At 35.1% G+C, this 114,716-nt stretch overlaps 2 protein-coding genes and 1 long non-coding RNA gene across 3 annotated transcripts; 2 read left to right on the forward strand and 1 right to left on the reverse strand.

Moving 5' to 3' along the window:
• The first annotated feature begins 1,379 nt into the window (after positions 1-1,379).
• LOC111509937 (uncharacterized) lies at positions 1,380-80,301 on the forward strand. Its single transcript, XM_074171196.1, has 22 exons — positions 1,380-1,533; positions 2,516-2,582; positions 13,660-13,826; positions 17,405-17,687; positions 21,505-21,720; positions 23,845-24,071; positions 27,318-27,420; positions 27,510-27,643; positions 27,700-27,987; positions 28,051-28,219; positions 35,197-35,315; positions 41,912-42,227; positions 46,841-47,024; positions 51,139-51,518; positions 54,733-54,926; positions 55,251-55,409; positions 59,601-59,729; positions 66,210-66,340; positions 70,922-71,103; positions 76,959-77,126; positions 77,179-77,292; positions 80,101-80,301. The coding sequence occupies exons 2-22, from the start codon at positions 2,531-2,533 to the stop codon at positions 80,166-80,168; spliced, it is 3,783 nt and encodes a 1,260-aa protein (XP_074027297.1). The 5' UTR covers positions 1,380-1,533; positions 2,516-2,530; the 3' UTR covers positions 80,169-80,301.
• Positions 76,959-92,571, reverse strand: LOC141480784 (uncharacterized). Its single transcript, XR_012464554.1, has 2 exons — positions 92,488-92,571; positions 76,959-78,332 (listed from the first exon to the last, which is right to left on the reverse strand). It is a non-coding gene; the product is annotated as an uncharacterized lncRNA (long non-coding RNA).
• On the forward strand, positions 86,349-106,443 carry LOC111507970 (uncharacterized). The gene is made up of 3 exons (XM_074171207.1): positions 86,349-86,750; positions 98,641-98,870; positions 105,911-106,443. The coding sequence occupies exons 2-3, from the start codon at positions 98,681-98,683 to the stop codon at positions 106,285-106,287; spliced, it is 567 nt and encodes a 188-aa protein (XP_074027308.1). The 5' UTR covers positions 86,349-86,750; positions 98,641-98,680; the 3' UTR covers positions 106,288-106,443.
• The last annotated feature ends 8,273 nt before the right edge of the window (positions 106,444-114,716 follow it).

Genomic DNA, 114,716 nt, shown 5'->3' on the forward strand with positions numbered 1-114,716 from the left:
AACTCTATCTATCGCTCTTACGCTTTTATTGTCAGTAAGTTATTATATGGGAAATTGCAATGATATCGAACTATTTCGAACATTTGAGCTTGTGTTTCTTGAAAAAAGAAGGAAACAACTGTTCTTTTTTTACATAAGTTGTTGAATGGTATACACAATTGAGCGCAATAAAGTGCTTTTTGAATACATTGAAAAATAAAATTAGAATGAACTATAAATGTATTGATGATTATCCATAACTCACAAAAGTGTACGACATTTTTTTTCAGCTCGCATATACTACAATAAAAATTATCACGTAGACAGTTGTTTTGCAGTGCCGCACATCAAATTCACTGGTGATTTTAACAATAAATTGGTTTGAGTTCTCTTGCACAAAAAAGTGATATTATTTCTAGATGTTGAACTTGGTATAAAAAAATATATTGCAGAAAGTAATTCCAGAGAATCAATTCTACCAATTAACAACTTAATTTAAAAAAATAACAGATACTTGATTTCTTTTTTTTTCAAGAGATACAAGATCAAATGTTCGCGATAGTTCGATATCTTTGCAATTTCCTATTTTCTAATTTTGTGACTATAAAACCATAAGAGAGATAGGCAGAGTAATTAAAAGTAAGTTGATAATCAAAATGGACACCTAGATCACTGCTAGTGTTAGTTCTATTCGAGATAGTTTCATTGACATTGTATGCAAATTTATTGTATTGAATTTTCTGGTGAATGATACAATTTTACATTTGAAAATATTTAAATTGAGACGGTTTTTGTGGCACCAGCATTTAAAGTGTTCAACTGCCGTTGCAATTTAGTACAGTCATCTATATCAATAACAAAGGTGTATAACTTCAAATTATATATTGCAGTATAATGTGTTGCATAAATCATGTATGAAAGGTTAAGAAAGTAATGGTTCAAGATGACATCATTGAGGGACTCCACTAGTGGCAGAATAAATATTTGAAGAGAAACCATTATAGTAGACATACTGCTTACTTTGATCAAAATACGATTTCGAAAGGTGAATATAGATTTCATTGAAACAAATACCAGAAAGTTTATGAATGAGAATCGCATAACTAATTTTATCGAAAGCTTTAGAGTCTATGTACACATCAACCTGCCCACTACGGTCCAGTTTTTCACATAAATACTGAACAAAAACAGCCAATTTACTGATTGTGGATCTATAATTCATGAAACCATGTTGATGATCGAAAGTAAAATGTTTGGTTGACATAAATGCGGTTGTACATAATCACCTCCAAAAGCTTTGCAAAGTTGCTGAGAACTGAAATTGGCCCATAGTTATCAATAGTGAACTCCACACAAATCATTCGTTTGTACTATTTATGTTCATTTCAAGATAATGTGTAAGTTCACTGAGGTTCAAATAGAATATCAGTGATATAATACTTTTATCGCTAATTTGATTTAAGCCACTTTGATTCCGTTTCTAATAATTCAGTCTAATTTCAAAAGTTAATGAAGTGTCTTCAAAAAGAGTATAACGTTATAACCCAACAAAAGGTGAGATAGATTTCAACTGAGCATATACCTATATAAGTTTTTTTTTCAATGTAATCGAAAAGACAGCGAAGAATTGGAATCTTGTTTCGTGCACCAAGTAAAATTTATCGGAAGATACTACTGACTGTGCTGAGGGTTTCATGTGGCTGTTAATACTTTTTTTCAACCCCTAAAATCTGTATTTTGAAATGTAGTACGATTCCAAAACCTCCAAGCCCCATTCAAGCAAAGCCACTATTTCAACAATACTGGGTGTCAACGAATCTAATAGACAAGTTATAACTTCTAGACTATTGGGTGTATCAAAATGAGATTTGGAACCAGAGCCATTTCCGGTGAAACTGCTAATGGCTCCGGTTCTAAAATTTTAAATTGAACAGACAATTCTGAATCAGAATATGATATTTTCGAAAGTTTTTGCGCCTATTTAATTTCTTCAGAGCCACTTTTGAAATTGCATCTAAGTGGCCATGATCGGCCGTAAAATCTAAGGACCTTGGGTGACATCGGAAAATTACAATCGCGGAGTTTTAGTGATGTCTAACTATTATTTTTCAAATGGCGACCATTTTTTGACAAGCACTTTCCAAAAAAAGGATTTTTTGACGAATCTATTGATACCAATTTATTTGCGATCGGATTACAAATAAGAACATAAATCAAATATTACTCAGAAAAATACTTGATATTATTTTATTTACTTTTGTCAAGTGTGCAATGGATAATAATTTATTTACTTTTTTAGGCATTTTCCGGAAAAAGGATTTTTTGACGAATCTAACGTTACTAATTTATTTGAGATTGGATCAACAAATTTAACAAACTTAACAGCAATGCATTTATATTTTTTGCAATATTCTAATTTGTTAAAAAATTCACTTTAGTAAATGAGAAATTTCATTTTTTTAACTAACCGCATTTTTCAATGAACTATTTTTATAGTGAATAAACCAGCTTACTAATTCACTTATTTACATTTCAGTAACATTTTGAAGCCATGAAGAAATTACAGACTATTGAATTCTCTCTGGGCGATACCCTACATTCAGGTAAGTTTTGATTGAAAAATAGTAATTACATGTTTGTCCATTATTGGTTGTATTACTCCTTGGTGCTCCTAGTCAACAATAGAAACAGTATTATTATTATTTTTCAATTTTTTTCAATCTCATCTCAATAGCTGAAAACAATAGGCATAAATCAGAAGAGTCTATGTATGTATCTCCGACACAGTCATCAAACCGTCTGTGTATCTGTATCTGTAGAGTAAGAAGGGTGAGTGTAAGCCCACAACACTTAGGCCACATGTGACCCATTGTACATCCTCTCGAGGAGTTATCCTCCTAGGTCCTAGGTCATCGTCTATCCTGTCCTTTCCATCCTTTATATCGGCAGCTGTAGGCTAAGACTCGAACACACACTCTCTTATTGACGATAAGTCCGAGCACTCGCATAGGACATGCCTGGCAGTCTCATCTTCCTGTTCACACATCCTGCATAGAGGTGTGTCCACTAGCCCTATATTATGGAGGTGTTTCCATAGTTGACAGAGACCCATCTGAAATCCTACTTTTAAGTGTAGATTTTTTCTAGTCATCGCCAGATATTTCTTCGGCGCCAGCTTCCCAGAGTCGCCTAGGTTGATTCTAGCAAGATTGCATCCTTTGATTCCATGCCATCTCTTTAGGGATTGAGCATGAGTGTAACATTTGGCTAGTTCCGCAGTTGTCGAAGTCATCAGGACGTAGGTGCCACTGGGTCCTAAAATTCCAGCCGCTTCCTTGGCTAAAGATTCGCAATGCGATTATCTTCACTACTGTCGTGCCCTTTAACCCAACTCAGGATAATGTTATTGTCTACCGAGACTTTGGCTAAATCTTGGTGGCACTCTAGTACTAGCCCTCAGGTAACACATTGTGTGTTCAAGGCTAATAGGGCTTGTCTGCTGTCAGTGCAGATTGTTATGTTTTTGCCAGAAATTATTTTCCTGGTTATTTCTTTTGTGGCGATTGAGATACCAGCCAGTTCTGTTTGGACCACGCTGGTATTTTTTCCCATTCCCCACTCAATCCTAGGCTTAGTGATCTGGAGTACACTCCACAACCTGAGCCTTCTTTGATTTTTGAGCCGTCTGTATATATGCGTATTGCATTTATAGCATCTGACTCTGTGTTGTGTTCTATTTGTATTTTGTAAGGTTTATTAAACACAAACCTGGGTTCAATTGCAGCACTGGTTGCCTGCAGCAGAGGTTGCGCAGTAAGCGCTTCTTGCCATAAGCTCGCCCCAATTAACCCATTCCTACTTCGAGGTTTACACCAGCCGTGCGCAATCGTAACATGGCCATTAACGCAACCTCCTCAACGTACAGGTCCAGAGGGGAAGCAGCCTTTGTTTCGTCAACTTTCGCAACTTCATTGTATTTGAATAGTTCTTTCTGAAGATGTATTGGCTGTAGTACCAAGAAAATCCAACAATTTAGGTTTTATCAAAATTTTTTGATCTTATTTGATGAAGTGGGTAGATAGGTGGGTCTCAACTTGCAAGTATTTGTTGTAGCTCACACCTATTCAAACTATACTAAATATATCCGGCTTTCTAAAGAAGTCAATTACTTCATTTAATGAGTGAACTTTTAGGTGAAGAGTGGGACTCTGTCAAACGCACAAACCTGATCCGGCAAGAAAACGATAAGTCGCCAGTTGGCTGCACCATCTAGCCCACTAGGTTTATTAACAGTTTCAAGAGCTTCTATTCGATGTTACATGGAGGAAAGTTGAGGTCGTGCAGTCGACGTTTATCTCCTGAGTAGACTCAGGGTTGGACTCTGATTAATTCATAGTATATTTTTAATGTTTGTTTGATATGGATGTTCTTGAACATCCATAAATTCAACTATAACACTCTCAAAACAACAAGATCCGTCGAAAATTTACATATCAAAATTCCACTCTTCAAAAAAAGTCAAACACAAAGATTCGTTTTTTTCTTCGGACCCAAACTGTACAATCTTCTTCCAACGCACCTGAAAAAAATTAAGAAAATGAGTAAATTCAAAACCACCCTTAAGAACCTAGAGAACCCGACGACATTTGAAATATTTTGAAAAAAAAAAAGTAATCCAAAGACTCACCTCATAATCCTGCAAAGCCGATCGCTGTCCCTTCCTTGCCATTTTGTTTTGTTTGGTTTTTTAGTATAAGAATTTTTTTTTTTTTTTTTAACTTCCATCTTCATCTACATTCTCATACTCATACTCAACTACTGCTGTTATTTGATATATGTTATTACACTATTTGAATACCTCATCAACGAGTGGGAAAAAAGCACAAAACAGGCGTTACACGCCTAGGTGTATTTTGTTCCACTCCGGATGAATTTCAAAACAGAGCAATATTATTTATATTAAGATATACCTATTGTATTCACCAAGGATTACTTTGTGTATTATTAGAAATTCTACTTATTTTTCCGACATTCTCTTCGTATATTGTTAACTAAATGAATAATTAGATAACCTTGAAATTGCTTTATCAGCCAACTGAACTGTAATAACTGGTTTTGTTCTTGTTCTTGTTGAAATGTTAAATCATTCCAGATATTCAAGGGTACGGTGGTTTGCGACTTTTTCCATGATTTTTAATATCACTGATAGCAAAGCGACTGGTCTATAGTTATTTGGACGATTTTTCTTGCCTTTTTTTGGGAATAGGCTGAACGCGAGCAATCTTTCAACTAGAAGGAAAAACCCCTTTCTTGTAAGACAGGTTGAAAAATCTCCAAAGCACTGGTGCGAGTTCATTTGCTCACTTTTCAAGTACGATGACGGGCACTTCACAGGACCAGACGCCATGCTGATATTTAGCTGTTTCAAAATTCGCCTGACTAGACGTTGTCGAAAAGTAATTTTCGACATTGTGGATTCTAGTGTGGAAATAGTGGGTGGTGCCCTTCTCAAAAAATCGACTGTGGAGTGGGACGCAAATTGTTCAGCTAGTAGGTTTGCTTTTCCTATGGCTGTTGTTGCTATTGAACCATCCACTTGTGTTAGGGGTGGAATTGTGGATTTTGTAAAGCTTTAGCTACCGACCAGAAGGATCTAGACTCATTGGGATTGGCAAGCAGTTAATCCCTAATTCTCTGATTGTGAAGTTCTTTGCTTTCATTCATCCTAAGTTTGCAGCTGCTGCGAGCATTAACAAATCTGGTTCGGTTTTCAGCACAGGGATTTTTGGGTCACTACGGAAAGGCGAGATTTTTGGAGTTGACAGCTTGTTCGCAATTTTTATTGAACAATGTTTGCCGTTAGAAGTTCGTTTCATTGAAAATGGAATATATATAACCACCAACAATAGAATCATTTCCGTGACTTCAGAAGCACAAATAGATGGATCTTTAGAGCTGAAACAAACATCCAGCCAGGGGTAATTTCGGAAATGGTCTTGAAGATCCTCCCACAAAGCAGATCCTTAATGCCAAACTTTGCGCGGCTTAGATTATTCCCCAACATTTATCGGTAATTCACTCAATACTGAAATGAGTTTGTGTTCAGAAGATCCCAATAGCAGCTAATTTTGTCGGGATAGAACTTACATATGTTTCATGAAAATCGCTCCAGGCTGCCGTTTAAAAGCAACCAGCTCAATTACAAAATTATAAAGAGCAATTCGGCATTTTATTATTGCTAACAATACATCCACTTAACTGCAACCGGAATAGTTTGCAAAGGACCAACTCCTTCGTAACTTACAGCAGACGTGACGTGTTTAGGCTAATTTTGAAGGAAGCAGTGTCAGTGGCTTCGACTGGGGTTTGGATACGGCCACCTAGACATAATGTATTTTATTACTTTTCGATTTGTTTAATTTCAAATGGTTTTTTTATTCAATAAACCCTTCTTCTTGCATCATCAGAGGGTTCGTGAAATGTACCTTGCCCACATCAAATGTAGGTCTTGCGCCGCCACTGTCTATAACTATAAATCTCATGTTGTTTCACCTTCAAGTTTTCTTTCAGCCCAGATTAATTTACATACTTTATACAGGGTGTAACTGAATGAGTGTAAAACATTTAAGGAGGTGATTCCTCATCGAAAAAAGATAGAATCTTCCATATAAAAAAACTTTATTGGAGCATCCCCTTAAAGGGGGTACATAAAATATGTATAACAATTTTTTTCGCAAGCACTGAAAAAGTTACAATATTGAAATTAACGTGGCGTTTTGTACTACCAAAACGACACTTAGACAGAAAATTCATTTGGTTTACCCCATGGTTGTAAGGGGTGGAAAACGCAACCCCTAAAATGTATTTCCAATGTAACTTTTTTCTTATTATTTGTTTACCATTTAAAAATTTATTTCCGATAGCTTGTTTCATTCTAAACAAAAAATGTCTCTTGGCTTTTTTGCCCAAAATAAACCAGTTCGCAGGAAAAAATTATTTTACGAACAACTACAGAGATACATCGTCATAAATGCGAACTATTGTTATTTTGTAGTTAGTACCTGCATTCAACGATTAAAGGGTAATCAACAAAACTAATTTATCAATAACAAAACACACAACATGTAGAAATCATATTAAATGTTCAATATGTCTACCTTCAGACATTACGCATGCGTCTAGACGTCGGCGCATTGAGCCACGTATTCGCTTAAATATTCCTGGAGTCTCTCTGATCACCCTGCACGCATCGATGATGCGGTTTCTTAAGTCATCTACATCGCGAACAGGAGTACGATAAACCAAATGCTGTAAATTGCCCCTAATAGAGAAATCTAGAGGATTGAGATCCGAGGATCGATCAGGGCAGTTCTGTGGTCCTCCTCGACCTATCGATTTGCATATGTTTCAGGTACATGATGACGTGCTACTTGACTAAAATGGGCGGGAGCCCCATCATGCATAAAAAACATATCCCTTCTGACGCCTAAAGAAACTTCCTCCTGCAATACTGGATGCACTTTAACTCCAAGCCACACGTTAAGAGAAAACTGTTCTTGATGGTCAGTTTCGACAATAGCGTGAGGGTTTTTATCAGCCCGTATGTGGTAATTATGAAAATTAATAATCTTGTCCCGAGAAAAACTACATTCGTCTGTGAATTCTATCGTCTTCAGAAAGTCACAATTTCTTTTAATCATTTCGAGCATCCAATTGCAAAATTCAAGATGGATCGGAAAGTCTCGCGGTAACAGTGCCTGTACTCGTTGCAGATGGTAAGGGTATAAGAGTTGTTCTTTTAAAATTCGAAATACCGTCATATGATCAACATTTAGCTGGAAAGCAATCTTTTTAGTACTGGTAGTAGGTTGTTCTTCAATCAAATTTAGTACTGCTTGCTTAAGCTGTGGTGTTCGTACTTCTCGATGGCGACCACAATCCGGCGTTATTTTGTCGAATAAACCATATTCTCGTAATCGTTGAGGACGTCGAGCAAATATTCTACGTGAAGGATGCTGCCGTTGAGGATACATTTCAGCATATTGTCGCGGCTCAAACGGCTCGCGAGTAGGAGGATAACTCAGATGGTAGGATTTATATAAAAATAATAATCATAGATAAAAAATGTTGGAGTTTATTAAAATAAAGTTACAACATAACCCTCAACAATGTTACGCTTTATAAAAAATATGGTTCAACAGCCACTAATACAAATAAAAAAATTATACACTTACCGAAGGTACATTTTCAGGGGTGATGGATGTTTTCTCTCTATAAGGTGGCAGCCCAATGATCAATACCCACATATTCTTGTTCCCGATTTTAGGTCGAAGTCTAATATTGCCAATCAGCATTATTGCATTATCGCTAATTGCCGAATATCATAACTTTTATTTAGGTAAATGAACTTTTACTAGATCGACCCATACAGTGCGGTGCACTGAGGCTATAAATTTGGAAAATTCAATATTTTCGGGAATTAATATTTTTGACAATTTGGCTTTTGACAATATCTTCTAGAAGCTTCTAACCCATTCCCCTGCGACAGACCGTAAACGTAATGCATATCAGCCATTTCCTCATTTGTGTATGCCATTTTAATAACAAGTGAATTATTAAAGTAACAAATTAAGAACAGAACAACAACACACAATTAGTATTAATTCAATTTCAAAAATTCACAATCTGACAGCGTCATACCAATTTAATTGTCAGTATCGCTAATAGCGACCTACTAGATATTGTATTTTCGCATTTATGACGATGTATCTCTGTAGTTGTTCCTTAAATAATTTTTTGCTGCGAACTGGTTTATTTTGGGCAAAAAACCCAAGAGACATTTTTTGTTTAGAATAAAACAGGCTATCGGAAATAAATTTTTAAATGGTAAACAAATAATAAGACAAAAAGTTACATTGGAAATAAATTTTAGGGGTTGCGTTTTCCACCCCTTACAACCATGGGGTAAACCAAATAAATTACTGGCTACGTGTCTTTTTGTTAGTACAAAACGTCAGGTTGATTTCAATATTGTAACTTTTTTAGTGCTTGTGAAAAAAATTGTTATACAAATTTTATGTACCCCCTTCAAGGGGCTATATCTTAACACGGGATGATCCAATGAAATTTCTTTATATGAAATATCCTATCTTTTTTTCAATGAGGAATCGCCTTCTTAAATGTTTCACACTCATTTAGTTACTATTATAAATCGATATTGCATATGTTCCGTACGTTATTACGTTGTTACTTTTTCCTCCTATGTTTATATATTACAAAATGTATCAAGAACGTCAGTCTTCAAGTGGGGTTATCAGTTTTATTGCTAAAATATAGCTAGTCTCGCTTCAAAGGTCCGTTTCATTTCAAGTTTAATAACAAAAATATTGGCGACGGGTTATCCATAGCTGAACTCAGCCATAGTAGAATCACTGTAACTGGAGAAAAAAACTTTTGAAAATATAATCTGGAGGCATTCTGGGTCAATAAATTCAATTCCAAACAACTAACCCAATTTTTTATCGCAAAATAACAAATACTGCAAGTGAAAACGTAATTGTTTGATGGATATTTTATAATTATAAATTAGCCAAACCATGAATATCAGTGATAACCAAAGCGATCATTAACAAAGCATCGCCGGACCAGATTCGTCTTGTGACTGCATTAGTCTGGTTCACATGTACTATTTTTTGCTTATTTTTGTGAAATTTTACAGACGGGTCCAAAAATTACGACCAAGGTGTCATTCGATTCGTATTTTTAACTAGAAAGTTTAAGAGATGATCCGAAAAGGCCCTGAAAAAAATCACGAAAGTTAAAAACAATTGAGTGAAAAAAAATTTGGCTTTGTTTTTTTTAATATCTCGAAAAATGTTCAAAATTTTGGAAATTTTTAAAAAGATCTGAATAGATCCCGACTCCCGAAACTGTATCTCAATTATTTATAATTTTTACAAAGCCCTGAAAATAGAGCCAAAAACGGGTAGTCGGGCTTCCGCGCGCATTCCGTCACTCTGACATAAAAAACAATTATTTAAACATATTGAATGCTAATATTAAGGAATGAAAAAATTCATGTGATGTTGGAATACATCAATAAACAATAATCCGCAGTTAAAAAATTTTTTTCTCAATTTAAACATTAATTATGCATTTGTTAATTAATAACTTTTTTTGAATTGAAAGTTTATATAAAAACCCCTATTAAACTAAAACACTGGCATTTTTTCCTCTGGTGAAGTTATTTGTTGATAGGCTAAAAAAAAGATTACCGTTGCCAAAATGAAAAAAATTGTTTTCTACTTTTTTTGAAAATTATATAATGAAAAAATATATTCCTTTTTATTTTTATTGTTTCAATGTCTCATGGTTAAAAACTACTTGATGATACATTTTTACTGCTATTGTTGATAAATTTATTATAAACAATCACATTGTTTATAAGCAATTCGAAAAGCTTTTTTTGCATTGTGTTAATTGGAAAAAATCATGATTTTTAGGGAAAAAAATGGTTCCTTAAAAAAAATTCTTCCTTGCTAAAAAATGCGTTTGTTAATCAACAATCTTTTTTTGTGACTAAACATTAAAATCAAGGAACCATTTTTATTTCTAAATCATGAATTTTATTGACATCAATAATTGACATCATTAATTAAATAAATAATAGGGCTACAACTTCAGTAAAAGGCTTGAATTGTTAATAAATTTATAATTAACAAAAAAGACTTGAAGCATATTCATCATATCTGCAATAGTTTGAAAGTTATTATAATTATAAAAGCGGAGCACCGGATGAAAAAGACAAGTATCAAGCTATCACAATATTAAAAGTTTTCTAAAAAATTGAACAAATTCAAAAAAACACAGCTACTTTTATTACAGAATGGAGTATTAAAAAAAATAAAAAATATTTGTTTACAACAAAATTTTTTTAATAAACAATTTAAAAAAGAATATTTTTTTTTAACTTCGAAGAACAATAGAATTTGTAATTGAAAAAAAGGTTCCTTAATTTTAATATTTAGTCACAAAAAATAAACAAACGCATTTTTTAGTGACAAAGAATTTTTTAAGGAATCATTATTTTTCTAAAAATCCGATTTTTTTCAATTAACATAATGCAAAAAAAATTCGAATTGCCTATAAACAATGTATTTGTTTATAATAAATGTATTAACAATAGCAGTGAAAAATACAAAAAATATTATTAAGTAGTTTTTAACCATGAGACATTGAAACAATGAAAATAAAAATAAATTATGTATTTTTTTAAATTATAATTTTCAATTGTTATTGAAAAAGTAGAAAATAACATTTTTTTTTATTTTGGCAACGGTAATCTATGTTTAAGCCTATTAAGAATAACTTCACCAAAGGAAAAAATGCCAAGGTTTTAGTTTAATAATTATAGGGGTTTTTATATTAACTTTCAATTTAAAAAAGTTATTAATTAACAAATGCATAAATAATGTTATAATTGAGATAAAAATTTTCTGACTGCGGATTATTGTTTATTGATGTATCCCAACATTACATGAATTTTTTCATTCCTTAATATTCAGCTTCATCTATAAAAAACAAAATAAATATTTGAACATATTAAATGCGAATATTAAGGAATGAAAAAATTCATGTAATGTTGGAATACATCAATGAACAATAATCCGCAGTCAAAAAATTTTATCTCAATTTTAAAACAGACAGAGTGTTTCGATCTAGCGTAGATCTAGCGTAGATAGTGGTACCGGTGAGGTCATGATTGTAATTTCAATGTTTTTGGTCGAGTTTCTCAAAAGCGGTAAATTACAAACAGCCGCCGGACAAGATTTGCCATTCGACTGGCACTTCGTAGTAGGAACAACACTGACGGTGTTGTTCGGACACCTACGAAAAATTGTGTGACATATTTCTGTGAGGAAAGGTAATATTTGATAGAGAAAGGTAATAAACTTTACGATGTATGATGAGTGATATTCCAAGGTAAAAACGAGCCGAACTATCAAAGTGCTTAACAATAATTCATAGATCTAGTTGTTATACTGCTCTACAATTTACTTTTAACTCATATAAAACTGAATAATCACGTGAGGCAAGTTCAATTATTTGAAAATCAAACTCGAAACGCGTTTTTTTTTCGGAAGATTTGTTTCGAGAAATAAATAAATACAGATATTGAAAAACAAATTGCACGGTTGTTAAGAGAGATATGGAGGATGAGTTGAGGCCTATGAAAGAACAAGTAGATGATCTAGAAAAAAATGATTTTCTTAAATACGAAATTTGGAGAGTAGAAAGACTTTTGAAACATTTCATTTTCATTATTGTAGTATATGGCTTGTAGAAAGGTCAAGTACCAGTTCCTGATTACGACATCAGAGACGTATTCAAAATTGTCAAATTCTATGATGAGATTAACCCGTATCTTATAATAGAGCAGCTTTTAAAGTAGAAAATGAAAAATAAAATCAGGAAAAATGTGTTTCCTCTCAAGTGCACTAGTATCTTTATTTGTCATGATTCATTCCCTTCTGACATGGAGATAAATAAAGTACTAGTGACTTACAGTGATTCAAGTGAAAAATTAAAACATTTATTCAACATTTAGTAGAACTATAATAGTCCAGTCGAAGTTGACACTGGTTTTATGATTGGTTTAGAAGAAATTATGATTATATAAGTTGATGAATTATCAATAGATGAATGAGAAAACTACAAGTAGCTACTCATATAAAAAGTTAAAATAACATAATTTCATAATTACGGTGTTAAACATTAAAATTATTTAATTGTTAGCAAATTAACTCGTCCAACTATGTTTTTGTCGAACAGTTCTGATTCACACTCACTAGTATCTTCTTCAACATTCATTATACGATTTCTTGCACCTCATCCATAATGTGCTCTCATTCAATATATTCTTCTGCAATCTTCTCCACGTATTTGCGAATGTTTTGCCGTTTTTGAGTTGTCACTCCTTGAAATTTTTCTTCTGTTAGCCTCCGCACATCGGATAATTTGAATAAGATCTTACGGACTGCTACTCCATTCGTTACTAGTTTTCTATGGTATTCAGCTCCAGATGGTGCAGTGGTAGGCGCAGTGTTAAAAAGCCATGTTTCTCCAGGAGCATGTAAAACGATATTTCTTTTCAATTAATTCAGCATACAATTCAGCTTTTGAAGCATTCTATTCATTTGAGATGCCTCGTCCCGTTAGCCAAAACTTTATCACAGCATGGACGGTCGGTAGCCGGTCGGTTCGACGTGGGTGCTTTGTTCACTCACTCGAATTGACCGCCTTGTTGATCGGTGGTTCAAGCCCCAGGCTGAACGATCGATTTTCACTTGCTATCGTCCAACCCGTGTTAGGAATCACAGTTAAAATGTGAGACCTCGTTAGTCCATAGCTCGCACAAGGTTCCACTTCTGAGGGTTGTCGTTCGTAGGGGTGCGATAGCTGATTAACGAAAAAAACATATTTCAAACATTTTTTTATTGGTTGATCAAATTGATAACTGGCTCTGTGGAATACATTTCTTTTCAACAATGAAAAACGTGAAATAAACGAGCGAATGAGTGAAATGTATTTTCTATGTTGACAAAGTTTATTGACTTGAATGCATCTAAACCCAATCAAAATTTTTTCTGGTTAACTAGTTATAATCAAAAACATTTCCAGTTAATTCCACCGATGTTGGCCCCGAAATGACCCTCAACCAGTATCTTCGTGAGAAAGTTTTTCTCACTGGAACAAAAAAAATGTGTTATGAAGGAGGATGTGGATCATGTCTAGTTGCAGTGGAGGAGAATGTGAATAACAAGAAAAATATATTTGTTGTTAATTCAGTGAGTATGGTTTTGTATTTCCAAATATTATGTCTAAATACTTGACTAATAATGACTCGTTGAGGATTATTCAAATGTGCAGTTAACGTTTATCCAGCCAGACACTTATATACAGTATGTTTGAAACTGTGTAATTTATTAATTAGCGTTCAATAATGAGGTTTGCTTCATAATTTTGAAAGTTATTATCAAAATACGTGTGGCAGATACCCGACAGAAAAACAACAACTAATTCTGTTAATGCCGCGCAGAAAGCTGAAGTAAAACTATTAAGCACCTGTGCAACGTCCTCCTTTTGAAAGATTCGTCGCAAGTCATTTCCTATACATGAAAAGCAAAAATTAATTTCATTTGGTCGAGACAACCACCGATAGACTGGTTTTCGGGTACTTGCCCCAACTAAGAGTCGTTTCCGGACTTTATCTGCAGGTGGCGCAGTGAATATCCTAATAAATCAACTGCAGATAGAGCTTATGACAAGTTGGAATTAATTTTGTTTGTTCGTGACACTCAGACAGTTCACTCCGTCTGAAATGGCCTACCCGGTACTGACGAGGGGCAAGTACCCCGAAGCCGGTTTATCAGTGGTCGTTCCAACCAAATGAAATCAGTTTGTGCTTTTCATATATAGGAAGTTAATTGCACCTGTGCAACATCTTCCAAATAGAAGATGTTGCACAGGTGCCTGCGCGGCATTGGCTGGGTTGATTGTTGTTTTTCCGTCGGGTATCTGCCACACGTACCTCGTAGGTTCACGTAGGTTCAGCGAGAAAAACTACCTACAATAGTATATTATGCAACGATCATGTAATGATGGTTATTAAGACACGAGCATTAACCGGGATACGAAACGAGCCGAAGGCGAGTTTTGTATGGTATATGCGAGTGTATTAATAACCATTACATGAGAGTTGCATACGCTATTTTTTCTAAACCCGACAAATAATGAAAAACTATAAATATTATATTTGTATTGAACACATTCACAGTAATTAACTCATATTTTTAAAAAAAAAACACAAACTTAATGGTATTATCATGGATATATGAAAACTATAAAGATTCTAATTATATTTATATTGAATATAACAACTGTAATTAATCTGATCTTTTAAAAATATTGCGAGTCGATGGTATTCCTTCTATATCGCTATTTTGAGACATTTTGATAATATAGGTAGGTAATATGAAAACTGATTTTGACAAATAAAGCAATTAGTTACTTAGGTTAGAATCTAGGACAAACAAAGGAACAGGATTCTTGATTGAAAAATTATGGGTTTCTATTGGTTGATAATCTGTATCGTTATGAAAAATCGGTATCATAATGGATATCATTATGAAACGGATTATGGTCATATAAGTGTATTGTTAGAGTACGGGTGTAGAAAAACTTAAATTATGCGTTGAATTCAGTATTCTTGACATATTTTATGACATATCTTATATACTTGTCTTCAGTTGTTCCTGAAGTGTTCTCAGACGTATAGCTTGAGTTAATATTAAAAATAAAGTTATAGAAATGTGCTATAATACACCCAATACTTATTTTCAATTTGGTTCTTGACAATGATCAAGCAAAAACTACTTAGCGTTCCATTTTGCTTTCTACAGCTAATCATTGAATATAACACACGAACACAAATGAAAGTTTTTCGCTAATTTCATGAATAATTTAGCGCCTTTATCCAGTTAGTAAAACACAGAAGTTTTGTGGACTCGTACATGTGAGGCATATAAAAAAGCAGCTAGTAATACAATAAGCAATGATATGCTTAAGTTTGAGGAAAACCCGCATACATGAAAAACAGTGCCAATGGTCGATTTCAGTTATATTCGAATATTAAAAAATAAATGGTATTCACAAAAAAGATACCAACTCTGAAGCTCACAGAAAACGATTTTGATAGGAGAACGTACTGTTATGAATGACCGATGTTAGATAACATTGTTATCCAATTGGAAAATGTTTTGGAAAAGATGTTTTTGACTTTATACTTCTCCATTTTTTTTACAAAAAATGGTAGAATCTTCCAAAGAAAGAAAGTAATCACCTTCAGAATAAACTCTTCAAAAAATATCATGCACAGAAGTTCCTTTCAGATTCAAACTGAAAGAAAAAGCCCATTCGAAACAACTGCGTTCAAACATATGAACAGCGAATTACACTAAAATCACTTTTCCCTATTCAGTTTGTACTCCAAACATTCGTTATATGATTCAAACAGAATCGTTCACAGGAACAAAACGTAATTTATGAACGAGTATCGAAATAAAATTTCACTTACATGGAAATTATCATTCCTAGGTATATACTTTCGGACCTGAAACACTGTTTTTCGACTTCTTATCAGCACCTTTTTGTATAACTTTACTGACCAAACATTTCTCGCATAAGATTACGACTGAAATATGTCATCCAACAGTATCGGGCATTCTAGTGAAGCTTATAAATAAATCAATATTTGAGGGAGTTTTTCCTGAAGTCTGGAAAACTGCAAAGGTTATACCAATACATAAAAAAGGTTCCCAAGTAGATATTGACAACTATCGCCAAATTTCAGTATTAGGTGTGCCATCAAAACTACTAAAAAAAAATAGTTGCCAATAGAATTGTTTTATTTCTTGAAGAATACAAAATATTATCTGATCAGCAACATGGCTTTAGAAAAGCTAGATCGGTTGAAACAGATATTGCTACTAAAAAAAATAGTTGCAAATAGAATTGTTTTATTTCTTGAAGAATACAAAATCTTATCTGATCAGCAACATGGCTTTAGAAAAGCTAAATCGGTTGAAAGAGATATTGCTAGTAAATTTGAGTTCATTTACAATGACATTGATAAGGGGAAGTATGTAGTCTCAATATTATTTGATCTAGCAAAAGCTTTTCATTCAGTAAGAAATTAATTTATGATCAGTGAATTGTACAACATTGGTATCAGAGGATTTGTACTTGAATGTATTAAGTCATTTTCATCTGACAGAAAAATGGTTGTGACTCTGAATAACACTGCATCACATATTCAAGATATCATGCTTGGTGTACCACAAAGTTCAATATTAGGACCGCTGCTGTTTTCAATCTATATAAATGATCTCCCGAAATAAATCAAACATGGTTACATCGTAATGTTCGCAGATGACACTACCATATCAGTGTCTGGTAACACAATAGTCATGGACGCTATGGTTTCATTGTTATTTTCATTATTGACATGTCTGATATCATAATGATCTGAAGGATGAATAAATACAACAACAACCACGACTTTATGTCAAGAAAAGAGACAAGTCTGTTTTCGTCACAGTTCATAACGTTCATTGTTTTAATCTCCGCCATGAATAATGTAGGAATAAGAATAAAAAAACCTAATATTCGTTATTAAATAATCCAAATTTAGATTATTAGTTACTGAAAAGCAAATTCAACGGGAAAGAAATTAACAGTAATATTGAAAGTCACTTTCAAATATTGTCTCTTTGAATTGGCCGGCCCTCAATTCTCATACATTTCTAAATTATTTTTTTATTATTATTGGCCACTTACCATGTAATACATTTTCTACTTTTTCCAGTGTCTCGTGTCTATTCTCTCCTGCCATGGTTGGAAAATTCATACAAATGAAGGAATAGGTAATCCACTCATAGGTTTCCACCCCATACAAAAACTTTTGGCAGATAACGATGGAACCCAGTGTGGATTTTGTTCAACTGGTATGGTTATGAATATGTTCGCGTTGCATGAATCAGGTCCGAAAACCATGTGGGAAATTGAAAACTCGTTTGGAGGAAATTTATGCCGTTGCACCGGTTACAGACCTATAATGACTGCTTTCAAGAAACTTGCATCCGATGCTGGTGAGTAATATCGTATTTTACAAAATATCATATTTTGTTCTATTTCATAACGCTACAAAAATTTCATTTAAATTTCTATGAAATCATTTCAGCAAAATGTGTAGAACATTATAATACCGTTTTGTATTTTCTAATATTTCTGGAGAAATTCTATTTTGATTTCATTATAAAATCAGCAGATAATTTCTAGATTTTTCTTCAAGCAAGTTGATCTTCAAATTCGCAGTAGGAAGCGAATGCAGAATCCATGTTTCCTAGTGTCACTATTATTCAGGTTTGAAGGCCGTTGATTTTTGGAATTTCTTCCTGACGTTTCGCTGGCGCGAGTGTCTAGTTTCTTCAGAGATTTATGCTTCCTGAGTAATATACAGTAACTGGATTTACGGCTGCGTGAAGCGAACTCATTTTGACTCAGGTAGTTTGATGTACCTGTACCTTGATTGAAATTGCGTGATGTTAATTTATGTTGCCTATAGTTATCTGTTGTAACAATACCTGTTAGGTTAGGTCCAAAGTGAGTGGGTCTATTCGACCCTCCACCGCAACCCGCAAGGATTCATTGTGGCTCACACCTATTCACACTCGCCCAAATGAACCCAGCTTCTTAACGAAGACGATTAGTTTGTATGGTGAGTGGTCTTTCAGGTCAGATGGTAAGAGTACGGCTCTACCGAACTCTAAGAACCTGATTCGTTCCCCAGCGGGGCAGGCACAAAGTATGTGCTCTGCTGTTTCATAATTTTCCAAACAGAGACGACACACACTGTCTTCCGAAGTCTGAGTCTCTGCTTATGATGATTCAAATGACAGTGCCATGTAAGAAGGCCTTGTTAGACATCGTAGTGCATCCCTACTGTACTCCAACAACTATTTGGTATCAAGTTTCGAAGAATGAAAAAACGCCTTGGAGTGAGCCAATCCTGGAAGATTCTGCCAGGAGTCCATGAATCTTCTTGTCATCCAGGTTTTCAATCTTTGTTTGGCAAAGCCTGAAGCGATGCCAATGACAGGTTCTGGTCCGATGAAGATGCTTGCAGCACCCTCCTTTGCAAGAAAGTCAGCAGCCTCATTGCCTTCCAGGCCAGTATGGCCAGTATGGCCAGGAATCCCGACCAGAGACAATCTGTTAAGTCTTCCTATCGAGGAGAGTCGTTTTTGGCAATTTGATGTCGTTTTTTGGCAATTTGCTACCAATTTAGACGTTGTTCGGTAGGAGCCAAGACCTTCCAACGCCGCTTGACTGTCCGAGAATATTTTTATTGACTTGTGAGTGAGGTTGGATTCATCCAATCTCTCCGCACACAATTCAATAGCGTAGATTTATTCCTGAAATACAGTCGCATAGGTTCCTAGGCAGGTTGATATCTCTGTCTTGGGTCTGCGATTAAAAACACCTGCACCAGAAACGGAAGGTGTTTTGATCCATCTGTGAACCAACAACTATCTGCTCTTAATATTTCCTTCTCCCGGAGGATCTAGTCCTCTCTACTCGGGAACAGTACTTTATGAGACAGTTCGTAGTTGATAGTTGGAGGCATAAAGTCAGAGGTCATTTCCAGAATGCTGTGACTTCCAGTGTCAACTAACAGTTTGTAGCACTCTGCATTAAATTGATTTGTGCAATTGGCAATGTGAAAAAGTTAATATGCAGTCCATCTAGCCTCACTCCTAAAGAAAATGTGGAGAGAAAGTAGATCTAGAAGGATCTTCATGGCTGCTAACGGTGTGGTACTGATGGCACCAATGATGGCCAGACAAGCCTGTCTCTGTAAGCCAGAGAGCTTCACCTGGGCCGTTTTCTGTAAAGCCTTCAGCCACCAGGCAATTGCACACTAAGTGATCATTGGTCTGACAATCATCATATAAATCCAATGGATTTGTTTGGGACCTAAACCACAATATTTACTACCAATCCTTCGACATGTCCATAGGGACAGTCTGGCTTTGTGTAAAACTTTTTCCAAGTGAGCGTTCCAAGTGAGTTTTTTATCAAGAACAATGCTAAGCTATTTCACCTCCGTTCCAAATGGAACGACCTCACCATTGAGGAAAAGTGGCGTCCAATTATTTGCTTCTGGTGAAGGAAATTATCACAGTTTTGCTGGGGTTGACAGACATCTGCTCCTTCAGGCACCAACTGTGAACAACGTCCATCGTGCTTTGGAGGATATTACAGGCTACCCTTCCCGACGTGGACCTTGGGGAGATCACAAGGTCATCTGCATAAGTTTGCAGATCTACTTTTCTTCTGTCGAGGGCATCAAGCAGACCAACCATCAGGAGTGACCTGTACCTGAATTAGGTACAGGTCAATAACATTCGTCGACCCTTTTGTACTTGCCGTCATGCTGTTTTTCATTCTAACTTCTTAGAACAGGATTCAATATTCGATTGAGGTTCAGAACTTTTTTTTTCTCTAGACATTAACCGTGTGTTTGTGGATCTCTATTGCCTCATGTACCAGTCGGCTGGTACATCAGGCAATAGTATCCCTGGTATCCCTGGTTAGAGGCAATGGGTTTCGTGTTTTCCTTCAGTGGATGCGTATTTCGCCACAGCCGCCTTGTCCGTTTGGCCTAGTTTGCAGTTTTTTTTATTCTGCTGCAGCCTTGTTCCCATGGATATTTTGATGGGTCCGATGTATATCTTCCCACTTATGGGAAGGTATACAAAGAACTGGTAAACTTGTTAATTCGTTTTCTTCTCTTATAACTCACCGTGACTATTCCACATATAATTCATGGTAACTATCAGCTTATTATCGCACCTATACACCAAATTGTTGCAGTACTGCATTGCATTATTCCAGTCGAAGACAAAGTTATAGGGCGATGCACGGTATTCGATGAAGCCGACGAAGGCCGTTTCTGCCGGTTCTACCGAGAAAGTTATCGAAGTGCTTGAAAAGATAGTAGTCGATTGGCGAGAGGTCTTAGAAATATGGTGGGTGAGACAGAACTTCGACGCTCAATTCGTTCAATTTTCAGACGGTGATTTGTAAAACGTGCAGACGAGGGTTGTCATGAAGCAGGATCGCACCGCTTCTGTTGACCAGTTCCATAGATTTCCTCACAATAGAACTCCGCTGCGATGGTTTAGCCCATATGCAGAAAGTTTTAGTGAATCAAACCAGCCGCTGACCACCATGGTCTTATTATGGTGAGTTTTCGCTTTTAGGTAGTGCCTGGGTGGCTCATTGGTGTCCAACCACTGTCCGAAACTTCTCCTGTTGGCATAGAGGATCCACTTTTCATCACACGTGACGATCGTTTCGATTGCGCAAGAGCTAAGAAGAGCAGACTCCGAAACGTGACAAGTTCTGTCGATCGTTCCAATCGTGGAGAACCCACTTTTCATTACATTTACAACCATCAAAAACCGCGTGAGAGCTGTAGCCCAATTCTTACGCCATTCCATGCACCGTTTGTGATGGATCAGTCTCCACCAGGGTCCTCAAATCCTCGACGTGGATTACTGTAGGTCGACCACTTCTAGAACTGAATTTGGCAAAGCAACATCGAACAGTACATTCATTAACACTGTCATTGCCAAATGCATGGTTGATTTTTCGAGAAGTTTCAGCGGTATTTCAGTAATAAGCTGAAAAGATACAAAAAATTAAAATTTGGAAGAAAAATCAATGGCATTAATGTATAGAGCACACAATTCTCTATCGATCAGTACATTTCACGACGCAGTAGAATAAATATTCATTAAGATATGTAGCTACAGAAACACATATCAAAACATTTTTCGCGCCAGAGATTCCAGTCCTACCTATCAAGTGAAAATTTATATATTTTTTTTCAATTTTCAGATAATATCAGCGATATTGAGGAGCTGAAACCTTGTCAAAAGAGTGAATGCTCCAAAAAATGTGATAAAGTTTGCCAGAAAGCGAAATTGGAAAATCTCTCTATTGAACTTGGAGATAGAAAATGGCTGAAAGTTCATAACCTGAAAGATCTTTTGCAAATCATGAGGATGCCTGAAAACTCAAATTATAGGCTTGTGGCCGGTAATACAGCAAGAGGTAAGTATTGTTTGCCAACTGAAAGCACATAAACTTCTGCCTATAGGTAGTTCTGAAACAAACTAATTCAAAAACGTGTTTATATCACAAACCACATTTATAATTCTATCTTCAAATATAATTGGAACGCTATTGAATGTAAAGTCGCAAAATCATAAAACAAAAATGAAGAGGTATGTTCCAAGCGAATTTCTGGAGCTAACTCATAAAAGATGAAAAATATTTCACTGAAAAAGTCACCTATCATCGAGTTTAATTTTTTTTTATATTATTTTTTAATGAATTATCGTATCTTAATTTCCTTAAGGGAGACTTCTCCCATCTGTTGTAGAATTCTCGTGACATTATAGATGAGCCAATCTAGAATTTCAAATTCAAATGTTCTTTTATTAGTAGGAGAGCCCACGATGCAAAACGGGGATTTACTCGAGCATCATAGAGACATATTAGGTTGCAAAGATTAGATGATAAGAAGAAAAAATGTTACATAATATATACCTTTTCATCGGTGGGGAAAGCGGCTATAGATTCTTAAATATGTAAAAAATACTGTTGCATGGACATACTCGAGCGCGTCAGATATTCATAGCATCAATGTCCTACGTATTTTCAATAATATATCGTTTGCATGGTTGTACGTAAGGGTTTGAAGTGAAAAGAAAAAAAATTAATCGCGTCAGATTTTCTACATGATGAAATACAAATAAGTGTATGTTTTTTAAATAGAATACTTGTATTTATAAGAAAATAATAAAAAAAATGCTGAAAAAAAATTATTTTTTTTAATCAATTGATTAATTAATCATCATCTTCTTCACGAACGAGTCTCTGTGATCAGCTGTGATGGCGAGTGAGAGAATAATAGAAAGAGAAAAAGTGAAAGAGGAATAGGAACGCGGGAAGGGAAATTAGGTATCACACAGCTGCACGCATTAAACTGTATCGACGAATTTTTATTATTTCGGGTTGCGGAAATCGTCTGATTATTTATTTTTCGTTATCCTTGAATTATTTCCTTCAAAATAAAAAAAAATTCTACGCTCGATAATGTCGAAATGACGTTATTTTTACAACTTTGCTGCTCTCCCCTTTCCTAACGTCACTCTCAAATTGTCAGATTACTGGAATATACACTTTTTAGCATGTAATTAACTCAGCCTACCTTAATCTGACGCACTCGAGAATTTCTGATGATCAATTTTTTTTTATTAATCTGATCCTTTATTCTTCACGGGCGGCCTTATATATGAGGCTCATATTTGGTGGAAGTACTTAACCGAGTACAAGGTATCCCCCTGTATATTAATCTGCCGCGCTTCAGTAAATCCTGAAATCCCTGCTTGGGCTCCCCTATGATATCTCATTTTCAATAAAGTGAATGAATATGGAAATTTTATATTTAAATGAAGAATCTGTCTAAAAATCCTCCGGGCTTCTAGAGATTTTCAGTGAGTTCGCGATGATCTAGTTTCAATATAAATATTAAGTACTGAAGCGTTTTCGATGATTTCAAAATATATATTTTTGTTGTGTGCATTATGGAAACAAGATATTGTATGGCGTTACTGCATTTTCTGTTTTCAGGAATTCTTGAGTTTGCCAGTAGATACATCATTGCTGATGTTTTTAAAGACAAGTGTGTTTAAATCTACCTTTCCGAGAAGCAGTGCATTTGTAGATAAGGCAAACTGTTTCTGCGATAAAATCATTAATTTCCATAACTGTTATGAGCCTATGAAAACTTGAAAGAATTAAAAAAAATTATCAGCAAGCTTTTTCATTTTTGGGAGGTGGTATGTGACTAACTCATTCAAATTATAAAGCGAGAATATTATTTGTTTTTATGTATGTTTGCCTGTAATAAATAGATTCGAAAACTACCTAAGCGATTTCAAAAACTCTTTCTCTTTCATTCTTCACTATTATGAAGAGCTATGCAGGTTTTTAAATTATTTTTTGTTTGTCCTATATATATATCTTTCGACAATTTTAGCCAATATTTCATTAACTTGCTCTAACATTTAATCAGCTCATTGACGTGCTATTTACAATATTCAGGATATGGGCTATTTAAAATTATTTTTAATCAACTCAAAAAAAATGTAAAACCAATGTTAATTTCAGGTGTGTACAAAAACGATCCCCTTCCCAACACCTACATTGATGTAACCGGTGTTGTCGAGCTTATCAATTATTCTATGGATAACAACACTTTAACACTTGGAGGAAATATTTCTTTAACGAAAGCAATGGATATTTTTCAAGAAATTTCAAGTCAGAAAACACAGTTCTCATATTTATCGGTACTGAGAGACCACATCGATCTGATAGCAAGTGTTCCAGTGAGAAATGTGAGTAATTTTCATTTATTATTTCCTATTCTCCACCCACAATGTAATTATCTCGATTTGACAGGACTATATTGGGCTCCGTTGATATCCCAACGAAGTTTGGGTATATATTTTTTCGAAAACTACTGTTACTATAACTTTTGATTATCCAGAAGAAAAGAATATATAAACGCGGATTTACATTAAACGGACTCGCTTGCGATTAGTTTCGTTTTCATAAACTGACACAAGAAACTTGAATTAGTTTCGAAAACAAACTCGAATTCCACTAGACAGACAAAAATTGTCTGAGTTGCATGTTTCGTTGTGAAATGTTTTCTATCGTTTCCACTATATGAACAGTTTTCATTATGCCTTGTCTGTTTAAAAAATAATCTGTTTTTTCGTTAATCAGCTGTCGTCCCCATACGAACGACATCTATCAGAAGTTGAGAAACTTGTGCAAGAAAAGGACTAACGAGGTCTTACCTTTTAACGTGTGATTCCTAGCACGAAACTTAGACTATGTTTGTAATAGACTTTGATTTTTTTAATCGAATCTTTTGAGCGAAAGGAGCAAAAGTGAAAAAACTAGGCACTAGCTGAGAGCATTGTTGAGAAGACGAATAGATTATGGAACGGATGGCAGATTTGATAAATAATGACAGGAATTAGGAACACAGACAAAACACCGAAACCTTTTGATCTTTCCACCTGCCGATGGGACATTTCTTTGTTGACAGTCGCCTGCGACACAAAGTTTTTCATTTTGACAAGTTTTTGTTTTGTCGTGGTTTGTCCCTTTGATGGAAATCCATTTTAAATTAACTATCAACAAAATATATTGAAATATGGTAAAACTCATTAAAAAAGTACATCTTTGTGCTTCATTCAAATATAAAATTGTATACCTATTGGCGATGAATCCTAGAAAGTAGATGCAGTGAATGTGTACAGAACTAAATTCTAAATACAGAATATATTGAAATTCCATTTTGGATAAAAAAGGGTTCTTTTGAATTATTATCAACTGATTTCTGAAAGTTTCAACAACTGACTTCGTTCTTGCAGTCAATGCACATCTATCGATGATGTCTGCCACAGTATCAGACGAAACGTTCGGTACTTCAGATCACACGCACACGCCCGGAATAAGCTACGCAGGAGCGGCCAAGAGCGGTAACACCTCCGCCAGGCCGACCGCGGCTCACTCGAGTCCTCGTCCGTCGAAGGTTATTGACATCTACTCCGCTCTGGACCAGATAAAGAAATTCTTCATTCAGTTTCCCGTACTTGAAAAAATGTTTACGGTGAACACCGACGTGCTAACTGGAGTTTAAACAACCTACATTGCTTAGCTCTCTTAAGGTTGTATTTTAGAATGCCAATAGTATTTCAAACAAAAAACATGACTTTGAGAACTTCATGACAGAACATAACATCGATGTTGCACTTGTGTAGGAAACCTACCTGCACAACAAACCTTTTGGTATTTCAAACTACCGTTTTTACCATAGAAAACGCGTGGGACGTGTTGGAAGAGGAGTTGACATTTTTGTCAAACGTAGTCTACCTCACGTACAATTCGGCATTGACTCGGATCAGTTACATGGCACGGAAGCCGTGGGCGTTGAACTCCAACTGAGAAGAGGTCGTCATAGACTAATCTCAATTTACAACCCTCCGCGGAATCGTCTACTCACAGAATCACTGGATGAACTGCTGATGTCGACAAATATCCCCACAATTGCTGCTGGTGACTTCAACGCCAAGCACAATCTGTGAAGCAGACTAACCAATGCGAACGGCCAAGCGCTCTATGCGCATGCTGACAGGCATGAGTTTCGAGTGATGAGTCCATATGAGCCCACGTACTATGGAGGGGATTTAAGGCCTGGCCTAGTTGACATCGCACTGCTCAGGAACGTTTCCATATCCTGCGAAGTGTACACTTTGTCGGAACTTGACTCAGATCGTAATCCAGTCATCCTAATGCTGGGCGATGATCCCCCTCTCCAGGATTATCGTATGAGAACATCCACGGATTGGGAAGCCTTCAAGGCTCACCTAGTGGAGACACGCACAGACCATGAGGCGCTCAACTTGCAACGGTCTCAACGCGGCGGTGGCGGATGTCGAATTGTCTGTGAACAACGCTTTCCGCGCAGCCACAACAATGAGTTTCCTCCCAGGATAAAGAACCTTATACGGGAGAGAAATCGACTCAGACGAGTTTATCAGCAGATTCTCTACCCTGGAGACAAGGCTGCAGCTAGCAGGATGGCCAATCAGGTCAAACAGGCCATCACTGACTACAGAAACGAGAGGTGGAGCGAGTATTTGGAATCACTCGAACCTGGGGTTGATGAGATCTGGTGAGTCATTCGCAAGCTCGAAAAGAGGAAAACCGCTCCCTCCCCTCTTCACGGACAGCGCGGCATCTGCTACTCCCCCGCCGAGAAGGCGTTGGCCTTTGCAGACACAATGGAGAGTCAGTTTCGACTTAACGTTGATCCGGATGATGATATTGACCGTGATATCCGGCTGGAACACCGGTTTCGGCGCATTCTTAGGGAGAATTATGACGACGTGATCCGTCCAGCTTCAGAGGAAAAACTGAGGGGGAACATTAGAGCCTCCAGACCATGATAACCCATTAGTTAGGGAAGCTGTAGATTATTCTACAGATAACCCCTGCCGATACAGAAGGCTCCGTCGCTCGGTTAAGTGAAGGCCCCACGACGTCTGGTAAAATGAACAGTTTGTTCATCGAATACCCCAGTCAGGAAGGGGTACACAAGGCCAGAGCGGCATAGAGGTCATTGATCTTTATGTCGGCACTAAAAAAACACCTTCAGTTATGAAGCACTCGTCCTCGTAACGAAAGACAGTTGAAAGGGTAGGGGAAAACATTTCCAACTTGAAGAAAATAAAGATGACAGTATCGTCACATTTTGTCTTCAATCGAGGACCGCCTGCCCGGTACTTAACGTGTCCAATAGGCGAAAACAGCTGTCTACTGATGGGAATGATCAGAATAGTACTTATCTATTTATCTAATCTATCTATCTAATCTATTTATCTAATGGTAATGGAAAATTTTATGCTATTTAGGATCAAATCACCAATATCAGTGGGGAAAAACTTTAATTTCATTTATACCTTTGAAAAAAAGTACTTTAAATAACCCACCTAAAACAAACACTAAATCAAAATTCAAACCATAAAATTGAAATATACAATAAATATTTCGGTTATTGCTTCTAGATTGGAAGTTTGGCTGGGAATTTGATGATCAAGAACAGACACAACGACTTTCCATCTGATGTGTTTTTGATATTGGAGACGTTTAATGCTATCTTAGTAATAGGTGAGATGTCACGTATATAGTCTGTTAGCATATAATTAAAATGGAATATGTATCACAAAATATTTGATATGGATAATATTTTATTTCAGTTGATGTTGATGATAATGAAACACTGGCTACTCCAAAGGACTTTGTCAAAATGGACATGAATAAAAAAGTTATTAAAAGTATTGTTTTGAATGCCCTACCCACGGACAGAAATTTTAAATATCTGAGCTATAAGGTATGAGTGTATTCTGTAATAGTATCGAACTAATATTTGGTAATTAAACATTTTAGATCATGCCAAGGGCTCAAAACGCTCATGCTATGGTGAACGCTGGATTTCTGTTAGAGCTGACTAACAACAACACGGTAAAATCAGCGCGTATAGTATATGGAGGGATAAACGCCCAATTCATTCATGCGGTCAATACAGAAAATCTTATCAAAGGACAGATACTATTTGACAACAATTTATTACGCAGAGCATATAAGTCACTGAATCAGGAACTCCAACCAGATCATGTTGTAGGTGATGCATCTCCAGAATACAGAAAGAATCTGGCAATTTCTCTATTCTATAAGGTGAGATAATTTTTTGAAGCAACTTATTTTCGCCTCACAACTGATTTATAATCACTTTTTCAGTTCGTATTGAATATCGCCCCAGAAACTGCAGTCTCAAGTAGAAATAAAAGCGGAGGTACACTTCTTCAACGACCTGTCTCGACAGGAGTTCAAGAATATGGTACAAATAAAAGTAAATGGCCTCTCACGGAACCTGTTCACAAAGTTGAAGGTTTAGCTCAGACTTCAGGTATCGTGTCTCCAATTTTTTCTACTTATGAAAGAACACAACCAAAATCAAAAATATCCCTACATACTAGATTTAGGCAGTCTAGTCATATATATATATGAATATATTAAATAGATAAGTTCATACATACATACATACAGGTGAAGCTAATAAAAGCGTGTTAATAAAATGATTTGAAATCCCTGAAAGAACTAATAAAAAAGAAGAAGAAAATGAATAGCTGAAAATAACAATTATATTAAGCAAAAAAACCTGAAATGAAATGATAGTGAAATGAAATACTAGTAAAAATAGAACGATTGAACAAAAAATAAAAATAAAAAGTCAAGAGAATCCAAGCCAATTTACTTCACGTCATTTTCTGGAATTCATTTTTAATTCTTCTTTTTTATTAGTTCTTTCAGGGATTTAAAATCATTTTATATAATATCAGACTAATGAAATTCATCATGAAACAAACACTATACAAAATGTTCAAAAATCATTATCACTTTTTTATAATTCCGGACAAAGATACCTTTGATATTTCAAATAAAACACCCTGTATTTTCTGTTCTGAACAATATACAGTTCAATTATCTTTAATTTTATCCTGTGATTCCCTATACCTAACCTCAATGGTTTTTCAGATATTAGCTTTTTCGAATAGTAGTTCTTATTTCAGTGCATTATTTCAATCAAGATAGCTTTGAAACGACATTTATTCAACTTGTTGAAAGAATTCTAATTGACAGTTATTGTGTTTAACGTTATTCTAAACATTCGCTGAATTATTACTCTTCAAAATGAAAACGTATCCCATTCAAAAGCGAGTAGATATGATTTTAGCGATCGGTGAGTGTTCAGAAAATTGTCTTCTGGCGTGGAGAGTATGCCCAAAAATGTCCAGACCGGAATCATCCAAACAAGTTGGTTTCCAAACGATTGCTACATGAATTTCGTAGGACTGGAAGTGTAGCTTATGAAAAGGCTAATAGACCAAAACCTTTCATTGTCAATGAAGAAAATGAATTTTTATGATGGGATCAATCATAGAAAACCCTCATACGAGTCAACGTAAGATCGGGAAAGATACAGGAATAGGCAGACGCAACATTTCTAGGGTAATGAAAAAATACAAACTTCACCCGTACCTTATTCAGATGCACCAGGAATTTATGAAATAGACTTCCATTGACGAGTTTTGTCTATGGGTTCTGGACAAGTTCCCTGAGGATGAACATTTTCTGGATACCATTTCATTTTCTGATGAATCTACTTTATATATATATATATATATATATATATATATATATATATATATATATATATATATATATATATATATATATATATATATATATATATATATATATATATATATATATATATATATATATATATATATATATATATATATATATATATATATATATATATATATATATATATATATATATATATATATATATATATACGAATATGAAAGTTATTGAGTGTCTTGATATAGAAACAGAAGTTAATATCGGACATAGCACTCAAGAAAGTGGCAAACCATAGACACGTGTTTCGGGCTTTTGGCCCATCATCAGTATGGTGCAGCCAAGTGTAAGGATGGGCAACACTTGGTTACCAAAAGATGGAAATACAAATGCACGGAGCCACCAGCAGGAGCCAACCGCACATTTGTGGTTTCAGTTGGTTTGCCACTTTCTTGAGTGCTATGTCCGATATTAACTTCTGTTTCTATATATATATATATATATATATATATATATATATATATATATATATATATATATATATATATATATATATAATAAATATTTCGTTTATATACATGAGTGGGAAAGTAGAGATTCAAATGATTGAAAATACTACATATACACACCATCGATCGCTTCAAAAACACTTCACTAACTTTCTTCGAAAGCTTCTGATAATTCCTCTTCCATATTCTCTGTTTCACTCTCACTGTCATCATTTAAATTAATAATGATTTCATTTCCACCATTAATATGGAAGTGTCCAATCTCCATATAGTCTTTTTCAACTAAAATAACTTTTTTGATCCTTTTCTGTCAGTCTTGGAAGCGATGTCAAGAACTATTACACCATTCGCATCCAAATTATGGATCAATGTGTTTTCAAACCATTCCTCGAAAATATTAGCCTCCACGTTCTTGTGATAGTCAACATGGCAGTCCTTAAGTTTTTTCCACATATTTTCAAAGAATTCGGAACCCATCCTTTACTTTCTCCGCAATGCACAATGATTAGTCGCGATCCTTTGTTTGCAGGCATGTTAAGCCTACACATTCTCGAACCATCAGTCCACCCTTTTGTGACTGTGTCGTGAATGTCACACCAAGTTTCGTCCAAATAGAAAATTTGCCGTAGTTCTTGTCTATATTTAGTTATTTGTTCTAAATATTTGTCATACAATTCCACTATTCTTCTGCTTTCCATAACTGCTTGACGTTTGTTCATTATTTTAAATATAAATCCTATTTTCTTTATCCAAATCTATCACAGCAGCTCACGTTATGGCCGGAAGTATACAATTTCTTCCTAATGATTTCGATTGTAGGAATCTCATTGCTTTTGTAACAGTCGTATATTGTTTTTTTAATGATGTTATTAGATGAACACTCAAAGGTTTTCGTAATCCCGTATCACATCGCGTCTTGCGTTCATAAGGTTGGTTTTTGACTATTTTGTGTACAGATGAGAAAGTAATTTCGGTCAAATCTGATGTTGCTTGTAATAGTTTGTTTCCTTCGAAACCAAACTTGAGATGTAGATTTTTACATACATTGAAACATACACTCTGTGTTTCAATATTCAAATGCACCAATATCGAATTTCAATACTCAAATCGCGATCAGTACCGGAACTGATCATTAACGACACAACGGCAATACCCATCCCCATATTCTATTCGTCGCCGTAACATGACTTCAAATTTAATTTTATTATTCTTCATCCAATCATAAAACTCGGTTAGTAAAAATTATCCAATACGAACCGCCAATTCTTCAGTCTATGTGGACTAGTTCGTAGCGGCATTATTTCTCTGTATTGGTTTTTTTGGCCTTTGAGATGCCGATAGCTTCAACTATTCACAATAAAGATTACTTCGTGTATACAAGTTATAGGACCATACTTTTTTATGAAAACTTGAATGGTATTTTTTTACAACTTTCACGAGAAAATCTGCCCGAGCTTTTGGAGAATGTGCCGCTAAATATCAGACAACGGATGTGGTTACAATTGGATGAAGCTCCCATTGGCCAGCGAGATCACCAGATTCGACTTGCCTCGATTTTTCCCTGTGGGAAAACTTGAAATGAGGTTTACGACACAACCACACTGAAAAATGTGAAAGAGAGAACAAGGGTTGCTTTTCGAAGAGTGACGCCTCAAATTATTGAATGTTAAGCAGTCTTTCTTAGAGAGAACAAAAATTAACTCTATACAAAGATATGTAGATCATGCAAAAAAGGAACTTAGGAACTTTCAGACACGAACTGGTAGAAAGAGCTCTTTCGAAACAGCTATTTTCATATAAACATTGAATCACACGACAGAAAAATACTTTCGAAACAAATACATTTATATGAACGCTGAATTATACGAGAAACACTTTATTCTATTCCGTTTGTATTCCAAATATTCGTGACGGGATCCAATCAGATATCATTCTCAGGATTTCTACACAATATAATTAATGGAAGAAGTAAAATTTCACTTACTTGGAACACTGCCATACTCACTGCCAGACATAAGAACCACTATTTGAAAAAGCCCATATCTGAAAAACTATTTAGGTAAGGTATAGGGAACCCCAAATTGAAATTAAAGATAATTGAATTTTACATTGTTCATACCAAAAAAATACAGGGTTTTCTATTTGAAATAACAAAGTAATCTCTGTCCGAAATTATAAAAAAGTGACAATGATTGTTGAATATTCTGTATAATATTGAGAAACGGGTTTTATCGAAATCAATGTCCCAAAACCTCTTTTAGACTTGGTCAGAATTCGAAGGGATGATTTCGCAATTACTGGTTTTCCATACTTGGCTCAATGCGTTGGTTACGGTTCATAAATGCAAGTTTCAAAAAGCCCACTTGCTCTTCTGAATACCCTGACAACATACTAACTTGGGGTTGATACTTACTTTTTTCACCCTGTTACAACTATACTAGCACCTCCATAGTGGGGAATGTCCCTAAACCGTTAAGGCACTACTACTACACCTCGATCAAGTTTAATTGTACGCAACTCCTGCTTCCTGATACAGCGTCAGCGACGCTACTGGTTCATTATACATGAAGGTCTCTCATGAAGCTCCCAGCACCAATTTCTGTATGGCTTACGTCCAATGGTGACCATTCCCGAATCTTTTGGCACAGTGTCTACGTTCAGTTGTTGATGTTATTTAGTCGCCAATTATACCTCGAGAACAGTTATAGTTAGGTTCGCAGTGCCTTATTCATATTATTATCCATATTATTTTTTCTTGACCTATTCAAGAGTGTAACGAACTTAAAAAAAAACAAAACTTTGATATATCACCCTTTTTGAGTCACCTTGTAGACTACAAATTAATTTCCTGCTGCATTCTTAATCAATATGCATATAAGGAAATTGAAAAAAAAATCTGAAAAAGTCAATGGTTTGGTTTACAGAGACCGTGTAGTATGGGGTGCTCCATCTGTATAGCTACCAAGCAGAGAACATGAACATGGCAAGTGCAATTTTGCCGAAACGTCTTGATTATACCATCCATGAAGAACTTCGCCAAAACACCAATATATTACCAATATACAGGGTGTAACTAAATAAGTGTAAAACATTTAAGGAGGTGATTCCTCATCGAAAAAAAGATAGTAATTTTATTGGAGCATCCCTTGTTAAGATACAGCCCCTTAAAGGGGGTCTGTACATAAAATTTTTTTCACAATTTTTTTCACAAGCACTGAAAAAGTTACCACATTGAAATTAACCTGACGTTTTGTACTACCAAAAAGACACTTAGCCAGAAATTTATTTGGTTTACCCCATGGTTGTAAGGGGTGGAAAACGCAACCCCTTACAACCACTTGAAAATTCATTTCCGATAGCCTGTTTCATTTTTTGCCCAAAATAAACCAGTTCACAGCAAAAAATTATTTTACGAACAACTACAGAGATACATCGTCATAAATGCGAAAATACGAAACTAATCTAGCTAGTAGGTCGCTATTAAAATGACATACACAAATGAGGAAATGGCTGATATGCATTATGTTTACGGTCTGTCGCAGAGGAATGGATTAGAAGCTTCTAGAAGATAGGCTGAAATGTATCCTCAACGGCAGCAACCTTCACATAGAATATTTGCTCGACTTCATCAACGATTACAAAAATATGGTTCAGTCCACAAAAGAACGCTGGATTGTGGTCGCCATCGAGAAGTACAAACACCACAGCTTGAGGAAGCAGTACTTAATTTGATTGAAGAATAACCTACTACCATTACTAGATAGATTGCTTTCCAGCAATTTTAAAGGAACAACTCTCATACCCTTACCATCTGCAACGAGTACAGGCACTGTTACCGCGAGACTTTCCGAACCGTCTTGAATTTTGCAATTGGATGCTGGAAATGATTAGAAGAAATTGAGATTTTCTGAAGACGATAGAATTCACAGACGAATGTAGTTTTTCTCGGGACAAGATTACTAATTTTCATAATTACCACATATGGGCTGATGAAAACCCTCACGCTATTGTCGAAACTAACAGTTTTCTCTTAACGTGTGGCCCGGAGTTATTGGGGATGATTTAATTGGGCCTCATTTTCTACCTCCTCGATTAAATGGTGAGGCATACGTTCAATTTTTAAGAGAAGTGCATCAGGAAGTACCTTTGGGCGTCAGGAGGAATATGTTTTTTATGCATGATGGGGCTCCAGCCCATTTTAGTGTAGTAGCACGTCACCATTTAACTAAAACATATGCAAATCCGTAGATAGGTTGGGGAGGACCACAGAACTGGCCCGCTCGATCTCCGGATCTCAATCCTCTCGATTTCTCTATTTGGGGCCATTTACAGCATTTGGTTTATCGTACTCCTGTTCGTGATATAGAGGACTTAAGAAACCGCATCATCGATGCGTGCAGGGTAATCAAAGAGACTCCAGGAATATTTGAGCAAATACGTGGCTCAATGCGCCGACGTCTAGACGCATGCGTAATGTCTGAAGGTAGATATATTGAACATTTACTATGATTTCTACATGTTGTCTGCTTCGTTATTAATAAATTAGTTTTGTTTATTACCCTTTAATCATTTAAAGCAGGTACTAACTACAAAATAACAATAAATCCAGTTCGCATTTAAGACGATGTATCTCTGTAGTTATTCGTAAAATAATGTTTTGCTGCGAACTGGTTTATTTTGGGCAAAAAACTCAGAGACATTTTTGTTTAGAATTAAACAGGCTATCGGAAATAAATTTTTAAAAGGTAAACAAATAATAAGACAAAAAGTAACATTGGAAATAAATTTTTGGGGATGCGTTTTCCACCCCTTACAACCATGAGGTAAACCAAATAAATTACTGGCTAAGTGTCTTTTTGGTAGTACAAAACATCAGGTTAATTTCAATATTGTAACTTTTTCAGTGCTTGTAAAAAAAATTGTTATACCAATTCTATGTACCCCCTTTAAGGGGCTGTATCTTAACAAGGGATGCTCCAATGAAGTTTCTTTATATGAAAAATATCCTATCTTTTTTTCGATGAGGAATCACCTTCTTAAATGTTTTACACTTATTCAGTTACACCCTGTATACTAATAAATTTCATGTATATACTTCATCAATTATCACAGTCTGTTAGAATGTTCTCAAAATTTTGATTGATATAAAAGTCAAGTGATATTAAGATCTTTAGTGTTATTATCGATTTTTTCTTCTATACTATATTTCAAAAACAAATACTTTCAGGTCAAGCACAGTATGTTGATGATTTGCCAGATCAACCGAATCAACTTTTTGCGGCGTTTGTAACAGCAGAAGCTATTGCCAATTCTAAAATTATCTCGATTGACGCTAGTGAAGCATTGGTGAGTCATTATTAGAAAATAATAATAATTATATTTTGCGAAGGAATCGTGAACCGATCCAGCTCAAAAAAAGTCCCCCACTCCACAACTCTAACCCTCACCAACCAAACTGACGTCCTAAACGCTACTCATTACTTAACTTTATTCATTTCATTTGTATCTAACAGGATGAACTTCCACTTCCACTGTTGACCACAAATCAATAATTCCTAAAGTAACCCCTGAAATTTCTTGTGAATGGTTTATAAAAAAGGATAGGTTCTTTGTCATTGTTAATTGGAAGGACGGTATCCGGTTAGTTAACGTGAGTGAGTTTTCGCTATACAATAGTTTCCTCAAGCATAAACTAGTTTATGCTTGCATAAACTCAAGCATAAATTAGTTTATGCTTGAGGAAGCTATTGTATAGCGAAACACGTGTCGCGGTTTTTGTAAAACCCTTTTATAGTGAAAATCATACAATAAACTGTGTTGATTAGTTTAAATTCATTATTTCGGTTACGGTACATATTTTAACGAAATCCCGAAATACGTCGAATTAAAATTATAATTTGACATACTTCAACGGAAAAATGCTACCCATATCTTCAACACCCGTCGAATGACAGGTACTACCCCTAATTTTTTAAATGGGAAGCATATGTTTGTGGTATATCATTTGAAAGGTCTCTTCATTCTCTATTCATAAATGTTATAGCTTTCAACTTCATTGCAACAATTAAGATATAATAAAATAAAATCGTATGGCTACCGAAATTCGATAAAATACACTCAAAACTTATTGCAATATACTCAAAACTTGATTCATGTTGAGGTATTAATAATAAGAAAGTAAGCAAAAACCATAGCAATGTTCTTTCTAGATGGTATCCTTTAAAAAACTGTAAATAATGACGTTGGCAACGTTAATTTGAAACGCCTTGTCAGCTTGTTTTGTATTTTATTATCGTACATTATTTTAAATTTGAAGTTCGTTAACTTCAAGTCTGACAAATGGTTAGCTTAATGGAAATGCATAAAATAATAGTTTTACAAATGATTGATTACGGAGACAAAACTCGAACACATCAGAAAGTAGCTCGCCTATTTTATAAGAAATTTCCTAATTTACCGCGCATATCTCAAGGCAACTTGATTTACGTAGATCTTCTCTTGAATTCATGAGTTTAACAACCCCTAGAATTTTCATGGTGGTATTGTAAATTGGCATCCTGTCTCTCAAGTACCTACCTGTCCTTACAGCATACCTGGAAATTCTAATAAAATCGATATTTCAAAATTTACATTTCAGTTTTATACTTGATAATGGGATCAAACCCGAAACCGGTCGTATAAATAAAATTTTTCTAGTGTATTTAGACAAAAGTGCCTTTATTCATTTCATTTAATTGAAGAATGTCAATTTATAATTTACATTTGACGTGTTTCGGGATTTTTAAAATGTGTACAGTAACCGAAATGATGAATTTATTCCATTTGGCTTTTACATACTGTATACTAGTACTACATATCGTCTAACCCATCTAGCATTGTGCACTCTGAGAAGGCAAAGTTCATCGTGAGCATAGGTATACTCACAGAGGGTATTCCACTGAACATGTAGATAGTTCTAACTAATGAATTGAACATTAACCTCTTAGTGAGAAATCTGTAAAAACGAATGCATGAACTAGATAACAATACTGTGTAATTCAAATATATACAAGATTCCTGGCCTGATCACTGATCGTGAATAACCGTAGATGAACAGTTTTATTTGAAAAAAACGGATAATACATATTCATCATATACATAATGATGAGAGAAATACATATAATTCATCATTATGATTGGAGTGGATTTCAAAACTGAATTTTTGGAGTTTACAAGATCATTTCCTTTCAATTTTGATAAATAATAAAAGAGAAATGCCTGAGAGAAATGCTTGTGATGTGATTACCTTGTTGGCGACATTCAAACGACAGGCACAATAAAACTCGAGAGATCGATTAGTTATGTTTTTGTTTCATCTGATTATAGTATTGAACATAGTGAACTAGTGATCTATCATTACTTCCACCGTAAATTTTAACCAGATAACAATCTACAAAGCAACTAGTATTAATGTTCAAAAATTTAATTGAATGAAAAAAACTACCACTGCTATTAAAAATATCAAGTTTCATTATAATCTACCAAAAATAACTATTTGAGAAAGAGAAAGATCCGAGTACTAGATCGAATTTAAAAGAAGGTTTTTGAATGAACCTTTTTCCTGAAGTACGAAAAATCACTCACTAGCAACGCTAGTAGTAGTTCGGTAGGGACAAACACTGTCTAATTATCATATAAGCATATGGTAAAGTACAATTAAAAAAGAATGTTTTTAATAGAAGGAAATGTGCCTGGAGCAAAACTAAAATTTGCAACTGTAAAGGATAACAATGTTGTAACATTAAAACGTTGGCTTGCATGCCGTAATTTAAAAGTAACTGGAAAAAAAGTGAATTAATAGACAGGTTAGTAAACAGACTCCAGTGAAAGAGTAGCGGTAGATTCAAACTGCAATAAAAGAAATTTAAAATAGTTATGAATTTCAGATTTATTACCGAGTGAAATATGAATCAAATATACATGGTAATGAAATAAATTTAATATAATATAATAAATGAATATAATTTAATAAACGATTGAAGTTATATCTCACTCTAATTAATGGTAATTAACTATGAAAAATTTACTATTCATTTCATATTTAGAAGCATACATATGAATATTTACTTATTTTTGGCACTGTTAAATCCACTCTCCTGTAAGCATGTACCCATTTCTTACATCTAACCTCAATTATATGAGGTTTTATAAATGGTATAAAAAACACGTTGTCTTCCGGATATCGATTATTCGACGTACGATTCGCAAAACAGCAATACTTTGTTGGCATTATACTAGCACAAAATAATTTTTTATATCACATGTATATTTTTAAATGATAAATTAATATTACGTAAATAACACTGTTTAACATGTGGATAGTTTGTTTGTCTCTACTACTAGTGCTGCCTCTCGTGACACGTTCGCTGTATTATTCTCAGGAAAAAGGCTCATTCTATTCGACCAATCTGGCCGTTTTGATAATCGCCATAAAGGACGAGTACTAAAATTTCAAAAGGCATTTCTTGGGATTTTCCAGTAACAGATTCAAATTTCCGAATACTGTTGTTACTTGAGAGAGAAATTCATTTTACTCCGAATTACTTCAATTCTTTTGAAAAATACTTTAAGAGTATTTTTCTATAGTTCAAGTATTTTTAGTACTTCTATTAGGAATTTTATGAATACCCAGTACCATAATTGAGAATTGAGCATTCGAATTCCAAATAACAATTCTTACGCATCAAAAGTATCTATTCAAATTATTTCTAGTTTCTGCATTCCACAGAAAAAAAAAACATAAAGTGAATCAAGTATCATTTCAATTTTTATTAAAGTACTTAGGTATAATAATTCACCCAAAGTACTTCAGCTACGTAAAAATAGGTGTAGTATCACGCTAAGAAATAGTTTTTTTTATGAAAATATCATCAGAGAACTGTTATTTTAATGAAATTAGTTACAGAGCGTATCAACATAATTTGACGAATAATAATAAGGTTTCAAAATCAACTCTTCAGTCAGGTGTGGATAGAGAAAAAACTTCTACAAATTATATATCATAATATGTACTTATTGTTATTGGTTCTATAGGTCAGATAAAAAAAATTATCACAGAAAGGTCAATACATTCAAATTTTTCAACAAATGGTGAATTTCTTGCTAGATCTACCCAAAATAATATTCCTTGAAATAATATTGATTGTTTACATCATTTCCATAAAGTTTTTCAAATCGTTTACACTAGAGGAGGATTTCCAATGACCGATGTTACTAAAACCAATGTTATTGCCTGTATAAACACTAAACTATATCCATCCAACAAAGTAATTCAAACAAAGATAGATACGTGATCAAAGCATGATCACCACGCACATCTGCATCTATTGGGTAAAATAAACAAGCCTCCCTACGCATTGTTACAGTGTCGGAGGGCTCAGTTACGTTTGAACGCTTGTGGTGTGTACATATACGGTATTTATGGTAGAAATTTAAAATTTTTAAAATATCAAGTACTGATACGACTGAAGAAACTGCCAATTTGTGTCCCTACACTCCACCTGAAAAAATTTCCTATATCCAGCCGCATAAATAAAATTTCGGTCGTTCCTTAGTGCGACTCTGTACAAGTAGCCTTGTCTGGGAAATCACGTGCACTATACATGATAATGTTTTAGAGCACTCTGTTGCTTAGATGGACAGACTATATATTCATCAAACCTTCTTCGATGTATGACATCATTGACACAAACGTCGAAATATGAGAAAAATACCTCAACTTTTTAAACGGTTTTGTTTAGCTTGCCCTTGATGCACTGTTTGGAACCTTTGGTGTAGTAATGAATATTACCGGAATTTTTTCCCAATACCAAACTCTTATTTTAACACCTCGACACGTGTTTCTATCACCAAGTGATCATCTTCAAGAAGAAGATCAACCTGCCCTGTTTGTTATTTATTTGGGTCAAATTCAGTAATTGAAGTTTGACCCGCCTTCCTGTTGAAATATTGATCTGAAATTTGGTACATACATTCAGTTTCGATGACAATACAATTTAATATAGTATGTGTCATTGTGAATCCAAGATGGCCGCAGCTACAAAATGGCGGATTACATATTTTTTCACAACTATCTCAATATGGGTATCAAATGACAGGGCTTGACTAGTACTATAGTGGCACACTATGAAAATAATGCAAATTCATTATAATCCTATTCAAAGAACTTCGTCAACTCAGAATCCGGATACAAGCATGGATATCCCACTCAAGCCAAGATTCTGTATCGTGTCGAGGACTATGTGGCAGTAGGGTGGATGAAAATTAGAAACTAAAAACTTGAAAATGAAATAAGTGAAAACAATTATGTAAACCGATTTTATTGAAAAATGTACTGAAAACTATAAAATAACTCGGAAGGTCCTAGGTGGCAGTCATCACACCTATCTCCTCAGCAATCTACGATATTGATCAGATGAAAAAAAAATCGTTGGGCATAGTATTTACATATTTACTCAGGTTACGCTACGCCCAACGATCTGATTATTTTTTTATCTAATCAATTCCGTAGATTGCTAAGGAGAGTGGTGTGATGACCGCTAACTAGGACCTTTCGATTTTTTTAGTTCTCAGTACATTCTACAATAAAACCGTTTTACATAATTTTTTTACTTATTCATTGACAAACAATTGATCAACTATGTTATGTAGCCAAAGATGGTAGTCAGGGACAAGCTTTATATAGGTTAGGTTAAGTCCAAAGTGAGTGAGTCTATTTGACTCTCCACAGCAACCCGCAAGGGTTCATTATGGCTCACACCTAATCACACTCGACCAAATAAACCCAGCTTCTTAACGAAGCCGATTAGTTTGTATGGTGAGTGGTCTTTCAGGTCAGATGGTAAGAGCACGGCTCTGCCGAACTCTAAAAACCTGATTTGGTCCCCAGCGGGGCAGGTACAAGGTATATGCTCTGCTGTTAATGAGGTAGTCGGCTAGTCAAGTTGAAAGATTCCCACCTTTATACCCGCGACAACCTTCCCATATGAGGGTTTTTTTGCCTGTCAGCTACACCTGACGATGCCATAGATCCAACCGTGCAGGGCTTTTTCGCCTCTGGTTTTGGTGAATCATCACTTGAGCGCAAACGTTTGCTAACCTGCTCATGAGAGGTTTGTTCCTCCACCTGTGACAGATTCTGCGTACGCCGCTCAAGAATTTGGTGTAAGGCGGTTTCATAAGGTTCCCCGCTCTTGGAGAGATGACTCAATCGTTTTCTGACTGCACCATCAAACCTTTTTTTCAGGTTCAGTTATTGGATCAGGAGTTAGATAGTTGAGAAGCTCCTGCTCCTGATCTTAATTTACAGGAAGGTCAGTTGGAGTCGTAAACTCGACATCCGTTTCCTCTGTAGACTAGCTCCTGATCTAAATTTACAGGGAGGTCAGTTGGAGTCGTAAACTCGACATCCATCTCCTCTGTAGACTCGCTCCTGATCTAAATTTACAGGGAGGTCAGTTGGAGTCGTAAATTCGACATCCATCTCCTCTATAGACTCAGCGTCAGAAAGAATTTTTAATTGATTCTGTAATTCCCGTATCCAGCGGGGCTACGTGGAAGCAGGCATCCGATGGCCAGTTTGCTCAACCCCCACATACCAATCCAATGCACTCGCCAAAAACAGCATGCACAGTGGTTAAGGCAGTGAAAGATGAACAAGGACAGCCAACCCGCAAGCTTAAAATATGTTGTTGTTATGCTTGATCCATGTAAATATTTCCGGGAGAGTGGATGTTAGAACTTGATTGTTATTACAATAGATGTTATATGCTCGTGTGAACGTGGTCATACCCATTGGTTTCAGTACATACTGTTATTATTATTGAGTGAAATAGTTCACTATAATTTATTGAGTATTGTCAAACCTGTTGGCCATAACCTGAGAAATACTTCTTTTGCTATAGAAATTGAACGGAGTAATTGCCTTCTACGATAAATCCGACATTCCTGGTAACAATACTTACGAACCCAAATCAATGGGCGAGAAGATAAATCCTGTCCAAGAAGAACTTTTTTGTAGTGGAACAGTTCAATATTATCACCAACCCGTTGGAATAATCGTTGCGAATGACAATAATCTTGCTTGGAAAGCTGCAGGATTGGTAAAAGTGAACTGTAGCCCACCCCAGATCAGTCCATTCCTCAATGTGAAAGACGTTGTTAATGATAATATCATGGATAGGATTTCTCATAAAACCACATTTTTACCAAAAAGCAAAGGTAAGTCATTATTAGTGTTAGTATTTGGAAATGATCTGACATTCTGGCATTACCAGGTTTTATCTCATTATCACTTAAGTAGGTTTTATCTTTCAACGCGCTATGCCTAGTACGATTCTTTGGTGGAATAATACAGATAAATACAGAAAAGTCTCATTATTGTGCCGTAACTTCTACTCAGAGTACATATTCTCGAATCCAATGAAAACTTACTGCCTGGTGCAAAAAGGGGTCGGTAGCACATTCTTCAAATATATTGGGGTTCGAAAGGAGGATTGTGGCAAGGACAAAATTCTAATGATAATTCAAGATCTATTTTTCAAACTTCTAAATGATGAAATAGTTATTGTCATTTTTCCATATTGAGCCAGAAGGTTTGCCGTAAGAAAACAAAAGTTTTGACAAAAAAATCAAAAATCCCTACAGGTACATGATCACTTAACCTCACTCAATTACTGTGGAGGGTGATAAATGAAAAATTGTACTTTTCTTATCAACCAAGGTTTTATTACCTATTTGCCGAGCGCACTGGTGCCACTTTCTTTATGCTGATATATTTGTAACCCAGTTGGTTGATTTCATGCAGTCTACACAATAATTGCACTGGAATGTACCACATATAAGAAGCTGCACAATTCACATAATCATTCGCTTAGAGGTCTGCCGTAAAAGTGCGAACTCTAAAATGACAACAGGTATTCCAAGAACGTCTCACTACGTCGAATTCCTATTACGGTATCCCAGTATACAGGGCTTTTCACGATGAGCGTTAATTGGACGTTTCTGGCAAACCAGACAACGGATCAACCTGTCAATTTTGCGCTCGATATTTCTAAGGCCTTTGACCGTGTGTGGCTGAGGGTTTGCTGGCCAAACTTCGATGCTATACCTTGTCGTATCAGTTTTGTGTATGGCTCTTCATCTTCCTGAAAGAACGTTACCTATAAGTGGCCGTCGATAGATATATCTCGAATACTTTCACCATCAACGCTGGCGTTCCCCAGGAATCCATATTTTCTCCAATTCTCTTTTTATTGTATATCCACGAATCATTGAAAAAAACCAAGAATCCAATATATTGATCTACTGGACGACAGCACACTTGTCTCGTCATTCCACTTGGATTCCAGGACATCGGCTACGAAGGCACATCTTCACCAGCAGCATGAGGTTGCATATCTTAATGAGGATCTAGAAGTGATTTCGAGTTGGGGTGAAAGTAACCACATTCAATTCAATGCCACAAAAACCTAGGCATCGGTTTTCTCTAAGAAGATAAATATCTCCGAACCGGATATAATAACGTCAGGTCAGACAATTCCGCTTTCTGCTTCGATAAGTTTGTTATGGGTTGAATGGACACCAAAATGTCTTGGCACAATCATGTCGCTGGAATTATAAAGGTTGCTTCTCAAAAGCTTAGAACAGATGCTTTAGAAAGCTCAGATCAGACCTGATTAAAGACGCCAACATCATGTGTAACCTTGATATCCTGGAACATCGAAGAAAGGTTGGAGATTTGCCTCTCTTCTATAGATACTTTCACGGGAAGTGTTCAAGTGACTTGGCACATTTGATTCCACCAAGAGCGATACATATCAGAAATACACGAAGAACTGTGGCTGCTCATCGTTTTGAGGTTCAACATCTCGAACTTCGCTGTTTAAGAACTCTTTCATCTCCATCGATTCAAATCTAATGTGAATCGCTACTTTCGCACTTGTGTTCCGTCTTTAAAAAAAACAGGACTAAAATATTTCAGACGATGCGGCGTTGCCGCTTCTACTATAAAGTAGCGGCTTCTTTGATTTTTCGAATGGAACATCCTGTAGATATTATCATATTATGATTTCTTATCACTTTGTCAGCAACTTCGTGTACTATTTCTCTATAACTATCTGTTACCGTTTAGAAGATAAAAATTAATTTTGATTTCTTTTTACCAAACATGTACTTTTTTTATAAACGCTGATAATCTTGAACTCTCTGGTACTGAGACGATCAAATTCGAAATTGAGTCGAGTGGTACCGTGAAAATCTTCATATCACGTGATATTTTCATTTGCTTCATACAGGCTCTTCAAAAAATGCACATGAAAAAATGTTATTTTTCCAAATGGAACACCCTGTATATTTCCACATTTTCAAGCTCTACATCCAATTTTGGAATGACTTTGTTTGGTAAATCCTACCTCGATTTCGAACTGTTTTTGAAATGAACTGTTTCAAACAGAAACTGGCGTGGTTTCCTTGTATTCATCATGTATTTTTGAAATTTAAGTAACATCTATTTTATATTACGTTAATATTTCTTTTCGATTTAGTTTTCCAACAGTCTAAAATCAGTCAATTTGAAATTGTATGCATTGAGGTATTGAGTGTTCCTACCGTACAACATTGCAAATTAAAATTTTTCATTTGTGTGCTTTGGAAAAATAAATGATCCAATTTTGAAACGTCAAAATTTCGTCATTGGTTTTGGCTGACTATGATATTAATTATAATGGAATAATGTCAAGATTTAGTTACAGTAATAAATATTTTTTTAATTTATTAATAATTTCTGGTGGGTGCAATATATTTGCAAATAGAACATACCAAGTATTTAATGAGAGACATCTACAACTCCCGAAGCCGATCTATACTGGATTAAATCGACTACTAAAAAACTGTAGGTTGAATGGAACCTTTCGTCCAAAAATCATTCGTAGAAAGTCTAGAGTGGATGATGATGACAATGGCATATAATAGTTTTGAGATTTTTTCATGCATTTCCAAATGCTTCTCTATACTATACAAGTCTGTATACGTGACAATTTATCGCATTCTTAATAACAAATGACATCCCTATAAATGGTGCTGTGTGCAACATTTGAAAGAGACTGATTTGCCTCGTAGAGTGGAACTCTTCAAATGGTTACTTGCCAAGACTCAGGATGATGAAAATTTCTTTGACAATATCAAATGGACAAATGAGGCCATGTTTACAAAAAATGAAATTTTCAATAGATAAAACAGTCATTATTGGACGCCAGAAAATTTCCATGTAGTTCGTCAAAGGGGTTTTCAAGAAAGATGGGAATTTATTGTATTTTATATCGTAAAGAATGGGTAAAAATCGGGAGTTAGAGATGCCTTCAATAGTTTAACTCCAGACTTAAAAGAGATGAAGATATGTTCGAGCATATTCTTAAATACACTGACAATTGAATTAACTTACTAATTCATGAAATTATTTTCAGTTCTTGTGTCATCGTTCATAAACTATGAAGAGAAGTTTCATTTGATGGTTGATGAGTATTTTAATAATCATGTATCAATTGTATTATTTGTGACTGATGAACTAAATCTGTTGAATTACGAAAATAAGTGATACAAGGAAACCACGTCAGTTTCTGTTTGAAACAGTTTATTTTGAAAACAGTTCGAAATCGAAATATGATTATCTGAACAAAGTCAATCTAAAATTGGATGTAGAGCTCAAAACTGTGGAAATATACAGGGTGTTTCTTTTGAAAAATTCACTTCCACTTTCATGTGACCAAAGTATCTGCATTTTCAAAGACCCTGTATGAAGCAAATGAAAATGTTACTCGAAGTGAAGATCCTCATGATATTACTCCACCCTATTTCGAATTTGATCGTCTTACTATCAGGAATTTCAAGATTATCAGTATCAGTACAACCTCCATTTATGATTCAAGTCAAAACATTAACTGTACCGAAACAAATAAAAATGAGAAGAGACGTGATGAACAACTTTAATAATAATAATAAATATGCTTTATTGTCCAAAGAAAAGCTCTTATTGACAAAGCTTTGGTGAACATTTTGAGAACAAGAGATGCCAAATCGATGAAGGGATAACATCGAAAAGACGGTTACAAATTCGCTTCTGAAACTGCACAGGTGAGACTATTATTACATATGCTATTCATTTTTGTTGGACAATAGAAGCCCGAACTAGTAAAAAAAACCTTTAAAAAAGTTGATAGCGCCATTTCTGCGACGACCAATATTACACACATACCTTTTTAATCAAAAAGGACTAAAAATGATTTTAATACTTTAATTGTCCCGCTAAGAGAAGAGGTCTATTTACGTACGCACTGTATAATTAATTGTTCCAGCACACCACGACAAATAATAATGATAATAGGTAATTTCGCGTATCTGGTTCTACTATCGGAGGATGTTCCTAAGAGTTTTAGCAAGAAAATATTATTATACGTTCTCCAGAAGAATACATGAAGCAACTTTTTCCACGATTACTCCGTGAAATTGTCGCGATGACCACGGACGTGAAGTGGGTGATCATTGGGCGCGAGAGTTGTTTACTCTGACTAGAAAAGAGTCACGAAGATTAATCATTCCAAACAATTAATATTTCATAACTGATAATTTTCATCGACCCTCAACAAATTTGTACAGTTGAGTGAGAGCTTAATGTAAAACATAATTTGATTTTTTAGTTGCATTCATATTGCTCAACTCCTCACTCCTCAATTCCTGAAGTTTAAGAAACATGCTTCTTGTCAAAAATGTTCTAGCTGACCTACCATATAAATTGTTGATTATTTATCTTTGTTAATTATACATTTTCAACTGATCAGGGGATGATGTGAAGAAAGTGATCAAGGGAGAATTTTACATCGGATCACAATATCATTTCCATATGGAACTTCAGTGTTGCAGTGTGATACCTACTGAAGACGGCTTAGATGTTTACCCTGCAACCCAATGGATGGATTTCTGCCAAGTTGCCATTATGGAAGCTGTGAAAATTCCTACGAACAAGTAAATATAGATCATAAATGATCATTTCAGTCATTATAAACAATTTTAGAGGATGGAAGTGGTAGAGAGAGGCTGACCCTCTATCCACCAGTTTCATTTCTCATAATATAAAATTAGGTTACTAAAACATCATAAACAATCATAGGAAATATATTGTGTGTCAGGTTGAGCTTCCAATAGAAGTTTGAAGTGAAATAGTGCATTAATCAGAAGATGTTATGTTTTGTATCAATGTCTCATATAGCGTTTGACCTTTTTTATTGGATATCGAGTAGAAACATGACGTTTCATAGTTAAATTTTTCAATTTTGTTTCAAATGAAATGTCTTATATCATTTTCCATATTCGTATCAAGTCGGAAACGTCCTTTCAAAAACTATGGAGTACTATGGAGTATGGCTATATATTACTGAGTTCATACAAAAGTTTGAGTTTTTAAAAACAGTTTAATTTGCATTTGCAAGGTTCAACATGATTTGAAACTGGCCAGACAAACTCTAGTCAGGCGAATTTTGAAACAGCTTAATATCAACAAGGCGTCTGTCCTTGTTGCGTCTAGCCTTGGGCGCAAATGAACTCGCACCAGTATTTTGCAGACTTTTCAACCTATCTTATAAGAAAGGGGTTTTCTGTCTAGTTGGAAGATTGCTCGCGTTCAGCCTATTCACAAAAAAGGCAAATAAAATCGTCGCTTTGCTATCAGTGATATCAGAAATCATGGAGAAAGTCGTAAACCTATCCTCAAATATCTGTGTATGGTTCGCCAGCTTTCTGAAAGAACGTTCCCTGCAAGTAGCCGTCGATGGATATCTATTGGATAGAAAGTTTTCTGACAAACAGGTGAAAATCAACAATTTCCTATCAAATGCTGTGACTGTATATTTAGGAGTTCCTCAGGGAAGTCATTGTGGGCCGTTGCCTTTTTTACCGCGTTATCAAATCTGAAACTGATTTCTACAAAAAACCTAAACCAAATAAGCTCTTTGGTGTTAGGCGAATGGCATGGACCTTAATAGAAAAACTGTCTATCGAACCTATCAGCAGTTTTTAATGTCGATTTTCAAAGACTATTTGGATGATCTGCCTTTGGTTAACTATAACAACATCTGATTTCAACATGATGGTGCTCCATCGCACACTACTAGACGAGTATCTGATTACCTGTCTGAAAGGTTTGGTGATAAATGTATGTGGAATAATGGGCTGGTGAGGTGGCCAGCAATGTCTCCAGACTTCAATATTATGGATAAATTCTTAAGGGGTACACTGAATACTAGAGTTTATGGTCAGAGGGAATATCAAAATATTGAGGACCTTCAACACAGCATTGTAAGAGAGTTCGGAAAATTTAGGAGGAGGGCACAGTTGTGTTATCATGAACAAGGCCAGCATTTTAGCATTTGCTGTGATTTATTTTTGTCTTTACATTTCAGTTAATTATTGTTATTTGTTCAAAATCCTATTTTCATTGAAAGGGATACAGTATCTAATTTACCTCCTCCACACCTCATTTATCAAATTTTGATTGTTGATTCTGTCTCCGTATTTTTTCCTTGGCTTTTCAAACGAACCAAACTCGGTGAGATTTTGATCCAATAACTGGAACATAGTTCGATGTGGTTGTCGTCTTTCGGGATACAATTGTAAATACATTTCCGATATCCTAACACTGTTTCTATCGTATTTGTAATAAATTGGTATCATTCATTCGTCAAAGCCATTTTTCGACAAAAAATGAATGACTTGTGCAATAACAAAATTTCATTGAGTGTAACAAATTGAAAGTCAAATTTAAAAACATCAAAGTCAAAACCTATTAGGATAAGAATAAATTTTTTCCATCTCCAATTTTTTGAAAAAGAATGATAACGTATGATACATCATTGAAAAGGTAAAATCTGGTTCCATTCAAAACAGAAAGAATCCAATGTAGCGCCCATGAGAAAAAATACAGTTTATGGTGTCGAAAGACGAAACATCGGATAGCAAATGTGAAAACACCATTATGTAGCAGAGAAAAAGTGACAATGTGGAAATGCAATTTATTTTCGAATCCTTCGAAAAATAAAGCCAGAAAAAAATAAAAACCATTTTCCGAAATTTCCGGTTTTTTCGGATATCTCCAGATATACTCGGAATTTCAGAACTTTCTCAACGGCATATTGTTAGTCAGGTAAATGCGCAACTTTGCCCCAATTAAACCATCTTTGTATCTCTCATAGTGATCCTAATGGTAAGGATCGAATTTGAAACACCCTGTATTGGTTTTTGTGACAATGAATAATACCACAAATGTGGGCTGGTCATTCAAATAGAATCTAAAATTCGTTAAATATACAGTGCATTCCTTTGATGTCCCCCTCCCTTTTATTTTTTGAATGGGTCAACTCAGAAAATTGAAATTTGGGATAATGAAATTAATGCATGAATACTTTATTTTCATGTGAAATTGACAGATGAAACTTTCAAGATGGCGACTGGGCACCAAATAGCCCCATAAAAAGTCCAAAGGTTTCAAATCTGGCGAGCGGGCTGGTCATTCTGTAGGACCTCGACGGCCAATCCAATGACCGGGAAAAGTAGTATCCAAATAGTTTCTTACTTTCGGGAGTAATGTGGTGGTGCTCCATCTTGTTGGAATACAATATCTATATCGAATTCATCAGGATTCGCTTTGACGATTTCAGTGATGAGAAAGTCAACAGTAGTTTCCAGCATATTCAAATACAGTTCCCCTGTTAAATTTTGATAAATAAATTGAGGTCCTACAATATGGTTTCCCAATATTCCTGCCCAAACGTTAATTTTTCCTGGATATTGGGTATGTGTTTCCCGGAAAACGTGAGGAAATTTTGTCTGTGAACATTGCCGTTTGACAAAAATGAACATTCGTCACTGAAACAAATATTATGGAGATGGGTAGGATGCCTTGCAATCCGTCATGATTTCGCAGAATTCTGTTCCTCGATCAGGGTCACAGTAGAAGGAGACACCTCACAAACATTCGCGACGGAATAAGTTGACTATTCAGGATTTACTACCATCTCACAAATTATTTGTACTTGTTGTTCTTCCGAAATGGACCGATGACTTGGGGGCTTTTTGTTATGTACCTACTACCGGTAGTTGTGAATTTGGATACAAGTTTCCTCAAATATTTTCTACAAATAGGACGATTCGGAAAACGATCATTGAAGATCCTTTCGGTTCCGTGAAAGTTACGCGTCGCACCGTAAATAAAAATCGCTTCAATTTTTCCTTCCAATGGACGAGAATTGACCATTTTAGAGATTGTTGACGAGATATCTATCTACTAGTAAAACCGAAAACTAAATGAGAATATTCTAACTGAATAATGATGTTCATTGTCGTACTGACATTTTTTGTCGTTTTTATAAACAAAAAACAACTTAACAAACCTTATCGGGCTGTCGGAATTACCAAATGGCAGATAAAAAAGAATATTTCTAGAAATATCGATATTGTTTGTCTTCAGGAAATTATTAAATGTTTCGCCAATTTGTAGTAGGTGAAGTTATTGACTTCATATCTAGGGTTGTGAAATATTCGTCAGGAGCTTCAAAATGATGTGTCACAGGACCCCCCTTTCTATTCAGTTTTTTTCCCAGATGGCGCCCAGTCGCCATCTTGAAAGTTTCATCTGTCAATTTCACTTCAAAATAAAGTATTCATGCATTAATTTCATTATCCCAAATTTCAATTTTTTGAGTTGACCCGTTTCGCTCCGTTGCATCTGTGACCACGCGGTATCAAATCTACATCTGCTCCCTCGTCTCAAGATTTTCAAATTATTTCAATTTTTCTCAATCATACTTTACCTACGAAGTAAAATTCATATTGCTATCTGTGAAACTTGATCATCTAATTAAAGGGATTATATTTTTAGGAGTGATTAATTTCTGGAAAAGAAAGTTTTTGGCTTTCTACTACTCCATCTTGATACAAAAAAAAGGACTGTCTTTCGGTTTGGGTCTGAAAGTTACTTCTTTGCATGATCTACACATCCATGTATAGAGTTATTATTTTCAAATTGATTACTTCCTTCCTTTCTTTGTAATAAAAAAGCACTAATGGTATTGCTATTGTGTTGCAGGATAAACGTTCACGTTCGTCGTCTTGGTGGAGCTTTCGGAGCAAAAATAATGAAAAACGCTTTACTTTCGACAGCAGCCGCTCTAGCAGCAGTCAAGCTCAATGCACCAGTAAAAATGTCGCTTCCTCTAGAAAAGAACATGGATATTATAGGAGGAAGAATACCCCTCTATGCAAAATATGAAGTGGGAGTGAATGATAATGGCGTTATCCAATACTTGACCTCAGATATGTATTCCGACGTTGGTATAGGAGGAAACGAAATTATATTTGAGTGGATTAATAATTTATTCGAAAACTGTTATAATATAGACCGATGGGAATTCTCTACATACTCTGTCAAAACGGATAATGCGGGTACGACTTGGGCCAGAGCCCCTGGTGAGTAATTTGGTTCTACGACATTTGCCGTTTTCATAAACCTTTATTATTTCTATAATATGACATTTAACTAAAAACCAATGATATAAGAGACAACAGGATCTTTTTCTATCGATGAAAATTTGACTAGTGATAAATATTTGGATATGTTGGAGACTCGAGTAATACCGTACATCAATAGGGTAATTGAGGAGGATATGAATGTATTCGAAAACGAAATAGTTTTTCAGCAGGACTATTTTTGGATCATTTTCCTGATCGCTAGATTAGTAGAAAAGGCCCTACAGAATGGCCACCAAGGTCTCCGGATCTCACTCCTGTAGATTTCTTTCTATGGGGTAATTTGAAGTCTAAAGTGTATGAGATAGAATCAACAACATAAGAACATTTGAGGGAGAATATCATGAGGCATTGCAGAGAATTCTCAACCATGGGAGGGCGGCAAAAGCTCGTTTGTACCATTGTATGAAAGTTCGTGCAAACGTTTTTGAACATTTACTATAGAATTTTTTTCTTCTCATTGTCCAGTCATCAGATTTTGATTCAAGAATCAATAAATTTTTTTTTCTGATTGCTACCATATTTGTCTCTAGAACGAAATGTTCAAAATGTGGCCTCCTGTATAATTGTTGACCTGTTTTTCTATTTTTTCTGCAAGTCATTTTTTCAATAGTTATTTAAGGTGACTCGTTTTCAACTCAAATAATTTGTAGCTCCCGAACTATAAGATTCAGACCATATGTTTTATACTTTGTTGAAATCTGCTCATGAAGGAGCATCTGATGATGCGAAACAGTATAGGGTGATCCATTAAAAAAAAATTGGTGATATGCTCTGGGGGTGCGATAGGAAAAGTAACATCAAATGTGAATATGTCAACTTATGTCCCCCTGTATACTATTATTGACGTGTTTTTTTATTTTTCTTAAAAATCATTGTACCAAAAGTTATTTAGAGTGGCTCGTTTCAAATGGAATGCACTTATATATGTATGTATATTCATACAGTAAAATTAATTAATGAGGTTTCTCATTTGTCAAACCAAAAAAAATCCTATACATGTTTAACTTCTTTTCATCAATTTATATGTTCAATTCATTGTTTTTCACTCATTTTTACTGTAAGTATAATTTGTAATGTTATTCACCGGCGAAAAATTCCACAACCCAATATATTATATGCACTGAAGGAGCTTCCCATTAGAAGCGAAAGCTTGGCCAAAGTAGAGCAGAGTTTTAATTTTTGAGAGACCCCGTTAATGCATTTTACTATACATTCCTCCAGTCGCTGAAAAATCCACTTTATATATACAGTGTGTCTCACTTCTCGTGGAAACATCTCCGTATCTTCCCTAATAATCGAGGTAAAATGGTGAAACTCTCAGGACTGATGGAAATGCTAAAAAGTGCACCTACCACCTGGATGGGGTTGGCCAAAGTGCTACCACTCGCGATGGAACAACCCATTTTTACCATGAAACATACTAGGGGGCAAAATAGGCTCAAAATTCCTTCAGATTCGTGATCAAGACTACCAACTTACTACAAATACACTTTTTCTCCGTGCAACGTCTTCCATTTGGAAGATTCATCACAAGTAACCTCTCATGTATGAAAAGCTGAAATGAATTTCATTTGGTCGAGATGGCCACCGACAGACCAGTTTTGCAGTACTAGATCCTCTTCAGTGCCGGGTGGGTCATTTCAGACGGAGTGAACCGTCTAAATATCTCAAACAAATAAATTTTTTTTCTGTCGGGTGTCTGCCATACGTACCCAAAAAATCGTAGGTCTCATATGAAGGGTTTGATACTTTCAACAAAACTTGAGAATTTCATGTGCACCTTTCCGGAATATGTTTATTATTTTGACTCCCACCCCGGAGTATGTGATGGTGTAGTTGCTTCCGTACTTCGCCAGCAGGTGGCGCAGTGGTACATTTTACTTAATGAACTGCAGGTAGTTGGTATTAATTTTGTTCTTCTACTCTGTACCCTCTTATCAGTTGAAAGAGTAAGGAAGCCAGGCTCCAACCTGAAAGAAATGAAGACGCTTGGTCGGTGTACTCTCTTTACACCAGTGATCTCCCGAGGTCCGAGCATGTGAAGATATCCCTCTACGCCGATGACACGGCTCTCCTCTCATCTTCCATGGGTTAGGAGTTCGGGATCGTCTACATGCAACGTGCATTGGACGACCTCGAGCGCTGGTACCTCGAATGGAAGATCCGAGTCAACCCGGAAAAGATTCAGGCGATAACCATGGGAAGAACGATATCTTCTCGGGCCAGAAAAGTGAGGATCTCTGGAAGGGAAATCGACTGGCAAGCGCGGATAAAGTACTTCGGTGTTCTAAGAGACCGTAGGCTCACCTGGAACCCACACATTATATACGTTAAATCAAGGATCGAGGGTCGGATAGCTAGTCTGTAGGTACCCTCTGATCAACAGAAGATCTAAAATGAGTCTTAAAAACAAAATTACCATCTACAATACGATTTTGAAGCCTGTCATCATGTATGCTTCAGGCGTCTGGGGACAAGCGGCTCCATCTAACATTTCAATTCTGAAGAGATTACAAAATAAGCTAATACGGATGATTGTGAATGCTCCGTGGTTCGTGAGGAACGAAGCCATCCGCAGAGATTTGCAGCTGTCTTCCATCAAGTAGTCCATTCAGTCGAGGAATCGGCGAGTTTTTGATTGTGCAGAAACTCACGAAAACCCATTAGTTAGTGAAGCTATTGATTATACTGTAGACGACCCCTCCCGATATAGAAGGCCCCGACACTCTGTCGAATGAGGCCCTCCTGTCCTCCGTTAATGGGTGAACAATTTTTCATCCAACCCACCCCAGCCAGTTAGGGGTACACCCTGAAGGGCGGTGTAAGGACTTTCATAACGCCACCACCTCTTAGTCATGAACCCATTTGTCCTTCTGACAAAAATCACCTGCCAGGGTAAGGGAGCTAGGCGCCAACTTGATTGAACTGAAGATGACTTCCCACTATTCAGACACTTCACTCGATCTGAAATTATATATAGATGTATACCTACGTATAGATGTACGGATGTATTTTTGTGGATATATAAAAAACAACCTCCCGTCGTTTAAATTTTATACAAAAGGGTTTTATACAAGTTGGAAAAGAAAACTTGGAAAACAACCACCCAAATGTAAACCAATCTGTACTAACCAATGTTTTGAAATTGTAGGGACACTGGAAGGTTTGGGGGCTATCGAAAGTATTATGGAACATATAGCACGTGAACTCAATTTGGATCCAACGGTTGTTAAATTGGCAAATACTGACCAATCAAAATACTCCAAAATTTTGACATACTGGAATGATATGAACACTTGGGCCGATATTGAAAATAGAAAAAAAGCAATAAAAAGCTACAATGACGTAAGATCATTGATGAATATTTATCATTTATAAGAAAATAAATATTTCGGAATTTAACCTAGAAACATTCATCTCTCCCAACGTACCTACACAGTAGTTTCTGGTAAATGCCGGCCGGAACATAAGTATTCTCGGCTTATCCCACAGTAGCCATTTGAATTATATCCGACGACATTAATGCAAGATATATCTCGTACCATCTTTTTTTTTTTAGCCGGAGAAATATTTGTTTTCCGTCAGGCAATTGAGAACCTCGATATAGTCTTCAGACTCATTTTGATTTATTATTGATGATTACGTATTTATATTCTACTTATATTTTAGGCAAATCGATGGAAAAAAAGGGGAATGTCTTTGGTTCCGATGGTATGGCCATTTGATGTTTTGGGTCAATATAGCGTCCTTGTTTCTGTTTTTCATGGAGATGGGGGAGTAGCAGTGTGTCATGGAGGAATCGAAATTGGACAGGGTATAAATACCAAGGTATTTCACATTTATTATTCTATGAAATTTATAATTACATAGTCATAATCATTATTTACTCAGACTTTTCTGAAGTAACATATATTTCCAAAACGTGTTGAATGAGTACTGCATCTAAAAAATGTATTTAGATTTTTCTATTTTACAGTTATTTACTGTATTCCTGGAACACCCTTACGTACTACATGGGCTGAAAAGTCTCGGGACTAACACATAGATGGCGCTAGCTATTGAAATTTCATGATATTCTACTCATAAGTTTGTAAGTTATTGTGCTAAGAGTGACACTACTTTTGTTATTTTCAAAACAATGGATCAAAAACAATTTCCTGTTTTAATTTTACACTGTTCTTGATGGGAAAAAATGCCATTCTAGCACAGCAATGGCTTGAAAAGTGTTATAAGGACTCTGCTCCATCAGAAACAACATTTAAATGTTGGTTTGCTGACTTGAAGCGTGGTTGTAGAGACACCGATGACGCAGAAGGAAGTAAACGTCCAAATGAGGCAGTGACATCAGAAAACATACAAAGATACACAAAATCGTTTTGAATGATCGGAAAGTGAAGTTGCGTGTAACTGACAAGAGAACGTGTCGGTTTTATATTGCATAAGTATTTGACTGAGAAAGCTCTATGCAAAGTGGGTGCCGCTCGAGCTCACTGTTGACCAAAAACAAGAACGTCTTGATGACTCTGAGCCTTGTTTGACTATGTTTAAACATAACAAACCGTATTTTTTGCATCGATATGTAACAATGGACGAAACACGGATCCATCACTTCACTCCGGAATCAAAACGATTGTCATCTGAGTGGAAAGTAACTGGTGAACCTCGTCCAAAGCGATCGAAAGCACAACAATCGACTGCAAAGTTATGGCCTCGGTATTTTGGTATGGGCGTGGTGTAATATTCATCGACAATGTTTGTTTGAAGGTGATTGACAAAATTCATTCATCAACAATGTTGAGAAGGAAATACCATCAACAGTGAATATTATATAGCGTTATTAGATCGTTTGAAGGCCGAAATTGCGAAAAAACGACCCCATTTGAAGAAAAAGTAAGTGCTCCTTCATCAAGAAAATACAAAGCGTCACAAATAAATGAAAACGATGGCAAAATTGCATGGAATAGGCTTAGAATTGCTCCCGCATGTACCATATTCACCAGATTTGACTCCCAGCGACTACTGGCTGTTCGCAAACATCAAAAAAATCTTCACTGGTAAGAAATTTCGCTCGCTCTGGCTAAGATCCGGGACTTTTCAACCCAGGTGTTGTATAATGAATCTTTAAAATTGTTGAATTGAGTGAGTACGTCTTTATTGGTTGTAAACGCTAAGAGGTCTCATCAATTCTATTAATTCATTCATTAATAATTTTGATTCGCATTGTGAAACTTGTATTCAAAAAAAGTATAAACAGAAATGACAATCTAAAGAAAACACTTTTGCCACACCAAAACAAATATATTGTCTCTTGACGCAAGTTTCGCTAACCAAGTAGCATCGTTAATTTTTATTCCTAATTATTATATAATAGGAAAACAACAAGCTGAATAAAGAGAAAATTAGGGCTGGTGGGCCGTAGTCAAATGAAACTTGAAGTACCAAACGTTTCGTCTGCTACTGCGACAGACATCATCAGTGTGGTTAATTTTCCTGAATTTTCAGTCTGCGGCTATCTTAGATACGTGAGCGACACAGTTGTATAGTCCATGTTGCATGAGCAACACCACCAGCCAAATGACGCTCTCGTAATCTAAATGATGCAGCCTTGAAATTGCCCCTATGGACCATCTTTTTGGATATCCTCTACGGCAACCATAATGGCATGCTGAATTGTGTTCATCGGATGTTTAAGGTGCAAGATTTCCACTTTGATGACCATAACAACCTTCCCACCTATACCTAACGATACATTAGATCCAGCCATAAAGGACTTTTGTGCCTTTGGTTTGAGCTTCAGCTTTTCCTAACCTCCCTGGTCAAACCAAGTTTTGGGTTCTCTCGTGGTGCAGATTCTGCTGTTGAAAAATTTAGTGCAAGACACATTCCTAAGGTATTCTGATCTCGAGGATGCGATTAAGATGCTTCTTGGCTGCACCACCTAGGATTTTTAACATGAACAGGAGTCGGAAAACTGAGAATCCATCGCTCTTGATCCAATGTCACAGAGACGTGAGTTGTGGTCATTTAATCGACATCCATCTCTTTTGTAGACTCATTGCTTTAGTGTCCACAAAAGGTCCGAGTTTGGGGAAGGAGGTCTATCACATCATTTGATGCCGGAATTTGCTCACCACCACATAACTTGAGCTAACATACTGCTGCAGAAAACAGCAATCAGTAGTTCAAGTAGTGAGACAAATGAACAAAGACAACCAAGCCCGCCGTTCATGAAATCATGTCAGTACGGAATCTTCGAGTTCTTTGATACGGATGGATGATATTGATGGATGCAATTTTAGATGAGAGCGTTTTCGGTCTCCATATCATGCAACTTCAGTTTGAATATAGAGGAAAGAATTCTGGAAAACATCAAATAACTGATATTCATGAAGTTGATTTGGTATAGAATGAATATTATCACATTCTAGGATCCGATGCAAACGGGTACACAATTCAACGCGCTACATCGTATACGCACGCATACATTGTCTGCATTGGCTCATTAGACACAAGGTATTTCAAAAACGACCGTCTCAACATACAACTTGCTCCATGTTGAATTGTACGCCCGTATGCATCGCACACGTTCAACATAGACGGAGTTGAATCCCAATATATTTCATTAAACTGTGGTGTTCCTCAAGGGTCTATTTTGGATCCACTGCTATTTGCCATATATACGTCGAATTCAGTCAAGAGTCTTCAGTACTGCAAAATACACCTATATGCTGATGACATCCAACTTCATTATAGCTTTCCTCCACAAATGACTGATACTGCTTGTTGTCGAATAAATGAAGATCTCAAAGCTTTCACAGGGGCAGCCTCAAACTACTGTCTGATTATTAATAATAGTAAATCTGAAGTCATTGTTTTCGGCTCCAAAATCAATCGCAGTACTGTTCTTAATGATTTTGATGTTAGTATAAATGAAACTTCTCTCACAACTGTTCAAGAAGCAAAAAGTCTGGGAGTTCTCCTAGATGCCGATCTCAGATTTGAAAAACACATGAATATACTCTTACAACGTGCACATTTCATGTTGAGGATTATATACGGTCAAAGACATTTATTTTCATTGAGGTTGAGGACAATATTATGTGAGGCAACAATCCTTTCAAATTTCAATTATGCAGATGTGCTCTTTGGTCCATGTTTAACTAGTCAATACATATAAATCAAAACTTCAAAAAGTTGAAAATTCTTGCTTGAGGTTGATCTATGGTATAAGGAGACGTCAAAGAATTTCATACAAACTTAAAACTGTTGGCTGGTTGAATATGAGTAATAGAAGAGTTCTTTATTCTGCAGTACTCTTCCATAAAATCATACTGATCAAAACCCCAACATATCTGCATAGAAAAATTACTCATCGGATAGATGTTTACAACCTCAATGTTAGAAATAAAGGTTCATTAACACCTCCTATTTTTCGACTTGAACTTTTCAAACGCAGTTTCAGTTATCAAGTTTACGCAATCTATAATAATATTCCTGAAATAATCAAAAAGAGTGGGCTTCAGCGATTTCAAATTAGATTTAAGAAATATTTACTTGAAACTCAGTGATCTATTTTATTCCTATTCTTATCATACCATGCCTTGATTACAGTAGAACGGATTATTTTATAATAATGCTCTTATAACACCGCAGCGACTTTTTGAGGTTAAGTGGAAGAGCAATTAATCGTTATAAAAATTGAACTTCGCATTTTGTTTCCAACTTATTCATATTTCTGTCCATACTGTTCATTAACTGTTGAATCTTATTAGTTGTAAACAATAAACACATTTATTATTATTATTATATCAGGGCAACGTCGTCCTTTAATATCAATGATCTATGACTGTTAAAAGTCCATCCCTTTTTTTCAAACTAGCACGAACACATATATTCTTGACTACATGTTACTTTATTTATAGTTGAAATAATCACTCTTTTGAAATACGTTAGGTCTGGCAGATCTGGTGTCTTGGGCTATGAACAATAAAATTTATAATGAAAAACTTTATTTTTCAGGCTGCTCAGATGTGTGCCTACAAGTTTGGAATAAGTATGGACCAAGTTACGATTAAACCAAGTTACAACATTATTACTGCCAACAATATGACAACAGGTGGAAGTATGACATCCGAAGCAATCTGTTACGTGAGTTTCGAGATATGATAACAATTCAGCATAACATTATTTCTAGCACCTCAAAGGCTTTCTATCAGCAAATTTCGCCTATGCTACACCCTCTAAGGACTCTGAGTTTATGCATGATTCCATCTTCTGTAACCCACTTATATATTGTATAACGGGGAAGGCAAGATTGTCCAATTCGGAATTGAAAATTCACCGAGATACAAGGAATCGAGAAAAATGGAAATCTCAGAATAGGTGGAGAAATATTAAAAATCCTCACGAAAACATGCTTGGTAAAAACACCTAGTGTACAGACGGATTCAGAAATTCAGAATACCTACAGCTTCCCGCAAGACTGCATCCACCGGATGCATCGGTGCATCCGGTGGATGCAGTCCACCGGATGCATCACAAGATTGCATCCGGTGGATGCAATCTTGTGATGTGCAAAAATTATTAATATAAGGGTTCAACAAAATGAACTGATCAGTATTCTCATATACTGTCAGGCTGCACTCGGGATATTGATGGACTTTTGAGTAACAACTTTCAGTCACTGAAAAAACTAGCGGACTGAAATAGGTTGAGTCATTGAGGGAATAGAATATGGGCTATTATAGTCCAGTCATTATAGTAAGTTCACCTCGGAATTCGAGATACCCAGCTGTAAGTCTGTAAATACTTGTATATTGACACCCTAAAAGTTGTCTTAAAACCTACATATGGTAGGGTGTAAGCAACTATTAAAATTCAAGGTCAAAGGTCATAAAAATCGGTTTTTTGCGCTTTTTTTGGAAATATCTCATTTCCTATGGGCTTTTTGCTATTTGTATTTTCTATCAATATTGTAGAATACAAAATTCTCTACAAATTTTGTTTAAAAAAATTTTTTATACGGTGAACCGTTTTCGAGATAGAGGGCGGAGAGTACGCGGTCACAGCATCACTTCAGGTCAACCGGTGCCTCCGGTCGAAAACGCGCCATATATAGTTGATGAACTATCGATAAATCAATGATTATAAATATTTGTCAATTTTTATTAACTATTATATTATATTTTATCATTTTTTTCCTAACTTATCCACTTTTTATTCAGTATTAATTTATTTAACAACACTTACCTGCCCATGTAATTGCAGAATTGTTAATGAAAATATAGGAATTATATTTGAATTTTAACCTAATTAATATTTATAACTTCTTACATGATGAAAAAAAAACAAATAAATTATGAATTAATCTTTTTATTAAAAAATATCATTGAATACATTTATTTTTATTGAAAGTAAAGAAATGGAATAAAGGGTACAAAAACTACAATTTATAATTTTAATCATCTTCTTCCTCTTCATCGTCGTCTTCTGGCTGCTGGTAAATTTCAAACTGGTCTTCATTATCGTCTTCAACGACATTTGTCTCAAGTTCTTCCATGATTTCGGGGTCAAAGGTTCCATCTTCGTTAATGTCGCTCTGATATGGTAGAGCATTGAGACAAGCTTGCCCATTACATTGGCCACAAGCTAAAGAGCATTGCAAGCCCGCTTTCCTGCATCCGCATCGCGAACCACAACCACTCTTGCAGTTGCAGAAAATTGTATTTAGCAAATCTTCTGGAGCAGGTGGTAAAATTGTCATGATAGGCTCCAGAAAACCGTTTCGCATTGCCCAACCCCATACCTGGGGTTCCAAATCATGTCCTAACCAAGTTTGAACTTGATAATATACACGGTTGAAATGTTGATAAGCAGCTGCACTTGTTGGTGGAATATTTGAAAGCTGCACAGGTTTATTAAGTTTTGTAGACTTGACGTAATGCATATAACGAAGATGATCGAGACTTTTCACAGATTTCGGAGCATTATAGACTGCCAATAAGGTTTGAGTTCCACTCTCTAATAATCTCTGGGCCGAACAATTTTCTTCCTCAAATGCTGCAGCTACTTCATCCAAATTTGTCAGTTTCTCAAAAACTTTTAAAAATGATTTTTTCCCTTTTTAAAAAGCGCAGAAGTTGTGTCACAGCCACTTAATGCGTGCAGAAATAAAATATGTTTTTTAGAATGAGGATAATTATCAAAACTTTTATTCGAGTATATCTCCGTTTTTACATTACCTTTCCCAACTTTTTTAAAGAAAATTTCTTGTTCGTAAGACAGATTTTAAAGAGGCACTAAATTATTTTCTATTTAAAATGTCATTAGTGTAAATGGGAATGTAATTATAATATGATTTAAGTTTTTCTCTTAATTATTTTTTAATTTTAGTAAACGGTTATCAGTATTATCGAATAGATATAGATTTAATGCATGAAGAAAATGATAAAATATAATAAAATACTTAATAAAAATTGACAAATATTTATAATCATTGATTTATCGATAGTTCATCAACTATATATGGAACGTATTCCAAAAACACTTTATTGTGAGATTTTCACTAAATTGTTTTACAAAAACGCAACACGTGTTTCGCCATACAATGGCTTCATCTGGCGTGTCTTTCAACTAATTCTACACATTCAATACTAAATATATATATAGTTTATGTATATATGTATATATGTATATATATTCAGTATTGAATGTGTAGAATTAGTTGAAAGACACGCCAGATGAAGCCATTGTATGGCGAAACACGTGTTGCGTTTTTGTAAAACAATTTAGTGAAAATCTCACAATAAAGTGTTTTTGGAATACGTTAGTTATGGATTTTCATCAAGTATCGGCCGATTCCATCATATAACTATATATGGCGCGTTTTCGACCGGAGGCACCGGTTGACCTGAAGTGATGCTGTGACCGCGCGCTCTCTACCCTCTATCTCGAAAACGGTTCACCGTATAAAAAATTTTTTCAAACAAAATTTGTAGAGAATTTTGTATTCTACAATATTGATAATGAATACGAATAGCAATAAACCCATAGGAAATGAGATATTTCCAAAAAAAGCGCAAAAAACCGATTTTTGTGCGGGAGGAGGCTCAGATGCTTGCCTGCGCGTATCTACCATATATTCCCAGGGTTACAGACAAAATTAGAAAACTCTTGGGGAAACACAACATTTGAATAGTTTTTAAACCCACCAAGAAGGTACAGCAAAGCCTCAGGTCGGCTAAAGACAAAACAGACCCACTATCAGCAGCAGGGGTATATCGCATACCGTGCAATTGTGGAAAAGTATACATCGGCGCCACCAGAAGATCCATGGAAACAAGGCTGAAGGAGCATGAAAGAAACAGCAGACTAGGTCAAACGGACAAATCAGCTGTGGTGGAACACGCATACAGTGAAGGAAATCTCAGAATTTTGTTTGAAAACACGAAACTCATTGCCTCCAACCAGGGATACCACACCAGACTGGTACGAGAGGCATACGCCTTAGGCAGCGGTAATATCCAGTCATCGGAGATAAACTCAGGGAGTATAAACCTCTGAAGAAGCTAGCTACTGGATGAAATTCCAAAGACACAGTGACACTGAAAACTTCGGCAGCGAAAGTCTTTACCATTTTGTCAACAGCATGTCTTTTGTACATTATGGCTTGCACAGAATGGTAAATCTAATCAAATGATTCAAATTGAATTAATTCTAATCAAAAACACTGTTCCCAGTTCTCAAACCCTTCAATTAGTGGAAAGTTTTACATTTCAATTCCATTTACACATGAACTCATCCGTTATAAATTCAATGATTCATGTATATTGTTGATATCCTGCATAGCTCGACATTGAGCGAGCTTTCAAAATAGGAAACTCCACCGACAGTAGGTAATACTTGCTGAAGCTGATAGACTTTGAGTTGTTTGCCAGTTTGTATTTTCTTTTTCTTTTTTCTTTTATTCGAGTAACACAGACAGACAGTTTACAAAACCGCTAAAATGTTTTGTAAACTGTCAGTGGAAATCTCGCAATAAAGTATTACTCGAATAAGTTATGGATTTTCATCAAATATCGAGCAATTCCATGACACCCCGTGAGTGTCCTCGTAAAAAATAACCATCAAATACTATCTATCTATCCATCTACCTTTCACCAGTCAAATATTATTCATCATATTGCTCTGAATAATTTCAACTCATAATTCACAATTTCCAATTATAGATTTAACTATGTACGGATCATGTGATGGCGACAAAACATTGTGAGAACGAAAAATATGTTCGTTTCGTATGACGCTATAAAAAAAAGAAAGGTTTGAGATAGGGTCCTATTTTATTATACACTGATACAGTATTTTCAAAATGTGGCATACGTCTCTTTCTTTTTAACTTGTGAAAAATACTCTTCTCTGGATGAAAAATGAGTATTAGTAGTAATAATGGAAAAAATGTTAAGATACGAGAGTCATGTTTGTTTGAAGGTGATTGACAATGTTTCATGATGAATTTCATTAGTTCGGACTTCCATTGTCTGATATTATATAGAATGATTTGAAACCCCTGAAAGAACTAATAAAAAAGGAAAATGAAAAAAGAATAGCTTTCACAATGGAGAAGGAAGTCCACAACGAATTGTCATTCTTAGACGTATCACTGAAGAGAACCGATACTATGTGGGAAACATCTGTATACCGAAAACCCACTCACACGAGACAGTATCTGAGAGAGAGGAATCATCAAGACTCTATTAGACCGTGCTTTCGGGCTCTGTAATACGAAGGAAGCTCTCGAGAGAGAACTAGACATCATCAAAAATTATCATCAATGGAATGGTTACTCTACCAAAAGGATTTATTGTGGCTCACACCTATTCACACTCGACCAAATAAACCCAGCTTATTAACGAAGCCGATTATATGGTCTTTCAGGTCAGATGGTAAGAGTACGGCTCTGCCAAACTCTAAAAACCTGATTAGGTCCCCAGCGGGGCAGGCACAAAGTATGTGCTCTGCTATTTCCTCATTTTCCAAACAGAGGCGACCCACTGTCTTCCGACAGTCCGAGTTTCTGCATATGATGATTGAAACGACAGTAACTTGAGAAGGCCTGTTAGACATCGTAGTTCATCCCTACTCTAGCGTGAATACACGCCTTGGAGTGAGCCAATCCTGGAAGATTCTGCTAGAAGTCTATAAATCTTCTTGTCATCCATGTGTTCAATCTTTGTTTGGCAAAGCCTAAGACAAATTCTGATCCGATGAAACTGCTTGCAGCACCCTCCTTTTCAAGGGAGAGTCATCAGCCTCATGACCTCCCAAGCCAGTAAGTCCCGGAATCCAGACCAGAGACAATCTGTTGAGTCTTCCTATCGAGGAGAGTCGTTTTTGCAATTTGCTACCAATTTAGACGTTGCTTGGTAGGAACCAAAAGCTTCCAGCGCCGCTTGACTGTCCGGGAATATTTTTATTGACTCGTGTATGAGGTTGGATTCTTCCAATCTCTCCGCACACAATTAAATAACATAGATTTCCTCTTGAAATACAGTCCCTAGGGAATCTGTCCTAGGTCTGCAACTGAAAACACCTGCACCAGAGCCTGAAGGTGTCTTTGATCCATCTGTGGATCTGTGAATGATAAAGAATATACCACAATTTATTAATCCCAAAAACATTACATGTTTATAGTGAGCTACTCTTAAGCGATGGTGGAACAAACTTTGTCTAAAAGACAGCAGGAGCTTCGCAAGGAAAAGAAGCCGTCACAACCAGTGCTTGCACTTCACTACATCAGAGGATTATCGGAAAGGATTAGAAGAATTGGGTCCAAGTACAATATCAGAACCTGCTTCAGATCGGGAAACAATATCCGTAGCAGCCTCACGAAAACCAGGCCACCAAACGCGAACTGCGATTCCAAGAATTGCATTTACTGGATACCCTGTGAGTGCGGAAAATCCTATATCGGTAAAACTAAGAGGCCATTGAATATTCGCATTGGCGAGCACAAGAAACACAAACAGCGAGGGGAAACCAGCAAATCAGGAATAGCAGAGCATGTTTGAACCCATCAACATAACATCGAGTGGTCCCAAGCTGAAAACATACACAGGGAGGAACATTGGTTTAGGAGTAAATTCAAAGAAGCTGCATACATGTTGTCCAACAATGTATTCAGCCAAGCTAGCGTAGAGATACACAACATATGGAAACCCATAATTAAGCGAAAAATTGCCAACTCCCGCCAAACGGTCATCTCCCACTAAACTGGAAAAGCGGCAAAAAAGGAAAGCGGAGATGAGTGAAAGGTCATTTTCAGGTGGTTCAAATCATTTTATATAATATCAGACAACGGAAGTCCGAACTAATGAAATTCGAGATTCATTTGTTGTTTTATCACTCAAAATGCAAAAAGGAAGTGTACTGTTCAGAGTTGTGAAGAAAAAAAAATTATAGAGATGATTTGAAGTTTGCGCAATATTTTTATGAACTGGGCATGTGACGTCTCTGATTTCTATTGAATATCATTACAGTTTCCTATCCATGATTTTATAATCCATCCTTTTTTTCTTCAATATCCATCATATTAGTTGAATAGTTTCATCAACTATACTTTTCATGTTCTAGGCCATTTCACTAGCTTGCGACGAAATTTTAGCAAAAATGAAGCCAATCAGAGACCAGATGAAGAATCCGACATGGGTGGAACTCGTCGATAAGTGTTATTTCAGCAACATTGATCTTACTTCAACTGGATCGTGAGTAGACAATTTTTCATAAATACAATTCTCTGTATCTGTATCTGTAGCGTAGGGAAGGTGAGTGTAGACCCACAGCACTTAGACCACATGTGACCCATTGTACTTTCTCCCTAGGAGTTATCCTCCTAGGTCATCGTCCATCCTGTCCTTTCCAGAAAGGTGAACAGGTCACTAGGACATACATGTGGCCCATTGTACTTCCTCCCTAGGAGTTATCCTCCTAGGTCATCGTCCAGTCATCGTCCATCCTGTCCTTTCCAGGAAGGTGAACAGGTCACTAGGACACCTCTCCTTTATATTGGCAGGTGTAGACCAAGACTCGCCGAACACACACTCTCTTTGGCAACCTTGAGGTGTCTCTTTTCCTTTTAGCCTCGGCGCCGCAATGCGCTTACGCCTTGGCCTTTGTATTACATCACGAAGTGATCTGTTATGTCCAGCCTCATTCCAAGCGGTAGATTGGAGTGGACATTTCTGTTCATCCCTAGCCACCGCCTTAGATTGAGGTGAGCACTTCTGTCCAGCCTCGGGATTGATTTTTGTTTTTGTTGTTTCTGTTTTTGTGTTTGTTTCATTCATGTGTGTTTCCACGAGTAGCAAGGGAAGAGTTGGTCACCTCTGGCAGAGCCCTGTTTCACCAGAGGTAGGCTGATTACCCAGGAGGATCGTTTGTGACCGTATATCACTCTGTGGCCATTCAGCTGTCGGCACGATTGCTTACACCTTAGCTTAGGTAGGCTGTCCACGGTGGCATGTTTCGCAAAGGCTTTTGGGGGATTTTAGTTCCCCTCACCCTACTTATTTCTGCCACTGACCAGGAGTCCGGCGACCACGTCCGTAAGGCCACATTGGCTTCCCGGACAGGGCCTCCAGTCCCCCGTCCGTTCCCCTATCCGCCACCTGCGGACGCGCCCGACAGGTAGCCCGACCCACGGGTCATAAATACAATTAATATAATGTATCACATTAGGCTTCTATTACAATTTTGCGAAGAAGAAATAGTTATCAAAAAATATATATGTATGAAAGTTTTGAGAATCAATGCACTGAGCCTTCTAAAATTATTAACCAATGGACTATGCGTTTAGAAGTGTGAGGTATCGAAGTTAGTTTTCTTCTATAAGAATAGTCATATAACTTTCCATATTCTGCTTGTGATTTTCGATTGATAGTCTGTAGTGAAAAAAAATAGTATTATGAAAACGCGTAAGGAAATTATTGTATAGCAAAGCAAGCGTTGCGGTTTTGTAATATGACCAGTGAAAATTTCACAATAAAGTTTTAAATGTTCGAATCCAAGTGCATCTGAATTAAAGGTCATGGCTTTAAAAGGAAAACGGCTGTTGAAGTTTTATTGTGATGATTGTCTCACAGGGGTAAGATTAGTACCCAATTTAATCAAGAAGATTGATGAGCTGCTTTCTGAGGTTGAAGAACTGGAATCAAAAATTCAAAAGACACATGTACATCTTTTTCCGAAGAAACAGTCATAAATGAAATATACGAGAGACAAAAAAGAATGAACAATGTTATGATATTCAATCTAGCAGAAGGAAATTCTTACAACTCGGACTTGAATACTGTTAAGGAAATAGTTAAAGAAGTAACTCATGAGGATTTACATATTAAACAGATATTCAAAGTTGGACAGAAGAATAAAAGTGGTAACCGTGCGTTGAAAGTTATTTTAACCAGTGTTGAAGATGCAAACGAGTTAATTAAATCAAAAGAAAAAAGAGATGCACTCAAGGAAAAAAAAATTTCATTAATGCTGATCTAACTCCACTACAAGTAAAAAACTGGCAAAATATGAAGAAAGAAGTCGATGATAAAAAGCAGAGGGGAGAAAATGTTACAATAAGATATGTGAATGGAGTACCTCAAATCACTGAAGCGGCTGCAAAAAAGTAAAACCCAATCAGTTTTCTGTGTATTTTCAAAATGTCGGCGGTATGAGAACAAAAATATTAGAATTTCAACAGAGACCAAACAAATAGAGATAAAAAAGAGGAGAAAGAATACTAATAGCCATTAGAAAATCTTTAATAACTGAGTCAATCGACATATCTCCTGAAAATATAGAACATCTGTATGTTAAATTATCAATTGGTGCTTCAACAATCATTATCGGTGGTGTATATATTCCTCCTTCTTCTGTAGTGAATACTTATATGGAACATACTGCTACCGTTGATTATATTTTAGAGAAATACTGTACTAGCAAGATTATCCTTTGTGGTGACTATAATATACCCGACGCATTTTGGTTTAATGGAGAGCTTGGTCTGAATGTTGATTGTCCAGAAAACTCACCTGCACTAGCTTTATTACATTCATTTAGTTTCCATAATTTATATCAAATCAATAATATTTCAAATTCAAGAAAAGTTTACTTAGATTTAATATTTTCATTATTCATAAATATGTCTGTTCAAAATCCATCGGACCCAATTTTTCAAAATACATTACATCATTCTTCGGTATGTTTTGATTTAAAAAATGATACAAAAGAATATCTAAAATATGATGAATACTTTTATGACTTTGTAAATGAAGATTATATGAGCATGAATGATTTCTTGGCAAGTATCAACTGAGATACCGAAATAATGAAGAATGAGGATTCAAATATTGTAGTTACAAATTTTTGCAATATTCTCTTCACATCTCTGGAGTACTTTGTTTCACTAAAAAATATAAAGCTTCTACTTTCCCAATATGGTTCAATGCTGAGCTGAAAAAATTAGTTTTCAAGAAGAAATCGGTTCACAGAGAATACAAAAATGGAAATTTTTATAAATATGAAGAATTTTGTTATTTGAGAGATAAGTGCAAAACTTTGAGAAACACTTGCCATCAAGCATACATAAATAAAATAGAGAATAATATCAACAATAATCCTAGAAGCTTCTGGAATTATATTAATAATAAAAAACACACTCCTTACCATGTAAAATGTATTATGATGACTCTGTCAGTGAAAATAGTGATGATATTGTGAATCTTTTTGCAGAATATTTCTCATCAGTCTACAGTAATGAAACAGTTAACCAAATTCCAGAATATAAATTTAGTAAGACGGCTAATATATGTAGTTATAGCGTTGACATTGAAGAAATAATCGATATAGTCATGTCATTACCTGGGAAATTGTCTACAGGTCCTGATTGAATTCCGCTATTCCTAATCAAAAAATGTATTTTTACCCTGGTCAAACCAATTCACATAATATTCAATATTTCCTTGAAATTGTCGATCTTTCCAGATTATTGGAAAAACAGTTTTTTGAAACCTATTCATAAAGGTGGATCACATAATGATATGAAAAATTATCGAGCAGTCTGTAATCAATCAGAATTACCCAAATTGTTAGACAGCCTGATTACAAAAAAACTAACATGGGATTATAGACATATAATCATTAATCAACAACATGGATTCAGTAGTGGTAGATCTACCAGCACAAATCTGCTAATTTATCAACACTGTATAATAAACGTTTCGATCACCAAGTGATCATCCTCAAAGAGAAAGATTAAATCAGTTTGATTCTTCACCAATCTTCACTAATGATCAGCAAGTGATCATCTTTAAAGAGGAAGATTAAATCAGTTTCGATCTTCCTCTTTGAAGATGATCACTTGGTGATCGAAACACGTGTCGAGGTGTTAAAAATAACGATTTGGTGTTGGGAAAAAACTCCAGTAATATTCATTACTACACCAAAGGTCCAAACAGTGCATCATAAGTACTTGTATTGTTCAAAAAATAGTCTCTTGGATAACGTATCTGCGTTGTTATGTAATCTGCTAATGCGACGTATTTGACCAGTCAGCTTCTTGGAGTTCATGATTCACTGAAGGGCAATGAAATCAGTCGTCAGAATGAAATTACATTCCCGATTCATAGATGTGTAAGGGTTATTTGATTTCTTCAACGTTAGATAGAGATTAGACTACAGATTTATCAGCGACGAAAAAATCATGGTGGTGTTCTGGACATACTTTTATTTTTCTCGTTGTCCCTCATGAGTTTTTGGGATTCCACCAACATAGGTTCCTCTATATTTGACTTTATTGTACATGGTTCGTCCTCCGCCTAGTTGTTTACTATTCCAATGGGTTTCCATCAGAATCCCAGTCTACATATCATTTTACTTTGGTGTAATTTTGTGATCAGTAACAATTTCGCCGGCAATAGATTGTCCAAGAGCTGGGGTGATTATCATTTCATCTTGTTTTCCAGATAAGCTAATATAATTTTTATAACATTCTCGAGGTTTTTGAGGATATCAATGTCTTTCAATTCCAGATGAGATGTCAGCAAAGGGCACGTTCTGAGTGAAATCTTCAGTGCGTTATCTTCATTTTCGTTTAATTCAGTCTTTCCTTGCATAATTTGAGATTTTCATAGTACTTTTTGTTGAACCGTTACGTTCTTCTTTCAGTCTTTTAAATGAATAAATGAAATAAATAAATGAATAAAATGAAAACAGGTTTGTTTCTTAGGATAAATAAAAAAATTGTTCAAATTATTTACTTTGTCCTACAAATTTTCATTTATTTTATTACCTTTCAGTATCGCTAGCAGTTCTCCGGCAGTAAAATCGTACCAAATTTTCGGATTATGTGCTACTGAAGTGGAGATAGATATTTTAACCGGACAGAAACAGATATTACAAGTTGATATAATTGAAGATTTGGGTGACAGTGACAGCCCTTTGATCGATATTGGTCAAGTAGAAGGTGCTTTTGTTATGGGTAAGTTTCCTAGGATTATACGAAAAAATAATTTTTTGGCATACACCTAGTTTGTTTTCCTCGAAATACACAGACTGAATGAGCAAAAAATCAGAGTGAACATGGTAGTTATTACAACAGTACCAATCATTATGATTATTTCTTCCAATTCTTCGGATAGTGTGATCCATAAGTAGAAGATTGAATCATTTGCTACGTCATATTCCGTATGTCAATTTCGATTCTGAAATTACATTTTTCAAGCATAGTTCTTACCTCACTGTTCTACCTTTTTGGGGGAACAACCTCCTTCAAATTCTTGAATAGAACTAGAATTCATGTGCTAGCTTATTTGAAAGGGCATTCAATTCTCGGTCCACCAATATAAAGTTTTTTAATTGCTTTGAAATTTTTGTTGAATAATGGAAAGATCGGAGGCATAAGGTCACCTATTTGATTTATTTAGATGTTCCTAAACTTTATACCTCTGGCGAAAAGGATCTACATCAGTCCTTGAGGTTGCTAGAAATGTACAGGCACGCTATCGGCATGAAAATCAGGATAGACAAATGTGCAACGGTCCATCTCAAACGAGGACGATCCAGGAACAACGGTTAGGATGTGCAGCTCGTAGATAGAAGCATCCTGCACCATCTGGATGACGGAGAGACGGGAAAAAACAAAGCCGCTCGCTACAAATATGATTGCCGTTTTAACCCTACTCTACTCGTTTGGAGGAGCTGTATCAACTTGACGTAAATACTCGACAAATGATGCATCCCCATATAAGTTTGAATTCCGAATCGTCCGTTCCACGATTGTACCGTGGACTTTTGAGTTTGGAGTGTCTACATGACAGACCACTCTGAATAAAGCCTGTAAAATCATCAGGAGTTCGGATCCCATTCTCTACTAGGACCGAGACCATGAGAGAGCAGGAACTGGTGAACTTGTTTTAGTTTTCAATACTGAAGGAGGTGATCACAATTCTATCACCGAATTGAAACCCGTCCAGCAAAAGTCCAATATAAAAGCCACAGAGATCACTTCACTCCTGAGCAATACAAGGACAAACCAATGCAGGGGATCTTCTTCAACACCATTGAAAACATCGGGTTATTAAAGCGCAAGACCTTCGCTTTCCTCAGGTCGAGTGGGCTGAAGTCGGAAAGGGGTTCATCATGGCCTGCCAGGATGGTGTACACAACACCATATTCTAACGTAGTTGCGTGATGATTATAGAGATTCCTGACATGAAGTACATGGCTTGCCATGAAGCACATGACCAGCATATGCATTCTCAATCTACTTTTATCGACATAATGCAGCCTTTAGTGTGCTTCATCACAAAAAGACCGGTATTGTACTGTTCCATGAGATATTGAATTCGTTGTGGGAAATTAGAAGTGCCGAGTTTATTAGAACTATTCATTCCCCTTCCCCAGGTTCGTAGAAGCTAATAAGCCTGATGTTCTTCTTCTCGACCATCAGGGCAAGACTAGATTTGTCGTGGAGTTTTCAACTCCTGGCAAGACAAATATCGTTCGGAAACACAAGGAAAAACGGATAAAATATCGAAATATTTTTTCAAACGGACATGGTTAATAATGCTGGCAAGCTTTTCCGCATGTGTTGGAGCTCAGGTAACTAGGCCGCTTACCCTTTGATAATAATAATAATAATGTTGCCTTCTCTACTCTCGAATCTCAAGATCATGCTGGCTTGCGGCATGATCCACCCCGGCCTGGATACCGGCGTGAATAAAGGGGGCCACTTATTCATCACTTTTTTAGACACTCCACATTTCAATTTTAATACAACACAACACAAAACGGAGCCCCACGATAGCACATGGCATCCGCGTACCTTCTTTGTGGACGGACGTTATCAGCACGTCCGTCCCCTACCACGGCCACCACGGAACTTCCTCACCAATCCTTTCCGGAAAATATCGGTACGTGCTGTGACGGACTGGCCAAGTGAGCGCGTCACCGGCCAGCGCTTGTCAACATCAACTTATCCAAAAGTACCTGGGAAATAAATGTCTCTTTGTTTTGCTATTCCAGACAGTTGACAGCACGGTGTCAGACGGTACCAGGTCGTTGAAAAGATGATGACACTCTCCCAGATTTTTTCTATTTTGATAAATGGGATGGACCCACCCCCTTTTTTTGGTAACTATTTTCTTCTTCATTCAATAATGCGGCCACTATAATGACGTTTCCTTGAAATCGAACAAAGAGCACCTTCAGTATGCTGGTTGTAGCTGGACAACTGGGCGATGATAGTACCCGTCGCCATCAGGCGACAGACAGCGACGTGCTGTGCTGTGCCGGACAAGTGACGACAAGCTTAATATGTCCGGTTAAAATGTCGCGCATTGTTTTGTTTACACAACCTACGCACCGATACTCACACAATTGAAGAAAAAAGTACAATATTACACCGATTAGAAACCGATGAATCAAATGCAGCCCTCGTAAAGGAGTTTGGCGTTTCTCATTCTGCAATATCCACAATGGGGAATGTTCCTCAATTTGGGTTATTACATCAAATGCAAGTTTGAAAGTTGAGTTTAATTCATGAGTTTTTCAAATTCACTTCGAAAAGTATTCAAATTGATGTTTCGAATGTTGGGTTTTAATTTTTAAAGGGATTTGTTTCTGATTCACATATTGACAACAGCGCCTATATCAAGTTGAAATAGATATTCTACTTTAAAAAAGGAAAATTATCTTTATAAATCAACAATTAAGGCAAACTATAAATTATAGTTCAATACCACCTCCACAAGCCACATAAACAACAGTTGTTCTGTTATTTATTTATATAGAGGAAGATAGGTTAGGTGTACAAAATGTCATATGTCACAGGATGTCTCGGAACTCGGAACATATGTAAACAGAACAGCACGCCTCTGAAATATGTCATCTTTGTTTGTCTCAAACAGGTAACAGATTCATTGTCCTTTATTAGCTATAACCGATGTTGCCAAATGGTAAAATAGAAACGAATCCCTTCAAATGTTGAATACATTATTTCATTCCTCTTTTTTAAGTATATTGAATATTTTTTTAAAGAAATAGGTTGAAATGATAAGTTTAAAATGCGTTGTTTTAGAGCTCTTTTATGAAATCTACTTGATTTTCGTCAGGAGGAACATTCCCCATTAAGAAAAATAAAAATCGAACCGCTGTTTGACGCTAATGTTTTGAAATGCAAACGTGTAAGGACTCCTACTCATGGGCAGTTGGATAAGGTATTGTTACCGTGGTTCAAGGTTCAGCGCAACCGGGGAATACCCGTTAATGTACCTCTTCACAAGAGAAAGCAAACTTTTTTGCTAGACAGTTGGACATGCAAAATTTCACATGTTCTATTAGTTGGATAAACCGTTTCAAAGTAAGACACAACCTCGTCAGTGGTAAGGTTGCTGGCGAGTGTTTGTCAGTTCAACAATCGATTGGTTAGAAATTATTTTTATAAAATACAAATTGTTTAATACCAGATTAAGGAATATCCGAGGCGTTTCTAAATTCACAAATAAAAATTGTTTTCTATTTTACTAACTGTAGACTGAAAAATGCATCATAATACTTATAGTAATGAAGATGATATGAAAATATAAATTATTTGGGAAATCGAAAAACAAATTGAAGAAATAATGATCAGCTCGAAAATCAATAATAAATAATTGAAACAGTCGTTTGACACAGATGTGATAAAACTTCAAATTTATTAATTAAAAGCTTTTATTTAACTTGACTTGTATGTATGTTAACAAATCTTGCAAGTTTAATTCGACCCACTTCCCGGTATCCGATTGACTTGAAATTTTGCATGCTGGTTCAGAACCGATGACAAAGGCATGTTAATCATAAACGTGACCTGATGCTGCTGCCAGGATCGGCTCCGTACGAGAGATCACCTTAGCGGTAAATAGCAGGGACAAGAAATGTTCTATACGCATTCGTTTATGATAGGCAGTTGGTAGACCCACCATGAAATAGATGCCACATCCAGGGTTGGCTTCAATAAAAAAAAATATTTCTAGAAAAAAATTAAATCAAGCTTTTACCTTTAAATACCTACTTCTTGACTCTAAAAAGAAGACAATAAATGGTGTAGTAGGTTGTAAGAACCCATATTTATTCGCATTGTAAAAAAATATTATCATCTACCACCCTCTAAGTTCCCAGAGTAAGAGGGTCCATCACGCGATGTGAGCAACAGGCACAAGAAGCATACCATGACTTGTATAATTTGGTGAGATGGGCGTCATTAGCATTGGTCTGCAACCCGTCTAGGAGAAGGAAAACTCCAAAATCAAGCCCGGAGAGGTGTTTTGTCAGGCATGAGTAAGCTCTAAGCTGAAAAAAGTGGCGCATCTTTCACCAAATTACCACCCAAGTCAAGGTGAGGCCGTGCCGAAGACTGAGTGGCATCAGGGTGTCAAATTATGTCGTGAATGTACCACCTCAGGGCACCGGAGCGCACCCTGTTGTATATTAGCTCTTACCCTGCTAAACGAAGCTCTGGGAGGGTTGACAAATATTTCTTCGGTACTCGTGGGAACACTATGGGAAAAAAGAGACATCAGCACAAAGGAAAAGAAGGTTAGAGAAAGAGAAATTGAAACGAAATGAAAAACTTGTCAATGAAAGAGTTAACTTGAATCGCCAAAGGCCTCCTAATAGAAGAATTAAACTGTTCGAAATTAACTGGGACTCGGCCATGTAATAATGACGTCATTAATGACGGAGGTATGCCGGAGGAGTAGGTACCTACCTACTTCTATAGAATATAGTTTATCCTAATAATAGTTTCTCTCGTTCTTTAAGTTTTTCTGTTGAAGGACTCTCCGTTTTATAGATGGACTTTCGTATTGATCGATAACTATCGATTGAAACTAAAGAATATAAAATAAAATAATGATAAAAAAAACTTTTAAAACAAGCTTTTATTAAAGTGCCCTAAAAATATCAAAATAAAATTTTAAATCACATTAACCACATTCATTTATGACTTTACAGAATTGAAATTATAATAAAAGCTTGTCGCCATAATTTCAATTTGTAATTGAAATTTTGTAATTAGGAAAGCACCTACTAAACTTGTAAGCAAATCATAATGTTTGTAATTAAATAAAAATGCCGTGAATGCTTAAAATGTGGAACTTTAACCTTGAATAACTTTTTTGCACACATAGGATGTATCGGGTTTGAAATTTATTGCAGTACCTAGTTGATCTGTTAGCATGTTTCTCAATTTAAATTTCATCTGACTGAATATGTAGAGATTTCTTCTAGGAATCGCGACAAGCTTTTATTATAATTTCAATTCTGTAAAGTCATAAATGAATGTGGTTAATGTGATTTAAAATTTTATTTAAATTTCATCTGACTGAATATGTATAGATTTCTTTAGGGCATCGCGACAAGCTTTTATTATAATTTCAATTCTGTGAAGTCATAAATGAATGTGGTTGATGTGATTCAAAATTGTATAATATTTCATGATACCTATGTTAGAAAAACCCGTTTCAACTCTTTTATGATTGGATATTTTGTCATTTAAATAACAATTGTAAAAGTTAAATTTAATATGTAAGCATGGTTTAGGATACATTCGATTGTATATAAATTTCAAATATACTTTTGAAGTTTTGAATTTTTGAAATTCAAAAAAACTTTATATTGGTTGAAGCATAATTAAAATGAGCTTATCACACTCACTCCCATTCCATTAAAAAATTCAAAAAGGGGGTGCTGTTATTGAAAAAGTAGGTTTGAAATTTGAATACTTGAAAAAAAAATTATATTAGTTTTTCACACCCATTTATTTGAAATAATTAGTCTGCGTCATATTTATTTCAGGTATTGGTTATTACACCACGGAAGAACTTATTCATAATTCAGATGGAAAACTTATAACTGATCGTAGTTGGAATTACAAACCTCCAGGGGCTAAGGACATCCCAATCAACTTCAGAGTTAAATTTCCAGAAAACGATCCTAACAAAGTGGGGCTCCTCAAGTCGAAAGGTAACTTTCTATGATAAATGAAGCTGTGACACTTGAACTGAAAATTTTTCAGCCGTTGCCGAGCCTCCAATATGCCTTTCTATTGCTGTTCCTCTAGCTATCCGAAGTGCCTTAGCATCGGCTAGACACGATGCAGACAGCAGCCAGTCGGCATGGATCCCTTTCAGTATGTATTTTGAATATATAAACATCAAATTTGGTTCAATTTTGTGTAAAAGAAAACCTGAAAAGCCCGATTTTATAAAGAAAAGGGCATAACAATTTCCATCCATATTCAAAATTACCTCATTAATGTTTCAACCTGAAATTGGAGAAAAAATAGAGACTGATCTAGTCTCTACTTAGGTTACATTACGCCACAGTAGGAATCTGTTGTATTGTTTTCAAAGAGATAGCATCTCAGACTGCACCAAAATATTAAACACTAATTTAGTATTTTCATTATCGATCCTTATTTCAGTCTCTAGTGGTCGTTCTCAATAATATCTTCCAACTATCATTCATCTCTGGCTCAAAATTAGCACAGAGCCTAATAATCCTGCACTCAAAAACTCAAGGTCAACTAGGCTATTGCCATTTCACCCCAAAAATTGTTATAGACAATATTTTGTTTCGGATAATTCTATACAACAGTTTCATATCTTCTCAGTTGTAGTATTAATTTAGATAGTTCCTACTTAAGTGCCCCTCCTGCGATATTTGATACGATACTTTGGCATTATTCAGATCGTGGTATTGCGGCACCTGCAGTGTTTATTGAACACGTGCCAGTTACTGGTTCCAACTTCATAGGTTTTAGAATTTTTTTTCAAGTTATCGAATTTCCTTTTGAATTTCTCTCTTTGTTTTTTCGAGTTTTCCTCAATTATCTCAAGCTTTCCGTCTGTCTAATATCTGCTTTACCTACTCGTCACTAGGTTTAGTACATCGCATCGCAGTAGCAAATCTTCATCTCTCTTTTCTTTTTGGAACCCCATCTTCTTCATACTTTTCTACCAGAAGCTCTTTGTTTTATAGCAGCAGTTCTTTACAATTAACAGACTTCTGCCAATTTTGTTCTTCCTCACATCTTCGTTGTTTTTCATCTCTTTTGTATTTTCCATCCGTCAGTTTTCTTTTCTTCCATTCTCTGAATGTTTTTTTTTGTTTTTTGATGGATTCAACTGTCTCTTCTTCCTAAACCGTCTGACCAATAAGAGGGTCAACCTGAAAAAAATCAGCTGCCGATTTCCAAGCTTATTGAAATGACGTTTTGAAATTTACAAAATTTCGAATCGTTTCGGAGGTATTCGAAAGAATTGAAATTCCTTCTTTTTTTTTTCTTCGTTATTTAAGATGTTGGAAAAAATACTTCCTCTTTGCCACTTTTCAAGAAAACTGTACGAGATGGCGGGATCCAACACCAAACAGCGTTGTTTCGACCCATTAAAGTTTCATCAGTAGTACTAGGCTGAACAACACAGTGTTTATTAGAATGTCTGGAATGGAAACTACCGTTCCGTGATAAAATCATATTTTCATTTGGAGACAGTCAACATCCCTGTTGTTCGCATACCATGAATCTCATAGTTTATTGGATTTCAGTGACTCTTTCCACTGTTTGTTTTTATTTTCAGAATACTTCTAAATTAATTTTCCATTAGTAATTTCTCAATTATCCAGAAGCATTCAGAACAGTGCAAAATATACTTAGTGACAAAGAAAAGTAAACACCCATTTATTTTGAAAATATTTCAATAATTTTTTACACGCATACTTGACAGATGATAGCAAACAAACGAGTAAGTTTCCAGAGAAATTGGATAATCGTGAAACCAGTGAAGTTCAGTAGTGTGTTGCAGATCCTGGATGTCTTATACACTCGTGGATACGTCTAGGCATTGTCCTGATAAGGTGGTCTATATCCTGTTGGGGTATCCCATTCCACCCTACTTCTAACTTAAGTGCTGCCAACGTCTGTGGGGACTGTTGTAAATTCAGCAGTCTGCGACCAAGAATATCCCACACATGTTCGATCGGTGAAAGATCGGGCGATCTGGGTGGCCATGGTAAGCAGTTAATGTCATGCTGATCCATGAAGTCTAGAGTTAGTCTATGGTTCTCGATGGTCTCAAAATATGGAAGGCTCCAATACTTCGTGAATGTAACGAAGAGCTGTCATGTTGCCTCTAATAAAGACAAAATGTGTCCTGCTAACATATGCAATGACACCCCATACCATTAAACCAACAATATGGTGAACATGGCTCTCCACATCAAACTGGAGATCTCGTCTTTCACCACGACGCTTTCTTACTCACGCGCTGTTGTTTCCCTAGCTCTGTGTTCTAGGCCTTCTTGGGTCCATGCCTGATAACATCTTAAAATAGTACGCAAAGATCGATTGGTTCTTCTTGAAATTTCTCTAACTGAAAAACCTGCCTCACGTAAGCCAACAATTCGTCCTCTCTCAAAATCACTAAGTTGAGGAGTACCACGAAGTTTTCGCACTCGAGGCATAGTGTTAACAATACAAAACAAACTCTCAGTTAAAGCAAAAATAGAAATAAAAATAGGAGAAATGGTAAATGCTCACATAAAAAAAAACAGTTAAGAAACTAGTCAGAATAGCTTTCGATGCAGTTGAAATTTCAATGGCTTTTTACTGGTCTCAACATAAATACACATGCAAAGCATTATTGAAATATTTTAAATATAAGTGGGTGTTTACCTTTCTTTGTATATTTTGAAACCACATTTTGATGTGATAGAGTTGGCGAATTCAACAGTATTTTTTGAAACTTGAACAAAGTTTCATATTTGAAAGTAAGCATTTTCCAAAAAAGAAATTAATTTTTTTTTAAAGTTATCCATTTTCAAGATTTTTTAAAAGTTATAGAATTTGGGGAAGAGGGATTCAAAATATTAGTGAAGTATCTATTGTAGTGCATATGGTTTTCATGACAATTAACATTAACATTTATTAATTTTTTAGATGGTACTACAACAGTGGAGGCAACTTTCCTTGCATCTTTGAATAATTTCCAGCAGTACACTTTGTAAGGTATATACTCATGGTTAAGTAAGATTTCGACAGGTTCAATTCTTGCATAAGTCGCTGAAGAAAGCAGGGAAAAAGTAATAGAACCTCTATGTAACTGTATTTTGGCTTAGGAATTAAACAAAAATAGCAAAATTATTTTTTTCATATACCCCGACACAAACTACTCGTATAAGAAATGAACCTTTATTCGTGTGTGAATTCTGACCCCTTCAAAAATAATCCACATAATTCATGTAACTACTGACTCATTCAGATTCCGGCCATTATATGATTAAAAACCCTAAAACAAACACGTTTCACTACACACAATTTTCTAACACTCTTGCTTTATTCACTCAAGTAATTTTGAAATAATAGGAACAAATTCAAGAATCCTCTATAATATGGTTCCCTAAGCTCCTAAGCTGAATTTGATTATGGAATACCATCTACATTGTTTTTATGTTATTTACTTTTTCTTAGAAAAAATTCTCCAAAAATCAGTATTAACACATACTATATAACTTACTATATTTAACTTTTACGAGTTTCAAAGACTCTCATTGATTTTCTTGTTCATAAAAAAATCAAATATAACAAACGGAGGGTAGTATGAAATATGGTCGGATAATATGGAATACGAGGTTTATTTAACGAAAACGCCATCTAAAGTACAGAAAACCTATTTATTTCTAATTTTACCAACAAAAACTTCAATGTGAATTTACTTCATAGAAATAGACAGAAACGTGCGATTTCTGTCTATCTAAACTGCCTTTTCTGCCAGTCAATATGAGCCATCAACGAGCAGCTTGCACACTGAATCCAAATTTCGTAGATTCGGAATCATCGGATAATCTTCCATCACATAAGACGCACTTCGATGCGGTGCTTCTCCTGGTGGCATGTAGTCTATTAAAGATGACACATCAAATGGAAAGAATCATCGTTGCTGGAGTCATCACTAGTTGGATCAGCCGCTTTAGGCCTGGGTTCAGAAAAGTGGTTGAAGTTTTTTTTTTTGAACAGGGGGTCTTCGAGATTTTTTTCTATTTTGTGTTTTCAAAACTTCAGATTCCTTCTTCGCCTTTTTTTCTTCCAATCCGTTCTGTAATTATTTTTATATGGAGAGCATGTTATTATAAAGGATGAACCAGCTTTCCTGCCTCTACTTAATTTCTGTGTGGGGATGAACTCTCTATAGGAAAGACAAGATTGGTCAACTTTGGCTTGACAAGAACAATCACATAGGGAGTTTTAGATGAACACGATTGAGGTGAGTCATATAGGGTTGATAAACTTGAAATGGGGGCAGGTGTTGGTTCAATAGGTCTTGTTTCAGGCCTTGGAACTGTGAGTGGTGAAGCAATGAAATCCTCACTGCTAAAAACATCTCCATTGACAGTATAAATGTCAGTCGCTTTGAAACCATTAACTGCAATGTCCCCACGTTGTACTTCATTATATCAAAAAAGGGCCTTGAACTGTGACGTAAAAACGATCTCACTTCCTCGCTATAATGAGATTTTAACGGACCCATGAAGTTTTTGTCTAAGAGTTGGATTTTATGTGAAGAGTGGGAAGGCAGAAACATGATCGTAACATAATTTTCTATAGCTACGTTGATAACGTCAGTGTTATTTTTGTGGGTGGCATGTCCATCAAATAAAAGCAGGATAGGTAAATCAACTAAGGGTTTTCCAACAACAATGAAATGTTTAAACTATTTGGTGAAAATGTTTGCATGTATCCAACCACTTTGGTGACAAGAGGCTATGGTTCCTGTCACTGAAAAACCAATGTTGTAACTATGATCTACGACTCTTTAGGTGTACATTGTGCTTGAGTGATTGGTCTTGTAGCTGAAGTCACATTGTTGTAGTTAGTAAAAATATTTGAAGTCCTATCTGTAAACATTCTTGTGAAGCACAAAACAAAATTCGTTCTGTAGCAAGCAGATAAACAGCAACAGGTGGTCAACTCTCACAGTAGAGCAACAAGGGAGTTTTTTGAAGTGGGTCATGATATTTCCGCGAGGTAACATCACCAAACAGAACTGAAACCTGAGTATTCCATATTTCCCTTCTATTTCATTATACCCCACTCTCCTCTACGAATATTAACGAATCAAAAATCGATTTATGGACAAATCGGTCTCTTCACAGTAATTTTTTATCAATTTCCTATCAACGGGGCTATGCTGGAAAAAGAGACTTACGAAATTATCACTAAGCACATTTGAGTTTTCAAGTCATCATTTCGTAATTATTGTTCAAACCCCTGCTATGATGTAAATTGAATTACAGACCCACTTCATGTAAATGTAAATCATTGTTCACAGCACCATTCTTTAATTGTTCAGATAGATAGATATACTTTATTGACTATTTCACACAGTGGTTTACAGCACGTCACATAGTACAAAAAATATTGAGAGACAATATGTGAGACATAGTCGAACGCCTTGGACAAATCGCACATAGAAAGGATGGAATGTTGCTTTTTTTCAAGGTCATCGACAATGTCCTCCACGACCTTCATGAGGTAAGAAATTTGAAATAAAGATATAGATCATCAAAGCCAATATGTTTGACAATAAAACACTCGAAAATCTAAAGTAGGGTTACCCGAAAATGAACCCAAGTCAAAAATATTGAACAGAATTATTTATATTGCTCTCGGCCATTTGATGGGATATAAAATTATCTTTCAAACGATATAGCACATGTAGCCATTCCCAATGAAACTAGCTGCGTAGGAACCATTTTCTCCAAATTCAATATGACGGCACTATGACGTCACCTTTAGAAATATTGTGAAACAACTTGATATAGGGAGGAATGAACGCCGAAAGTTGTTTAGTATTTGAATTAAAATTCAATTTTTTTTCAAATTATAAATTTTGTCAAATGTCGTATTTTACTCCATTCATCTCGAAAATCCTGATAGGAAGTGTCAAAGCTGCTCTCTATCATTGGCACACAAAAAAGCATAGTATCTTCGACATTTTTTTGTAGTAAAAGAGGTACCTACACTTCATTGTCAAAGTTCAAAAAATATCATTCTAGATAAATGAAGTAAAATATGGCATTTAAAAAAAATTGAGATGAAGTTGAGATGAAGGATTTGTGAAAAATTTCAATTTTTAATATTCATTCAAAAACTGAGAAAATTTCGGCGTTTGTTTTTCCCTACATCGAGTTTAACAATATTTTTATAGGTGACGTCATATTGCCGCCATATGGAATTTGAAAAAAATGGATCCTACACTGCCATTTTGAATGGAAATGACCATCTGTTTGTTATATCGTTGAAATGACAATTTTATATTCGGTTAAATGGTCAAAAAATATATAGAGTTTTATTGAAATTTCTTCACTTGGATTCATTTCCAGTTAACCTTGCATAGATTTTCAACTTTGCCCCAATTTAAGCTTTGACGTAACTCCTGCAGTTTAAGGAATCCCAATGGTGAGGGTCGAATTTGAATTAACCTGTATATTAATCGTCTTTCGTACATTCACACATGATTGAGTAATGCTATTAAATTTATCGAATTGTCTCTAATAGCGAGTTTCGTTTCTGATGTGGTGGTGGACGGACGTGCCGACAGCGACCGTCCACAAAGAAGGCACGCGGACGCCATTGTTGGGGACGAAACTCAGTTTGTGTTGTGAATGTCTGCCGTCATAGAACGTGCCATCATCAAATTAAACATTTTTGTGAACAGTCTATAAGTGTTGAAGAGAAACAGCACTCCCATTCACGCCGGTTGGAGGCCACGGTGGACCGGATGTCCACGTGAGAGTGTTATAGTGAATGTACATAACTCCTGTCCCCATTCACGCCGGTTGGAGGCCACGGTGGACCGGATGTCCACGTGGAGACAGGATTTTACCAAATAAATGTTATTTATGTGCAAAAAGTCTTGAAGTCTCCAAAAAATATTAAGTGTTTTTTATATAATAAAAAATTTAGACAAAAAAGGGGTGGCAGCATTGCTGCGTGCAAGACAGCTGCGCCTCCCCGAATCGAGCTGGCTAAATACGCAAAGACGTATGAAAGCAAAGGCCAAGAACTTTGAGTGAAGTGAAGTGAAGTCTCTAATAGCCTTAGAGGTTGAAGGGTCTAAAAAATAAGTAAATTTTATCTAGTTTAAACAACAAGTTCAAAAACATGAAAAATAGAGATAGAGGTCCTAAAAATATGAACGATAGCTCATACGATTCGGAATCAAGTCTAGAAAAATATTTTTGAAGGATTTTGGTGCAGGTAAAAAATTGCAATTGTTATAACCAAAATAAAAAAAAAATGGTATTTAGTTTTTCGTTAATAACTCACTAAATATTATTATTTAAGCAATTTTGAAAAAAGCTCATTAAAGAGGAGGAAATTTCCGATAAAAAAGTCCCGACTCAAGAAACTGTATCTCCATTATTTATAATTTTAATTTGACTTTGAAAATATGGTTCCGCGCGGCTGTTACGGCATGCGCACGCTGCCGCTAAAGAGAGTTTACCGAAAGAAATATTTTTTATAACATAAAATGTCATTTTGAAAATTTAAAAAAATCTAGTATCTAGTATCTAGTTTTATCACCATTTTTCAAAAAGTTATTCAATTGTTAACTAACAACTTTTTTTTATAGGTCTTTTATAGGTATATATTTATCTAGGTCTGTTTTCACATTAAACAATGGCAGTTATTAACATAAGATATGAATTTTCTACGTAATTTGTTTATTAAATTGTTTTAAACAAATAGAGAAATTCAATATTTTTAAAATTTTTTATGCTATTTTGTTGTCTAGTGATAATTATGATTTGAAAAAAAAAACTTTTTCTCAATTTCAATTCTTAATTGTTCAAAATCGATTTTTTTATAATTTCGATTGTTTAAATAATTAGTTAAGAAATAATTTTGCTTTTGAAAAACATAATTTACACATTTGAATAGTTTGTCAAAAAAAAAATTTTATTTATTATTTAATTGTTTATTAGTTTAACAATTTGTTATGAACAAATATTGAGCAAGGTTTTTTTCTGAAACAAAAAAAATTATATATAAAAAAGTGCCATAAAAAGTTTTATTATTAGTGTATCGTATGATATTAGAAAGTATTATAATAAATTTTAACAAAAATTATGGCACTTTTTTATATATAGCTGTTTTTATAATTTTTTTCTGCTTGAGAAGAAAAATATAACGTTGGTCAATATTTGTTTATAAGAAATTATTAAACTAATAAACAATTAAATAATAAATAAAAAAAATTCTGACAAACTATTTAAGTGTAAATTATTATTTTTAAAAGCAAAATTATTTCTTAACTGATTATTTAAACAATCGAAATATAAAAAAATCGATTTTAAACAATTAAAAATCAAAATTAAGAAGATAATTTTTTAATCATTATCTGTAGACAACAAAATAGCAAAAAAAAAAACAAAAATATTGAATTTCTTTATTTGTTTGAAACAATTCAATAAACAAATTACGTAAAAACTTCATACCCCATGTTAATGACTGCCAATGTTCAATGTGAAAACAGATATAGCTAAATATCAATTGAAAATAAAAAGTTTATCAACTATATATATATATATATATATATATATATATATATATATATATATATATATATATACATATATATCAAAAGGGCTCCACGAAGTTTAAAATTTATAGGCCAATTATTTATACCTTTTATCTTATTATTTATGCCAAAGGAGATTGGGAAAAAATTTGTTAGTTAACAATTGAATAACTTTTTGAAAAATGGTGATAAAACTTTTTTTCTACGGGACGCGGCTGTTGCGGCAGCGCGCGCATGCCGTAACAGCCGCGCGGAACCATATTTTCAAAGTCAAATTAAAATTATAAATAATGGAGATAGAGTTTTTTTATCGGAAATTTCCTCTTCTTCAACGAGCTTTTTTCAAAATTGCTTAAATATTAATATTTTTTGAGTTATTAACGAAAAACTAAATAACATTTTTTTTAATCTTATTTTGTTAATAATAATTGCAATTTTTTACCTGCACCAAAATCCTTCAAAAACATTTTTCTAGAGGTGATTCCGAATCGAATGAGCTATCGCTCATATTTTTAGGTGTACAAAATGTATCGATCTTGGTCAGATTAAAATGAAACTATTTTTGGCCGCAAATAGTTCTGCTCCAACTCACAAGTAAAGCTTGTTCGATCGGCGAAGGAGGTACCTACCGACACTGGTGAGTGAAGCAGAGAACCAAACACGCTAAGAGAAAGTATGCGGTACCACAGTAGGTGATAAAAACACGAGTGACCCATAAATTCGAAGATGACCACTCAGTCTGACAAAAAAATGTATCAGTATGTCAGAGGAGCCGAAGGTCGCTTCTGCAAAGATCATACATAACGGCAACTCGAACGAAAACGAGTTGTGTGATGTTTAAGTACTTGTAAGTGAAAACATATTGCCATTCCGGATAATTCGTTGTGATCGTTTTCCTCATGCGCTTGAACTTCAGTGTAATTCAGTGTTAAGGTTAGGTTCAATGTGTGTTGGTATATCCGTTACGTTGCGTATGGTCATTTGAAGAGCGCTTTATAAAAGCAAGGTGAGTATAGAATTGAATATATGAAAATCGTTCGTATTCTTGTAAGCACATGTCAATGTCTTGACATCGATTGAGTTCCTGGAAAAATTCCGAAACAAAAGTGAATATAACAAACACAAGTCGAAAAAGTTGTTGAGGTGAAACACTTGAACTCGGAATTTTGGGGATAAAGTAACGAAAATTCCTTTAGAGCTAGAGCATAACATAACAGAATGAAAACATAACAAAAAAATGTTTTTCCGTGAATTAGAGACACATGAATAATAATATACTGAAATCACAATTTCTAGATTGTTTTGAACTCAATATTTCATCATTTTCTGGTGAAAACCTCGGGGAAACCCCTTTCCAATGTTCCAGTGCTACGAAAAAATATTTTATTACCATTGAAAATACGTATTACTGGATGTTAAAAGTTCATATCTCCAGTGTCAGTGTTAACAGTTTTGAAATCAGAAAGAAGGTAAATAAATGGGGTAGTGAAAATCACTATAACTAAAGTATTTGGATAAATAGTGAAAAATTGAAAATAATATTAAAAATATGAGAAGAAATAAAATAAGTATGGAAGAAAAAAAAATGTAAAAATACCAGTTTGTAAAGAAAAACAAATGATTTGACATGAATTGGAAAGGAATGAAAATTATGGCTTGGAAAAATGCTATTAACAATAAATGAACTGAGAATAATAATAGAAAATTGAAATGAATGGAAATGGAAATGGAGAAATATTTCAAACCGACTTGGAATGAGCCTACATAGAACAGGGGCGGATCTAGGAATTTATTGAGCGGGGCGCACTTGAGATAAATTTTTCATCATAAATAAATAAAAATCAAGATGTAAGATCATAACTGGCCACAGAACATTCGTAATTTCAATGTGATAATTAGTAGTGACTGAAAATATTATTTCGAATTAATGATAATTCTTTCATTCAAATATGTTGAGAGGAATCATGCAGGTATCTGGTTGTCGGTAATGAGCAAGAGTGTAGGACTGGTTCGAGTCCCAAATTAAACATTTTCAGCGTCCAAGAGGGGTGCCACTGTCTTAGGATAATGGCCGACTTATTCCATTCACGATGTTCCGAAACTATTTATAATAGTGGAATCGTGCAGTTTTCCGGTTCAGTGCTCTTGCAACCTATGTTCCAGGTTTGTGCAAATCTAGGCGACGAATTCGAGAAGGGCCGATTTTCATCATAATCAATAGCAGAATTTAACCTATACAGGGTGTAACTAAATAAGTGTAAAACATCTAAGGAGGTGATTCCTCATCAAAGGAAAGATAGGATATTTCATATAAAGAAATTTCATTGGAGCATCCTTTGCTAAGATACAGCCCCTTAAATGGGGTACATAAAATTTGTATAACAATTTTTTTCACGGGCACTAAAAAAGTTACAATATTGAAATTAACCTGACGTTTTGTACTACCAAAAAGACACTTAGCCAGAAATTTATTTGATTTACCCCATGGTTGTAAGGGGTGGAAAACGCAACCCCTAAAATTTATTTCCAATGTAACTTTTTGTCTTTTTATTTGTTTACCATTTAAAAATGTATTTTCGATAGCCTGTTTTGTTCTAAACAAAAAATGTCTCTTAGGTTTTTTACCCAAAATAAACCAGTTCGCAGCAAAAAATTATTTTAGGAACAACTACATAAATGCGAAAATACGAAACTAATCTATCTAGTAGGTCGCTATTAGCGATAGTGACAATTGAATTGGTATGACGCTGTCAGTTTGTGAATTTTCGAAATTGAATTAATACTAATTGTGTGTTGTTGTTCTGTTCTTGATTTGTTACTTTAATAATTCATTTGTTATTAAAATGGCATACACAAATGAGGAAATGGCTGATATGCAGGGGAATGGGTTAGAAGCTTCTAGCAGATTTGCTGAAATGTATTCTCAACGGCAGCATCCTTCACATAGAATATTTGCTCGACTTCATCAACGATACCGAGAATATGGTTCATTCGACAAAAGAACGCAGGATTGTGGTCGCCATCGAGAACACCACAGCTTGAGGAAGCAGTACTTAATTTGATTGAAAAACAACCTACTACCAGTACTAGAAAGATTGCTTTTTAGCTAAATGTTGATCATATGACGGTATTTCGAATTTTGAAGGAACAACTCTTATACCCTTACTATCTGCAACGAGTACAGGCACTGTTACCGCGAGACTTTCCGAACCGTCTTGAATTTTGCAATTGGATGCGGGAAATGATTAGAAAAATTGTGACTTTCTGAAGACGATAGAATTCACAGACGAATGTAGTTTTTCTCGGGACAAGATTATTAATTTTCATAATTACTACATATGGGCTGATGAAAACCCTCACCATCAAGAACAGTTTTCTTTCAAAGTGTGGCTCGGAGTTATTGGGGATTATTTAATTGGGCCTCATTTTCTACCTCCTCGATTAAATGGTGAGGCATACGTTCAATTTTTAAGAGAAGTGCATTCAGTACTGCTGAAGGAAGTTCCTTTGGGCGTCAGAAGGGATATGTTTTTTATGCATGATGGGGCTCCCGCCCATTATAGTAAAGTAGCACGTCAGCATTTAACTGAAACATATGCAAATCAGTGGATAGGTCGAGGAGGACCACAGAACTGGCCGCTCGATCCCCGGATCTCAATCCTCTCGATTTCTCTATTTGGGGCCATTTACAGCATTTGGTTTATCGTACTCCTGTTCGCGATGTAGAGGACTTAAGAAACCACATCATCGATGCGTGCAGGGTAATCAGAGACTCCAGGAATATTTTAGCGAATACGTGGCTCAATGCGCCCACGTCTAGATGCATGCGTAATGTCTGAAGGTAGACATATTGAGCATTTACTATGATTTCTACATGTTGTGTGTTTTGTTATTAATAAATTAGTTTTGTTTATTACCCTTTAATCGTTTAATGCAGGTACTAACTACAAAATAAAAATAAATACAGTTCGCATTTATGACGATGTATCTCTGTAGTTGTTCCTAAAATAATTTTTTGCTGCGAACTGGTTTATTTTGGGCAAAAAACCCAAGAGACATTTTATGTTTAGAATGAAACAGGTTATCGGAAATAAATTTTTAAATGGTAAACAAATAATAAGACAAACAGTTACATTAGAAATAAATTTTAGGGGTTTCGGTGCTTGTGAAAAAAATTGTTATACAAATTTTATGTACCCCCTTTAAGGGGCTGTATCTTAACAAGGGATGCTCCAATGAAGTTTCTTTATATGAAAGATCCTATCTTTTTTTCGATGAGGAATCACCTTAAATGTTTTACACTCATTCAGTTACAACCCTATATAGTTCGGTAGATGAAATCATCACAAATAACGTGCTGAAGGAGTTTCCACTTTGAAAACTGGGAAAATTGTTAAAATTTAGAAAACATATGCGAATGTAATGGAAAAAGAGTTTTTAAATGCTAAAGCCAAAATATCGGTGTTAGTAAAACTTTTTAAGTAGTAATTTTGTGGGGTTTCAATTAATTCCATCAAAACTTGGCCACACATTTTTTGCGAGAATTCATACCAGGGGAAATTTGAATTAGTGAACGTTTCTTTTTAAGACCTTCGAAACGTAACATTTTTTTTTATTTCTCATGTACTTATGTTAATTTTAGAGCGTTGTTTTACTCATATAATTTAACGAGATTTTAAAACATCGATTTGTCATCTGATGAACACACAATTAAAAGAAAAAAGAATGTCCTAGTTCTCTACTCCCTTAGTCACTAGTATGAACATTAAAGACCGAAATTTCACAAAAACTAAAGGAACACTCGAAGTTTATGATGCCATATTTTTTTGCAAACCTCGATTTTAAAAAGTGAATACGCAACTTTTTAGAGCACCTTTCAAAATTCATTTTTCAAACTTTAAGGCGACACAGCGACTGTGTCAATTTCGACAAAACAAAAACTTGAGTTGTCAAAATAAGAAACATTTTGAAGACTTTGTGTTGCGGGCGACTGTTTTTGTCAACAACGAAATATCCCGTCGGCAGGCGGAAAGATCAAAAGGTTTGGGTGTTTTCTCTGTGTTTTTGTAAACAGAGTGTTATGTGTAAACGGTCGACAACAACAAACAACTAATCACAAATAACATATTTGTAATTTATATTTTGTTTCAAAAATTTTTGTCTCAGTACATTTAACAAGTTCTCAAATTCGTGATTGGATTTTCTTAGAAAATCATGAAACTATGATCTCAGTTCCATCCGTTCCTATTTTATCATTTATCAAATCTGCTATAATTTTTTACGTTTCATGGTCTGTTCGTCTTTTTAATAATGATCTCATCTAGTGTTTTGATATTTTTCGCTCTCGCTCCTTTCGTTCAAGAGAATCGATAAAAAAAATCGCAGCCCATCTCTTTTGGTTAACAAAAAAATTCTCAACAATTCAAATATGAGAAAGCATTACAATGAGTCAAAAAAATATACGCAAACATGTTGCATGAGACCTAGTATTCATTTCATTAGAGTTGTCTTGAAAATGAAAATCATCACTAGGAACAGAAACAAATATGGAACATGGTGGTAGATAAAACTGGGAAAGATATGGAAATAATAACCCGTGGGTTACTGATATATTATTTACTTTTCTGAAATAAAAATATTATTTTTGACAATTTTGACACCTATTTTACAACAATAGCTAGATAAACCATACATAAAATTTTGGGCCAACGTCTTTCAGTAGCTGTACACTCATGTGATATTAGTTAAATCATTTTATCTTTGAAAAATACTAACTCAGAAGGAGTTGATTGTATCTCCATGAGAATCTTGAAAAGTATCCATCGAACTCGGCTAATTCCCTGATGAACTGAAAATTGGTCTTCTTTCACCAATTTTGAGAAATGTGACCCCAACATAATGGAAAACTAAAGACCCATAACAGTACCCACGGTATTATGTAATGTTTTTGAGAAGATGTCCAATTTTTTGAAGAAGTTGAACATAGTAAAGAAGTTGGGTAAGCCGACTGAAAGTGTTTATGATGCCCTTGAGAAGAAGCACGTGGGTGCTCTTTTTTTCGACGTATCCAAGGCATTCAATAATAACAATCATGAAATAATCCTGAGTAAGTTATACTTGTTAGGATTTTAAGGAAATTAACCTGCATGGCTGGAGTCATACTTGAATCTCAGAAAGATGTGCGTAAAATATGATAACTGTCAATCACAACCATACGGTATCGACTATGAAGTCCCTCAGGGATCCATCATGGGACCTCTAATATTACTGCTTTTCATCAATGATATGCCAGAACATGTGAATACAAATCGAATATTTCTATATGCAGACGACACAACACTTGCTACGGATGAAGATAGCCCGGAGGGGCTCCAAGTTAAACTCAATTTCGTCAGACAGTACTAAATTCCTTGGAACCTATGTTGATAGCAACATGATTTGGAAGTCTGGTGTGAGTCAGGTCAGAAAGAAAGTGAAATGTTTTATTATGTTTAAAAAATCTGTTTTAAAATCCGTTTTCCATTAACCAGCTAACCAAAGCTAACCAAAGAAATACCAACAACGACAGTATCAATAATTGCGACAATCATTTTGAGTTTTACACTACTACAGAATGAATAAGGATAACTAAAAGAGAAATCAAAAAGCAAGAGCTGAAAATGGTTATAAGTAGTACCAAAATAAACGCAGTTTTTATATTTAGTTTTGATTATATAACAGTACACATGATACAGTCAACTCACCTAATAAAATAACTTTCTATATCGAATAAGGGTTACAGCTCAACGAACTACTAGTATCTAGGTATATCAAAAGACTAGTTTTCTGAAACTGACATATAAAATAGTGTTATAAGAAGTAAGTTTTTCCAAGTACAATTATATTCTGTTTCAATATTTCATCATTAGTCACAGTGTAAACTGACATTTTTCTGCAAGTGTGTTCATACGCATTATGATTCATTAACTTGAATTCTTTGAATTGATTTGCTACGTTATCGGTGGATAGTCCATCTAGAAAGGCCCTGCTAGATGAGGTCACAGTTTCATCGACCCATACTTTAGGGATAGTATGACCAGCATTAACCCAGGTTTCATCCATATAATAAATTGTTCTCTGTTGTTCCCTATAATATTTAATATTGGTCAAATACTCTCTCCTCCATAACACAATTTCCTCTCTATCCAATAATAAACTATTGCGCCCTCGTTTTTTCCATACAAAATTCAAATGTTTCAATACTTTATGGAATGTTGACCGCTTAAAACTTGGCAATAAAACATCTTCATTTATTTCTGTGAGTACTTTGTCTATCGTGGGTATTTCATTTCTGAAAAAGTACTCATGCACTTTCCTCCTGATTGCATGTTTATCAGCATCATCTATTGATTTTATAATGATTTGACGATTCTGATTTGTATTCGGTTTGGAAAATGTATGATTTTGTTTATGTCCCCGTAAAACATTGTAAATCGAAGCGCAACACACTCCAATTTTATCGGAAATTTTCGATACGACTTCGTCGACAGTCGATGTCTCAATTTCTTCCATCTCTTTCTTGAACACCTTTAAAATCACTTCTTATATCTCAAGACTCAAATGTCTTTTTTTGGATCGTTTCCTGGCTGGACTCAGAGGATAGCTCACAGTGTCATCAGCAGTGACTGTACTGGACATCTTGGAAAACAATTTTAAACAATATACTATAACGCACGCCACACAAACACGCAAACGACTGATTACAACCCTGTGCTGGTACCGAACTCGTACCAAGAAGGCGAATTCACCAATGAACGCTGCCCTTTCCATCTGACACTGGGCGATCACGTGCACATCACGCTTCGGTTTTGTTTTGTTTTACTCTATCTTGGATTTGGATAGACTTTAGGTAGCTCGTCGGTGTCCAACCACTGTCCTGAACGCCTCCTGTTGTCGTAGAGGGTCCACTTTTCTCACATGCGACGATCCGATCCAAAAAGAGTCGATTTAGTCCTCAAATCCTCGTCCTGGAATAATGTAGGTCGACGACTTCGGGGCTCATATTCAAGGGTGAAATCTCTGGAATGAAATTTTGCAAACCAACGTGCGTTCATTAACACTGTGATCGCAAAAGGCCTGGTTGATTTTTCGGGATATTTCGGCGGCGCTTAGGAGCGGTTTGAATTCGTAGAATTCCTAGTAATAAGCTGAACAGAGACAAAAATTACAGTTTGGAAGAAATGTACAGTATCAATATATAGAGTACAAAATTATTTATCGATCAGTATATACTACGACACAGTAGAATAAATATTTGCTGAGATATAGATCTACAAAAACAAATGACATTGAAACGAACAAAACTTAATATAATAGTAATATGAATAATAAAGAAAATTGTAGTTTTAAGCAACTATCGTGGTTCTAGTTCCCTTTCAGTGGAAGAGCTTCATGAAGCAAGAGCCGAATCGAGCCCTCTACGAAACCCTTCATCACTTGGAAGGATCAATTGCAGCTTGAGAAATGGTTCTTATGCAGATTCTGTGGAACATGTTCTTCCTTACGAATCAGTAGAGAATTGTCCTAAAAATCTTGAGAAGAAAATTGGGTTAGATAATTTAGGAAACACTTGCTACATGAATAGCATTTTACAAGTGTTGTTCGTGACGAAGAATTTCAAGAACGAGGTTTTAACGATGAACGAGAACGAGAATGTTTCCTACTTATTCACCAAACTCAAACACCTGTTCATGCAGCTGCAGTTTCGTAAGAATATATCATCTTTCCCACCAACCGATTTTCTGAAGTCTTTGAAGTCCATTAGATACTTGTTACGACAACAAGAGGATTGTTCCCAATTCTTGGGGTTCATGTTCAATACTCTTCGTGAGCAAAAAAATAGTAAAATCAATACTCTTGACCGCTCTGGATTGAATGATTCCGTACAGTCTATCTCGTCTCGTGTTTATAAATATTTTGCTGGAAAAATCCTCACTTGTTTACTTTGTATTAAATGTTCAAGAGGTAGCAAAAACTCATGTGAATTTCTGGAACTTCAACTAACGTTTCCTAATATGACTAATAACCAGTCCGGTCAAAGCTTATTGTTAAATCATCTGAAAATGGAAATTTTAACAGATGACGATCGACTGTATTACCAAACATGCGCCAAACTAACTGACTGTTATAAGAAAACAAGTATATCTGAGGCACCAGTCAATCTAATAATAACACTGATGGTCTTCAAACATGACTCAACCTCTGACGGAAGCACCAAACTCTTACGAAGGTTTGAAATAGATGAACACTTCAATTTAGCAGACCACTATTATAATCTTCAAGCAGTCATTGTTCACCGTGGTTCTGGCGTTGAATCTGGTCATTATTACGCCTTGATTAATGAACTGGTTTAAGTTTGACGATAATCGTGTCACTAAGTGTTCTGGCGATGTATTGAATTAATTAGAGCCTCTGAAGGCTTCAGGAAAGATCAAGATCTTCAGATGATGTGGTGCTGCAGGTTTTTCCGAGTTTTCCTGCAGCTGAAAAAGCAACTGCGCCACTGGAATCAATAAAGTCGCCCCGGAGCGCCAATTAATTTTTGTTGTTCTTTTATAATTTCATGATTTGTATTGAAAAGTTATTCACGAAATAGATACTTCTTTTTAGAAATTTTTCTTTTCGATTTTGGGCATATTCCAGTGCTATTTGGCAGTCGGATACGAGAAAGTATAACTTTCCGCATTTGTCAGGATAATAATATTCTTTTGAAGGTAATATTTTAAATTTTCACGTTCACACATACGAACAAAAAGTGAATATTGATTCTAGGAAAAAAATTATACCAAAATTTTGGAACGAACCTATCGTTGCTTTCACTATCTTTGTAATCTTCTGACCATTCTTGAATAAACATTGACATTCATTTCATTACGTAGTCTATACATTCATCAGATTGCTCTAAAAAACAAAAATAACATTAATGGGTATGGAACAATGTATGTAAAACTAATTTCGTAAGTACGTGTTATTATTTGTCATTTAAGAATAATCATTTATTCCACTAGTTAGATTGCCTACCTTCTTCGAATGATAATGTAGAAATTCACTGAATTCCTTATTACAAGTAGGTTAACTTAAAGATGGTTCCTACTTTCATTCATTTAAATTTTCAAGTAATGATGGTGTATCATTAATTCAGTGTAACATCTTTCTGCTACAGAAGTATCATTGTTAATTATTTTGTTCTTTATGCGGTATGATGATGAATATGACAATAAAATAATTAACATATATAAATATTAACCAGGCTATGGGTACATTTTATTTTCACCAATTATTGCGACCTAGATAATTGGAGCATGGGTATTTCCAACGGTCGATGATTGCACGTCTCACGACTTATCGATGCGATGCTCTTTTGTTATTTATTTCCGCCTTCTTTCTGCCAACACCACTAATGGTTGCCTGTAAAAACGATTCAAAACATATTCTGGAATCAATATACATGCATAGATTGTTTGCTTTCATGATTTAGGAGAATGATGTCAGTCATTCAAAAGAATCATTATTCTGTTGCAGCCACTTTTGTATTCTTACAGAAGAGTAACTTGCGCAATGGGTCTTCGTATCAGGTATTTTAACAATCAATATAGATCCAGCATATTCAATGGCGTCAATAGTTATATATATAATAATTCTTCACGGCGACAAGCACCGCTGATACCCAAAATTAGGACAACCTTCAAATAAAAAATATTGAAATTACTACTAATCTTACAAAATTATAATTGTATCTGTACCTTATAAAATAAATTTGTTTCATCATCAGCATCTTGAATAAATTCATTGATATCATCCCTTGATGAAACTTTACATTTCTTTCCTTGTTCTTAATGAGCAGGACCAATTTTGAAACCTTCCTTATATAAATATTTTCCTTGACATTCAATGTACTTTTCAACAGTGAATAGACACTCATATCCACTTCTATCAATGGAATTAAGGCTTTTAATGAAACAGAAGTGAAAATTTTCTTCAATAATTTGTCAATTTTACAAACCAAACACTACTTTGATGCCAATAGAATATACAATGTGGACGAGACAGGTATATCCAATGTCCAAAGAAATTCAAGGATTTCAGCACCAAAAGGCCAGAAACAAGTCGGTATGGCAACAAGTGGTGAAAGAGGTACTACAACGACAGTTGTCTGCGCTTGTAAACGACAGTTGTCTGCGCTTGTAGTGCTTCAGGAAAGTATATTCCTCCATTTTTTATTTTTAAGAGGAAGCGTATGAATGCTCAGTTGTTACGTGCAGGCAATCCTGATATGATAGCAGCCGTAAGTGATTCAGGTTAGATCAACGAGAACTTATTTGTAGATTGGATACACCACTTCATATCTTTTGCTAATCCAACAGTTTCAAATGAAGGTGATGGAAAGAAAAACGAGTATTATTGCTTAATTTGTGATGAAAAGTATGAAGATCCACCTAATGAAGACTGGATAAAATGCTACAAATGTAATTTATAGGTCCACAAAAACTGTACGACTGGTGGAAGTACATCAAGAGGCTTTGTTTTGTGATTTTTGTTCTAATTAGACTATGTTCTTAATTGCCCCACAAACCATCCGCAATTACCCCACGTGTTGTGGGGTAATCCCGGACTCCAATGGTTTGTTTTTGTATTGATATTTTATTTTGTATGGAACATTTATCTACGTTGATTATGAGAACATAAGATTGTTTAGTTATAGTTAACTTTTAGTAATAAATAGCATTCATAACCTTAACTGGTTTTGTTTAATTTCAGTTCTTCCTTAGGTGTTCGCAATTACCCCAGTCTCCCCTAAATTTTTTTTTATGTTGGTACACTCGTCTTAAATATATGTTCACAGTTTCAGCTATTTAGCATGTTTTGTTTGTTGGTGAAAGGCATAAAAGGAAATTGCATTAAAGTTTGTGTAAAAATTAACATTAAGTGCTCTAAAACACTTTAAATGTTGACAGTGGTATACGGTGATTGTACTCTGAGTCAAAAAAATGTTTACAAGTCGTACAAGCTTTTCATAGAAGGTCGAGAAGATGTGAATGATGACGCTCGCTCTGGACGCCCCAGCACATCAACAACCGATGAAAATATTCAGAAAGTGATAAAATTGATAGGGAAAATCGTCGAATCACTATTAGATAAGTTACTGAGAATATCGGCATATCGGTTGACTCATTCTCTCCAATTTTTTTGAAACAACAGAAGGTTCCAGACTACCAAGACCAAAAAAGCACGCTAAGTTAGATCAAATGTTGAGGTTTTGCTCACTGTTTTCTTCGATAACGTGGCGTAGTGCATCAGGACTTCTTGCCACATGGACGTACGGTCAATAAGGAGTATTATCTTGAAGAAATGCACCGCTTGCGAGAAGAAATACAAAGAAAACGTTCGGTAATGTGGAAAAGCAATTCATGGCTTTTGCAACACGATAATGCACCTGCTCACTCGTCATTACTTTTTTGTAATTTTTTGGCCAAAAACAACACCGTAATCACACCTCAGCCACCGTATTCACCAGATTTGGCCCCCTGAAACTTTTTCCTGTTCCCAAGATTGAAGAGAACCATGAAAGGACTACGTTTAGCGACTATTAATGAGATAAAAACGCAGTCACTGAGAGAGCTCAAGTGCAAATCAGAACTGCTTTGAGGGTTGGAAAAACGCTGGTACAAGTGTATCAAATCTGAGAGGGAATACTTTGAAGGGGACAAGATGAATGAATAAATATTTTTTTGAGAAAAATTAAAATTCACCTTATTTTTCGAATGTATATTTAACTTACCAACACAGATGATTATAAAATAAGGTTAAGACCAGATATTCAAACATCAATATTATTATAGTGTTCTCTTTACTTTCAGGAGTTCTCGAAATTTCTATTATGAAATTCAATGCAGAGAAATGAAGACGTATTTCTCCGTTGTACTAGTCCTATTAGTGATTTTTCACTGGGCATCAGCGAACAATAACTCATTAGAAATGGTCAGCAACGATGACCACAGAATACAACTGATTCATCTAGCAGCGAAAAATCTCAAGCATACGTGGGATACATTTTGGAAGCAGAACGAAAACCGTGATACTTTCGTAGGTAAGTTTAAATAAAAAGGTGTGAAGGTGTGAAATTTCTGGATAGAGATGCGAATGCAAACACTTGACAGTGAAAGTGTGTACACCACTTTTATAGTTCAAATAATGATACTTTCGCAAAAGCCCGTGAATACTAGACCGTATTTATTTTATTACAGTTGAAAGTTTCTTTATTGAATAGAACTGCCGATACTTGATGAAAATCCATATTAAAAAACTAATCAATACAGTTTATTGTATGATTTTCACTATAAGGGTTTTCCAAAAATCGCGACACGTGTTTCGCTTTACAATAGCTTCTTCAAGCATAAACTCTTTATGCTAGAAGAAGCTATTGTATATGGAAACACGTGTCGCGGTTTTTGTAAAACTCTTATAGTGAAAATCATACAATAAACTGTATTGATTTTCACTATAAGTATAAGTTTATTGTATGATATTCACTATAAGGGTTTCACAAAAACCGCGACACGTGTTTCCCTATACAATAGCTTCTTCAAGCATAAAGAGTTTATGCTTGAAGAGTTTATGCTTGAAGAAGCTATTGTATAGCGAAACACGTGACGCGATTTTTGTAAAACCCTTATAGTGAAAATCATACAATAAACTGTATTGATTAGTTTTTTTTGTGAAAGTTTCTTATCGCATACTGCCAACCAGGACCACAAAATTATGCTCTGCAACAATTTTTTTTATATCAACCCAAATTAACTCAATGGGATTAAGTACGCACTGATATGGTGGTAGCCTTAAAACAATTTTGTTTTGAGCCACTTAAATAATATATGTATCATATTTTTTTCTGTTTTCATTAACTATTGCTAATAGTTCCATGTTTCTTCAAATTGTATCAGCGAAGTTCATTCCGAAATTGCTGAGTTTGACCCAAAAATCCATCGCATGAGCATCGCTCAGGAATTGTTGAATGACGTCAGCGGCGATCCAGATTTGCTTAAAAGGGTAATGACTGGTGATGAATCATGGGTATAGAGTTATGACATCGAAACCAAAGTGCAATCGTCCCAGTGGAAGAGTCCAGGAGAGCTAAGACCAAAAAAAGTACGCCAAGTTCGATGAAATGTTGAAGTTTTGCTCAAAGTGCATCAGGAGTTCTTGCCACATGGTATTTTTTTAAGGACAGCAAAAAAATTCGTGCGAAAGTAGCGATTCACATTGGATTTGAATGGCTGGAGATTGAATCCATTTGAAACAACGTTCTCAGGAAGTTTATTCCACATAAACGCAGTTCTCCAGATGAAAAATTTCTTAAACATAAAGCATCAAAAGTTGCTGAGGTGTGTATAGTTTTCTAGTTCGGAACAGTGTTCCAAGCTTTTGAGAAATAATCTTTGCAATTCCAGCGACATGATTGTGCCAATACACTGCTGTTACGCCAGCAACGCATAGAACGGAAATCACATTTAGAAAATGCCAAAATTAGATACTTTTTAGGTGCTTTTTAGGTATCGAAGTCAAAAATTAGGTGCTCTGTAACTTACACCGCAACTCAATACTCAAAGTTGCGTTGCTAGCAGTATGTGATGCCAGCAACGCAATGAAAATAATAATAAAATAATGAATGTTAAGGGAACACTATTAGGTGCTAATTAAGTGTTAAACGCTGAGGATCGTAAAATTTTCTAATTAATAAACAAAAGCTTCCAATTTCGCTAAACAACAGATCTAAGAATCAGGTCTCTCGAAAACGAGGACGAATGCTCTATCAGGTATAAACTAAGCGTGGTAATAAAGTGCCAATTAGGTGCTTACAAGAAATTAAGATGAAAGCGACCGCTAATAAGTGAAAAAAAATTCGAGATACCTGATTTGAAAAAAAAAATTAACAATATGCAATAAAGTCTTAAGATACTCATAAACTAATACATAGACAATCAAATTAAAGTGCTAATGAGGTGCTCACTAGATAAATAATAGTAAACCTAGATTCCATAATCCCTATGGGACATTATGGAAAACCACTACGACTGATGAACTGAGTTCTTCCTCGATAAGTAAGGGTATGAGAATAAAGTGCTAATTAGGTGCTCATTAGATATTTATAGTAAATTTAGATTCCATAATTCATATGGGGCTTATGGACCCGATAACCACCATTTAAAAAAATGTTTAAAATATGTTTTTTCCGTTAACCAGCTATCGCACACCTACGAACGATAACCCTCAGAAATCGAAACTCGTGCGAGCCAAGAACTAACGAGGTATTACCTTTTAACGTGTGATTCCTAACACGGGTTGGACGATAGCAAGTGAAAATTGAGCGTTCAGCCTGGGGCTTGAACCATCGACTCACACATCCAACCCGTGTTAGGAATCACAAGTTGAAAGGTAAGACCTCGTTAGTTCTTAGCTCACACAAATTTCTGAGGGTTATCGTTCGTAGGGGTGCGATAGCTGGTTAACGGAAAAACATATACCTATTAAACATTTTTTTTAATGGTGGTTATCGGGTCCATGGTGGTTATCGGGTCCATAAGCCCCATATGAATTATGGAATCTAGATTTACTATAAATATCTAATGAGCACCTAATTAGCACTTTATTCTCATACCTTTACTTATCGAGGAACGTAATGCAAGAAATGCCCCATAGGCATTATGGAATCTAGGTTTACTATTATTTATCTAGTGAGCACTTAATTAGCACTTTATTTTGATTGTCTATGTATTATTTTACGAGTATCTCAAGACTTTATTGCATATTGTTATTTTATTTTTCTCATTTCATGTATCTCGAATTTTTTTTCACTTATTCGCGGTCGTTTTCATCTTAATTTCTTGCAAGCACCTTATTAGCACTTTATTACCACGCTTAGTTTATACCTGATAGAGCATTCGTCCTCGTTTTCGAGAAACCTGATTCTTAGATCTGTTGTTTAGCGAAATTGGAAGCTTTTGTTTATTAATCAGAAAATGTTACGATCCTCACCGTTTAGCACTTAATTAGCACCTAATAATGTTCCCTTAACATTCATTATTTTATTATTATTATTTTCATTGCGTTGCTAGCATCACATACTGCTAGCAACGCAACTTTTAGTATTGAGTTGCGGTGTAAGTTACAGAGCACCAGACTTCGGTACTTAAATAGCACCTGAAAAATACCTAATTTTGGCATTTTCTAAATGCGATTTCCGTACTTTGCGTTTCTGAAGTAACAGAGCTATATCGGTGTCCATTTCAACCCCCAACAAACGTATCGAAGCAGAAAGCGGATTGTCTGACCTGACATTATTATATCCGGTTTGGAGACATTCATCTTCTTGGAGAAAACCGATGCCTTGTTGTTTGTGGCATTGAATTGAACCTGGTTACTTTCACCCCAATTCGATATAACTTCTAGATCCTCATTAAGATATGCAACCTCCTGCTGCCGGTGAAAATGTGCTTCCGTAGCCGATGTCCTGGAATCCAAATGAAGTGACGAGACAAGTGTGCTGTCATCAGCAAAGCAATATATTGGATTCTTGGTTTTTTCCACTAAGTCGTTGATATATAATAAAAAGAGGGTTGGAGACAATGTGGATCCCTGGGGAACACCAGCGTTGATGGTGAAAGTATTCGAGAGATATTCATCGTCCGCCACTTGCAGGGAACGTTCTTTCAGAAAGCTGGATCCGACAAGCCATAGCATCGAAGTTTGGCCAGCAAACACCCATGCCACACACGGTTAAAGGCCTTAGAAATATCAAGCGCAACATCTCTTGATTCTCCATGTTTCTCGATTGCGTTATTCCAAATATGGGTGACATACGATAGAAGATCGCCTGTTGATCTTTGTTTCCGAAAGCCATATTGATGATCGCTCAAGATGTTGAAGCCTTCCAATTATTTGAGGATATGGTGGTTTACGACTTTCTCCATGATTTTTTATATAACTGATAGCAAAGCGACTGGCCTATAGTTAAGACTCAGACTAAAACTGTTCAAAGGAATAAAATCCACCATTCAACAGGTACTTCCTAAGACATTGTTTGAATGCTTTCAGTGTTATACATGATTTAATTTCGGGGAGAAGTTTATTGTAAAACCTTTGCCCAGTTACAGTGGGTGATCTATATGAAAGATTAGTTCTTGAAAATGGCACATGTAAATCATTTCGCTGTCTTGTATTAACATTGTGAATTTGTTTATTAGTTTTAAAAGAGTTTAAATCACAAAATACAAAAACACACACTTCAAATATGTATAAACACGGCAAGGTTAAGATTTGATAGGTTTTAAAAAAATGTCTACAACTAGGTGTACGAGAGACACCAGCGATACAACGAATCAATTTTTTCTGCGATATGAACATATCATTAAAACAAGTCGATGACCCCCAAAAACATATTCCGTATCTTAGTCGGGATTCGACCTGTGCATAATATAACATTATCAGTTGTTTCTCCGTTAAAACTGATCTCATGTTTCTGAATAGATAGCTTACAGAGTTAAGTTTAGAAATTACTGATTCACAGTGTCTCCTCCAGTCAAGACACTCATCAATGTAAAGGCCCAAAAACTTTACACACGATACACTTTCCAAAACTTTATTATTAACAATTACCTGAATGGTAGGCACTTGTTTTTGTCTTTCATTGTGAAAATGTATTGACTAAGTTTTTACTGCATTTATATGCGATGAATTCATACAGAACCAGTCATAGAGATTAGAAAGAACTTCATTACATCTTTTTTCTAGAGAATAATTAGATTGTTTGGAAATAAGTATGGACATATCGTCCGCATACAATGTGAGATGTATGGATGGGTTCACTTCAACGATATCATTTACATATATTAGGAACAATATTGGTCCCATTACTGATCCCTGAGGAACACCTACACTGATGCACGTGCGTGCAGATAAGATTTTATCCATTCTAGAGCAAATCCTTCAACACCAATTTTAATTAATTTAGTTATTAGGGTGGTATTGTTGACGCAGTCGAAAGCCCTGCTTAGATCACAGAATATCCCAACATCCTGCATCGACCAGGTTAGTAAGATTTTCATAAAAGGAGTGGACAGCACTGCCTGTAGATTTGTTTTCTTGAAATCCATGCTGATTATCGATTATTGAGTGATTTAGCTTCAAGTGATAATTCAGCCTCTCTAAAAAGGCGTATTCAAATATTTTAGAAAATATGGAGGGAATGGTTATGGGACGATAATTACTAACCAGTTGAGGATCCCCTTTTTTCACAATCGGAACGACCCTGCCAGTCTTTAGGTAATCTGGAAAATTACCATTTGAAAATGAGAGGTTGACGAGATAGGTCAAAGGAGATATTATAAAAGAGACAACCTTTTTTAATAAAAATGATGGTATGTCATCAAAGCCAGCAGATCTCTTATTTTTTAACTTATTCGCCTGACTAAACGCTTTATGGCATTGTGGGAATAGTGGGTGCTGCCTTTCCCAGAAAATCAACTGTGGAGTGGGAAGCAAATTATTCAGCTAGTAGGTTTGCTTTTTCTATGGCTATTGTTGCAATTGAACCATCCTCTTTTATTACTGGTGGAATTATGGGTTTTGTAAAATTCTGATTATCAACTTTAGCTACCAACCAGAAGGATTTTGCAGCTGTTGCGAGCATTAACAAACCTAGTTCGGTTTTCGGCACTGGGATTTTTGCGCCACTGCCGGTAGGCAAGATTTATGGAGCGCAATTTTTGTTTAACCAAGGTTTGCCGTTAGAAGGTCGTTTCATTGAAAAAGGAATATATGCATCCATGAATGATAGAATAACTTCCAATCGCTGAGCCCAAGGACATACCAAAAAGTGCATATCAGAACTGCTTCGAGAATTGGAAAAAACACTGGCCCAAGTGTATTATATGTGAGGGGCACTACTTTCAAGTGGACAACATAGAAATTGATGAATAAATATTTATTAAAATAAATGAAAATTCACCGTATTTTTCAACAGAGTAGTATTGGCATCTTTTGCGTATGCCAGATATAAGTTAGATTATGGCTCTGTGTTATGGAATCCAGTTTACTACTACCAAAAAACATCAATTGAGAGCGTACAAAGAAAGTTCCTAAGATACTTATGCCTAAAAGTTGATGGACAATACACCCCACGAGAGGAATCGATGATAACATTTTGTTGACACGATTTTATATGACATCTTTGGAAAATAGGAGAGTTATTCTTGGTATAAAATTCCTGCATAAATTACTAAACAACAATATTGACAGTACGGTTCTTTTACCCGGGATCAACTTCTTGGTACCAAGAAGTGAAGGTCGACACAATCTGAAATTCTTTTGCGAATGATCACGCACAAATGTTATGCTACGATCACCATTGAGTTGTATGTGCAGTAGCTTCAATAAAATCTGTGAACATTGCGATATTCATTTCGACTCTCTGAACGCCTTGGTATCATGTATCTACAATCACTTTTGATAATACTATAAATAACATTTGTGTCAGTACTGCTACATTGCATAATTTGTAACTTTTTGTGTTATATACTCAATTTTTCATTCCTCTTTTGAAATTCTACGTATACGAATATTTTATATATACCTACTTTGTTATAGCATTTACTTTTATACATTTCTATGTTCCATTATTTTCAATACTTATTTCATATATACTCTGTAATAATAGCATTTCCTGTAACTGTTGGAAATAAATCGCTTCTTTTTTTTTGCGATCGCAGTATGAAAGTTCCATTATCACTAGATCATAGTGCTGCTCATCAGTCTTTACTCATTTGTTATGTTTCGGATACTCTACCTCTTCTGAAAATTCCCGATTTTCTATTGTAACAGAAAATTCAGGAGTGTTTTCTCAAGAAGAGAGACAAAAAGTGGTCTATGTATCTCATACGAATTTTTCTGGATTTTATTTTCATTAAAGATAATCCTATTTTAGGGTTATCTTTTATTTAGGGTTTGTCTGTTATATAAATTTCAGGACTCGATTCTCATCTCCTTTAATTAAACAAATTTTCAGTGAAATACTTCATCTTCAACTAGTAAAATGTGTCATCATAAAGTCAAAATAATATTTTTGTGTTACAGGAAGATGTTTCGGGATAGCAAAAAAAATACGGAGCATATTACCTATAGCAATTTTCATGATGGGAGTTATAATGACACTTCTGACGTTCCTCACCATATTTTCCTTGAAGTCTCTGGGAATGCTCGGATTATTGCTTCTAATAAACGCTAGTGGAGCTGTTGCTAAAGTATCTGCAGCATTATCTCACAAGCATGAATCGAAATCCCCCCAAGATGTACATTTCCATATACATCAGAATAAAGAAGGTGAATACCACATAGGCCATTCTGGGTATGGATGGGCAGACGACAGGGTGGACAATGCCGGCACGAACTACTTGAATAAAATTGAGTCCTATAACTTGTATAATAAGTTGTCTTCTAATCCAGTAAGGTGATGAAAACCAGATTTATATCTATTTTAGTTAAAATGATTTCGTTTTCTTAGTACGTATTTATTTTTACCTCAATCATTGTCATCAGTTTAGTTTTTCACTGTTACCAACTCATATGAACTAATAGTTACAAATAAATAGATGTAAAAAATTTCAAAATCATATTTTTTACAATTTTTTACCTTCATTTACCTTCATTTTTTACCATCTTTGCAAGTGTCTGCACCGCGCTGATGAGGCCAATAGCCAGAAACACGTGTCCGCGGTTTGCCTCTATTTTTTTAGTGTTCTGTCCACAAATTTTCCCTTTTGATTTATATCATACACACTCAATAACATCTTCATCTATATATATATATATATATATATATATATATGAGAAAGAAGAAGACAAAGACCAAAACGGGATATACAGTATACAATGCTCGTACTGCAACAAATTCTATATCGGCCAAACCAAGAAAAAACTGATCCAAAGGTACAATGAGCACAAAAAGGCATACATAAATCCAACAGTATATAAATCAAACCTTGCAACACACGCCATACAAAACAAACATAATTTCCCCCCACCAAAGAACATAAAACTAATAAAACAAATCAACAAGGGAAACCGCATGGACATTTGGGAAAACTTGAACATCCATAAATTCAACAGTCATAAATCACTTATCGAGGAACAAGTACAAATCAAAACACAACAAGATCTCACAAGATCATAACAAACAAAATAACACATCAACTACGACAAATGTAAAAATATGTCCAGTAGAAACCAAGTTGAAGGTCATTGAAAAACATTGTTCTTTGAAGGCAGTATAAATAGATATTCCTTTGAATTATACCTTCAGCAGACATAAGGCACCCATCAATAGGACCGATTTGCCTTTTTCCATGACAGGAAAATATTACATTATTTTCTGTTGGGAGCCCATGGTAGAGGGGTTATTCTCATTTTTAGTGATATTCTTCAGTTAACTTCGAGAGCACATTGAATAAAAAGCTATACAACATGGAAGCTAGTTGTTCGGGAACCGTGAAGTGTCCAAATCTGTCAGAATTAAATATAAATGTAAAACAATTGTTATGAATGTTAATGATTCTGTTGTAAATATAATAACTGTGAATCTTTCCACATTACTATAATAAAATAATGAACAGTATGTGAATTTGGAAATGAACAAGCTCAATTATTATTCAACACAATTTTTTCAATTACTACTATTATAACACTCGAATACCTCATTATTCCTATTGATATCTTCCCATTATGTCATCTAGCTGAAATTCCACGTGAAAGGGGGTAGGTAAGTGAGCTTCAACAAAATTCGGTTAAACCTTATCAGATTTTATTTCATTTTAATTTACTTACACAAAACTAATCACATATTTACAAATATTCACATTTAGATGTTCTAATTTAAAAACCCAGAACGTTCATCATAGACCCGTAATATAGTAATCGGTATAGAAAATAAATACCAGTATTCTAATCAACAGTCCGTAACCCTTCAATCAAAACAACAAGCTTAATTATCTAGAGTGAGTGAAGCCAAACGGTCGAAACAAATGAAAAATTTAATGGTTTCAAAAGGGTATAATTCCACTTCCATAAATTGAAAAACGAGCAAAATATCCTAATTTCAACAATGACAAATGTAATAATAAATACTTGACAAAATTACTTTTGGATGCCAAACACAAAGTTTAAATAACTAATTAATTCCACACAAATCTTTTTTTAACAAAAAGTTACAATGCATATCACACCTAGGGACATCACAAACAAGATTTTCAATTTTATCTTTCATCAAACTACCAATCTGGAGGCAAATGTTCCACTGTATAAGGCAATGCATCTGAAATGTTTTATTCATTTATTTATAATTCATAATAAATTAGAGGCGTATGTGACATATTCATTTCTTAGAGAGATTTTTGAAAATTGTTTTTACAATCTATCCAATTGCTTGGAAAATTATGATAAGGAAATTGTAAATGATTAAAAATAGAACATATGAAAAAACTTTCAGCATGTTTGCTCACTGCAGACCAAAAGCGCACACATGGGACGGACTTAGATCGTGGATCCAATATTACATAACAAAAGTGAAGAAAAAATGAAACCACTGGAGAAAAAGTGGCGTAGGTTCACCGAAGGAAGCCAAGACTGCCCCATAGGCTGAAAAGCTGATGGAGACTTTTTTTGAGCTGTGTAAGACATTCTTCAAAGTCGTAAGGGGCTGTAGAGAATCATTCCTCAAGCCGTAGGGGGCTGTGTGGCATGGCCAAGTTGTTAGAAACGCAAGTTTCTAAATGCACAAAGTGTAAGACATTATTCATACTGATAATTTGGGAAAGGGCAAAGCAATATCTGGCGCAGCTGGTCCTCATAGACATTTTATATCCAAAGCAAAACTATGTATTTTTGAGAAAAGATAAAATTGAAAATATTCTCATCAAGTGTATTGAACAAACAGAAGAGTTAATGCGAAACCACCCCCCAAACAAATATGAAAAAACTTCTAGTTCCTTCTGATAAGTTTCTTCATAATCAATATACTTTCTCTAAGAAAAATTCAATATTTACACCTTCTATTCCACTTTTATATATCAGAAAAAATTGAATAATACATCAATATAATTTCGTAAAAAAGCTAAAAATAAACAGCACTCCTCTTATTTCTTCAAATTTGCCTTGGTATTTTCAACATCAAAGGAAATTTCAATTATATCAGAGTTGTTGACCGATATTTGTCAAAATTAATGTATTACAGGGTGTTTTCTAATATCAATTCATCGTCTTTCTACCACCGTCTTTCTTGAAAATAATTTGCCAAGTAAAGTTAATCTCCAAAGGACGTTTTGATGTAGATTGATCATATGTTATAATAGTTTCAATTCCGTCAATTCTCTCTTCTTGATATTCGTTATCATGCGCTTTCAATGGTTTTGATATCTGATTCAATTCCATAACGGATGTTTGAAATACAAACTGAATAGTGAAAAGTATTTTTTGTATAATTCAGTGTCCATATAAAAATATTTGTTTCGAACGTATTTTTTTTCGTGTAATTCAATGTTGAAAATGAAAGTAGTTGTTTGCATGACCTACACATCTTATTAATTGCTTCCTTCCTTTGTTTGGAAGATTCCCAGATTTTTTGTATAAAGATGAAGAGGTAGAAAGCCAAAACCTTTCCCAAGAATTTTTTTTCAATTGATTTTTCAATTTGTATGCAAAATTTATGAATATGACATGTTACTGACTAATTGGACTTTTCAGTGGTTTATGTTACACAGTAACTTTTTGGGTAAACTTTACAGTTTGCCCTCGATTATACCCCAGCAGATTTTCTATTGATATAGCTTTGCTTATTTTTCAGATTGTGAGAGGTTATATGCCCAAAAACCAGTAAGAAATATTGAGTCCTCCACAAAAAAATGTCTTTCAAAGAATAAATATGACAAGCTATAGATAAACCAACATTTTTTTTTTGAAAAGTACATTGATGTTCATGCGGTAAAGCTGAGTTTACCATTTCTGTACTGTATTCTAAATTTTCAATCATCTTCACGTTCCCTTTACTATTTTTTAGTTGATAGAAGTAAAAATTATACCCAAGTTAGTTACTCCTATGACAATTTTATCTTATTAGGAACAGCAAGTACGTAAAAAACAATAGAATTTGCAACACTTTAGCTGAAAATTTTATTGTAAGGAGTTTTCTGTAAGTAATAATGTTGAAGTGATTAACAGTTAAGGTGTTTTATTGGTACAGGGTGACATACGAAAAAATTATAAATTAATAAAATATTCCCTTTTCAATTATAAACTAGTTAGTCCGAAATTCAAGATGGCAATATTTTGATGATAGTTTTTTCAGTACTTCAGCTTTTTCTTCACGCATATATAATTTTACACAATTTTATTATGAAATTAAAAAAAGTACTCCTTTTTTTAAAATATAGTTTTTAGAAAAAAGTATCACCCTGTATGTATGTATATATATGCTTTCCTCGTTAATGATGAACAGATTATTTCTCATAGAGGCATGAATTATATTATTGGCATATCAAGATTAGTATTTGTAACTTACAACATTAACGAGGTTTCAAAATGAATCCACAGTTCAACTTTCCAGTTTGAAATACAATAGTAAATTTTATTATAAGCTACATGATCACATTTTTTTGCTGTATAAACTGTCGATTCAGGATTCTTTATTTATGACATACACAGAAATCGAGGAATGTTACAAGGACGTATTTAGAAGAATTATTGAAAGCTATATGAAGTTTTATAAATACACGGGAAATAAACATTCAATTTGAAGTTTCATTTTCTTCAAAGCGCCCCAAAAATTTTACTTACTTCCTACTTTTTGCACCATTGATTCTAGTTAGTATGAGTTTAAAATAACGCCTTTACCAAAACTGAACACCTACAACCTAAAACAGAATGCAAATAGTTTGTACAAAAAATACTGTTTTTCAATATATTTATATGTATATACAAACAAGGAATCATTTATTTACAATTTCAATTAAAGTCTGATAAAGGCTTTATTTAAGAAAATAAAAAAAGAAATGTACACTGAATACATTTGTAAATTATGACTAGTGGAGCGCCCAGACTGTTTAAAAAAGTTTACCAATAATACACACAACATTGAAATCAAAGTGCGGATCAGTTTTGAAAAAATCTGGCACTTAAAAAGGAGCAACACTTTTCAAAAATCTCTATCCTATACAGATGAATTTACTCAGTTTCAAAAAAACTGACTTCCGCGATGGTTCAATAATGTAGCATTTCCCAATTGAAAGAAACTGTGCATGCTATTAATCTTCTTGTTTAGCAATGCAGATATTGCTGTGTTCCCTGAAACAGTAAAAGCATTTTTTTCACATATCAAAATTTCTTGACCCTTAATTTGAATGGAATATTGTATACTTACTTACTTAGTGAATGCGATTTTCTTGCACTGGGATATAGTTATCATATCCATTCATAGTATGCTAAGTTACATTTTTAGAATTTTTGGTTTATAATTGAATACTTCAATCAAGAATTTATAGAAAAACCTCAAGCCCATCTTTGCATTCTTTTTTATAGATTCATTTTCAAAATAGTAAAAGTAAAAGTAATGGTAATCAATCATTGCAACAAATAATGGAGAAAATTAGTTGAGAATGCATCTGTCCAGTTTGCAAACCATCGAAAGTTAATTAAAAGCGTTGCTACTTGTCAATGATCTGTATCCATTACCCTGCCTCACATAAACCTAAATCTTTCACCATCAAGTTGCGGGAAAGGTGTAGTTAATACCATTACTTGCCAGTATTAGCGTTAAATATCCTCACTGGTTCATTCAAAAAAAATTTACAATTGTACTGTGTATTTACTATCAGTGTAATACAGGAAAAAATAGATTTGAAACCCCACAAAATTCATATAGTAATTTGAGTTCTGCAGATTGTAATATGAGAAATGTGTTTCATTGTTAAATATGACTACTGTGTCAAACTTCAGATATATAAAACTTATAGAATTTTTTTTTATAACTAGGATCTTTTGATTTGTTTGATATCAAATAAATGATCTTCATGATGAATAATTAGTACTCCTTGGCCATAACATAGAGGTTGAAATACAAAATATCAATATTAAAAACTTCAACCTGCATATAAAGACTATCCCATCTTCTGAAGCTGTCTATAAATTATCTCTTAATAGGCATAAAAAAGAAAGAAAGGCATAAAAGTCTATTTACTAAAGAACTAGGCAAAATCGCTATCCACAACTTTTTTATTTCATTAAATAAGGGGTTGTTATGTTGATTATCAACAAGCAAAAATGTCGAACACTGCATAACGTTGTGATTTAAAAATAAAAAAATAAAGTCTGACTGATTTCAATGAAGTTTTCTTTATTTTTCCCTCAAAACATAAACCTTGTAAGGAAGTTTCGGTTTCGGCCGAAACTGAGACAGTTGCCGAAATTCGGTTTCGGTTAACGTTCGAAAGGCATAAAAGTCTATTTACTAAAGAACTAGGCAAAATCACTATCCACTACTTTTTTTATTTCATTAAATAAGGGGTTGTTATATTGATTTGTTGATTATCAACAAGTAAAAATGTCGAAGACTGCATAATTACTTTTGAACATTTTTTTTTAATGTCTATAACTCACTTTGTAATAACACTGGTGATAAAGCTCATAAATTGTCAAATAATCTCAAATACATACCTAATTCAAAGAGATTCTTGAATAGTATAAAATTTATGATTCTGAAACTAAAATACTGTGTGATTAACCTGTTCAATACCATTAGATCAACACAGTTCATGATCAACAGAGTCACTATGGGCAAAACGAATTCCTTCACATAAACCATTAGTTAAGCTTCCGCCAATCAGTTTCAAATAGGTACAGATTTCTCAATGCTAATCATCAAAAGTGTTAAGACAACCACAACATAGAAAATCTAGCGAGTAACATTTATTTTTTACTGCCTAGTAAACTGGAATGAAAATATAAATTATCCCTCACATATAGGTATGTCCAAAAGCAAAGCATTTTTTCCAATCACCAGAAAAACAATAGTCTTCTCGACGTGCTTGTTTTTGAATTTATTATACACCAGAGATCCAGTTTTACCATTAATATAAAAATGTTATTACCTACTGTCGGCCCTAATTTTTATACTTTGATCTACAAATATATATTCATTAATCTCTACTATGTACGATCGTGCTTAAAGTAGAGCTCATTGACTGATCTTGGCCGTTCCCATTGCTTTTAATAAAACCGGAATATCTGAACAAAAAAACAATGTCATAATCTTCAGAAAGGAATTTAAGTAAATCCCTCTCTTTGTGCCGATAGTACAAGTTATTTGCTTTAATTGAGAAGCTACAATCTCAAATGCCAGTTTAGAAAGGCCGAGGCCCCTGACCAATGCGTTGCAATCTTCCTAGTTAAAGGGCCCAGGAGAAATATGGGGATCAAAATCAGTTGTTCCACTTTTATCAGTTGAAGAAGAGTTTTTTTTTTTCATCTAAGTCGTGATCATTTTGTGTAGATGAAGACACTTGTGGCACTGGTACATCACCAGAGTACAGGATTGGTCGAGATAGATACCACGTTAGGGTGTAACCATTTGGACCAGTTTCTTTTGTTAATCTTGTTTATATCAACCACGCAAAATAACAATCGTTATGGTTTAAGGAAGGTATCTAGCCAGGTCATTGGTGTTTGATACTTGAAATAGGGTATTTTCTTATTCGCCCATAATCTCAAGACCCCACGCATGTTTTACATATCACCAGTACTTGTCAAGGGTGTAACAACATTGTAACATTGTAACAAAAAATAAATTTTTAAAAGAATCACTCGGTTATATGAAAGTTAAGTTTAACTAGTACATAAAAATGGTCAATAGCTGTACCTCAAAAATTATAGCGGTAGGAAAAAAAAGTGTAGATTTGAAATCGGCCACCTCGAATTGGTAAATAACAATCATGAAATTGCCATGCAACAAAAAAACAATTGAAATTTGTTCCTTTGTATTATCAACGGCAATGACACTACGGACGAAGTGATCTAATTGTCATCACAGCACATACTATCAGTAAATCACAGTCAACAGCACCAGGAGATTGAGTTTTGAAGAATTTTATATTTATCTGTATCTGCAAACTTTATATTTACACATCTGCAGTGATGCCGCCTTTTTCAGGTTTTGTAAACCCTAAGTTGCCAAATTTTGGTTTTCAGAGATGGTGTTTCAACTACTGGTTCAAATCCAAAACTAACACTTTTCCCAATCAACAGAAATGCAATACTTTCCATCTCCTTAAGAAGCCAACTCTGTTAGTGAAACACGCGTCGAGAATAGGTGTTCCAGTTTTACCTTTTACTGGTTTTGAAGATGTCTTACAACAGATGTTTGTTTGTCGTACTACAGACTACAGTGAAGCTGTCATTAGCGTTATTTTGCTTGCGTCTTTCAATGGCTTTACATACGTCCAGAAACACAGCACCAAACAGCATGGAAGAACCATCTATAGACTGTTCAATGAGTAGGTCAGGTGCCATCAGCCAATTTTTACTGGCCAATAAAAAAAATGGTTAATTGCAAATTGACAGTTCAAAAGTGAATGTTATTTACTGCCTAGCTTACATCTCCTTGCTCTTATGATCCATGTGAATGGAGAGTTTCAAGGCGAGGGAATCAACAAGTAAAAAAACACACTCACGGCAAAAAATTACAACTTTTCAATCTTCAACTCTCCAAAAGTAATTTTTCCTTTGGGAAAATATCGGCGACATATCAAAAATTCCTTCTCAACAAAAACCAAGAAGCACTGGCTTACTGAAATGAGAAAGGTACAAAGGTAATAATGAATGTATTTTGGGTAAATACACA

Source organism: Leptinotarsa decemlineata, unplaced genomic scaffold, assembly GCF_025532065.1.
Source record: "Leptinotarsa decemlineata unplaced genomic scaffold, Ldec_3_MD MMD2_tig00000010_RagTag_RagTag, whole genome shotgun sequence".
Taxonomy (NCBI): Eukaryota; Metazoa; Arthropoda; class Insecta; order Coleoptera; family Chrysomelidae; genus Leptinotarsa; species Leptinotarsa decemlineata.

What these genes read in the sequence shown, in the direction of transcription:
- LOC111509937 (XM_074171196.1), top strand. Translation starts at nt 2,531, where the DNA reads ATGAAGAAATTACAGACTATTGAATTCTCTCTGGGCGATACCCTACAT. An exon ending in CAATTTCTCTATTCTATAAG is followed by an intron (nt 27,988 to 28,050) that starts GTGAGATAATTT and finishes TCACTTTTTCAG; the next exon opens with TTCGTATTGAATATCGCCCC. An exon ending in TTGACGCTAGTGAAGCATTG is followed by an intron (nt 35,316 to 41,911) that starts GTGAGTCATTAT and finishes CTTTTGCTATAG; the next exon opens with AAATTGAACGGAGTAATTGC.
- LOC111507970 (XM_074171207.1), top strand. Translation starts at nt 98,681, where the DNA reads ATGAAGACGTATTTCTCCGTTGTACTAGTCCTATTAGTGATTTTTCAC. An exon ending in AAACCGTGATACTTTCGTAG is followed by an intron (nt 98,871 to 105,910) that starts GTAAGTTTAAAT and finishes TTTGTGTTACAG; the next exon opens with GAAGATGTTTCGGGATAGCA.